Source organism: Alnus glutinosa, chromosome 9 (genome assembly GCF_958979055.1).
Source record: "Alnus glutinosa chromosome 9, dhAlnGlut1.1, whole genome shotgun sequence".
NCBI classification, from domain to species: domain Eukaryota; kingdom Viridiplantae; phylum Streptophyta; class Magnoliopsida; order Fagales; family Betulaceae; genus Alnus; species Alnus glutinosa.
This window is the reverse complement of record NC_084894.1, coordinates 3,577,871-3,715,121: the sequence shown is the minus strand read 5'-3', so window position 1 is coordinate 3,715,121 and position 137,251 is coordinate 3,577,871. Positions and strand designations below refer to the sequence as shown.

Here is a 137,251-nt window from a genome sequence, read left to right as displayed (position 1 = left end):
GGCGCCAGCAGCAAATTCTGACAATCTTCGGTGGCATATTTCAACGAACTCTGGCTACAAATTCTAGCAAACCCCGATGGTGGATTTTGGCAAATTCCGATGGCAGCTGCCGACCTTCTACAGTTGCGTAGAACAAATTGCTAGAGAGAGGGTGCATGCGAGAAGAAGAAGCTCAAGCTTGGAAAATTATTTAATATTTTTTTTATTAAAAAAAAAAAAGAAAAAAAAAAAAGACAAACTATTTTACATAAAGTAAAGAAGGTTTCCCCTTCAAAAAAAAAAAAAAAGAGTAAAGAAGGTTTTCTTGTTGAACCAAAAATGTTTTCAGTTTAAACATGATTTTTTATTGCACCAAGCACCAAAAAATAAGAAAAACGATTTTTAAAAGAAAAATATTTTATGTCAAAATAAACGGACCTTAATCTGATGGGCCTTTGGAATTTTATTTCCTTTCGAGGATGGTTGGACTCCTCTTCACTAGGGCATGCGGATATAGGTATTTGCAATGCCTGCAACCACATCCGCAAAATGCGGATATCATTTTTAGATATCCGTATTCGCATCATGTTTTTACTAACCGCATATGCACGGTTATTAGATGTGGTTATTATCTGCTATCCACATATTAGGTAATGGGTCTTTGGGCCTTCTTTGGGTCTCTATTAGGGACTATTTAAATGATTTTGAAAATAATTTATGCTGATTTTTAGTATTTTGTGCTTGTTTTGATTTTTTTAAAGCCGCAATCTTTTTGAAAATATATTAATTTTACATTAATTTTGTCTTTTTGCCCAAGTGTTATACGAGAAAACAACACAACCAACTAAACCAATGTAAACATAACATATACCTAATTCAAAATGATGTCATTTTGGTAAATTTATTAAATATATAAATATGAGAAATATATAAAATATAAATTATATATAAAGGGTATGCGAATGCGATTAATAACTACGTCCGCATGCCCTAAAATCGATATCCGCATAGTATTTTTGCTAACCGCATCCGCATGTGGGGATATCGGATAATGGGTAGCGAATAGTACTTACGGAAAGTAGATGTACGTAACCAGTTAATATCCACACGCATGTACACCCTTACTCTTCACAAAGCTATAATTGGAAAAAAGTATGTCATTACAAACTATCTTTTGAGAGTCAGCCAATGCATTTGTGCTCAAGAAAGTGATCGAGTATAAATTTACTTCACCTTTTCTTCCCCACCCATTACCATTTTTCTCAAGAAAAAAAAATATATATGTAGAGTATAAATATTTCAATCAATTCACAGAAAAATTCCTTGTACGGTATAAATTAAAGTTTGATATAGTCAGGAGCAGGGGCGGAACCATGTACATGGTGGGGGTAATGAATTGCCCCCCCAAAGTTTTAAAATTCAGCTTAAAGAATATAAATTTATAAATTTGTCCCCCAAAATAATTTTTTTTGTCCCCCTTAAAATTTTTTCTTTATATACCCCACTTTTATTTTGGAAGACCAAAAATATCCCTCGTACTTGAGCTCACAAGTTACAATCAGAAGCCTGCACTGCTAGGCTGGACGTCTGCAAGTAGCAAGGACCAGCATGTCTGCTGCATTTGCAAGCTCACAAGTCACAATCAACAACTACAAGTTTGCAAGCTCACAACCTTCCTCACCTCAACAAGCGTGAAACCCTTTCCTCTTCAACCTTCCTCAGCAAGCGTTTCATTTTTTCTTAGAGGATCGCTCCTCAGCTTCAAGCTCACAAATTCGTGATCGAGAATGGAATAGCTCTGCTTACAAAGCAGAAACAATAGAGATCGAAGCACCCTTTTGATCCTGGAGAAGCCCCATGCTAGCCGCGACCTCTTAAGTCCTTCCTATTCCACCATTTTTTTAGTTGAATTTTCTTTTTATTTTTGAAAAAATTATGTGAAACTTTATTGAAGGATGAATGATTAACTCTTAGATCAAAATAGAGAATTAAAACAAACGAACAGAATTGGCATAATATAAGGATACATGATTATGTCTGCAGAGATATTTGACTGTCCTCTTCAGCCTAGAAAAAGGGGAGCATGATTTATAAATTTAAAAAAGGGGGGAAAAGAAAAGAAAAATTATTGATCATGTTAGGGTTCATTTATGTTCTGACTTTTAAATGGGTTTATCATTTAGGCTTTGGAGCAACATTGTTATGACTTGACTCTCATCATTGTTGTTGTTGGAAGTTTTGGGGGATCTTGTTAAGAGAAAGAGTTTACGCTCAAAGGTACCACTTTTTTTTTTTGGACCCTATAAATTGCGCTTCATTTATTTTACTAGTACTTTATACTATTGTGTGTTAGTGATATCATGAAAATTTGAAATTATTACTTCAAATCGAATGGGTACCTTGATGTAAAAAAAATTATACAAGTTTTTTTTTATTGTTAGTGGTAAGGGGTAATTACCTTTTCCCCCCATGAACTACCAAAAAATGCGCGATGCCCCCATAAACTACCAACTCGACCAAAATAGAGCATTCAACTACCAAAGATAACCATTTTCCCTCCTTCCGTCAGTCACACGCCGTTTTACCCTCATTTTCTTCCTCTTTTCCCCCTATGAACTACCACCATCTTCCTCTTTTCCCCCCATGAACTACCATCATCTTCCAACATGCCCCCATATAAAACGGCACATGACCCATTGACCGTTTGTTTTAACCCCTTTGACTGACGGAAGGGGGGAAAATGGTTGTCTTTGGTAGTTGAATGCTCTATTTTGGTCGAGCTGGTAGTTCATGGGGGCATTGTACATTTTTTGGTAGTTCATGGGGGGAAAAGGTAATTACCCCTAGTGGTAATAAAAAATAGGGGTAATTACCTTTTCCCCCCATGAACTACCAGCCGTTGTCAACTTGCCCCCATGAACTGACACCTCGACCAAAATAGAGCATTCAACTACCATCTTTACAGGTTTTCCCCCATCCGTCAGTCAGACCCGTTAACTCCAATGGTCAAAGGGCCATGTGCGCCTCACGTGCCCACTAAGCCGATTTCCTTCTCATTTTGCCCTCAGCCTCTCAATTGTTTAATAAATCTGAACAAAAAAAAAATGTTAAAAGAGGAACTCGAAGCTTCTTCACGTCATTTTCGTATCTCCCACTTCAACTCGAGACAGCAGGAGTTCTTGAGGTGTCGACGTAAAGAGCAACAATGTCATGTTAGCTACGTCTGGGGAGCCCTTGTGCCGATGTGGAGTACCTGCACCTTTGAAGACTTCCTTAACTGAGGACAACTTCAGCCGTTTGTTCTACAGTTGTATTAACTTTGAGGTAAGCATTTTTTTCATAGATCTATAACTTTTTAAAAATTTGGTTTCGGAAGTGATGAGTTCTTCTATTATATTTCGTAGATAATGGGTAATTTTTTTTTAGGGTTTGAAAGTTTAGATCTTAGATCCAGATATTTGTTTTTGGAATTTTTCTTTTGTTGTTGTTGAGCTGTTTCTTGTTTTTGTCCGAGCTGCTTTTGGGTTTTTTTTCGTTTGGTTGGTTTTTTTGGCCCGATCTGTTTCTTCATCACATATTTTTTGTTTTTGGGTCAAGTCAAAAACATGCTATGTAATTCTATGTTATTGTGTACAATGAAGGTTTAAAGATAATAGTTATGAGAAATGAGTTCCTTCTTGTTTTGGTAGTTACGATTTTGCTTTTGTAGAGCTTTACTGGCCCATTTGTCTGAATGTGTATAATGATGCAGGTGCTTGTGTGAATATTTATGTCTGAATGTAATAATTTGTCATATCTCTTAACCACGACAAGCATAAGAGATATGAAGTATGATCTTTGTGGTATAAAGATACTCAACATAGTGACATTATAGTCTAATGTTTATGCTATGTTGTTTATCAGTGAGTAGCCAACATTAATAGTGTAATGTAGCCTATAGCCTGTTAACTACCTAAACTTAACAAAATATAACTTAGTCCAACATTAATAGTGCTAATTATGTTAGTAAAGTGGTACCAACTCTTAATTATAATTGGCCTTTTATTTAATGTTTTTTAACGTCGATAAACTAACTTGATTTTATGGTCTTTAATTTGAATAGGCTGGTCGGTCGTGTGGATTCTTCCGATGGAAAGATACTGACATGTGTGACAATGCCCAACGATTGTCCCTTCGTTTGCAACACAGATTCACGACTCAGAACAAATAGATTATGGAATTGAATGCGAAGTTAGACATTGAAGCAATTCGATATGAGATGCAAGTGAAACAGAAGACAAGTATTCAACTTTTGGCAATTTCCTGGGTTTTTTTGGGGTCTTTGTAGCTGTGTTTTGGGGCAACTATTATGTTGCATGTAATGGACATTTGCATTACAAACGGCTACCATGAAAAAAATGGTTTATGTAACTTTGTTATTCGATATGTAAGTTTGAAACTTTGTGGTGTATTGTGTATTGGTAAACTTTGTAATCAGTCGTGTATTGTTAAACTATGACTAGTAGTGTATTGGTAGACTTGTAATGACTAATGTGAATTATCAGGAAATGTTTGTAATGACTAATGTTCAAATTTGAATTCGGTTGGTAGCTCAATGCCTTACTTTGTAATGTGTGTTGTATTGACTAATGTTAATGTTATTTGTAATGTTCAAATTTGAATTCGGTTGGTACCATGCGGTAGTTCAATGCCCTACTTTGGTTAGGGTTGTCAGTTCATGGTGGCTTTTTGACAATTATAGCTAGTTCATGAGGGGAAAATGTCAAAAAATCGTACGATTAAATGGCATGAAATTTGGTATTGGTGATTGTAAATTGATCAGTATTACACACAAAAGTTTGACAACTACAAACTGATTCAGTATTGCATGTTTATTTGGCCTGAATTCTCCAACAAACCTAAAGTACTATATTTCCAACCACAAGACCAACATAGTTCATCAATATATATTTACATGATACCTACACCAACTCCAAATTGATTAATTACATTCCTTGTACAACCAAAATTATTTGGACTCTCATTTCCAACAAACTTAAACAACAATATTGCCAACAATTGGCCATCTAATAGGTCATCGACCTCATCACCCTACAAACCCAAACACATGCACAACAATCCTGTCACCAACATCAACATCATGAAACCAACACCAACAAACTTAAACAACAATATTTCTAACAACAAAACACAACATAGGTCATCAACCTAGATTTCCTACAAACCCAAACACATGCACAACAATCCTGTCACCAACACACTTAAACAACAATATTTCCAACAACAAAACACAACATAGGTCATCAACCTAGATTTCCTACAAACCCAAACACATGCACAACAATCTTGTCACCAACACACTTAAACAACAATATTTCCAACAATAAAACACAACATAGGTCACCAAACAACCAAAGTACAACAATAATGTCAAACTGTCAAACTTAAACAACCATAATGTCAAACTGTCATACATAACCATAATGTAAAACTGTCACTTCATACATAACCAACACACCAAAATGTTCCCTGCTCTTTTCCAACCAAACTAAACACATACACAACAATTTTTTCAATATCCCATCAAGGCTGCCATATTTGTCTTTTCCCTTTGTCTTTGTTCTTGGCTTCCATGCGCTGGATACCCTTCTCAATAGTTGGTACTAGCACTCTTGCAGATCTCCTTGAAGGTTCCCGAATGACAACTCCCAATGCCCTAGCAGCTTCCCGAATGACCACTTCTGGTGCAGCTGCTGGTTGACAGGCATCCTCTGTGAGATCAACAGTTGGTATTTTTTTATTGGGATCCGGGTTCTTAAACGTAGCTAACAACCTATTAGATCTTCTAGTAGGTGCACCATGATATCCAAGACCCAATGTCTTTTGTCTAGGAGGTGCAATTACCTATGCAACACATGAGGAGTTAATAAGTCGATGTGGTATTTAATTATAAATATAGTTTTATGTGTTCATGTGTGTGTTTACATACATTTGTGAGGTTTCCTTTTCCTGATGGCCGAGTGTGCATTGAGTCAGCTTTTGTCTTCATCCTTTTGTTAGAAGGAGACTGCATATGCAACATAACCATTATAAATAACAAAAAATATAATAAAGTAATAGCTGTGAATTATCAGAAAGTGGCTGAGAAGGAATCTGCAACACAAAACAACCAAAGTTAAGCAACTAAGCACCTGTGTTGGTAATGACATTTTATTATAAACATATGTTAAGGATATATACTTACATCAGCAAAGCTCAACTCCGTTGCAGTGCTTGTGGGTACACTTATTCGCGATTTGCTTGGAGTGGACACCCTTTTCCTCCTAGGGCAAGTCCTAGCATTGTGGCCAACCGCCCTGCACTTTGAGCATCTCATGGTCACACCACCCTTTCTTATGCAATGTGGATTTCTTGGCTCATCAGGACCCCTTCTCCTCACCTTCTTGGGCCTGCCTGGGGCAACTCTAACAACAGGTGGGTCCACCTCATCTTGGCCGGTTCTAACCCATTGGTCCTCACTTGGCACCGGGTATATCATTGGGTCATAAGCCATTTTGTAATTCTGAACACTATAATATTGATGCAGGTACTGTTCAGGCTTGGAGGAATGATATAAGATGGCTGAGATGGCATGTGGGCATGGAATGCCAGTCATGTCCCACTGCCTGCACCCACAACTACGGTGCATCAAGTCAACCACATATGAGCCATGATGAGTGCCAAATATTGTGTATTTGGACCCCTTGATTTGCACTAGTTAGACCTTTAGCCTTGTTATTTTCTAATGTTTTGGTTAGTTTTTGTGTTTTCTGTTTCTGTAAGGACAATAAGAGAGGAATGGCAAATTTCATAAGAAGATAACTGGAAATTCGGAGACCCTGACAAGTCGATCGATCGAACTTAAAATTCGATCGATCGAATATTTGCCCGAAGTCGATCGATCGAAATAAAAGTCGATCGATCGAATTTTCCCAGAAACTGCTTTTGCAGAGCGCGCCAGAACGCCCAATCAGAAGCCAAAAAGCAGTCCTCCCTCTGATTTCCGCTGCAGAACACGCTGGTTTCGTGTTTGGGGTTGTCTCTAGCTGCAGAAGAACCCTAGAGGAGGGTAGAGGAGTCATTTCTTGCCATGGCTTTCTTCTATAAAAAGCCGTAGCCATCCCCTTGTTGGGAGAGTGGTAGAGAGAGTAGGAGAGGAAAGAATAGAGCAGAAACTCTGTAGATAGGTTTAATTTCGTGCTTCCTGTAGTGTAATTCAGTAGTTTATTTTCAGATACTTTCTCTTTGTAGAGCTTTTTTTTCATTTCCATGGTTGTTCATCATTTTCTTGTGGTGTTCTTAGTCATGGAAGGCTAGTAACCTCAACTAGGGTTGAGGATGAAACCTTTCCATTGATGACACTCACAATCTTGCTGTACCACTTGCACATTTAATGATATATCATGTTAGTTGTTCAAGTTCCATTCATTTAAAGCGTTATCTTTTGCAATGAATGTGGTTAGTAGTGGATAGAGGACATTTTATGTGTTTCAACCGACCAATACATTGTTTTATCGGTTTGAATGATGATATCCATTGTGATTGAATGATACATTGGATGTTTTGATTTCAATCGGTACTCTTTGTGATTTGTCAATGTGTTGGATTCATTTAATGGTTCTTGGGTTTATGGTTGAGAAACTTGAATAACACCCTAAGCTTAATGTTCTTTGGGTGTTCAAGTGGAAACCAAGAGTGTGAGTTGTAGGATTTGGTTTGGTGGATTCCTTAACCTTAGTTCCTTTTAATTTGCATAGTTCATTCCATCCCTTTTATTTAGTCTTTTGTTCTTGAATCAATTCTCAAACCTTTGGAACTAGGTTGAAATGAGGTTGATTAAGCAAGACACCAATATTTGACCATTTCCCTATGGATTCGACTTCGCACTTGCACACACTATATTGCAAACGATTCGTGCGCTTGCGAGTACTATTTAAAACACACATCAAGCCATAACTGCACTCCACTTCATAGAGCCCCTCCCCAGCATAATGTGAAATGCACTCTGCAGCATCCTTTCCACACTGATCCAACTTTGCCAATATCTTTGGGCACCACTCCCCTACATACTCCCTTATTCCCTGCCTCTTCTTCTGGTATCGCTTCATCAACTTCTTCCTAATCATCTCCAGCATGGTAATGATTGGCTTGTCTCGAGATTTGATGATGTAAGAGTTGAAGCACTCACATAAGTTGTTCATGATCAAGTCGCACTTCGGGGTGATGTCAAAAAAAGCCCTAGCCCATGTATGGGGTCAATCTTCTCCACATAAGCATGAGCAGCTGGACTCAATTTTTTCATAGCCTCCATTTCCCTTTGGAAACCATGAACAGTATATGTAGCAGCTACTTTCCACAACTTGTCTTTTAACACCAGTCCTTTGTGCCATTCCCCCCTAAAGTTGGCATACAAGTGTCTCATACATATGCGATGCGGTGCACTTGGTAGGACCGCCTCAAAGCTCGGTATCAACCCCTAGGCAAAAAAACAACAAAAGAAGACTAAATAAAAATAGAAAACAGAGTTCACACCATAAAAGTCAATGCACTAATGAAAGTGTATGAAAAGACAATAACTTAATATTCAAACTAAGCAAACAGACATACCTTTTGTCTGTCAGATATGAATGTCCATCCAGTAGAGCCGTTTGGGCCAAGGTCACCCACTAAAGTCTCTAGAAACCAGGACCAACTATCCTTGGTTTCAGCTTCAACCACAACAATTGCAATGGGATAAATATTGTCATTCGGATCTCTTCCCAGAGCAGCCAACAATTGACCCCCATAACGTCCCTTAAGAAAGCAACCATCAACACCTATCACAGGCCTACAAGCCTTCTTAAAACCCTCCTTGCATGCTACCAAAGACATAAACAACCTTTGAAAAGTAGGTGGGACATCTAAGGTAGGCCTCTCAACTTTCATCACCATTGTACTCCCTCGATTAAATTGCCTCACTGTTGCACAATAATCCCATAGCCGCTTGTACTAATCCTTGTGCTTACCTTCTATCTGTTGTTTAGCCTTCACCTTAGCCCTGTACAGTTGTCTGGTAGTGACATCCACATTCCATCTCCTTTTTACATCAGCAGATAGAGCTGCAAGTGGATAGTTTGGCTGTGTCTTAAATTTGTGGACCATTCTATCTGCAATCCAACTAGACGTTACAATCGAAGACTTGTAACATCGTGTACACTGGTGCTTAGGGTTCAGTGACTTAAGCATAAAAGTCATCTCACCTGTTACCCGTGCGCCATAAACCCTCCAAGGACAACCCTTGTCCCTACTCCTACACACTCCAATCACACGGTCACTATCATTTTTTGTGAACACAACATCCTTCCCCCTAAACAAATTGTATTCCCTCACAGCTTTCCTGAACTGTGCAGCCGATTCAAATGTCATACCAACATCCAATTGTGGGTCTTCCATGTCCACATCCTCAAACTGATAAGTCTTACTAACACAATTAGCCCTATTAGCCACTTCATATTCCTCATCACTTTTAGGGGGAGTAATCAAGATATCACTTCTAGCCAAAGAAGAGGATACCTCATCCTCTTCTACATCATCCAACAACTGGCCATCCAAAGTAGCCGGAACACTTGAGCCACCAACATGAGTGGTCTCTGGTTGAGCTGCCTTTTCATTGCCACCCTCCTCATCACCATCCTCATTATGGCAACTCGCCACATCACTATCTCCACCATCCTCCTCATCAGAATCAGAAAGAAAATCACCATCAACTTTTGGTTCATCAGCCCCATCCCATACATCGTCATCATCACTCATCAATGACCTCCAGTATGGGTCATTTATAACCTCCATTCTCCTTTCCTCATCACCTTCACCCACATCTGAGCCTACTTCCTCATCATCAATTGCAAAAGAAACAGTGTACAGTAGTACAAGTTTATGACCTAAATGGACCTTAGCCATTCTGATGACATCCGCATCAGAAGTTAATAAGACCAACCCATCATCTAGATCTCTATTGGGTTCTTGATAGTAAATCAGGTCACCTGGTTAGTATACAAACTTCCTCGCCACCGTTTCAATCTCAAAAAAAAAGAGACGATCCAGGTCATAGGACTCTTCGTATAACCCTATATCCCCTCCAACATATATGCACTTGTGTCGTCTATCAAACCGGCCCCCATGATGAACCCTAAAAATTACGTCGTTGCTTGCCATTTTATATGTAACACTAAGTCAAAAAGAACAAACATTTTTATTTGGTTAGACATAAAGGATGGACAGTAAGGATATACTATACTATACTATACTTTACTATACTACACTTTACAATACTATAGTTTTCTTTTCTTTGGTAAGTGACACTTAACTATACTATACTGTTAATCCAAAAAATAAGCAACTAAGCAACTAATGTGAAGTATATACAATAGAAGTGACAAGCAAAAATAAATCAAGCAAAGTGAAAAGACAAGAAAGCATTAAAAGGTTTTTATTTTTTTAAAACAGTACTCAATATTCCAAACAAAAAGTTCCCTACGTATTGACTTGAATTGAGATTTAAATAAACACTATTAACTCTACTTCACATTATAATACGATTCTCAAATTACAGGTGTATGAGGAATTAGTGGTTTCAAAATTTAAGTTAGATCTGATAATAGGGGCAGTATGGATTTGCATTTGAATAATTTTTTTGATAGATTCCAAGAGCAATTCAAGAACACTTCATGGAAACGAAAAAAAAACACCCAACAAACAAATGGGAACAAAGGGGACCATTTAATTGTTACAAGTAGTACCATTTATGCATCTTTTTTCTTTTTTAAAAAAAAGTTGGTTTAATTCGATGCACTCAACCATACCATCATCATATGGCAAAAATAAAACATTTGTTTGAAACAACTAGAATTATAATCTTGATTCTCCTAAAAAATTAAAACAAACTTGGAACAACTTCATCAGTAAATAAAACTTCCAATGAATTACTTGAACAAACCAAAATATTGAATTTGGAAATAGTAAAGTCAATCGTTCAGTGTACATATATTCCAAATGTTCAGAGTAAGATGTGAGGATTTGAATTACACAACATATTTATTAAATTCAGTCTGTTGGTGTGATCCATCATATATACCTTTTCTCTTCCTCGTTTTTTATTTTTATTTTAATGATAACATTTATAATTCGCTCGTTCCTTATCAAATCTAACATTCGTTAGAGTACTTCAAATAAAGCTTCAAGATTGTAAGCTCCAGTAACAAACACCGACAAAGGGGCGACCACCGCGGGACCACTTCAGGGGAAAAAAATTCAAAAACCCAACACACGAAGGGAAAAAGTAATGGGACCATTTCAGATGGGGACCACTTCAGGAAAGAACGAAAAAAAAAAAAAAAAAAAAAAAAAAAAAAAAAAAAAAAAAAAAAGAAGAAGAAGAAGAAGAAGAAGAAGAAGGCAACAAAAACAAACCAAAACAAACACCGACAAATGGCTGACCACCGCGGGACCACTTCAGACAAAAAGGAAACCAATAAACAAGTAAAAGATCAAATCCCGAGTAGCAGAACTATGGGTACCACCAACAAATAACAGGAAAAAAAGAAATCAACAACTTTGATGCTATAACAATATTGAAAACAAAAGAATAAATAAAAATACTTACAATGCTGAAAATCTCGAGTGATTCTCGCTTGTAGCAGATATTGGGTTTGAGACAGATTGATGTTTGAAGATCGCGTTTTCTAGGGTTTTGAGCGCGGACAATGAAGTGTGTGGCTGTTCATCCAAACGAGAGTGAAGTGTGCGGCGCAACAATGCTCCAATTAGGTTAGTTTGGACATTCAAACATGGGGGATGGGGCATTAAAGGTATTCCACATGTAAAACTAAGGGTATATGCGTAAATCAATTAGTGGAATTTTTAAAATTCAGCCGGTTTTTTAATAAGGGTATATTCGTCTTTAAGCAACCGAGGCTGAGGGCAAAATGGGAAGGAAATCGGCTTAGTGGGCACGTGAGGCGCACATGGCCCTTTGACCGTTGGAGTTAACGGGTCTGACTGACGGATGGGGGGGAAAACCTGTAAAGATGATAGTTGGATGCTCTATTTTGGTCGAGGTGTCAGTTCATGGGGGCAAGTTGATAACGGTTGGTAGTTCATGGGGGGAAAAGGTAATTACCCCTAAAAAATAAAAAATATCACTTGTTAGTACTAATAAGAGCTATAATGAAATTCTAACAAAAATCTTATACGTCTAGAAATATCACTTGTTAAGCTCGTCCCTCCTTACCAAAAATCCTGGTTCCACCCCTGGTCAGGAGATTAATTTTTCCTAACAAAGAAATGCCAAGGAGTGACACGTCACACAATGTCAGAATAATTTCAGCTTACTTCAGCCCAACCTCCGCATTTAACTATTTAAGACAAGAGACTAACGTTTGGGAAAGAAACGCGTTTGAAACTGTCTTTGTGGCTTTTAAGGTAGAGGGAGATGATATTGACGCAAGAGTTTGGTTAAAAAATTCTCATTAATTTATTGCCACTAAGATCGTCGGTGCTTAACGTCTTTCTTATTAATTCTATTAAAAAATGTCACTTTTTTAAAGGCTTCATTTTCTATTCCACACCATTTATTATGGTATTACTCTTTTTGGCAATTTAAAAGATTAAAGGAAAAAAAAATGAAAGAATAAAATAAGTAGGGTAAAAGATAGATAAAGGCAAAGCCTAATTTTTAAACCTATATATATATATAACTTAAACAAAAAATTAAGAGAAATTTTAAAAATCAAGAGAGAACATGGCCCACCTCGACCTATATGTAGTTTGGTCACTGACTTTGGCCTTTTCGATAGCTGGATTCAACGTGTTGCATTCCTTGGCCAGTTGGCCCTGACTATATTTAGCGACCTCAATAATATCTAATATTCTACATGTTACGTATAGCAATTGTTGTAACAAACAAGCCACACACCCCTATTTTCGCATTTTAAAGTGCATAATTCGTGATGCAACACTTAAAATTACTATTAGATTCAAAATTTAATAATAATTCATTCAAAATTCAATAGTAATTTTGAATGCCACGTCAAAAAGTATACAACATTTCTAATTTTTGTCCGAATAATTGATGTTATCTCAATTCTTCTTTTTTTTTTCTTTTTTTTTTGTTGCTTAATTTGCCTTTTCCCTATCTTTAATCGCTTTTCTTTTATTTTTTTCAAGGAAATGTATAGTTAGTAGGCGCAAATGTAATTTTCATTTGTTTCAAGATGCAAATGTAATTACTTTCTAGGTGCACCGCTTTTAGTAGGTGCAAATTAATGTAATTACATTCTTATAAACCTATATTTTCCACAAAATATAGGATTTCAGCCACTTTCATCAAATTTCGGCTACTGTTGCCGGATTCAGCGTCAATGACCAGATTTCGACCAATTTTGCCGGAATCTGTTCCCATACGGCTGAATTTCGGAGAAACATGCCAGATTTCGGCCGTACTGGCTAGTTTCGCCAGGGAATAGCCGAAGGCAAAAATCCCCAAAAATACACATTTCAATCTCTTTTGCGCAAGGGAATAGCTGAAGGTAAACATCTCAAAAGCTAAGATCTACCGGGACATTTTCAACTGACCTGGAAAGGCAAAGCTTGTTGAGTCCCAGGACTTCATTCACGTTGGAGCCTTCACTGCCTTCAGTAATCGGCCTGGGTTGATCAAAGTCGAAGAAAGCAATATTGGCTCCAATGTCGAACTTTCAAAGGGAAGCACCATTTCGAAAAAAAAAAAAAAAAAAAAAAATGGGAGAAATGAGTCGTGAAATGTTTGAGAAACCTCCCGGAATCGAAAGTATATATAGGGGAAGAACCATTAATGTGGCACCAGAACATAAAGTAATTATTGTGCCAACTAGTCACGCTTGCTCGAGAACCAAAGCGGCACCCATCAATGCGCTGGATATCATGCTTGTTCAAATGTAGGGTGAAATCCATCATTGATGTGATGCCTCAAATCCAGTAGCCCAAGATTCGATGCGCCAATCCTCATGATTATTCCTTTCAAGTTCGGAAATTCGACCCCAATAAATTCAGATACTCAATTCTCTCATATTCAAAATTTAAAGAAGAGAATTAGGAAGTAACTATTGAGAAAATTATCATCCCCAAGGCCCAAACAGGCCCATTACAGAGTTTTGGGCTTAGCTATTTTATCTGACCCAAGCAAACCCACAACAGTCAGTGTATCCGACCCAGATAAGCCTGATTTTGCAGTGCTCAAGGTTTTGAATGAAGCTGACAATTAGCAAATGGGCTTGAAAGTCCAACTAGAGCCCATCTACTATGAGCAACCCGAGAGGATGCCGAGGAAAAGGCCCATCAGCCGATCCTCATCACCTTTCTAGAAGAAGGCCCATCAACCAAGCCTAATCCAAACAAGGCCCAGCCCACTTTTGAGTCATAAGCAAGAAGCTTCCAGGTAGCTGTTCCCAATCTGGAAATGGGTGCAAACGTTCTGCAAGATCAGAAGGCACACATTTCAGGACGTGCGACAACCCACGTTTTCGAGACCACGATTAGAGAGTTGATTTCCCTCATTTTTCGGGATTAATCACCTCAACCCTTCAGTATAAATACAAATCAACCTCCAGGTATTAGCTAGCTGAAATTATTGTTATTGAGACAATGCACTTATTATACCAGAGAACTGATTTAAATTGGAGTGGGACCAACTGGCACCCCAAGTAAACACTCTTACCGACTTTCTTGTTTTGCAGAAGGAGACAATTGTTATTTTCTGAAGCTTGTGTCACCCATCTGATTTAACGAGGTTGACTGATGGAATGAGGGTTTTGGTAAGTAAATAGTCGTTCGATGCGGTCGGGTGGTGAGAGTGTCAGTTCATGGGGGCATATTGATTGAGGCAGGTAGTTCATGGAGAAAGGTCATCAATTATGGTAAAAGTAATTACAAATTGAAAGTCTCATTATTCACATTAAGGAAAAAAAAATCCATAAATTCTTAAAATTTATCACTTTTTTACTCTTTTTAAAAGCCGTATTTTTATATTCATGAAATTAGTTCAATGTGAATTTTTTCTCCAATGTTTATTTGAATTGAATGTTTAGAAAAATATGAAAAGTTTTCAAAGTACATAAATTCTCATTGTTTGCGTTGTGTATAATAGATAGAATTACACCATCAGTGAGTCTTTAATGTCTAACAATTTTTTCCGCATTATGTTCTATTACAAATCAATTTTTATATAACTTATTTCCACTTTTCTTTTTATTTTTCTTTAAATCTTATTATTGCATATCTTTGAATCAAGTGATAAGCCATTTTATATCTAACAAAAAAAATATATAATACAAATATTAAAATAAATTTAATTTAATTAATATTTAAGTATAAGAAAATGACATCACTTAAACTTGTTGCCTTAGGCCTCAAAATTTATCGAGCTGGCCCTGCGTTGAGTCCTTTTTTTCATTTTTCTTTCTTATTCATTCTATCTCCCACAAAATGATAAAAAAATAAAATAAAATAAAATTGATGCGCCATGTAGGATGAGATGTTGGGTAAGTATATGAAAGATGTAGAATAATCATTTCTATATTGTCATTATTATTTGACAATCTTATTATAACCTCTATAATCAATGCAGTTGGTATGTTTAAGAAAGGACAGTTAATACGGTTTATCTTTCTTCATTAATGTCATTATTACTTGGTAATCCAATAAATATTGTAATTAATACAGTTTGCATATTAAAGCTATACAATAATCATTTCTCCAATATATATGGTTTACCTACTTGCCATCTAATGTTATTTCCTATATACATGCATGTGTGTTTGTGTGTGTGTGTTTTATATATATATATATATATATATATATATATATATTTGTGTCTATGCGCTTTAAACCTGCAAACTTATATGTGGCAAACCTATTTATCGACCATGGTGGCAAGGGTGGACTTAATAGTTTTCTTCCTGTGCTTTCTCCATCTTAGCAACAATTTGGTTGAAGCAGATTGGGGATTATCTTTAAAGGAAGAATTGAAATTCCAGAAGCGACTTATAAATCTTAAGAAGTCTGCAATTAAAAGTATTCAGGTAAGATTTTTGGAAGCTATATATTCTTTTAATTCTTCGTTTCTAAGTAGATTTTTTAATATTTTGCAAAAGATATTGAACTTTTGATAGTTATGACTAAGCTAATCATAATAAAAATCAAACTCCCTATCCAAACACCTCTATATAGGAGATTGAGAGTCATGCATGGGCTCAAGCCATGCATAATCTTAATAATATAATTTAATGCCATAAACATAATTCAAATATCATATTTCATGTTATTAGACTTCAAGTATGTTTGAGAGCTCTTTTAATTTATTGGCTAAAGTAAGGTAAAATAGGCATTTCAAATAACATCCAAGAAAATTTTGGCAATAAAAATTCCAATTTTTTTTACAAACTAAATTGTTATGAGATCCAACAAACATACACATAATTTTGATTTGATTTGACATCTGCAGACAAGAGATGGAGATATATACGACTGTATTGATTTCTACAAACAACCTGGCTTTGATCATCCTTTTTGGAAGAACACTACATTTGAGGTTGAACAGTTATTGCAAACCTTTTCTTTTTCGATGCTAACTGGTACAATTGATATCGCTCTAACCTTTCAAGAGTGTCATTACAGATGAAACATAAGTTGTTCGTAGAAGGAATGAGATCCAAAAGGAATTCACCATTAAATATTGGGCTAAAAGCTGCAGGTTGTCCTTATGGAACAGTTCCTATAATAAGAATCAATAAAGATGACTTGGCGAGAGCAAAAATTCTTTTAATAATATATTCTTCAAATATAGATGAAGAACCTGGACATCATGTAAGTATAATTTTTTTTTGTACTCGAAAAAAAAGGTACTATTTCTTTGTTAGTGAATCTACCCTAGTATTAGTGATGCAAGTGACTTAACAATATGATTATCTCATGCAGTATGCAATACTTCGAACAAAAACTGACCCCAATAGGAAGCTTGTTGGAATTGAATCATATTTTAGCTTATATAATGCAAAAGGAGTCATTGGATCTCAGTATAGTGAATTCCGAATGGCACTTTCAAATGGTTTTGACACCATAAAAACAGGTTTCACGGTAATTCTTTAATTTAGGATATCATATCCTTTTGTTAAAGAATTTTGTTATATTCTAGCAGACTAACAAACTGAGCAAATTTATTTTTAGGTAAATCCTTTACTGTTCAAAGACAACCAGACAACGGCTATTTGCTCACATCACGGTGGGTTTTTGTAGATTGTGTTGAGTAATTTCATTTTTGTAATTATTTGTAACAAATTAAATGATTTATATTTAATTTTTTCTATTGATTGAAAAATCTTTTATTTCATGAACTCATTCTACCAGATTGATGGAAGAACACAGTGTTTCAATCAACATTGTCCTGGATATGTGCAAATAAATTCTCAAATACCTCTAGGTTGGGTGACAAAAGAGATTTCTGTTGTAGGTGGAAAACAATTTTCCATGAAATTGCGAATCAATAAGGTATGAAATAATTACTCAACAAATCCGTGGGGAGAAAAAAAAAGCCATGAATATATGTTCTTATACTTGTTTACACTAAATTTTGTTTCATTTTTAACTTACTATCACGTGGTAGGAAATACATGGCGGGCCAAATTCAACAAAATTTGTTTGGACATTATACTTTGATGAGGAGAATTCTGTAATTGGCTTTTGGCCCCCGGCACTATTTGGGAAATTGAGTGAGTTTGGGAATCAAGTCGATTGGGGAGGAGAAGTGTATAGTCCACTAGATCAGCCTAGCCCCCCTATGGGTAGTGGCCTGATGTATTCAAGATATAATGCTTATAGTCGGGGAATTGCTGCTGCGTATGAGACTGCAAAGTTTCATTTTGTCAATCCAATCGATACAGAGGTGTATGCGTCTAATCCACGTGCATACAATATTCATGATTTTGGCTATCATGATGAATATTGGAAACGTCTTATTTCTTATGATGGTCCTGGCGGAATCAAAGGAGCTTGATTGAGACAACAATAGTATGTATAACTTCTTATCATTTTAATAATATGATAATGAGTTTTCTCTAATTATTGATATTTTATGAGACCATAATTTGTTTGTTCTTAACCATTATTTAAAATTTAAAATAAGTTGGACCACTGGCTATTTTGTTTCTTTCATCTTATTGGTTAGATAAGTTGCTGCTAACGTTATTTTTATAGTTTAGATAAGACTCATCTACTTTTTGTATATGCTCAAAGTTAATTAATAAAACAGTGAAAAAACAACTTACTTTATTACAAACTAAAATACCATGCAAAATAATTAGAATTTAGGACACTGGTTTTTCCCAACAATAGCTACCCTAGTTGTGCCAACAAACTAGTCCAAGACACCTATAGATATGCTGGGGTGATTGTCCCAAAAGTGCGACGACATTCAGGACAATCAGCCCTTCTCCCTATAGCCACCATGTCCACGAGACACTGTGTATGGAAGATGTGTGCGCATGGCAACATGCGTAGGCTGTCCCCTTCTACCAACTCCATTTGACATATTCCACAATGAGTGGTTTCAAAGGCACCCACTGCCCCAGAGGAAAACTCTAGACTTGGTAACCTTTCTATCATCCGCCTTGGCTCCCCATGCATGTAAGAATGCCATAAATAACGTAATCCCAAGCCTATTAGGGATATCACGCCCCCAAGGACACAAAAAATAATACCAATCTTCCGGTAGTACTTATTATCATCATCAGTGGATTGATCCCGTTGATGATCATCATGGTTTTGTATTCCCGAAACTCCCATAAAAAGGACAGAAAAAGTTAGGAAGTATATGATCCGACAAGCCTGCAATAAATAATTTAAGATTATGTTAGAATTAATTACAAGATTAAGTACAAATGTATTCTAAAACATTTTTACTTATCAACAACAATATATATATATATAATACACACACACAGTATCGGTTAAATTTGCAAGGCTAAACTTATGATGTGCCAAAGGAACCCAACGAAGCCAATTTGACCCGAGTAATTTTATTTATCACTCTCATTTTTACCATCTTTTTAAAGTCTATGTAGCGTGATTTTTCTAACTAAAAACCCAATTTTAATTTATAGACCAAATGCTATGAAGGATCACGTTTCGTAAACTTTGGAGGCCAGGATAGAGGTGATGACAGTGATGTATATCATTACTTGAGTACAAACTCACGCTCCAGGAAAGACTGGAAACGAGCTGCAAGGGCTAGGCATATATGTCTGATGTCTTAGTACTGCAGAAAACAAAACTGAAGAAAGCATGCACATGCGTGAAACAAATTAAAGGAACACCAAACAAGCTATACTACTCTAATAACAACCATTAATCACGTACAAATCAACACCATTAATCTACCAGAATCTATTCTATATATTTACAATAATACAACAGAGAGAGAGAGATCGAGGCAAGGTCACATGTTTCAAGCCAAAGGAAATTATATTTATGTTTATGGCATCCACGTAAATTAATGATGCAAGTTAAAATTAAACGACTAATTATATAATTCAATGCTCTGTTTCCAAGTTATCTCAAGTTAAAACCACAAATTATGCTTGGACTAATTAAGAAATATGCATGCATCAAGTCGTGATTGATCGACCAATATAATTTACACATTTGAGCTGCATATATATTAAAATTCAAGTTATTTCAGAACTTAGATTGTTCTAATTAATATCAATAAATTAAATCTTAAATTATTTTTTTTTTCTTTTACCAGTTTCCAATCTTATAATTTTCACGTGAAATTATTTTAAAATAAATTCTCATCACAGATCGAGTTTACATGTTTACAAATAATCTATTCTAACCAAACGGTAAATTCTAAATTAATGGTTTAAATTTGTACCTCTTCATCAATTATGAATTCTTCATTTTCTATTAATTATACATTTCACATATGATATGGAAATAATAAAAGTTTAAAGTATTTTATTTAAAAAATATCTATATATAACAAGTTTAATTTTTTTTTAAAAAAAAAACTCTAAATTCAATATTTTAATTACACTAGAAAAATTGCATGCATGCAGGCCGTTGCATAAATATATACTCGAATGGATGGATCATTGGGCATTGAAATGAGCCTATATCATCACTAGCAAATCCATATTCAGATCATAATTAAGTGGATAAATTGGAATTGCTTAGAATTAAAAAGAAAATTAATTAAATGTGAGTTAATTACAGCTTGTACCCCATGTCCGCCCAGTTGCAGCCACCACATGATCAACATGTTGCAAAAGTAGAGTAGTGTGGTGCCGAAATAGTTGATCCGAAAGTAGTGACATTGGCCATTGACTGCAGGAATTAACGTGTTGGAGGCCAAGATCATCGTCGTCTTTGGGTTTTTTGCAGCGTCTGATTCTTGAAGCCATCGATCATGACGTGAACGCAGAAGTACTTGTTCATGGCTGATCGAGTTGCTAATTAATGCCTCACTCACTCATGCACACAGCCAACTAGCCAAGACAAGTAAGAGGGAATGACTCCTTTTCTGTGCCTTAATTCATTTCATATGCTTAAATAGCCAAATTAACAAGTTAACATGTGGAGATCGATCTGGGACACTAATTCGATCATGTCCATAGTAATTAATTTCCAATGGACCTATTAAAATCATTTACGAAAATTAGTCGTGTATATATATATATATATATATATATATATATATATACTCATGACTCACTCATCCATATATTTGCCACTGGGAAATAGCCAATCCAATCTCACACTCAAAAAATTAACCTGGATTTAGCACATATAAAAAGACCAACCATTTACTAATCAATGATAAAAATAAAAAATAAAAACAATAAGCATTAAATGAACCATTTCAAGGTGGATAATTTTTTTTCTTTTTGACAGATTAATTGGGAATAAGGGGAAGGAGATAAATCCACGCAATTAGATTGAGAGAGGAAGAGGTTTTCAGTCAACACATCTCACATTAATTTGAAGGTGGATAATTGGTTGAATGAGATGGCATCTTTTTTTTTCTTTTTCTTTTTCTTTTTTTTTTTTCTTTTTTTTTTTTTTTTTTTTTTTTTTTTTTTTCTCTCTTTTTAACTTCTTGTGGGCATTTGCTTAATTTGCACGACAAGAAGCAAAAAGTTTACAAGCTACGTACGTTGTTATATATATGGTTATTTCCTAGCTAGTTACATAATTTTGGAGGTTATTTCCTTGGCAAAATAGAGTTAAATGATATAATTACGAAGCAAAAGATTAAAAAAAAAAAAAAAAGATAAATAATTAAATTGACGAGGGACATTAATTGGATAGTAATTATGTTTCTTTTGAATTTCTTTTGGTTTAAGAAACTGAAACTAGTTGCTGATTACTCGATCGGTCTTGTTGGATTTAAGAATTGGGGTTCTCCAAACACTTACATAATCCCCTGAATAGTTGGTAACATGGATGCTTTAATTTGTCGTAGCATTATGTTGATATTAATGTTGCAGATAAGGTATACATAACAAGCACTTGGTATATAGGCCACTAAAATGATTTGTTTTTTAATTCTTTTTTTAATAATTTTTTAAGGAAGGAGCACTAAAGTGCTTGGAGTTCTTCTTGTTGCTTTTTCTATAAGCTCCATTTGTTTCAACATAATTTTTTTTTTGTTCGAAAATATTAAGCAAAATAATCCCGTGGTGTATTCTTGCGAACTCCGATAGCAATATCCGGCAAACCCTAATGGTGGATTCTGGCGAACTCCAGTGACAACGTATTACGACGCCAGTAATGGATTCCGACAATCTCTGATGGCGTATTTCTGCAAACTCCGGCTGCAGATTCTGGCAAACCTTGATGGTGGATTTTGGCAAATTCCGATGGTAGCTGCCGACCTTCTACAACGGTGTAGAACGAATTGCGAGAGAGAGAGAGAGAGAGAGAGAGAGAGGGAGGTATGGCAGCATAAATCTGGACACCAAATACCTTTCATCCAAAGGTGGATGTTGCCCACCTTTCCCCGTGATCTAATCATGCTTGAAAACCAACTCCCATTCTTTGTTCTTTCATAATTATTTCAAATGACAAGTTATAGTACTCCTGTAGACCCACCACCATTTTTGCAAAAGCTTGCCCTTCACTTCTTTAATCCTCTATTGAAAAGAGACTCAGACACAACACTCACGAAGATCATAGCAACTAAAGGAATTTTTTGCGGGTGTTGTGTTTGAGTCTCTTTGTAACAAAAGATTAAAGAAGTGAAGGGCAAGCTTTTGCGAAGATGGTGGGCCTCGTAGCATGGCGTGGGCTAACATTGCCGAAGTTGCTCGAGTTGACAATACTAAAAAACATGGTCGGACCCACTTCTAGTGTAACGGAAAAAATGGAACATCAATAGTATTTTCTGTTAAAAGGAAAGTGGGAAAGGCAAAAGAAAGAGAGAGAAAGTGGTATTTTGCACACACACACACAGAGAAACATCGGTTGGGCTTTGCTTTTGTTTCACTTTTGTGGATGTTCTGGATTCTAAGGCCAGTTGAGACATTGATTATTTCTCTATAAGTGTTTATGTAATAATAGCATGTGTTACTGGCGGAAATTTGCTCTCTTTGTTGAGTTGGCCATTGTAAATATGTGAATAGTCATTTTTTGTGGTTTTCAGATGTTTCCTAGCATGTTTATGAGGACATCCTTCTCTACTGTTTAGCTACACTATATTTCTTACCAACTATTTCTTTCTTAACCCTTGACTGCGAGGGCAAAATAGGGAGAAAACTGAATAAAAATGCATGTGCTTCGCATGTGATGCCTGAACCATCTGATTTAACGAGGTTGACTGATGGAATGAGAGGGTTTTGGTAAGTAAATGGTAACTCGATGCGGCCCGGTGGTAAGAGTGTCAGTTCATGGGGGCAGATTGACTTAGGTTGGTAGTTCATGGGAAAAAAAATGTAATTATTCTAAAAAATTATAATCATCATTTTCATTATTGTCACGAGAAATAATTCTCCTACATCTTTCATACACCTCTCCCACACTTCATCCTACGTGGAATCATGGGTGGCTCGAGCTTTAGGCGACTTAGGCGGTCGCCTAAGTCCCCCAAGTGAATAAGGCCCCCGGCTAATAATTATACAATAAATATTTTTTTTTAAAAAAAAAAAAAAAAATCAAGGCTCAAAAATTCGTTTTAAGGCCTATACATCATACAGATACTAATATAATAAAAAGTTAATAAAATACTCTTTAATTAAGACCCCCACTTAATAATTGTACAATACAGATTATTGCCAAAACAAATTTTAAGACTCTAATATGGTAAAAATCTAATAAATAATTTCTAATTAAGGTCATCTATTGTGGTAAAAGTAATTATAAATTGAAAGTCTCATTATTCATGTTCAGGAAAGAAAAAAATCCATAAATTCTTGAAAAGTATCACTTATTTACTATTTTTAAAAGCCCTATTTTTATATTCATTAAATTAGTCTCACGTGCATAATTTTTTCTCCAACGTTTATTTGAATTGAATGTTTAGAAAAATATGATAAGTCTTCAAAGTGTATAAATTTTCAATGTTTGCGTCGTGCATAATAGATAGAATTACATCATCGGTGAGTCTTCAATGTCCAACAATTTTTTTCGCATTATGTTCTATTACAAATCAATTTTTATATAACTTATTTTCACTTTTCTCTTTATTTTTCTTTAAATCTTATTATTGCATGACTTTGAATTAAGTGATAAGCCATTCTATATCTAATAAAAAAAATAACATAAATATTAAAATAAATTTAATTTAATTAATATTTAAGTATAAGAAAATGACATTACTTAAACTTGTCGCCTTAGGCCTTAAAATTTATCGAGCCGGCCCTGTGTGGAGTCCTTTTTTTTCTTTTTTATTTTTTATTCATTCTATCTCCCACAAAATGAAAAAATAAAATAAAAAAAATGATGCGCCATGTAGGATGAGATGTTGGATAAGTGTATGAAAAATGTAGGATAATCATTTCTCTATTGTCATTATTATTTGACAATCTTATTATAACCTCTATAATCAATGCAGGTGGTATGTTTAAGGCTGGACAATTCATACGCTTTATCTTTCTTCATTAATGTCATTATTACTTGGTAATCCAATAAATATTGTAATTAATACAGTTTGCATATTAAGGCTATACAATATATAGAGAAATGATGCATTTACAACTTTCGTACAACTCTAACCATTTTTTTAAAAAAATAAACCATTAGATGTGTAGGATCTACTTGTAAGAAAACAAATCCAATGGTTAGTTTGAAAAAAGGTTTTTTAAGTTGTACAATAATCATTTCTCCAATACATATGGTTTACCTACTTGCCATCTAATGTCATTTCCTATATACATGCATGTGTGTGTGTGTTTTCTAGGATATATATATGTATTTGTGTCTATGCGCTTTAAACCTGCAAACTTATATGTGGCAAACCTATTTATCGACCATGGTGGCAAAGGTGAACTTAATAGTTTTCTTCCTGTGCTTTCTCCATCTTAGCAACAATTTGGTTGAAGCGGACTGGGGATTATCTTTAAAGGAAGAATTGAAATTCCAGAAGCGACTTATAAATCTTAAGAAGTCTGCAATTAAAAGTATTCAAGTAAGATTTTTGGAAGCTATATATTCTTTTAATTCTTCGTTTCTAAGTAGATTTGTTAATATTTTGCATAAGATATTGAACTTATGATAGTTATGACTAAGCTAATCATAATAAAAATCAAACTCCCTATCCAAACACCTCTACATAGGAGATTGAGAGTCATGCATGGGCTCGAGTCATGCATGGGCTCAAGCCATGCATAATCTTAATAATATAATTTGATGCCATAAACATAATTGATATATCCTATTTTATTTCATGTTATTAGACTTTGAGTATGTTTGATACCTCTTTTAATTTATTGGCTAAAGTAAGGTAAAAGGTAAAATAGGCATTTCAAATACATCCAAGAAAATTTCGGCAATTAAAATTCCAATTTTTTTTACAAACTAAATTGTTATGAGATCCAACAAACATACACATAATTTTGATTTGATTTGACATCTGCAGACAAGAGATGGAGATATATACGACTGTATTGATTTCTACAAACAACCTGGGTTTGATCATCCTTTTTGGAAGAATACTACATTTGAGGTTGAACAATTATTGCAAACCTTTTCTTTTTCGATGCTAACTGGTACAATTGATATCGCTCTAACCTTTCAAGAGTGTCATTACAGATGAAACATAAGTTGTTTGTAGAAGGAATGAGATCCAAAAGGAATTTACCATTAAATATTGGGCTAAAAGGTGCAGGATGTCCTTATGGAACAGTTCCTATAATAAGAATCAATAAAGATGACTTGGCAAGAGCAAAAATGCTTTCAACAATATATTCTTCAAATATAGATGAAGAACCTGGACATCATGTAAGTACAACTTTTTTTTTGTTGTGCTCGGAAAAAATGTACTATTTCTTTGTTAGTGAATCTACCCTAGTATTAGTGATGCAACTGACTTAACAATATGATTATCTCATGCAGTATGCAATACTTCGAACAAAAACTGACCCCAATAGGAAGCTTGTTGGAATTGAATCATATTTTAGCTTATATAATGCAAAAGGAGTCATTGAATCTCAGTATAGTGAATTCCGGATGGCACTTTCAAATGGTTTTGACACCATAAAAACAGGTTTCACGGTAATTCTCTAATTTAAGATATCATATCCTTTTGTTAAAGAATTTTCTTATATCCTAGCAGACTAACATACTGAGCAAATTTATTTTTAGGTAAATCCTTTACTGTTCAAAGACAACCAGACACGGCTATTTGCTCACATCACGGTGGGTTTTTGTAGATTGTGTTAGTAATTTCATTTTTGTAATTATTTGTAACAAATTAAATGATTTATATTTAATTCTTTTTCTATTGATTGAAAAATCTTTTATTTCATGAACTCATTCTACCAGATTGATGGAAGAACACAGTGTTTCAATCAACATTGTCCTGGATATGTGCAAATAAATTCTCAAATACCTCTAGGTTGGGCGACAAAAGAGATTTCTGTTGTAGGTGGAAAACAATTTTCCATTAAATTGCGAATCAATAAGGTATGAAATTATTACTCAACAAATCCATGGGGAAAAAAGAAGAAGAAAAAAAGCCATGAATATATGTTCTTATACTTGTTTACCCTAAATTTTGTTTCATTATTAACTTACTATCACGTGGTAGGAAATACATGGCGGGCCAAATTCAACAAAATTTGTATGGACATTATACTTTGATGAGGAGAATTCTGTAATTGGTTTTTGGCCCCCGGCACTATTTGGGAAATTGAGTGAGTTTGGGAATCAAGCCGATTGGGGAGGAGAAGTTTATAGTCCACTAGATCAGCCTAGTCCCCCTATGGGTAGTGGCCTGATGAATGCAGGATATATTGCTTATAGTCGGGGAATTGCTGCTGCATATGAGAATGCAAAGTTTCATTTTGTCAATCCAATCGATACAGAGGTGTACGCGTCTAATCCACATGCATACAATATTCATGATTTTGGCTATTATGATGAATATTGGAGACGTATTATTTTTTATGATGGTCCTGGCGGAATCAAAGGAGCTTGATGGAGACTACAATAGTATGTATAACTTCTGATCATTTTAATAATATAATAATGAGTTTTCTCTAATTATTGATATTTTATGCGACCATAATTTGTTTGTTCTTAACCAATATTTAAAATTTAAAATAAGTTGGACCATTGGCTATTTTGTTTCTTTCATCTTATTGGTTAGATAAGTTGCCGCTAACGTTATTTTTATAGTTTAGATAAGACTCATCTACTTTTTGTATATGCTCAAAGTTCATTAATAAAACGGTGAAAAAACAACTTACTTTATTACAAACTAAAATACCATGCAAATAAATTAGAATTTAGGACACTGGTTTTTCCCAACAATAGCTACCCTAGTTGTGCCAACAAACTAGTCCAAGACACCTATAGATATGCTGGGGTGATTGTCCCAAAAGTGCGACGACATTCAGGACAATCAGCCCTTCTCCCTATAGCCACCATGTCCACGAGACACTATGTATGGAAGATGTGTGCGCATGGCAGCATGCGTAGGCTGTCCCCTTCTACCAACTCCATTTGACATATTCCACAATGAGTGGTTTCAAAGGCACCCACTGCCCCAGAGGAAAACTCTAGACTTGGTAACCTTTCTATCATCCGCCTTGGCTCCCCACGCATGTAAGAAAGCCATAAATAACGTAATCCCAAGCCTATTAGGGATATCACGCCCCCAAGGACACAAAAAATAATACCAATCTTCCAGTAGTACTTATTATCATTATCAGGGGATTGATTATCATTATCAGGGGATTGAGCCCATCGATGATCATCATGGTTTTGCATTCCCGAAACTCCCGTAAAAAGGACAGAAAAAGTTATGAAGTATATGATCCGACAAGCCTGCAATAAATAATTTAAGATTGTGTTAGAATTAATTACAAGATTTAAGTACAAATGTATTCTAAAACATTTTTACCTATCAACAACAATATATATATATATATACACACAGTATCGGTTAAATTTGCAAGGCTAAACTTATGATGTGCCAAAGGAACCCAACGAAGCCAATTTGACCCGAGTAATTTTAATTTATGGACGAAATGCTATGAAGGATCACGTTTTGTATACTTTGGAGGCCAGGATAGTGGTGATGAGATCGAGTGATGTGTATATATATATATATATATCTCATTACTTGAGTACAAACTCACGCTCCAGGAAAGACTGGAAACTAGCTGCAAGGGCTAGGCATATATGTCTGATATGATGTCTTACTGCAGAAAACAAAACTGAAGAAACCATGCACATGCGTGAAACAAATTAAAGGAACACCAAACAAGCTAGCTATACTACTCTAATAACAACCATCAATCACGTACAAATCAACACCATTAATCTACCAGAATCTATTCTATATATTTACAATAATACAACAGAGAGAGAGAGATCGAGGCAAGGTCACATGTTTCAAGCCAAAGGAAATTATGTTTATGGCATCCAAGTAAATTAATGATGCAAGTTAAAATTAAACCACTAATTATATAATTCAATGCTCTGTTTCCAAGTTATCTCAAGTTAAAACCACAAATTATGCTTGGACTAATTAAGAAATATGCATGCATCAAGTCGTGATTGATCGACCAATATAATTTACACATTTGAGCTGCATATTAAAATTCAAGTTATTTCAGAACCTTAGATTAATGTTCTAATTAATATCAATAAATTAAATCTTGAATTTTTTTTTTTTTTCCTTTTATCAGTTTCCAATCTTATAATTTTCACGTGAAATTATTTTAAAATAAATTCTCATCACAGATCGAGTTTACATGTTTACAAATAATCTATTCTAACCAAACGGTAAATTCTAAATTAATGGTTTAAATTTGTACCTCTTCATCAATTATGAATTCTTCATTTTCTATTAATTATACATTTCACATATGATATGGAAATAATAAAATTTTAAAGTATTTTATTTAAAAAATATCTATATATAACAAGTTTAATTAAAAAAAAAAAAAAAAAACTCTAAATTCAATATTTTAATTACAGTACTAGAAAAATTGGATGCAGGCAGTTGCATAAATATATATACTCGAATGGATGAATCATTGGGCATTGAAATGAGCATATATATATATATATCATCACTACCAAATCCATATTCAGATCGATCATAATCAAGTGGATAAATAGTAATTGCTTAGAATTAAAAAGAAAATTAATTAAATGTGATCGAGTTATTTACAGCTTGTACCCCATGTCCGCCCAGTTGCAGCCACCACATGATCAACATGTTGCAAAAGTAGAGTAGTGTGGTGCCGAAATAGTTGATCCGAAAGTAGAGCCATTGGAACTCTCCATTGACTGCAGGGACGTGTTGGAGGCCAAGATCATCGTCGTCTTTGGACTTACAATGGGTTTTTTGCAGCGTCTGAATATTCTTGAAGCCATTGATCATGACCTGAACGCAGGAGTAGTACTTGTTCATGGCTGATCGAGTTGCGCTAATTAATGCCTCACTCACTCACTCATGCACACAGCCAACTAGCTAGCCAAGACAAGAAAGAGGAAATGACTCATTTTCTGTGCCTTCATCTCAAATGCTTAAATAGCCTAATTAACAAGTTAACAACTCTTACAAGTTAACATGTACGTGGAGATCGATCTGGGACACTAATTTTATTTAGTAGACTTATGTCGATCATGTCCATATTAATTCATTTACCACTGATCATCCATATATTTGCCACTAGGAAATAGCCAATCCAATCTCACACTCAAAAAATTAACCAGGACTTAGCACATATAAAAAGACCAACCACTTACTAGCTAATCAATGATAAAAAACAATAAGCATTAAATGAACCATTTCAAGGTGGATAATTTTTTTCCTTTTCGACAGATTAATTGGGAATAAGGGGAAGGAGATAAATCCACGCAATCAAATTGAGAGAGGAAGAGGTTTTCATTTTAAAACAATGACATTTTTTTAAAGGCTTCATTTTCTATTCCACATGATTATTCATTATGGTATTACTTTTTTTTGGCAATTTAAAAGATAAAAGAAAAGAAAAAGACAAAAAAAAACAGAAAATAAATAGGGTTAAAGGTTGGACGAACAGCTAGCTATGAGCAAATTCTTTGGTAATATCTTTGATATTAAATGGATCGGATGAATCCTCTCCTTTTTCTAGTCCTATACTCCTATTTCGTGTGCTTGCAATAAGGTGGTTAATGCCATTTTAGTCTAGAACAGAACCAAAAAAAATTCCTTTAAAAAATGAAAAAAGTATGAATGAGGATAAGGGCAAACCCTAATTTTTAAACCTATATATATATATAACTTAAACAAAAAAAATTAAGAGAAATTTTAAAAATCAAGAGATGTCATGGCCCACCTCGGCCAATATGTAGTTTGGTCACTGGCTTTGGCCTTTTCGATAGCTGGATTCAACGTGTTGCATTCCTTGGCCCTGACTATATTTAGTGACCTTAATGATTTCTAATTTTCTACATGTTACGTATAGCAATTGCTGCAACAAAAATGCTACACACCCCTATTTTCACATTCTCAAGTTCAAAATTCGTAATGCAGCACTTAAAATTACCATTAAATTCAAAATTTAATAATAATTCATTCAAAATTTAATTGTAATTTTGAGTGCCACGTCAAAAAGTATATAACATTTCTCATCGGTGCAAAGTCTTTCTTGACACATTTGCTATGACTCCCAAAAAATTTTGGTTGGCTGCAATTAGTTTGTAGCTAATTTTTGTCTAAATAAGTGATGGTATCTCGGTGCTTTTTTCTTTTCTTTTCTTCTTCTTTTTTTTTTTCTTTTTTTTTTTTTTTTTTTTTTTTTGCTTAATTTGCATTTTCCCTATCTTTAATCGCTTTTCTTTTTTCTTTTTTTTCTAGAAAATGTATAGTTAGTAGGTGGAAATGTAATTTTCATTTGTTTCAAGATGCAAATGTAATTACTTTCTATGTGCACCGCTTTTAGTATGTGCAAATTAATGTAATTACATTATTGTAAACCTATATTGTGAATTAATGTAACAAATGAAATATTAATTTTTTTTCAAATTCGATTCATTTAATTTTTTTTCGAAATCGAGCTTATTATTAAGCTAAATAATCTGTTCAAACTTCGTTCATTTATTTTTCAAACGAACTCAAACTTCTTCATGACCTACTCAATTAACTTTATTCATTTATTTTTAACTCGAATATTAAACAATATAATCTCGAATCGATACATTCACTACACACACATACACATATATCAAGACTCATAATTATAATAATTTAAGCTATATCCATTATACGAGTTCGACTCATTTAAGAAACGAGTTTGAAAAATTAGTTAAGTTCTATTCATTTAATAAATGAATTAATCTCAAGCCAAGCCAAATTAATCTGAGCCGAACCTAAGCATATCCGCAAGTCACTTTGTTCATTTACCTGCCTAAGAGCAACTAAAGATGACATTCTTTCTTTCTTTCTTTCTTTTTTCTTTTAAAAAAAAAAAAGTGAGATTACATTAATAAAGAAGGAAATAGGGCACACACCCTAGTATATATATATACATGACAATGCATGGTAAAACTTAACAACACCTGAAAATAGGCCATATGAATGACCTTTTCACTTTGTTTTACTGGAGTAAATTTGGAAATAGGCCAAATATTTCAAGAAAGATAACCAAATTTCTCTAATAATACCCTGAACTCACTTTGTTAATCCTCACTGCCTGGCCTATTATTTTTTAGGCCGAGTGTGGACCTAAGATCTACCAATCTGAGCTGGTATGGTACTATGTAAGCCACCCAACTACAAAGGTCATAAGATTTCAACAAGCAAACAAATGGAGTATAAAAGTACTACAATAAAATAAATCACAAGCATCTTGGTACAAAGAAAATCACTATGAAACAAAAAATTAAAGCTGTTTAAAGTGGCTCTAAATGTGCAGCAATCACATGGATTAATGTTATATACCAGTCTCCAAAATTTTCCCCCGCCCACCAAATTACAAGAAGAAAAGAAAGTTTAATGTTATATACCACATTTTTATCCTACAATTATCTTATAATGCTGATATGACAGTCTCAACCAACCCTTGAATTTTTTTTATTTTTTTTTAACAAGTACTGAACCAAAAGTTGGTTGGAACTACCAGTCTGCCAGGTCAGCATTGTAAGATAAAAATATGGTTTCTAGCATTACTGAACACTGTCAAGCTCTAACTTTTCCCTTCCACCAAATTACAAAATTAGCTACACAACCCAACCTTTAAGGTTCAAGTGCTTCACCCTCCAAAGCAAAACAACACAAAAGAAAATGGATCTTGCCACATCAGATGAAAGCACTTCATTGGTAGGCTTGGCACCTAATTTGAGTGAGACTAAGTAACTCGGAAATACAAGTTAGAAGCCAGATAATCTAGGAGCAGAAAAAGTTCTTACATGTCCAAAACAACAGAAGCGGCATCTAAATAAAAAATGCTGCAAAGCATGCAACTGTTGTTATATATTCTATGGGCTGCAGAGGTTCTTGAGGTCTTCCTCCTTGGCATACCAACTTGGTATTAGCCTCGCAATGTGGGGATAAAGGTCCTTGTACGAATTCCTGATCGTCCCTTCAGCCACCCCGGTGGCAAGAGACACATCTGCACCCACATTACTTCAGTGTTTGTAATCTTCGTTGAGTTAGTAACTAGGATGAGTACTATCAAATTTATCTTTCTAACCTTTGAGAAGTTTCTTGTCATCCGACAGCTGAGTTATCATGTAAATTACAGCTGCTGCAATCGATATGGGGCTCCTCCTGCAAAAACATAAACCCGAAAAATGGTGGTGTTTTTAAAGCTTTCTAGAAGCCATCTTATTATCATTATTATTATTAAAATTTTGAATTTTGTCTATGAATTATCTGAAATCCGACAAATCCAAAGTTTTTACTTCAGATAAAGTAAAACTTTTCACCACTCAAGAAATTGTCAAGTTCACCCCAGTTTCGCAAGGACTGGGTTTCAATAGAAAGGACAAGACTTAGAAGATTATAGCTTCATATCCCCCTGTATTTTGTTAATTAACTTTTAAAAGTTAAGCAAACTTTGGCGAAATCAAATGCAATTGAAGATGTATGTCTATAATAAAGAAAATATACCATAGACACTGCACATGGTAGAGATAGCAGACAAGACAGGGTTTTAAGATTTCCAGTTGCATGCCAATATCAGTCAACATCCAAACCCCACTTCAGACTTTCATAGCCACCTCTACTGTCTTCAATCAAGTTATAGGGGTCTTATTTATATGATAAAGGACATTTCATTTTCATCTGATAGCATCCCCCCATCCACTAGATAATGGTGCAAGTAGTGCGGCAGAGCACATGGCTCCGTATTGGTAAAACACCAATGAGCGAACTTTTTTCTTTTGCGATAAGCAAAACACCAATGATCAAAATATTTGCAACAACAGGGGTGTTTTGAGTTGAGAATTATCCTAAGCCCATCTGATCCCCAAATGTTGCAGAGCCCATTTGGCGCAAAGTCTCACTATTTTCTAAATAATAAATAAACAAATATAGACAGAAAGAAAATGAATTACCAATAGATCATAACAAAAAACTTTTTAACCTCTTCAAAATGCAAGAGCAGACAAGAATATCAGAACGACCTTATATCAAGCTCTTCAGATTTCTGTACGGCTTCTTGAGCAGCCTTAACTGCTTGATTATTCATGCCAAGATGGGAGCAAAAACGTCTCTGTAGATTTTGAAATGGGGATCATGTCGCTTTCTCTAGCAAAATCTAGAGTAAGACATACTTAAAAAATAAAGACATGCAACAAATAAAACTATTGGTACAGATATGATGAGAAGGAGGACAGTGCTAGCAACATTTGCTGAGTCAGTGCTTCTCTGTCACTCACCAATCAGTGTGCATCACGCATCATGTGCAGGGCCCAATCCATGCATATGTTGCGAGGAGCGCAAGTCCAGTAGGCCCCACAGGTTAAGGTGACACGCCTTGATTGGTGGGTATTTAGCACTCCTCTACAGAATATCACTTCACCGCAAACTCACCAGAAAGTCCCCGGCATGTATGGTTCCCATTTCCATGGATTGACCCATTTCTACTTCTAGTTGTTTCACAATATACTCTTTTGCACGGCCAATTTCCTTCTTTGTGGCTCCATTAGCAACAGAACAAATTTCTGATTGGAAGACAGTTCAGGAACTTCCATATGCACAAAGAAAGATAAAGTCACAAATCAAGAGATGATCACTATACCTTTCACAGTGCGGGCCTTGTCTTCTTGACGACAAGCAATATAGAGGCAAGCAGCCAAAATTGCATCCTGATTTCGTCCTCTGAGAGGTTTTTGATCTTCTACTTTCTTATATATTTCATTTGCTCGATCCTTAAATCAAAATTACACAATATACCAAGAATGAGCCAAAGCCACTTCAAAATCAGAGACAAAAGTAGTCATTCAGGAAACATGCTAAATATGAGGAAAACAATTTGAAATATAAGAAAATTGAGAAAGAAGTTTTGGGATAAGACTATATTAAAAGAAAGACAGGTTCCCAATATTCTTTCAGATAACAATAAACTAGTAGAAGAATAGATTTGGTATTTCAGCATGATTACAGTGCAAATTTCACATCAAGAAGTGTGACCACCAACTTTCCAAGCGTTGGGTTTCCAATAATACCCTTTGTCATGATTAAAGAAAATAGATGTAACCAAAATACAAGCAAAATCACGTAAAAAGGACACTTCAACTAGCATCATCAAGCAAGTTCATTTTTTTTTTTTTTTTAAAAAAAAAAAAAAGTATCAAGCAAGTTGAAAAAATAAAAACAGTCTTCATGACACCTCAGAAATCTTCTGTTCACAGTACCAATCATGCCGATCAACATGAGGAGAGTTTATAATATAGGAATTAAACAAGTGAACCACTTAAGACTTTCAAGTCTAATGCCTAGCACATATGACCAAGATATCCTTTTGAGGCACCCTGTTTGATATTCAGGCTCTAAGTCTCAAAATGTCAGATGAAAAATTGCCAAAGGTTTCAAGACATTGTCCCAGAAACAGATACTATGCTGATTTATTGGTATTTTTGTCAAGACACCATGTTTCCTTATTAAGAAAACAATTTTGCAATCTTTTACCTTTTAACCTACTTGCAATTTTTTTTTATAGGAATTAATAATCCACAATTAAATCTGGTAAGTTATAAGCATATATGATACTCAATTCCCCCCCCCCCCAAAAAAAAAAGTTTCTGCTAAAGAGTACCATGTCCATCCTTGATTTTTTTCCCCTTCATCAGCAAGATATTTTAGGACTGAAATCCTAGATGGAATTTGAATGCCTATATGACAAATTCAAGGTCACCAATGGTCCATCTGAATCACTCTTGGTTGGTTTTGACTGAAATCTGAACTATGTGCATGCCCATCTTTCATACTCCCATTCATCAATAACATGTTAAATCCGAGTCCGAATTTGGATGCATAAGATCACCAATGGTCCATCTGAATCACTCTTTAGTTGCAACTGAAATCTGAACTATGTGTCAGGATTGATAATGCCATAACAATGGGTATGCTTGCTCTTGAAATGGAACTCGCTGAATCATTCAACCACATGAGATGATTGCCCTTCAATAGCCCCAATCACAATTGGGCCCTTCCATAACATCCTATTAATGAAAGTATCATATAACCATGTGTTTGAAGCAGCAAAACCACAATATTAGATATATCAAGCTTCTGAAATAACCATGAATGCATAATTCTCTATCTACTTTCGGCCTTTTATCCTCTGTGTATTCAGCAGACTTTCCTAAAAGTCAACAATCCTATTAGGCTATTACGAAGTAATGGCCAGGATAAAAAAGAAAAGAGAAGAGGATGATAAGAACCATAAGCATGTATGATGAAATTCAAATAGAGCAATATGCATATTAAGCCATGCATAATCACAAAGAAACAACAATGACAAACAATGATATGGATAACGTATGAACATTTTGAAAGTAAACAATCATTTGTAACTATATCATACCTTTATGGTTGCAACAAGGCCCAACCTGAAATACCAAATTCTTGCATCAGGCTTTCTAAATTTTGTTTTTTGGGGAGAAGATTTGCATCAGTAAATATAGAACTGCAATTTCCGATAAGAGTAGAACAAGCATCTAATTTCGATATTTCATTTATAGAAGAAAAAGAACAAGAAGTTCAATTTGTTCATTCTCAGAAATTGAACATCATTCTGCAATCCACATACCAAACATCGCCATATCATTCTATTCACTAAAAGGTGACATTTCAACTCCAAAGATATGTCACACATGCATGTAGAAATAAAGAACATGTTGCCTGATATAGAAACCAGATACTTATGCTCCATTGCTCTGTACAAAACCCAATCCAGTCGTAACCAAAATTGTCCAAAGTGAAAGTCCTTTAAAAAAAATTATTTGATTAACAAAATGAGCCAATGGAATAGCAATTTTATATTTTATATTGCATTTAGCAAATTATTCTCAATTCAATGCAGAAATTTATCTTCTGTTGAAATAATTGGAATCTTAAAATTACAGAAATAGAAAGAAAATAAATCAACTGCTCGAATTTAAAAAAATAATAATAAAAAATCTACCACTGTCACTCAAAGAATTATCAAAGTCATGAACATGGAATAATTTTTACCTCCCAAGAAATATTATAAAAAGAAGAAGAAAAGTCATAACGTTTGAATGGATCTGACAAAAATGAAGAAAACAATTAAAGAAACTCCTACTCAATCAGCCCAATTAAATAATGTACCAACTTGAGTAGTATAAAACTTAATTCTCATGAACAAAAAATTTAAATTTTAAAATTTTAAAAAATAAAAAAATAAAAAATAAAAAAAGACAAGGGACCCACCAAATTTTCTATTCTCTTCCACCACTTTTCTCACCGAGCAAACAGGTTATGAGAGAGAGAGAGAGAAGCAACAGTAAAATCCAAAATCAGTTCCTTAAAAAAACCTATAAAGTCATCTTCCCTTATCCAGATGGGATATATACCCAACTCATAACGTGATCTAATCAATAACAATTTTCGTTTCTTGGGGAAAACCGAAATAACCTAAAATATAACACTCTTTCCGTTTGTAAAATTTGCTTCACCTCAATTTTCTCACCAACCAAACAGAAAATTAAAAAGGCCTCAGTTGAAAATTCTTTCTTCTCAGCTAAGCGCATTATACTTTTTCACATTCAAAAAGGCCAAAACACAAAATTCAGAAACTCTCTCTTTCTTTCCCCCTCACTTCCTCACCTACCAAACACACAGAGTCTAATCCTTATAAAGCTCCATCTTCTTCTCTCTTTTTTTTCTTTTTTTTTTTTGCCAAAAAAAATAAAAAATTGATTGCGACAATCAATAGAAACACAGAAATTGAAGGTTTTCTCTCATTTTTCCTCACTTTCTCCACATCCAAACAAAACTTAACCGTTATCAGAGACACAGGGAGGGAGACGGAGAGAGCATATTCCACTCTCATTTTCCCTCACTTTCTGTTGAACCAAACACGAAATCACCATTATCCGAGAAACACACAGACTATGATTACCTAAAAGTTGCATGGGCAATTCTAAAGCTCTATCTCCTTTTCCCTCACTTTCTCATCAACAAAACACAAAATCACCGTTATCAGAGAGAGACTACGACTATCTAAAAGTTGCACGGAGAGTTTCAAATTCAAGAAATAAAAATAAAAAATAAAACCCGGAATTCTAAAAGCTTATTAATTTTCCTTCACTTTCTCACCAAAGAAACAAAGAACCACCTTAATCGCGCACACACACACAGACACGCAGAGATGAGTAGATGACTATCTAAACGTTGAACGGAAAGTTTCAAATCCGAGAAGCAAGAAAAACAACCGAAATTCTAAAATCGTCCTCTCATTTTCCATCATTTTCACACCAGAAAACTAAAAACCAGAAAGAGAGAGAGAGAGAGAGAGAGACCTGTCAGACATGGTGGCAATGGCCTTGAAAGCCTGAATGAGCGAACGGTCCGGGTTGGAGCCGCGGTTCTGCCAGCGGCCCAACGAGGACGACAAGAAGTCCCCGGACGCCCCATTGGGCCTCGAAATCACCGTGGAGAGCCCACCGTCGGCCAGCAACGGGTTGGAGGGCCCGCCCACCCGCACCGGGTCGTTGTCACCCGACTCGTTAGCGAAGATCCGCCACTCCGACTTCTCGTCTATGGAGTGCGCCTCCAACACCAGGCCGCACTCGGAGCACACCGTGTCCCCCGCCGAGTGGTCGAACACCACCTCCGTCGCCCGCTTGCACTCCGGACAGTAGGAGTCCCCCATGTGTTGCTTTGCTTCCTTTTTTCAGTACTTTCTCTTGGCCGTGCGGCTTCCCAGAGAGGATCGTTATCTTCTCTTCTTCTTCAGCCCAATGATGTCATGCAAGAGAATCAGCCTTTTGGGTCCCAGAAATGTTGTCGGTTTCTTAATTCTCTTCTTCTCTAAATATATATATAACTGTCGATCAGCTTTGTTTCTCAGTTTCATTACTTGGGTCTTAAGTTTCGTTATCTTTTTTATTTTTTATTATTATTATTATTATTACTTTGTTGACGTTTATGCTTCCATTCATACCCAGATGACAACAATAAAACATTGTGTTTATCCAATTATCTTCATTTCTTTTAAGATTAAAAATAAACCAAATTAGCAATAATAATATTATTCATACAAGCTTTTTGACATTTTAAATTTTAATGTCAAAAGTTAAAATATCAATTATTTATTTTATTAACTTAACTTTTTAGAATAAATAGAGTTGTAATTAACTATTTAATTTATTGGGTCTTATTTATTTACTTATTAATGAAGACTTTTTGAAAGTAAGCGTTTAAAATATTAATTAAATTAATTAAAAAAATCTTTAAAGTATTACAATTATTAATATAGAATCCTTTTTGGCCGGTCATCTTGAGGTGCGCAGGTTAGGCCACTTCTTTAAAGCCTAGCCGGGTTGAGTCCAGGTTAGGCGCGCGAGGTTAGGTCACGTCTTTGGGCATTGATACACATATAACCCCCACCTAACTATTGTACAACCCCAAGGTACATTGAAGTGAGGTCCACACAATAGGTCACACCCTAATGTGCCTTGGGGTTGTGCAATAATTGGGTAGGAGTTGTAATTTTAACATTTTCCCACATCTTTAAGGACTAGATGAGTTGAGCCAAGGCGAGGTGCACGGGTTTGGCCATGTCTTTAAATCCTAGCTGGGTTGAGCCCATGCTAGGTGCACGGGTTAGGCCACTTCTTAAGGCCTAGCTGGATTGAGCCTCGATTAATTGTGAGTTTAGAATTACAATTTCGTAAAGAAAAAGTGCGATTTTAAACTAAATCACAGAAAATAAACCGTTTAGGAATTACATTTTTAAAAAATTGCGATTTGAAAATATAAAAAATTGTTTTTTCAAATCGCATGCAATGATATGCTTTTTTTAAAACGTAAAATTTTAAAAGGCTAACTTGAAATTTTAAAGGTCAAACTGAGACTTTACCAAACGCTTAATTGCGTTTTTGAAAATCACTTTTTCAAATTGCATATTTTTAAATCACACTTTTTGAAATCGTAAACATAATCGGACCTTAAGCATGCTGGGTAAGCCGCGTCTTTAACATAACACCCCGCTTATTTAAATGTGAAATCGAGTGTAATGTTGATAAATTAGATGGGAGATATATGGCAATTAAAAGAGAATGACTAGGATAATGATTATAAAAGCAATTATGATGGGAAAAGTTAATACAGGTTTCCTAAAGGATATAAAAGTGTTGAAAAGACTCTTTCAAGTGGAAAAACTTTGTATTTTTTAATCTTAAAACGATACTCACAAAGCTTGGAGTTATTCAAGAGGTTAAGTCAAAAGGTGGCCTAACAAAAATGTGAACAATTCAACTCTTACCGGAAGAGTAACATACAATTTTATTTGCATGTGAAATACAATAAGCTATTGATCCCCCAAAAAATATAACTTCATAGAAAATAAAGTGAAAATTGAGAAACCGCTTTATAACTTAGTGATTTACCTATTTCAAAAACAAATCTTTGCAGACTACTTTTGTGGGGGATTAGGCCATTTGCTGTAATAGACTAATAGTAACTTCAACTATTGTCAAAGGTAACTATTTTTCAACTTATATATCAAATTACTTTAAAAAAAAAAAAAAAAAAAAAAAAAAAAAAAAAAACGTAACTATTTTACTTATACTCCATTTGTTTCGACGTAAAATGTTTTTCGTAATAAAATATTTTTCACGAAATTATTTTCCAAAAAAAAAATGATTTTCCTCAAAATATTTTTCGACATTTGGCTCGAATGAAAAAATGACCAACGGCGTAAAACGGAATCTAGCCTAGTTTGGCTGGAGTTCGACAGAAATTTTCAAATTCCAGCAGGTATTTCCATATTATGGCCAATACAGCCGGAATCTGGCTGTACTGGCCGAATTCCAGATGTATGTTAAGGTTGGGTGACTTGAAAATCAAGTCGGTGGACCCACCTATTTGCTCTTTCCTTCTCAAGTGTTTGAAAATCCTGTACAAGTTACTTTTTTGGATTTAGTCATTTGTGTGTTAACCAATTACTTGTAGGAGAGGGAAAGATTACACCTCCTATTGATTACTTTTCCAAGTTGGGGATTTCTTTCCTTCCTTGGTTGATTCCTTTCCAAGGAAGAAAAGGAAAAGGTGTGGTCCTCAACCACTATGGTAGCGGAGATCCATTGTCTGTTCAGAATGGTATTCCGAAAGAGGTGGAGTTTCTACAGAAAGGTAAAGCTTGGGAGTCGGTAGGATTGCTCAAGAGAAAAAGGTCTAAATGTTGCAGATGGGTCTACAGGAAGAAAGAGTCATCAGAGAAAGCTAGGTGGCCAAGTGGGCTGGTAGAAAAGCATGGTGGTCTGTCTAAACCATGTCACATGCTCAAGTTCAAGAGACGCTTGGACTTGAGTGGCACTTGTGGATTATGATTGCCCTTTGAGGGCAATGGGCGGAGGCATACTGAGAGGTGATTGCTAGACTTGATGGGTTTCAAGTCAAGGTGGAGATTGTTAAGGTTGGGTGACTTGAAAATCAAGTCGGTGGACCCACCTATTTGCTCTTTCCTTCTCAAGTGTTTGAAAATCCTGTACAAGTTACTTTTTTGGATTTGGTCATTTATGTGTTGACCAATTACTTGTAGGAGAGGGAAAGATTACACCTCCTATTGATTACTTTTTCAAGTTGGGGATTTCTTTCCTTCCTTGGTTGATTCCTTTCCAAGGAAGAAAAGGAAAAGGTATGGTCCTCAACCACTATAAAAGGAGAAGTGTGCAATCAAGGATTGTGTGGGAGGGGCATAGAGAGAGAAAAAGGAAAGGTGAGAGTTCCATAAAAAGAGAGGTTTTTCTTTTGTTATTATTCTCCTTTTGGGTTAAAGTGAGAATTGGGTGTATTGGGGCTTTGGGTTTGAGTAGTTTTCTCGCCCTGTTATTTCCTTGTTCTCACCTTTTGATAGTTAATTTTCTCCGGGATTGCCTCCGCCAGTGGACGTACCTCGGTTTGAGGGAACCACTTAAATCTGGTGTCGTGTGTGATTGCTTATCTTTGTTATTCCGCATTCTTCTTATTTTTTCGCATCTCACCGGTCTAGGGAAATAGGACAAGATTTCCCAACAATGTACTGGTCAAATTTCAGCCAAACTGGCCAGAATTTGGCTATGTCACCAGATTCCGGCTTAGGTACCAAAATTCGGGGATCTTCGGTAGTAAAGTCGAGCTATCAACAAACTCCAATGTTCAGCAGTGGTGGATTCCCATAAACATGCATACAAGAGTGAAGAGTTTAAATTTAGAAAACGCTTTACGGTTTTCAAAACCATAAATTATTTTTCAAAAATTAAAGAGGCTTTTACGGCTAAATTGAAAATGATTTCCGCTAACCATTATTTTCGCCCCTACCAAACACCGAAAAATACCAAAAACATTTTACGCCGAAATAAACAGAGCATTAATATATTTAAAAATATATAATGCCTTTGTATCAATAATGTTAATGGGTTTCTCTTTGACCTATTTGTAGGTGTGTAATGTAACAACATAATTACGTGTCAATTATTTTTAAGATAAATATCGATTTACAACTAACGAAAACTTTTTAAATACTTTAAAAACTATTTAATTGTAAAAGTTTCTCTTGAAATATATGTACATTTGTACCCATGCACAAAAACTCCACAAAATGTAGTAAAAGACTTTAAAAATCTTAGGGTTATGCGATCACTGAACATTTGATACTACCATCGAACAATCGATACAACCCTAGCAAACGAATATTCGATGGTATATCATTTTGATGAAATAACTCAACATTTTCTTATCTAATTGTAAATTATCCATTATTTTTATACACATATGTGTTTTGGTGTAGATATTGAATATACAATAACACGTTATATTCTAGTATATTAATACAAGAATATCATTTTTTTTAGAAAAACATAATCTCAACTTTATCCTTTTCTTACGCATTCAAAATATATGTAATTTTCTCGTATTTTTTTTTTTTTTTTACCTATGTCAGTTTAATAGACTTATTAGAAAATTTTCTTTCTAGAAATAAAACTTTAACCTTTTCTTACGGAATTGATACAATTTTTGATATGCATTAGAGAGAACCACCAATTCCCATCTGCATGCATGTGTTTCTTGGTTCTGGTGGACGTACATAAGACCTGAGGTAAAGATTTTCTAGAATTTAAGATATTATATATATATATATATATATATATATATATATATATATATATATATATATATATATATATTTATTTATTTATTTATGAGTAATGATTTACTATCACCTAAATATACAAAATTTTCACCACCTTGTCTATGTGGCAAGGTGGTCCCTCACCTTAATTTATTTTTAAAAAATAAAATAACTCAAAAAGTAGTGGGGAACCACCTTGCCACATAGGCAAAGTAGTGAGAAGTTGTATATTTGAATGACATTGAATCATTATTCTATATATATAGTTTAAAGTCAACAAAGTAACCACTCACATTGAACATTCGGTGCAATAGACCTGCAAAAAGGATTAAGGTTAGAGTGGCACGCTAGAGGTGGCGATGAAACCACATCTGATGGTTAAGTTAACGAAGGTGCTGATTGGGCTTAGGGATTCTTGGGCCGACAAGCTCTCGGTTGGGCCCATTGAGCCCTCTAATACTTGGGTATTCCAATAATATTCAGGGTTAAATACATTATAGCTCCTTGTGGTTTCAAATCTTTATTTTTTGTCTCATGTGCTTTTATTTTTATCACAGTGGTATCTGTGCTATGAAAAAAGATGGAGAAGGCACCTCCGTTTAAAACTGACGGATTTTCACGTCAACGACACTTGACACCATTAAAATTGTGACACGTGGTTGCACTATCTTTTTTTTAAGGCTTTAAAAAAAAAATGTAGGGGTGGCTCAGTCACCTCTTCGAGCTCCGACCACCCCCATTTTGGCCAAGGAGATGACTTAGGCTAGTTTTGGGGGTGGCTTTTTCACTTTGGCCCTTGGGGATGGCTGAGTCACCCCTCGGGCAAAATAGGGGTGGTGGGCACCCCTACATTTTTATTTTATTTTATTTTTTAAAAAAAGCTTTAAAATTAAAAATTAAAAACCACGATTTTTTTTTTTTTTTTTTAAAGCCTCAATTTTTTTTAAAAAAAATGGTAGCCACGTGTCACAATTTTAATGACGTCGTATGTCACTAACGGGAAATCCGTCAGTTTTGGAAGGAGGTACCATTCTCGTCTTTTCCTATAGCACAGGTATCACCTATGATAAAAATGAAAGCACAGTGAGACAAAAAATAAAGATTTGAAACCACAGGGGGTAAAAGGGTATTTGACCCTAATATTTATTATGAGAAACTTTACTTACCTCATTGATGTTTTGACACTTTTGTAATCATACATTTAAACTTTAAAAAATTGCAATGTCAGGTTTTCATGTTTCAAAATTTTTCAATGTCATCCCTACCTTTTTAAAGTTTAAGGTTAATCCGACGTAGCTACTTTTTAAAGTTGAAACGTATGATTATAAAAGTGCTAAAACATGATTGATAATCTAAAACTGCAATTTTTTAAGCTTAGAGAAATTATTGTAAAAATGACAAAATATCGGGGTAAATGAAGTTTTTTCTACTTATTATTTCAATGACAGAAATTTCTTTCAAACTGGTTTGTAGGAAATTTCGTATAACCTACATATAAGATTGACACGTATCTCTTGACATGTCAACAATACATGTTATTTAAATAGTATATGCTTCTTATATACTTTTTTAATAATATTAATAAAAAAATATTTACTTCTCACATATCAGGTGTCATTTTTATATATGGTCGTAAATTTTTTTCACAAACCAATTATGAGAAATTTTTGTCCTTGTTTCAATATTTAATATTTATTATGATGAATTGTGCGGGGATTAAATGTAATTGTAAAGTTATATCAGAAAAGTGATTAGATAATTAATAGTCAATTAATTCTTGCAGACTATATGTACCATACACGCCAACTGGCTGCAGGCTGCTAGAGTGCTAGCCATAACTTTACCACAGTAGAGGTTGGCCGTTGGGGTCTATAAAGAAAAAAAAAAACAAAATTAGTCTGAATAATTTACCTAATTTGTAATTATCTCTTTAACATAAAAGAACAATTTATTTTTTACGGTCAAATTTTGTTTATTGGATTAACAGATTTCATTAGTGTGACACTTACTTAAATAAGATACGTGTTATAATTTTATTAATTCTGACGTGTCGCATTATCGGATTAGCCTGTTAATGATTCGGTGGACGAAATTTGATTATAGGACTTAAGATATGCTTTAAATTAAGAGGAGCCCCTGGCCAGCCACGTCTCTTTCTTGTACATATATAGTTATAAGCATCCATCGACATTAATTAAAGAAACCCAACCTAATTGAAAAGATAGAAACAGCCCTAATTAATTGTGTTTAGAAACAAACAACAGAAAAAAGAAAAAAGGGTCCTCTTTTCAGAAGTAGATATTTAGTTTGAAAAAAATTCAATTATAACTTTTGATATTTCATCACTTTTAAAATAAAGTATTCAAACTTTAAAATATTTCAATTTAAGGTATCTATTTTTTATTTTTTTTAATTTCAACTCTCGGTTAAAAATTTCGATTAAATTCTATCAAAACTTTCAAAATATGGACGTGTTTTGTTTTTAAAAAAAATTATAAAAAAATATCAAGATTTAGATATGGGTATTTTTATAAATTTTGTTAAATTCTGATCAATACCTAAATCCTTGCAAATTTTTTTTTTCTCTCCAAAATAAAAAATAGGGTATTTTAAAAATTTTGATAGGATTTAAAGGAAAATTTTAACGGAATGTTGAAATTTAAAAAAATTGAAAGATAAATACCTTAAATTGACACGTTTTAAAGTTTGGTTACCTTATTTCAAAAGTGATGAAAGATTAGGGATTATAAATGAAGTTCTTTATATTTAGTTATAATATGCACCTCCGAGTTGAACGGAACAAATTCTTTTAACACAATTTATTAAATTGGTATATGCCTTTAAAATACTTGACTCTCTCCTATTCATTTTTAATAGGATTATATAAAATACAAGTGAAAATTGCATATCGGTCTTTAAAATTATTATTTGTTTTTAACGAGTTTTTATTCAAAGATTGATGAACGCTATCATATTATTACAGTAAATAAAAGAATAATTAATAATACTATTTAATAGATTTTTATATTAACTCTCAAATTATATGACAGTCTAACAAGAGTGTACGAGTGAAAGAGATGGAGTCACAACAGTGGCATGGGAGGCATATCCTGCGCACCCTGACCCCGCGCATTAAATTCCTCACTTGCCACCCATCTGAACTGTCGTTTAACTACACCATTAACTCTCTAACACATGCATGCAAACACAAACACTCTCTCTCTCTTCATAAATTTTGTATGCACATCCATTCATGAGCAGCTGCTTGGTAGTTGTCTGGTGACCGTTGTTCTAACGCATGTGTAAATAGGCAAAATGGGGGTGATCTTCTTCCTCTATATTTTCATTCTTACGGGTGGTACTTCTTCACCTTCAGCTCAAGGCGTTTAGGTGGTGGGTGGGGAATATGGAGATAGAGGCGGCGGCGGCTGGTAGTAGTTACAGCGGTGGAGATGGTGAGCGGAACGTGTTTGGGAGGGGAGCTGAGAGGGGGACTTACTTGGTGTGGGAGGATCTAACGGTGGTGCTGCCAAACTTCAAGAATAAACCAACCAGGAGGTTGCTTTATGGGCTTCGTGGGTTTGCTGAGCCTGGTAGGATCATGGCTATAATGGGTCCTTCTGGTTCTGGGAAGTCCACACTCCTTGATTCTTTAGCAGGTTTAATTTTGTGACTCTCTCCCCACTCTCTCTCTCTTTTGTTTTTAAATCCACTTTGCAGGAAACTTTCAAATTTCCCTCGATCTGTTCTGGGTTCATAAGAAGCCAAAAAATGAGTTTCCTTTATTTACTTTTTGTGGTTTTTGGATGTCCTCTTTATAGGGTTTCATTTCCTTTGGTTGGGATAGCATGTCTTCGCATCCAGAAACTCTCAACATTCCTATTTTATGAAGTCTGTTTTTTTTTTTTTGGCATTTTGGGAGTATATATAGCACATAATTGGTTCTAATTAAAATATTGAATTTTGTAGACTACTCTTTCCCTTCTTAAACTTGAATTATATATTCATAATCTTCAACTTTTTAGCCAACTTTGTGCAACAGTATTTGTCCAAAATTTCAGAATTCGTCTCTGTTTTCCACTGTCATCGACGGCCATTCACTCGTGACGTTTTTTTTTTTTTTTTTGACTAAGGTAAAGAGACTCGAATTGGAGTTGGTGGAAAAAATGATTAATCAAGAAGGTTTCCTATAAGGGAATAGTGTAAGAGATATGATCTTTTCCCATCCTAAGATATAACTCTTTAACATCTTGTTTATGTGGTAAGGTAGTCCCTAGTTTTAAGGTTTTTTTTTTTAAAAAAAAAAAGAAAAAAGAAAAGAAAAAGTTACTACGTGGACAATGATGGTCAAAAGTTGTGTCATAGAATGACAATGTATCATATTTCATAGTGTAATAGTTCGGCCAAGTTAGAACACAAATTTGATTAATTCTTTATCCTTAACTGGAATAGGAGTTTCTTTGTCCAATTTATGGCTAAGATCTGTCGCTGTAACTTTTGAGTACGAAGAATGAAAGGCCAAATGCTTGACCAATTGGACCACCATAATTATCATAGAGCTAATTTGTTATAGACAAGACAGCTGAGGAAAAATTATTTCATGGCTGACTAATTTTGTAGCCCTTGGCCTAATTAGGGACCATGTCTAGTAGGTTGTTGATGTTAGAATATTAATGAAATGATTAATATTCTAACATAGTATCGAACCAATCAAGGTCATGAGTTTGAACCTAATTGTCTTCATCATTCACATCCCATTACAATTAAATATTCCACATGTTGGGTCTCATTTATTTAGGGGAGTTTGAGCCTACACGTGAAGAGAAGTATTAGAATATCAATTAAATGATTAAAATCAATCATTTCCTATCAAATAATTTAACAGTTCATCCGACTCATTCGTATGAGTTGATCCACCAGTAGTATGAAAAAGATATATTTGGAAACACAGGCCTTGAAGTGAAGTCTCAGCTGCTTCAGTTTTTAATCCTCTAAACTGCATGAGATTATGACTAAATTAGCATGAAATAAGGATTATGTTTGATGCTGTTGAAGTCCCCCTAAATACTTTCTACAGGAAAAATTAAAGAAAAGTTGATATATAAGTGAAGTTTTAGTATGTTTCCTTGTCTGGAAATGTTGAGAAAGTGGGAAAGAGATTCGAAAAGCAATAAAAAGAGAAAAGAAGGAAACTTTGAATTTTTCTTGTTTACCTTGATTTTTGTTTTTCTTTCCAATATTTAAATACTAACGTAGAATAAAAATTTTCAGGGGCCACTAAAGTGAACATGTTCTGAATTTTCTGAATATCTTTCCCATGTTTTCCCCCTTGATAATTGTCTTCCTTTTTCCTTTCTATAAACGAAACATAGTAAACCAGATGGCAACATGTCTTTATACCTAAAGAGAAGCTTCTCTTCTACTCTAGGCTACTGATAGTGTAATGTTTAGTTCTTGTTGCTTGGCAAAAGAAGTAAAAAATGAAAAAAAAGAAGAAGTTATTTTCTCATATACATTTTTACGCTTAAAGAATCCTTGATATTGACACAGGTAGACTCTCAAGAGATGTTGTCATGACTGGAAACATTCTTCTAAATGGGAAGAAGAGGAGAGTAGACGACTATGGTGCTGTTGTAAGTATAATACGTAGGCTCTTAATTTTGCATATCATCGATTTTGATTAGAAAAAACTGGAGGATGTTCAGTCATTTTCTTTGTTCATCTGAAGACTTCACAAATCCATGCCAGAAAAGAAATGAAGAAATTTTTTAAATCTTCTACATGGCTTGAAATAATTGCTAAAGATATTTTTTTTAATAGTACATAGGTTGCATTTGGATCCATATTGCAATAGAATGTTCCTTATAGCTGCTTCAATTTAGTCTGTTAACTGCCATTGAATTTATTCATCAATGTTGGTGGCATCTGTCCAAATGCTTCCTTAAATGGTCAATCTGGATACACTGTTAAAGGGCCGCACATCATCAAGTAGGACTGGTTATTTCAAAAAGAGTAACTGAGCGATACGACTAGCACATTGCAATAGTTCACTTTAAAAATATGTGATGTTTTATCATCTGGTTAATGGCCGTCTGCAACAACCTAAAGGTGATTGCACTAGCAAAATCTTTAAAGTATATGACTGCCTCGAGGTAGGCTTATGATGACAAATTCTCTTGAAGTTGGTTCCAATTTCCCATAATTGTTATAAAACCAAAGATTAATGTAGTATTTAGATCACTTTCCAACCCTCAACTAAAATCAAACGAAATACTAATGTGCATAATTTCTTTGAACATTGAAAATTATTTGTAACATCAGGTTGAAATTTGTTGATAATGCTAATTTTTCGTTACCTCAAGATCAAAATATTAAATACTGTATGAAATGAAATAAATGCTGCAAAATGTGTATAATGGCCATCTGGCTGCTGACCCTTTTGTCTCCTTAACTCTTCAATTAGGGTGATTCTGTTTTGATTTAATTTACTGTTGTATGTGCAAATTTCAGGCTTATGTGACTCAAGAGGATGTGTTGTTAGGAACTCTTACTGTCAGAGAAACCATAGCTTACTCGGCACATTTGAGGCTTCCGACTAGAATGACCAAAGAAGAAGTCAGTAGCATCGTGGAGGGAACAATCATGGAAATGGGTCTCCAAGATTGTGCGGATAGGTTGATTGGAACCTGGCACTTAAGAGGTGTAAGTGGTGGGGAGAAGAAAAGAGTAAGCATTGCACTCGAAATCCTCACACGACCTCGTTTATTGTTTCTTGATGAACCCACTAGTGGCCTGGATAGTGCCTCAGCTTTCTTTGTGGTTCAAACTCTTAGAAATATTGCACGTGATGGAAGGACTGTTATCTCTTCAATTCACCAACCAAGTAGCGAAGTCTTTGCACTCTTTGATGACCTCTACTTACTATCTAGTGGTGAAACTGTGTATTTTGGAGAAGCAAAGTTGGCGGTACAGGTATAATAGTACATATCTACCTCTTTTTCACTAGCATGGCTTTGCAATTCAAGAGTTTAATCTTAACATTAAATGTTTGTCATGTTAGAGAATAAGATCATACCACTCTCAAAAGGTTTATTTTGATTCCGAATGTGTACCGAGTACTTTCTGATTGTAATCTAATTCCTTTTTTTTTTTCCCCTTCAATGTTTACAGTTCTTTGCTGAAGCGGGTTTTCCATGTCCAAGTAAAAGGAATCCTTCTGATCACTTCCTACGTTGTGTCAATTCAGATTTTGACATTGTAACTGCCACATTGAAAGGATCTCAAAGACTTCATGTATGCATTACTTACTGTAAAACTCTTTGTGTGGTATTTGCTAACTTCTTTATCTATTTCTGTGGCTGTGTTTATGTGAAAATGTAGTTGTAAATGTCTTTAAATGTCTCATCTTAGTTTCTGTATACATAGACGTTGAACATCTCCAGAAGCCTACTTAACTTTAAACTTCTTTCTTCTTCTTCTTCCTTTTTTTTTTTTTTTTGGATGCATATGTAAAATTTCATCACTGGGGCCTTCTATTGAATATCTGAATCTTGGCTTGATGGATTGAATGAATGATGCCACAGACTGATTGCATGTCTATCGAAAAATGAACTGCTATCACCATCAACTTTAAAGTTCAAAGTACTCAACATATTTAATTTTTCAGTGTTGTCATGGAAGTCACTAGTTTCTCTTATTAATAGAACATTACAGGTGTAACACTAATAGAAGCATTAGAATTAACAGCCATTTCCAGAACTTCCAATGCCCAAGATTAATGTGAGAACCAAAGGGGAACATTCTGGGACATTGAAATCCTTATAGCCATGGCAAACCTAGCTGACCTTCGGACTTCCAAGTTCTCTCCTTACTTCAGATAATTGAGCCCTGATATGAACCTCTTTAAAGTTGAACAGTAGCAAACATGCATCTTCATATACATAATAGTTTGTAGTTTGATTACATAAATATTCTTGGTATTAAAGTAAGATGTTTAACACCTCTGTTTCTTTCAAAATTTAGCAATCTATCAATTATACATTAGCATTGCCTTCAATTATGAGGTTCCATACACAATAATCCTCAACACCTTGCAGACCTTTCTCAAAAACTCCTGAGCCATCAAAGTTCCTTCATATTCTAATAGCAGCTTTTACTATTACATCAATTTTCAAAATATACTATTTCTTTTAGTTTAGAAAGCTAACTCTAGTTTTAGTATTGTTACTCAACCAAACAACATGCCAAACGAGAACATATTTACATTCTACATACAACCAAAATCTAATTGAAGGAAAGAATTTCTAGGAATATACTCGTGTCCGAAAAACCCCTTTAGACCCTCCAGCTCTCAAACTCATCTCCTTTTCCCCTTTTTCGTTTTTATTCCAGACTTCAATTTGTACTAATAATTATTACTCTATAGTTTCTAATTACAATTATAAGAAGTATTTATTATTCTCTTCCTTTTTATAATAGGACGTCCAAACTTCATCAGATCCTTTCATGAATTTGGCCACAGCAGAGATCAAAGCAATGCTTATTGAGAAATACAGGCGCTCACAATATGCAAAAAGGGCAGGAACTAGGATTCGAGAATTATCAATCATTGTAAGTATTCCAACTTGGCTACAGTGAGGTGTGCATGTTGCATATTGAGATCCATACTAAACAAAACTTCACCAGAACATGTTAAAAGGCAACTCTTGCTAATATGTTGGCTATACAACTTGCTCTTACTAACAGAACACAGTTAATGGTTATCGGGTGATGTCAGATATGTTTAATTGTTAACAACTTGCTTATAACAAATATGAATGGGTTAATTTTTGCAGGAAGGACTTGAACTTGAAACAAAAGTTTCAAGTCAAGCAAGTTGGTGGAAGCAACTGTTGACATTAACGCAGAGATCAGCTGTCAACATGTCTAGAGATGTGGGATATTACTGGTGTAGGATAATGATATATATTGTTGTATCTATATGTGTTGGTACTATCTATTTTGATGTTGGCACTGGCTACACATCAATCTTGGCCCGTGGAGCCTGTGGTGGATTTGTGTCGGGGTTTATGACATTTATGTCAATTGGAGGCTTTCCATCATTCGTTGAAGAGATGAAGGTAAACAATCTCATTCATGATATTTTATCGAGGAAATGTCTATTGAGAGCTTTCCTTCCTCTCACTTTAGCATCATGATTTTTTATTTTTTATTTTATTTTTCCTGAAACAGGTTTTTTATCGAGAGAGGCTTAATGGGTATTATGGAGTAATAGTGTTTATTCTATCCAACTTCCTTTCTTCGCTCCCGTTCTTGGTTGCTATTGCATTTTCTACAGGGACTATTACTTACTACATGGTGAAATTTAGACCGGAGTTTTCTCATTATATCTACTACAGTCTTAATATATATCTCTGCATTACGGTTATAGAGAGCCTCATGATGGTTGTAGCTGCTTTGGTTCCAAATTTCCTGATGGGAATTATTGCAGGAGCGGGAATCATTGTAAGAACACGTTCTTAAGCCTTTGACCAGATGCTATTTCTTCTTCTTCTTCTTCTTCTTCTTCTTCTTCTTCGCATTTCCGTCATTGGGTTTGAGCATGCCAAGTTGGCATCATCATCATCATCAACATCATTATTTGTTGTTTATGCAGGGAATCTTCATGCTGACCTCTGGTTTCTTCCGCTTGCTGGCCGATCTTCCCAAGCCATTTTGGCGCTATCCAATTTCCTATCTCAGTTATGGCTCATGGGGGCTACAGGTAACTCTACATGAAATAAATTTTGGATATTTTGCTCTTGGTTAATGTTCTCATAATGTAGCAATACAGGGTATCTAAAGGGGTTGAGAGTGGTATTGGGTTCAATTACGACTCATGACCAAAAAATAGATAATTGAGAATATTTTGAGGGAAATAATTCAAATAGAACATGGAAAATGAAGAGAAATCAACTCAACCTGAAAAAGCTATGTTTGTAAAAGTTTTTGTTTTCTGTTCTCAAAATGAAAATATTAACAAGCAACTCAAAACTATTTTATGTCTTATCAGAATACTCTTTTAAACAACAAACAAAGAGACACTTCCCAAAGTGCATCAACAAACATACCCTAGATTTCAAAAAGAAAGTTCTCTCCCTCCTAGCTATAAGCTATTGGGATTTTACAACCAGATGTGTTCGAGGACCATACTGTTAGATAAGAAAGATTGTTTCTCTTATGAAAGGTTTAGTTGGTTTTGTTAGATGATTTCCGTCAAAAGAAAAATTTAGACCTCCAAAAAATTTTCTGAGGCATACAACTGACTCAGTCTGAGTACTTTTAAGTACTCAAAAAAAAGAAAAAGAAATTCCAGGTACTTTATCCAGAACAACGTTGATTGTATGCCATTATCAATTAAAACCATTCATTTATGAGGATTGCAGATATCTATTCTCCATCCCAGACTGGGCTTTTTGCAAAATTCATCACAATGCAAATTGGTCTTCGCAAAATCTTACTAGATGGATCGACTCCACTGTCCTTAGTGGAAGCATTCCAATTGATTCCCTGCCTCCTGTTGCTGTGATCTCTATTAGTGACAACCCCCCTAGTTAGGATGCTATTTCCTTTGTTTCTTTTTCTGTGTGTAGGTTTTTTTGCTGTGTATTATTTGCTCAGAAAAAAAAAACAGGTGCATTAACTATAATAGGATATTATTAGCTTATCTTATAATTAGTCCTACTTCCACATGGCTGATGAATGATTTCAATTTTAACAATTGGATATCTAGGGTGCCTACAAGAATGACTTGATTGGGCTTGAATTCGATCCTCTAATTCCCGGTAACCCGAAAATGAAGGGCAAGGATGTTATCGAACAAATTTATCGCATGCCCATTGGTCACTCCAAGTGGTGGGACTTAGCTGCTCTAGTGCTTCTTGTTCTATTTTACCGGATACTTTTCTTCCTCGTTCTGAAGTTCATGGAGAGAGCTTCCCCATTGTTTCACACACTTTATAACAAGAGAGCCCTACACCATCTGGATAAAAGGCCTTCCTTCAGGAAAGTACCGCCGGCTTTCCCTTCCAAGAGGCACCAATCTCTCCATTCACTGTCTTCTCAAGAGGGTCTTAATTCTCCTCTCCAGTAATAGAAGCACCAACTAAAATTTTAGCTACAAGCTACAGATTTTATGGTGCAATCTTAACTATTATGTCATTATTTTGTGGTTACTGCTGTAGGATAAACAAATGAAGCCAACAGTAAAAAGTTTGTGGGATTTATATATAGATATTGTTTGGTATTCTTTCTTATTCAGATAAGAAATTGTTAACATACATGGGACACTAGCCAGCTTGTGTTGCCTTTTCTGATTCTTCCAACTTGTATTTACTATTTACTATTTACTATTTACTATTTACTATTTACCGTGTGTCTCTCATATTATTATTTCGAAGACACACTCAATGAAGACAGATATGGGTTTACAATGTTGTCCTTAATTTGTCTATCCACAGAAATTGGGATGTGCATGTGGCTGATGAAAGGTTGATGTAGCACTGTTATAGAACTTGCCATGCAGGACTAATTACTACTTTTTTAATTTGTTCAAGGATAAAACTGAAACTATTTAAATTGCAGGAATGAAAAAAAAAAAAAAAAAAAAAAACCTGACCAAATTTCATTTCCCAAAAGTGTATTTCGGTTTATTTTATCCCATCAAGTAGTAGCAGCACAAACGGGTAACTAATAAGGATAAAGCTTTCCTTCAAATTGGATTGGAGGAAATTTCCTTTACGCTGCTTGTGAGAATCACATGTTCAAATGATGCTTTAACGATAGATTTTATTTTACTAGACTGGATTAGTGGAATATTTTGTCCGAGGATGAAACAAGGTTGTAGGCTTTTATGTGGTTTAATGACAAGGATGAAACAATGAGAAATTTTGAATCTATTTAGGCTTAAGAACAATGGTAAACTTCTCTAAAAACAATGAAATATTGCCTATCAGGTCCTATTGAAATCGTGGCTAATGAGGCTTATATAGAGGTTGAGAAAACTGAAGTTTTTAGGCTAAGTTGGTTAGGTTAAAATAGTCTGTCGCAGTCACGTTTGAAAGCCTTTTGTACGGGCTTGCAAATGGATCATCCTGTCCAAATCTTGTTCGAATGCCTTTCAACATGATTGCAACCGGGCCATTCTATACAAATCCCATTAGAATGCCTTCCAAACGAATTGCAAACAGGGCATTCTATCACCTAATTTTTCAAACTTATATTGACGAGTCGTTTTGATCTAGTAAACATTGGAATTGGAAAATTTGAATGAAATGCAAATTCGGAGCCCTTTGAATCAGGTTTCCAACTCCACAAAGATTGTCGTCATTTGATACCTAAATCAAAAGATACGAATCAGGCCGGTTTTACTCCAATTAGGTATGTGCTGGATTGCATTCATAAACTCGAATTCTTTCATGTTTTAATTTGGACCGACTTTTACACCGACTTAAACCTCAACTCAACGCTAAACATTCCAACCCAAAAACTTGTTTTGAAACATGAATTTGCCGACCCAAAAATAAAACCTAACACCTTATAATCTATTATGTTGACCACCAATGTCACTCCTTTAGACAAAGGATTTGATTAAATGGTGTTGGTTTTGCTTAAGGGCAATGGGGTCGATCGCCTTCATCAAATAGGGAAGAAAAGAAAATGATCGAGTTTGTTAATTACCTCAAGGCTTAAGGCTCCATGGCATTTGAGCAAGTACTTCACACAACTCACAAGCTAGCTGTACACGCGCGCAATTAAGTGCCTTTACCGTGACAAGGCAAACCATTCAAAAACAATGCATTAATGCCCATGTATATACGTCCTCACAACTACCAAACCAAGAAAAGCATGGACGGCTATTGGGGACATGCAGTGGAATTGGCATGATGGCTAGCCTAGCTAGGGTGGCAAAAATATAGACAAGAAAGAGAGAGATTTGATCTGAAAAAAGTTTTTATTGTTTCCTCAGAGATCAAAGGCACCAAATATATATATATATATATAGAGTATGAACATGTCATGAAAGCATTGATGGCAGTTTGGTGAGCTGAGTTACTGCCCCCATTAACTATTTTACCAGTGACCAAAGATGTCTTCCAGTCATTTGACCAACCATATGCTAGAAGTAAAAGACTACCCTGTTCTTAATATTCTCTGTTTGTCTCCTTTTGTTATTTGCTTTTGCTGATTAAACGTACTGACCCATATCAGCCAGCTTGTTCTTTATATTCCATGCATGCAGCTCTGTTCCAGCTAGGCTTCTTCTTTAATTACTTCAAAGTAAAAAGAACCTTTGTTGGGTATATATGTGCAGTATGGAAATGAGGGAGGTTGGTGGTGGTGGTGATGAGAGGGGAATGTACTTGGTGTGGGAAGATGTTAGTGTTGTGGTTCCAAACTTTGGAAATGGGCACACCAGGAGATTGATTGATGGCCTCAGTGGGTATGCTGAGCCTGGCAGGATCATGGCTATTATGGGTCCTTCTGGCTCCGGGAAATCCACCCTTCTTGATGCTTTAGCCGGTTCTCTCTCTCTCTCTCTCTCTCTCTCTCCAAAAGAAAGTGATATTCTGTGCATGCATGATTGAAGTTCATGAACAAATTAAAGCATGTTCATCTTGATCGATTTCCAAGTTACTGATCGAACATGACACGTGACATGATAAGCAGATCTTTCTGAAAATTCAAAACATGCATGCAGTTCTGTAAAGCATATATCTTGATCTAATAACATATTATTGTAGTCTTAAAATATGACGATCTTTATATATATATATCCAATTAGGCCCTAATATATATATATATATGTTGTTACTACTTTTTTATTTTTCGGAAAAGATCAAGTTCAAGTTGATTGTTCTGGGAAAAGATCAATTGCTTTGTCTTTTTGGTTAATTTATTCCTTTGGACATCAAAATAATAGCCTGAGACATGAAGTACTTGCCCCCTGTACGTGTCCTGTGTGCATGCAATGTGAAATTGCCACATCAGTAATTGGGTACACGTGTCATTCTCAACTTATATCCTGTGTGCACAGGCACAAGACACCACCTTAATGGCTAATATCTCACAATTTGCATGAGTTTTAGGCTGTCAATCTTGCATTCAATCCTACTTTGTCAAATAAATTTTGTAAATTTAATTAGTATTTCTGCAAAAAAAAAAAATAAAAAAATGTATACATAAGTGGAAAAGGAAAAAGATAAAGAAAAACCATTTCATAGCCCTTGGATACTTTTACGCTCCATTTGTTTAGGCGTAAAATATTTTATGAAAAATATTTTACGTATATTTTTGGTTTGATTAAAAAAAGCCTCTTTAATTTTTAAAAAACGATTTATTATTTTAAAAATTGTAAATCGTTTTCAGAATTTAAACTTTTTATTTTTGCACGCACGTTTGTGGGAATCCGCTACTGCCAAGAATTGAAGTTTGTTGGTAGCCTGAATATGCCGTTGAAAGTCCCTGAATTTTGAGATCATGTCGCTGGAATCTAGCAACAGTGGCTAGATATTGGCAAATCTGGCTGGAAACCATTCGGCCGGTGACGAAATCTAGCCAGTGCTGCTGGATTCCGGCCACCATTGCCAAAATCTTATAACCTGTGTTTTTTGCTGTCAATGTTTTTTTCCTACGAGCCAAACGCCGGAAAAAATTTTACATCGAAACAATCAGAGTATTACTCTGTTTGTTTCTCTTTTTTTGGTTTCTCATTTCAATTTGCGCCAAAAACAGAGGCAGCACACTGAATGCTTAATAAAACTAGTATGAGAACTTTGGTACATTGTTTCAAGTGCATTCGAAATTTCCACCACTTGATTGGTGCTGGCAGTTTTGTTTAAGAGACTAATCAGTAGATAATTACTAGATATCCATCAAGAAAGTCTTAATTAATTAACTTAATTCAAAATTAAAAGAGGGTTTTGCTTTTAGCTAGGGTTTTATTTTGGACAAGAAGAAAAGAAATTTACCCTAATACTAATGCCTGGGGAGCTGTCAATTGATTCCTAGATGGCTGAGTTGTGTTATTGTAAATTAATGATCCTTGAGCTTTTTCAGGTAGGCTCTCAGGAAACATTGTCATGTCTGGAAATGTTCTTCTTAATGGGAAGAAGAGGAGACTAGACTATGGTGTTCTTGTAAGTTATTTATTTACATATATGATACACTGAAAAATTGTTCCAATTTCTTCATGTACAACCATATAAGGCCTACTTCTTTGACCAACTTCTGTTCAAATTATTTTTCTACTTCTTTTTTTTTTTTTTGAAAATTTTAGGCTTATATGACCCAAGAAGATAAATTGTTGGGAACATTAACAGTAAGAGAAACCTTAACTTACTCAGCCCATCTGAGGCTTCCAACTACCATGACCAAACAAGAGATCAATGGCATTGTAGAGGGAACTATTATAGAAATGGGTCTCCAAGATTGCGCAGATCGGCTGATTGGAAACTGGCATTTGAGAGGTATAAGTGGAGGGGAGAAGAAGAGACTAAGCATTGCACTTGAAATCCTCACAAGGCCCTACCTCTTGTTTCTTGATGAACCTACAAGTGGCCTTGACAGTGCCTCAGCATTCTTTGTTGTTCAAACTCTTAGAAATATTGCTCATGATGGCAGAACAGTTATCTCTTCTATCCATCAGCCAAGTAGTGAGGTGTTTGCACTCTTTGATGATCTTTGTCTACTTTCTGGTGGTCAAATAGTATATTTTGGAGCAGCAAAGTTGGCCATTGAGGTACAACCTATCACAATTAGCAATTACTCATATTTTCCTGTGAACATGCCTTATGGTTTTTCTCTATTTATCAATACTTTTGTTATGTTAAAACTTAATCCTAAAAACTAAACTGAAAGTTAAAACTTCATATATTAATGTTGCAGTTCTTTGCTAAATCGGGATTTCCATGTCCAAGTCGAAGAAATCCCTCCGATCACTTTCTCCGTTGTATAAATTCAGACTTCGACGTAGTGACGATGTCTTTGCTGGAATCTCGCAGAATATGTGTACGAATGCAGTACCACTTCTACTGTCATAGTATTTTTCACTCTCAAGTGATGCTCGTTTGCTGCTTTAATTATATGCTCTTTCTCTTAAAAGTAACATCACAAGATCTCAAATGCTGCTTGGTATCACATTTTTGTTAATCATGTCTGCATGAGAAAAGCTTGCTAATATGCTTTAAGAGCATAGTTTTACCACTTATTTCAACATCATCAACCAGACAACATTTGAGACCTAGTTCTGACCAAAACCTTTTACCATCATATGTCCTTCAAACTTGATGCATCTTGTAACTTGAAATTTTGGCATGCATCCTGTCTTTAATTAAACTTATGGTCACTAAAATTTCCTCTTCCTTTAATTACAGGAAATCCAAGAATCATCAGATCCTTTGATTAACTTGGCAGCAGTGGAGATCAAAGCAAAGCTTGTTGAGAAATACAGGTGCTCAGAGTATGCAACAAGGGCAAGAACAAGGATTCAAGAAATCTCAACTATTGTAAGCATTTTATATTCCACTGTTGTTTGTTTAAATGATCAGTAGTCCTTTTCTTCTACTTTCTTTTGCTATTAACATTCGTTACCATTTTCCATCTTAAAGGTGAGTTAATGAAGAGAAAAATGTTTGTACTTGATGCAAGGGTTGATGGGGGTATGGTTGGCAGCTGGGTATAGTGTATCCATAAAATACATTTTCTCAAAAGCATATTTTAGCAAAGGTTATTAATTTTTAAGGGACATTGACAATTTATGAGATGTGTTGATCACCAAAATTCTAAGCCAAATTAAAGTTAAAGAAGTGTGCACAACTTTTGCTACTTCTGAACAGATAATCAACAAGTACTTATGCTGCAGGAAGGACTTTCAATTGAGAGAAAAGGAGGGAGCCAAGCCAATTGGTGGAAGCAACTCTCAACTTTGACACACAGGTCTTTTGTGAACATGTCTAGAGATGTAGGGTATTACTGGTTAAGGATCATAATCTATATAGCCTTATCTATCTGTGTCGGTACCATCTTCTTTGATGTTGGAACAAGTTATACCTCAATCTTGGCACGTGGAGCTTGTGGTGGATTCGTCGCCGGCTACATGACATTCATGTCCATTGTAGGCTTCCCATCCTTCATAGAAGAAATGAAGGTGCATTAATATATATTTCAAGGATAAGAGAAAACTCATTTTAACCATAGTTTGGTTAGACTAACATGATAGACCAGCTTGTGTCTGATGATTAGTTTTTCTTAGACAGGTTTTCCACAGAGAAAGGCTCAATGGGCATTATGGGATTGCTGTGTACATTCTGTCCAATTTCCTCTCTTCTTTCCCATTCTTGGCTCTGATGTCGATTGCTACCGGAACTATAACTTACTACATGGTGAAATTCCGGCCTGAATTTTCAAATTTTGTGTATTTCTGCCTCGATCTTATCAGCTCCATCGCAGTGGTAGAGAGCTCCATGATGATTATAGCTTCTCTTGTACCTAACTTCTTGATGGGGATCATAGTTGGAGCCGGATATTTAGTAAGAAAACAAAACTTCATCATCCATACTAAATCATTGTCTTTATCATCATTCATAAAATTTTGTATGTAGGGAGTTATGATGATGACGGCCGGGTTCTTCCGGTTGCTGCCTGATCTTCCCAAGCTTTTCTGGCGATATCCAATTTCTTACATCAATTACGGCGCTTGGGCAATACAGGTAAATCCAGAACTCAATAACACGAGGATGATCACATGAAAGCATTAACAATGTCAATGAAAAATGCAGGGAGCATACAAGAATGATATGATTGGCCTTGAGTTTGATTCTTTTGTACCTGGAGGCCCAAAGATAAAAGGGGAGGTTATCCTCACCAGCATGCTGGGTGTTGAACTGGATCATTCCAAGTGGTGGGACTTGGGTGCTGTTGTGGCCATTCTCATATCTTTTAGACTTTTCTTCTTTGCCATCCTCAAGTTGAAGGAGAGAGCATCACCCTGTTTCAGAACACTCTACACCAAGCGAACTCTACAGCATCTCAGCAAGAGGCCTTCTTTCAGGAAAACACCACCTTTCCCTTCCAAGAGGCATCATCAACATCACCATTCGCTGTCTTCCCAAGAGGGTCTCGACTCCCCGATAACTTAGAAGCAGCAACTGATCACCCTCTTCAACAAGATGGTGAACAGGATGAGTACTGCACATTGCAGCGGTCTAATATCACTCAACAGAGATGAAACTTCATGGATTAATATATATTTCTGTTTAAGATTAATCTTATTTTGCACAATATATTTATAGATGAATGTTAACTCATGCATCCATACGGAAGAAAACCTGTGACCATAACCAAAAAAAAAAAAAAAAAAACTAGTACTCAATAAAGAAATTAACGAAAAAAAGAAGGATTAAATACCTTATTGGTATATGAATTTTCAGCTTTTTTATATTTAGTACCTGGATTTTCATTTGTTTCATAGATAATACTTAAGTTTAAGGATAAAAACTACTTTAATACTTCTGTTACTTTTTCCGTCCAAATATTAATAATATGCCACATGTCGTGACACTAGATAAAAAAATTAAAAATCTCTAAAAATTACTTAAAAATAATAAAATCTTTTAAAAAAAATTGAAAAAAAGAAAGAAAAAAGAGGGGTGGCTCCTTGGCCACCACGTGGTTTTATCTAAGGCCACGTGTCAACCTTAGTGCACTTTGGTTTAATCTAGTACCAAAGTGGTTTTTATCCTTAAACTTAGGTACCACCTATACAATAAATAAAAATTTAGAAACTAAATTTTTTTTAAAAAAAGAGCTGAAAATTCAGGTAAGCTGGTATTTAACCCAAATAAGAAAGAAAAATGGGCGAATGAAAAACTAACGGAAACCAGAATCCGTTAATTACTAAATGACCTATTTAACTCCACCGCCCTACCCATTCTTTTTAAATCTAATTAAAATCGAAGCCCGGCCTCTCTCCATTTCCCTCCAAGAAAATGGACCACTTCTCTGCTTCGCCAACCCCTGGGCCCTCTCCCTCAACCGATCCCCCACCGTCAGATGGGTCTCTATCCATATCCAACGCCCAAGAATTCGATCGTGCCCTCGCGTCTCTTCTTCCTGGTGTAGGCCCCCCTGAATCATGGGAACTCATGGAGGCCATCCTTTCCCGCCACCCGGAGATTATGCATGGCAGCCGAAGCCTCCTTCAATACAAAACTGCGTTGCTAATCCGCGACTCTACCACCCGCAGATTCGAACGCCTCAACGACGCCGTCGAGTCCTCACGCCAAGCGCTAGCGCTGTCCCCGAACTCCATCTCCTTCTCTCTCTTCCACGCCATCTTGCTCTTCGAACTGGCCCGAAACGGCGCCGGTTCGTACGACGCCGTGGTCCAAGAAGGCGAGCGGGCGTTGCTGATCGAGAACCCGACGGACCCAGGGTACGAAGTCCCGGTCCCGGCTTCGCGGCTCGAGAAGATGAGGAAGGTTCTCGCGGAGCTGATAGATAAATCCAAGAGGCAGATCATCATTCTTGGAGGTGGGAACAGGAGGGACAAGTGGAAACGGCTCTTAGAGGATAATTCCCTGGCGGAGGTAAAGGCCGAGTTCGAGGCTACGCTACGGAGAAAGATGAAGATCCCAGGGCGGAGGGCGCCACTGGATTTCGCGTCTCCCTCGCTGGACGATCGGGTCGGAGAGAAAAGGAAGATCAAGAAGCACAAGAAAGTCGAGTCGAACAACGTCGCAACGATCAGTCGAGTCAGGGCCTTCTGGAACGACAAGATGAGTGTGGAAAACAAGAGGGAGTTGTTGAGAATCGGAATCGAAGACCTCAAAGCGTATTTGGATAAGAATAAGTTGCGAATGGCAAAGGAGGTTTTGACGGAAGCAATAGATTACGCTAAGGCGGAGAAGTTATGGAGTTTTTGGGCGTGCTATTACTGCGGACAGAGGGTTTTTGATTCAGATACCGACAAGCATCTTTGGGATCATTTAGGTGCTCTATCGGAGAGTTTTCGATCGCTTTTTCCGGATGAAGCCCCCGAATGGGCCGTTAACATGGTCGAAAACGGCGTTTGGAAGCCCGTGGAATTGAATTGCGCCGCCGAGATCATGGAACGCCAGTCCGCTGCTGCAGATTGGCCATATATTGACGACAGTGAGCGGGAAGAAATCATCGAGAGAATTCGTATGAAACTGCAATTGTTTAAAAGCAACAGATGTCTTGCTTGTAGCCATCTCCATTGGCTGCAGTACTTGATAATCGAATTGCTGCAAAATCATATTCCTAAACCGAAGATTGCGGATCTTTGGTCTCACCACACGCTCCACTTGATACGCTTTTTGGAAGTTCCGGGGCTCAATCGTGTTCTTGGGTTCTTGGAAGATCTGGCAAATGGTTGCGCTTTGCGTTGTCTTGGTGAGGTCAAGTCGGAGGAAGACGTTAGAGGCAATCAGTGGTTTTGGGACAACGCTCGAGAAAGGGTTGTTTTCAGCAGCGACTTCTCAGCTCTCCTTTTCGATGACCGGTTGTTGCGAGGAGAGACTGTTGTGGCCGAAATTGGAAATGCAGTGGTAACTTCGACTGTTGCCGAAGATTGTGATGCTGATTGTGACAGTGATGCTTTGGTTGATTGGCTATGGACGGAACGTCCGACAATTGGGGAGCAAATAAAGGCATGGACAAGTCTGAGAGAAGGCAGCAAAAGTCGAGGAATGATTTTCTACGAGATCGTTGAAGATGAATCTCGCCGTTTGCACAGAATGTGTGAAAGAAAAGGCGAGTATTTGAGATATAATAAACCAATGTACAATGTTGAGAGCGTATGTGTCGATGAAGATAGGAAAAGGGAACAAATTTCAGGGTACCATCCACAAGGTTATGTATCCCTCTTGTTCAAACGGTGGAAAGAGCTCGAGACTGAGGATGATGATGATGCTGAGTTGGATATCATATGGAGTATTATCAAGGAACCAGAAGCAGAGAGTGAAATTCAAATGGCAATCAAGAGGCAGAAAACTCGCCTGGATCGAGAGGTAAATTAATTGTTTTTTTTTTTAAATCACGTTTTCAAACCGAACATTTGAAATGCTTGTTTTTGGTCTCACTACGTCAAGTGTTGCAGCTTCTCCTACTTGATGCTATAATCCTGTCGACTGTCGCCGCCATCCGGCAGACGGGGCTGCAAGCTGGGATGGTATGTTTGTTTGACTACCGGTTCGTTATGGTGCCCCAGTTGAAGTCATTCATGAAGGTTTGTATTGGCCTCTCTGGGCTGGGTTCTTGAATGTTCTTACCTTTTTGTTGGCTACTGCTTTGATGCTTATGGGATAAATGTTCTTTGGTTTCTAGGCACACCTGGAGGACCTGGTCAACAAAGATGCTGCAGAGAAGTCTAATGCTGCAACAGAAGCTCTGTTAGCAGAGCTTGCTCTTGATGCCGAGAAGAACACTGACAAAGGAGGAAGACAATTAGGACCGAGAAAATCAAAGGATAAAAAGAAGAAAAAGGATCACAGACAGCATCCCACCAGTAGTGTGCCTGCAGTTGTCTCCTCTGAAGCTGATGAAGATGTTGGTTCAGAGACAGCATCCTCCCTCTTGCCTCTGAGCCGCATACAATTTGGTAAAGTTAACTGGACTGATTATTGTCAAGCTCATAATCCCAAAAGGTTAATTTGAATAACAAGACTCTGAAGCACACATAGTTGTTGTTTCATACTTCTCATTTGCAAACATACATTGTTTGACTAGGAAAAAAAAAACATACATACTACTCAAATATGACAGTTCTGATCTGGATTCTGAACCCATTTTACTTGGATATTGTTCCATCTTGTCACTGCTGTGCATAAGAAAGGTGCCCCCATGGAAGATTAGAACCATAATTCCCTAATTGTGAAAATGCCGCTGCATGTAACTGTTGGGTTGCAATGAAATTGAATGAATAAATTTATCACATCGAATTAAATAAAATGTTATGAGTTTGAACTTTGACTTTACAATTTATCTCAATTCAATTAACAGAAATGGTATTTAATAGACCATTATACAACTTGCATATAACTATGATGATATAACAGTAAAAATCAGTAATTAGTTTACAGTCACGTCATTCTAATAGTATGACGGTCCAGTTTATTAAATAGTATTACTCATTACTTAAATAGTCCAATTGTTGTATGGTCCCCACAAATGAGAAAGAATGTTAAAAATATTAATTAAATAATTAAATTTGCATTTTGTATAGATTTAAATTTGGGCAAACTTTACTTACCACCTCTAATCTTTCATCACTTTTACGATCATACCTATAAACATTAAAAATTGTCAATTTAATTTATCCTTCTTTCAATTATTTTTATTTTTTAATTTCAAACCTATCTGATCTGCTACTTCTGCATTTCTCGGCTAATCACTCCATGTCAAAATGTAAGAATAAATAGTTGGACCACCCACAACCTTATGACTCCTGTTTTTCCTTATTTCTTAGGCCTTGTTTGATTCGTGGAATAAGTCATTGGAATGGAATGACAATTCCATTGGAATAACTATTCTTTTATTTAGTAGGAACCTATTCCTTCATGGGAATAACTATTCCCTTACGAAGAGGAATAATTATTCTTCTCATTTTTTAGAAGAATAGCTATTCCTGAGGGAATAGACAATCTTTTCAAAAAAAATAAAAATAAAAAAAGGACCATATTTTTCTTTAATTTTTCCAAACTAAATTTTTAAAAAAAAAAAAACCAAAAAACAAAGAATTTATATCAGATCTATGGGTGGTCGGCCACCCACAGATCTAAGGTCCAATATTTTCTTCTTCTTCTCTTTTTTTTTTATTTTTTTTTATTTTTCAGATTTGAGTTTTTTTTTATAAAAAAAAAATAAGAAATTATATGAGATTTTTTTAGTAATTTTGAGTGGTATACGTGTTGTCACCAAACTAAGGAATTGAAATAATTATTTTATTCCACTCTTTCTCATTCCCACTAATAACTATTCATTTTTTTTAATGGAATACCTATTCTGCGAACCAAACGAGATCTTAATGTTATTTAACAAGAAAAGAACATGTCAGTAGATATTTTAAACAATATATTTAAGTTCAATAATGACACATGGACATCATATTGACAAACCCTTTTTCTACTTTTTTTTTTTTTTTTCCTACTAGTTCACAATTTTATTCGTTTCTTAGAATATTTGAGTGGCATAAAAAACCAGCTTTATAAAAATTGATAATGAACATTTTAGCTTACTCTTTTACTGATCAAATGAATGTTGTCCAGCAATAAAATATGATGAAACAAGCCATATATATATATATATACATATACCCGTGACCATACCATCCATACCATCCATCTTTCAATTAAAAATGCAATTGAAACAAACTGCCAACACTTGAAAAAAAAAAAAAAAAATTGTAAATGAATATTGATGCTAAGTTAATTTATTTATCTTTTAAGCAATAAAAAAAATAAAAAATTCTCTACTATTCCCCAGCAATAAAAGAAATCAAGAAGATCGAAAAAAAAAAAAACAAAAGGAAATAAAATATAATTAATCAATAATAAATAAATAAAGGAAAACCCGCGAAAGAAATCCAATCACTCGGTGGAATTGGTAACCGCTGAAACTAGAATCCGGTTCATTATTAAATTACCTAATTAACCCCACCACCCAGCCATTCTTTTAAAAATCGAAGTCTTTCCATTTCCCTCCAATAATAATAACATGGACCCCAACAAATCCTCCTCTGCTTCACCATCCGCTGTACCCTCTCCCTCCACCAATCCCCCACCGTCTGATGCTTCTCCTCTCACATTCATCGACCAAGAATTAGATGGTAACCTCGAATCTCTTCCTGGTGGAGGCCCCTCTGAATCATGGAAACTCATGGAGGCCATCTTGCTCTTCGAACTGGCCGGAAACGACGCCGGTTCGTACGACACTGTGGTCCAAGAAGGCGAGCGCGCGTTGCTAATCGAGAACCGGACGGACCCAGGGGACGAAGACTCGGTCCCGGCCTGGCGGATCGAGGGGTTGAGGAAGGAAGTCCTGGAGATGATAGAGAAATCCAAGAGGCAGATCATCGTTCTTGGAGGTGGGAACAGGAGGGACAAGTGGAAACGGCTCTTAGAGGATAATTCCCTGGCGGAGGTAAAGGCCGAGTTCGAGGCTACGCTACAGAGAAAGAAGAGGATCCCAGGGCGGAAGCCGCTGGATTTCAAATCGCCCTCGCCGGACGATCGGTTCAAGATCAAGAAGCACAAGAAAGTCGAGTCGAACGATGTCGCTACGATCAGTCGAGTCAGGGCCTTCTGGAACGACGGCATGAGTGTGGAAAGCAAGAGGGAGTTGTTGAGAATCGGAATCGAAGACCTCAAAGCGTATTTGGATAAGAATAAGTTGCGAATGGCGATGGAGGTTTTGACGCAAGCAATAGATTACGCTAAGGCGAAGAAGACGTGGAAGTTTTGGGTATGCTGTCGCTGCGGAGAGAGGGTTTCTGAATCAGATTCCGACGACCATCTTTGGGATCATTTAGCTACTCTATCGTCGGGTTTTCTGTCACATTCGCCGGATGAACCTCCCGAATGGGCCGTTAACATGATCGAAAACGGCGTTTGGAAGCCCGTGGAATCGATTTGCGCGGCCGAGATCATGGAGCGCCGGTCCGCTGCTGCAGATTGGCCTTATGTTGACGACATTGAGAGGGCAGAAATCATTGAGAGAATTCGTAAGAAACTGCAATTGTTTACGAGTAACAAATGTCTTGCTTGGAGCCATCTCAATTGGCTGCAGTACTTGATAATCGAATTGCTGCAAAATCATATTCCTAAACCGGTGATTACGGATCTTTGGCTTCACCACACGCTCCATTTGATACGCTTTTTGGAAGTTCCGGGGCTCAATCATGTTCTTGAGTTCTTGGAAGATCTGGCCAGTGTTTGCGCATTGGGTTGTCTCGGTGTGCTCTTGTCGGAGGATGACGTTAGAGGCAATCAGTGGTTTTGGGACAACGCTCGAGAAAGGGTTGTTTTCAGCAGCGACTTCTCAGCTCTCCTTTTCGATGACCGGTTGTTGCGAGGAGAGACTGTTGAGCCGGACATTGGAGTTGCGGTGGTAACTTCAAGTACTACTGATGAAGATTGCGATGCTGATAGTGATGCTTTGGTTTATTGGCTATGGACAGAAGGTCCTACAATTGTGGAGCAAATAAAAGCATGGACAAGTCTGACAGAAGCTTGCAAATGTCAAGGAATGGAATTCTACAACATCATTGAAGCTGAATCTCTCCGTTTGCAAAGAATAGGTGAAAGAAAATGCGAGTATTTAAGATATCAGAAACCATTGGCGAATGTTGATAGCATATGTGTTGAAGAAAATTGGAAAAGGGAACAAATTTCAGGGTACCATCCACAAGGTTATGTGTCCCTCTTCTTCAAACGGTGGAAAGAGCTCGAGGCTGAGGGTGATGCTGAGACGGGTAGTAGTAGTAGCTGTGAGTTGGATATCATATGGAGTATTATGAAGGAATCACAATCACAGAGTGAAATTCAAATGGTAATTCTGAAGCAGAAAGATCGCCTGGCTCGAGAGGTGGGCATCCCAATTTTAGATGGGAAGTCATTGTCAAGTCATTTTTGTCTTTCCTTGATCCTTTCGTGAAATATTTATGAACATGTGAATTGTTCCAAATTATTCGTGAGATTTCATGTGTTTCTTTATGGTCTCAAAATGTCAAGTTTTGCAGCTTTGCCAACTTGATGCTATAATCATGTCGACTCTTGCTGCCATGCGGCAGACAGGGCTGCAAGCCGGGATGGTATCTACGTTAGACTACCGGTTCGCTCTGGTGCCCCAGTTGAAATCATTCATGAAGGTTTGTATTGGCTTTCACTGGGCTGGGTTCTTGAATGTTCTTACCTTTTTGTTGGCTACTGCTTTGATGTTTATGGGATAAGTCTTTCGTTTCTAGGCACACCTGGAGGACCTGGTCAACGAAGATGCTGCAGAGAAGTCTAATGCTGTAGCAGAAGCTTTGTTAGCAGAGCTTGCTCTTGATGCCAAGAAGAACGCTAACCAAGGAGGAAGACAGGGACTGGGCAAATCAAAGGATAAAAAGAAGAAAAAGGATCACAGGAAGGCCAAGGATTCTGAGGTTTGTATTACTGGTTTAGCTCTGTTTCTTTTCATTGTAGCAAACGTTGTCTTGTATATAATACACAATTCCTGTATTGTAGTCAGCTGGTGGTAGTGAGGAGCAGCATCCCACCAGTGTGCCTGTTGTCTCCTCTGAACCTAATGAAGATGTTGGTTCATCTGAGCTGCAACATCTGAGTCAATCCGGGCCAGCCCCCTTGCCTCTCAGTGGCATACAATTTGGTCATTTTAACTGGACAAATTTTTGTCAAGCTCAGAGTTTCAAAAGGTGAACTTGAATAACAAGACTCTGAAGCACCTGAAGCTGACTACCATACATGTATAAGATTTTACTTCTTATTTGCAAACATACATAGTTTGACTAGGAAAACAGCATACATACTTCTCAAATTGATCTGGACCCAAGGGGTCAATACTGTATAGTTTCTGAAGAATCTGATAGTGTCACTTTCCTTTATTACTACTGCACATCCAATGAAAGAATTAATGTCCATTTTACTGCCCCATATTCACCGTGTTTCTTTTCAACTTGTCTGATCTACTACTTGTGCATTGCTCGGCTAATCACACCATGTCAAAATTGGCATGTGATAGATCATTATTGAATTTTAATCCAATGACAATTTTAAAAGTCACATCAGTTTAGACCGATCAATATCTGTTGCATTATCTTTGAAAATTCTTTTGAGTATGTTGTTGCTGAGTTGGGTTGTTTATATATCTAGATACTCTCTCAACTGGTTCATAGATATTGAGTCTTGTTAAATGGTTTTTAATTAGCACGTTAAAACAAACCTTACAATGTTTTAGAAAATGATAGTTGTGAAACTTGGTCAATGGAAGAAAAGGAGAAAGGTCTCGAATGTTATGTTGTTATTGATTGAGAGGAAGATGAGAGTAATTTTTAATTTTTTTTTATATCGATAATAATTTATTGATATAAAAAGAAAAGGTTCTCAAATACTCTACAATCATTTAAAATCTAAAAGTGAGAGAAGTTTTAACAGACACAAAGACAACGGCTTTTGTTAAGGATAAAATCAACCCTAGAGACACGTGGATTCAGAAACATCTCGGAGGCATAACAACGTCTCGGTCATAACACTCCAGGTTACGGTATGAAGAACATCCCGAGATCTCCTAATCTGAATGGAGTGAGCATATCTCGGGTATTTAAGTCTCGGAGTAACCTCGCCTCGGAGATGACAACAAGTCGGTACAATAACACCTCGGCCTTTTATAACTCCGTTATGGTGCGACGATATCCCGAGAAGTTATTACGTCTCGGACATCATCATCTCGGGGTCTGATTGAAAGTCTGCCGCGGATGTCTCAGAGTACAATAAGGATAGAATTCCATAATTGATGGGATAAGGTAATTATTTAACGATTGAGGTGGGATTCAGCACTAAACAAATGCTAGTGGGGAAACTCTGCTGGACAGCAACATCAAGACAGCATGGGCAGCACCTTCCTCCACGCCTGGCAGCACTTCTTCCAAGCTTGGACAGCGCACGCACTCAATAGAATAATCTCACTCAATCATAAAATAACCATCCATTCACTCCTTCCAAAAACCATGCACTTTTCGACCAACACAATCCCACTCATCACCATCTCCACTCAGCATTATATAATCTCCAGTCCCTCCTTCCACTCGAGGGGATAACCAAAACAAATATTAAAGAACTAGAAGGTGGCAAACATGGAGAGATGGGTGTTCCAGCAGATTAAACTAAGCGAGGAATCAAAACTCCTAAGGGAACGGGGCATGAAGAAATCGAAGAAGGCAGCAAGTATGGTAAGGCCAAGAGCCTGGCCTATAAATAAAGATCATTACACCAAGTACAAAACAGATAAAAAAAAGATAGGAAGAACGATACAGAAATACAGAGGCACAAAGAGAGAGATAAAGAGAGAAAGAAAGGAGTTTATCCTTTTTGGTGTACGGTACAGAGGCAAAGAAAGAGAGGTTTTCTCTTTCTGATTTGTCGTACAACAAGACATAAGTAAGGGAAATCAGGGTGTATCGGGGCTCTGGGCTACGAGTGATTTCCCCCTTGTAACTACTTAATAGTAAATTTTCTCTACGTCTCCTACAGTGGATGTACCTCGGATTGAGGGAACCACTTAAATCTTTGTGTCATCTTCTCCCCTATCTTCTCAATTTTTTCATTTCTAACAGGTCCTGGAAAGTAAGACTTATTTCTTAACAGAGCGAATCAACAGCCTACACGTCACCATACCGAAAACTGTACCAACAGCTTTCACACTAGCGCATCTGTTCGTTGGTTGCTCAATTCTTTTTTTTTTTTTATGGCGCGCCCAAAGAGAGCAGTCGAAAGGTGCACGCTTTTGAACGCGAGAAATTTGGAACAAAAACTACGGCCCAAGTCCCATAATTTTTATTTTAGCTTTATGATCTCTTTTAGACTTTTACCGAGAGAGGCATTATATAAATAAATGTACGCATTTATGAATATAACCATATCATATATATATATATATATATATATATATATATATATATATATATATATATATATATATATATATATATATATATATATATAAGAAGAAAAAAAAAATGAATATAATTATATCCGGTTCATTAGTAAATTACCTATTTAACCCCTCCCTCCGACCCATTCTTTTATACCTAAATTTAAAATCTTCAGTATTTCCAAATTCCCTCCAAGAAAATGGACCCCTCCTCTGCACCCTCGCCATCCACCGCCGCTGGTTCCCCACCGTTGACGCCCCAAGAATGCTTTAGCGCCCTCAGGTTTCTTTGCGGTGAGGACCACAAGAAAGCCGTGGAGGCCATACTTTCCAGTCACCCGGAGATTATGCACAGCGCCCAAAGCCTCGTTCACTACCAAACGGCGTCGCTCTTCCGCGACTCCACCGCCCGCAGACTCGAACAGCTCCACAAAGCCCTCGAGTCCTCCCGCCAAGCCCTAGCGCTGTCCCCGAACTCCAACTCCTTCTCACTCTTCCACGCCATCTTGCTCTCCGAACGCGCCCGAAACGACGCCGGTCCGGCTGCAGTCCCGATTCCGGCATCGCAGGTCGAGAAGATGAGGAAGGAACTCGCGGAGCTCATAGAGAAATCCAAGATCAAGATCCTCGTTCTTGGGGGCGTGAACAGGAGGGAAAATTGGAACCGGCTTCTGGAGGATAATGCTCTGGCGGAGGTAAAGAAGGAGTTCGAGGCCTTGCAAGGGAAAAAAAAGGTGGTAAAGAAAGTCGTTTCGAAGGATCGGGTCAGGGCTTACTGGAACGACACCATGAGCGTGGAAAGCAAGAGGGAATTGCTGAGGATCGGAATCGAAGAGCTCAAGGCGCATTTGGATAAGAATGAGTTGGGAATGGCGAAGGAGGTTTTCACCAAGGCAGTAGATTACGCTAAGGAGTCGAAGAAATGGAAGTTTTGGACGTGCTGTTGCTGCGGAGGGAGGTTTTGTGATGTAGTCTCCACGGCGGCGCATCTTAGGAAACATTTAGGTTCTTCATCCGAGAGATATCCAGGGTTGGTGCCACAAACAGACCACGAATGGGCCGTTAACATGGTCGAAACTGGCGTTTGGAAGCCCTTGGAGGTTCTTTCCGATTACGATTGGCGTTACGTTGACGATGACATGCGCACGATACTCATAGGAAGAATTCGTGAAATGTTGCGATTGCTTATCAGATATCAGTGTCTTGGTTCGAGCCTTTTCTATACGTTGGACGATTTTATCATCGAATCGTTGCAAAAGCATGTTCCGAAACCGGTGTTTACGGATCATGGGCTTGACAAGACGCTCCAATCGGTGTGCTTTTTGGACGTTCCGGAGCTCAAACTTGTTCTTGATTCCTTAGAAGATCTGGCTAGTTCTTCCGCATTGCTTACTCTCTGTGAGACCTTTCCGGACGGTGAAGATTCAGATGATCAGGGCTTCTGGGCCAAGTCCAACCTTCGAGAGAGGATTGTTTTCAGCGGCAACTTCTCGGATCTCCTGTTCGATGAGCGGTTGTTGCAAGGAGATATCGTTGAGCCAGACAATGGAAATGCAGTCGTGACTTCTGGTACTAGTGCTGCTGAAGACTGTGATGCTAATGGTGATAGCTTTGTCGATTGGTTATGGATGGGGAGTCCTACAATTAGGGAGCAATTGAAGGAATGGGAAATTGTGAGAGTAGCTCGCACAAGTGAAGGAATGGAGTTATTCGAGATTCTTAGAAGAGAAGATCGATGTTATCAGGCACTGTGTGAGCGAAAACCCTACTATGTGCTCTACTGGTATCGATTGGAGGATGTTAATTGCATATGTGGTAAAGAAAACAGGAAAAGAGAACAAATTTCAGGGTACCATCCACAGAGTTATGCGTCCCTCTTGTTGAAGAGGTGGGAAAAGTTTGACAGTGAGGGTGATAGCTTTGGGTTGGATATCATATGGAGTATTCTGAAGGAAGCGCAAGCAGACACAGAGATAAAAATGGCAATCCAGAAGCAAAGAGATCAAACGGCTCGAGAGATTTTCCTACTTGATGGCATAATATTGGTGATTAGTGCCGGCATGCGGCAGACAAAGCTGAAACTTGAGGCGGTATCTGTTTATGACTACCGGTTCATTATAGTGCCCATGTTGAAGTCATTCATGAAGGTTAGTATTGGCTTCTCTGGACTGTTTTCTTGAATGGTCTTACCTTCCTGTTGGTTTCTGTTTTGATGTTTTTGGGGGAAAATCACTTTCTTTCCAGGCGCATCTGGAGGATCTGGTAAACAAAGATGCTGCAAGGAAGCTTGAAGAAAATTTGGAGTTGCAGAGGCGAATGGAGAATGTGGCTAAAGAAAAGCGCCTTGCTGAGCAAAATAAGAACACCGGTGGCACCACTGCGGAGAATGTGGTGGAGGGTGTGACCAGAACAACGGTACTCTGAACCTGAAGCCAACTAGCATAGATGCATGAGGGTAGGCAAAAATTAAAGCATAGATACTTCTCTGGAGCCATTTCACTTGGGAGTTGTTTCAGCTTGTCATCCCTATGCATAAGAAAGGTGACCCCAGGGATGCAATTACTGTATAGTTAACGACGGTGATAATGATAATGAACATGCTTTGAAAAGAGGGGTTTTGTGACTGGAATAAGAAGACCACTAATTATACAAACTGAAAGAGGCAATCTTATAATTTAATCTCCAGGGAGAGCCCCAACAAACTCAAATGTAAGTTATGCACATATGCTGCTTTATCCAAGCCATACAATAAGCTACGAACATATACTACATTTTCCAAGCCATATAATAAGGGTATAGGTGAGCTGGCTGATTCCATGACGATACCAGAAAATTTTTGTGGTTACAAATGGACTGGCTACAAACTACTGCTGAATCTCGAATTATTTCTTAAGAAACCGCTCCTCCATTGGGTCTTGTGGCGGTATACTGACGGTAGAATGCTCCTGACTGACTCGGAATTATTTCTGAAGAATTTCCCAGCAGCCCCTCAAAACTCAGAATTAAAGAAAAATTACCTGTTATTAACATGAACACAATAGTCTCACAACTGTGACAAAAGGTATAATTAATGGTCTTTTGGGCTCTCTGTATTAATTATTTTCTAACTTCCCCAATACAGCACTTAAATTGGTTCCAAAAAGCTGAAATTTTTCTGAGAATAGCATTACTCTTATAAATAAAGAAGCTTGCTCAGCTTAAAATGTCCGTCTGTTGTTTTCTACTAGCCAGGGAGACTCAGTTTGTGCATCAATTAACAGGAATTTCTTTTGGTTTCTAGAGGGTTCAAATAAACAAAAATACTTATCATTTATAAGGTCTTTAGAATTCCAGACTCAGTAATCAATTGATTACAATACTATTAATAAATATTAAGATGGTAAATGAAGTTGTCCAGTGTTTTGTTTTCCTACCTCTCAACATTGTAGGTGGAGGCTCATTTCTGGGAATGACCACTGTACAATCAAAAATTGTTGGAACAAATGAACGCATATAACTTGCTGCTGAAACAAAACCTTGGGACCAATTTAAATCAATATCAAAAGTAGATACTTGAGATTACAAGGAAAGAATATACAGTAAAGTCTGGGTGCTAATAGGAGTGGCATTAGCAGAAACCCATCTCTTAGTAAAAGATTTGGTATTTCTAGCATTTTTCCGAAAAAAAATATTAACACAAACTCCAGCTTGAAAGGCAACCCCCCTTAAAAACTGTCACACACAAAACAACATAGGGAAATGTTTCTTGCACACTTTGTGTGTATACAACTGTTAACAGATTTTTTTTTTTTTTTTTTTAAAAAAAAAAAACAACATATGCTTATATGACCAAAAATGATCTAGTATAAAATTCTAAGCAAAATTTTCAGCTGAATTCGCCTTAGTGCGAGGAATCAAAACATTCTTAGGAATGGGCAACCCTCTTGAAGAGGCATAATTCTGAGCTGCTAATAGCTTTTCCTGCGTAAATTGCGTTCCCTCCACAAAAAGAGACATCTGGAAAGGCAAGGGATCCTCCAACTGTTGAAAACCTGAATGCAGCATAGAACCATATATGATATGAATGTCACGAAACACATGCATTCATGTGTCTTCAAATGCATTGAAGGATACCTGCAATGTGCTTCCATCCCTTAATGGAGTGGGGATGGGCAGAGGGGATGGATGTGCAGTAGATCAAGCTTCCAAGACGCAAACAAAAGAGGAGGAAAAGAAAAAGGAGAAAAACGTTGAGGATGAAGGAGAAAGGGAGGAGGGAGGAGGCAGAGCTCTTCCCTCCTCTACCTGTATTCAGTGGGGAGAGGAAAGCCTCTCACCAGGAGCTTGAAAGTCTCCACAAGGGGAGAAGAAAGACTCAACAGGGGAATGAGAGGACTGGTCAATCATGAGGAGCGGGGGAGGAGGGAGGAGGCATAGCTCTTCACTCTTCTCCTGTCCACACTCACTGGGGAGGGAAAAGTCTCCATAGGGGGGGAGGAAAGAGAAGTACACACTTCCCTACATGCAAGATCGATGATTCTTAAGCAAGCAATTATATAGAAAATAGGCATGATACACTAGCAGATTAGACTGTAATCTGCTGCACTTGGAAGCAATCCCTATTGTACAATTATTTGTCCTCAATCCTTTAAAAATGAAACTAAATGCACTATTGATAAAAAAAAAAAAAAAAAAAAAAAAAAAAAAAAAAAAAAAAACATTTCACATATAAACTTTCTAAGTCACAAATTCATCTACAAAAAGATTATATATAAAGCATAGTGCTCTCCACTAAATAAGCGAGGCATCAATCTACCTCACAAGAGTCCCATTACCAACATGAGCAGCTAGAAGATAAAGCAAGACTTTCATCTGAAAGCAATATGACCAACCTGAGCTTCCTAATCTTGAATTGATCATTTATGCTTCCATGCATTTCACCTATTTCAACGAAGTGCTTACAAAATTAGATGAGAACCTCCTGTCATGGTAAGGATAGATTCAATTAGCTAATAGGTTGACCAACAAAGAAGCTACCTCCATACAATAGCTAGAGAGAGAGAGAGAGAGAGAGAGAGAGAGAGAGAGAGAGTTTCTGCGTGGCAAAATATTGCTTTGAAAGACCAGTTTTATTGTTGACAAGCAAAGGCTGCATGATGAAGCCATGGGGAGCACAAGAGGTTGAGTTCTGCAACTTCTTCTGATTTGCATTTTACAAGGAGGTTGAGTTCTGCAACTTCTACTGATTTACATTTACAAGGAGGATGTGCCAGCATTAAGCAATATAAAGCTGTTGCAACATACTTCTTTAGACGAAAGCCAGACTGAAACTAGAGAAATATATATGCATGTGGTTATGTATATGAGACTAGACACACAAATTTGTACATGAGAGAGAGAGAGAGAGAGAGAGAGAGAGAGAGAGCCAAGAGAACCACATGGATCTTCCACTCTGGGTCTGTAAAACCAGAAGAGAAACATTAGCGTGTCTCATTTTCATCTCCCATCAACCAAAAGACTCACTATCAGTGCATTGGTTGTTTCGGAAGAAAAATGCCCATCATGTTACTGCTAATGCACAGAAAATAATCAAAATGATTATGTTTCATAAACAGACAAAGGAAACATTTATACGCAATATGCCATAATTTCTGAACAAGTTGGCTTTCAGCCAGTCAGAACTCTGGACAATAAATGCGTCCAATCAGTCCAAAAGGAACTATAACAGATAACAGTAATTATAACAAACTTCTATGAGAGAGACCTCACAATAATGAAAACAAGAATATCACATCAAAACGTAGAAGAGAACTATCAAGATATCATTGGGCTCAAGTAACATTGCTATATTCAACATGCAGATTTTCTCTCTTTCATAGAAAAAGTCAAGTTTACAATGTCACCAAATAATTTGTCAGTCATAATTTAACTACATTTAAAATTACACCAGAATGTTAAACTCAGATCCATCTCCCAGCTCCGCAAGTGTTCAAAGTTGAAATGTACCATTTGCTGGCTAATGCTTCTTCTCATTTGACACTCCATTTTCAACTCGGTTATCAAACCCGTGATAAGGAACTTCAACCATGGGCCTAGGTAAGGGACGCCCACTGAAGTCCTCGGGAAAGAATTCAAAATCAGGGCCAAAGTTGAACTTGACAACACAATTTGGCTGATTTGGAAGAGTATACATTGAAGCAGCCGGGTAGTAGCGACCGCCATATAGATCCTTGAAAGCAACCCCTTGGCAAACCCCATTTTTGAAGAAAGATATCTCACTTCCTGCACAGAAGAGACAATATTGGCTCACCTCCCAAAGAAAAAAAACAATACAATTTGGATATTAAAATTCTAAGTTCAACACAAAAAGAAAAAAACAACCATGCTTACAGTGAACAAAAGTTCAAAAAGTGCTGATCAAACCCTGGAAATTTGACATGACATTTAATCAAATAATTGACGAAGAATGCAACACTTTTAGCGCATGAAAAAGACTAATCTAGAGATGCTTCCCAAGCTTAAAAGTGTAGCACACTTAAATAAAGTAAGGTTTTTTTTATTGTCATCTGGTTGAACAGATCAGGGTAAAACAAAACCCCGTTACTTGGATCAGGTTCGAGCATCATTGCCATCAGACTGTGCCAGCAGTAAAGCAAAGCTCTAGTTTCCTCTTCTGCTGAAAGATACACACACCACATATTTCTAACACTCTAAACAGAAGGGAATTAAATTTCAGTTTTCAAAAGCCGAAGCACGCTAGGACTCCTGCAGTTCATAATCTTCTCTCATACTGGACTCTCTTGTTCCTGTCCACTAAGGGGTAGGGTCATGTTGAAAACCATAATTTATTTTCTCACGCAATCCTTTCTGTACTAATTCTTAATGCCAACCTGCAAACCATCTAGACAATCTAGGAGCAGTTAACATGTCGATTATTCATTTCCTACTTATCCTCAATTGGATATTTTTTCCATGTTTCCACCATGAGCAGTAAGAATATGTTCCATAAACTAAGTGCAAACTATCTAAGAATCAAGTAGAGATACTTCTTTCTTCTTTAAAGTTAATCATGCAACCATATATTGTAATCAATTGAGCAAAAATTACATTTCCCTCCAGAAATTCTCCTTAGGTCTCTGTGGTCATAATCCTCTCTCAATCTTGAAACCTGTAAACTTATAAAATATACTTCATGACCCTCAACATTTTTTGCATTTTTATTGGTGATAACTTATCTAATCATTGTAAATATTTAATAATCGTACAGATTTTTTACCAGAGTGCACCTCACTTTAGTTGGTTAGAAAGATAAAAGTTAGTAGACCAAAATCAAAATCTAGAACCTCATTGGTCATAACCCAAAAAAACCTAAACCAACCAAATTTGATTTAGGTTGGTTGAGTTTATCTGATAAAACATCAGTTTGGTTCTGAATTAGGTTCTTTAAAACTGATGATTGGTTCAGTTTCAAAACTGCCAAGGACCAAACCAGTTGCAACTCTAATGCCCTCTCTTTTCTTCTTAGTTCAGTATATATGTACACCGTCTCAATATTAGTGCAGGTTGCTTTAGAGGAAGTCAATTTGCTTACTCGGAATACAATTTTGTTCTCTAATGGGTCTTGCAAGGAACACTATAACATTATCTCAAATATTGTGCTTGAAATTTATGCAGCTGCTATCTAATTGGGACCTCATCAAACCTGCATGCCATGTCAATCTAATTTGAGCTAAGATTGGAGAATTAACGAAGAAAAAGGAATTAAATTTTGGTCGAGGCCAACTGTTTGTCCTGTGGCCAAAGTGGGGTAAAACTAGAATTCATTAGTATGCATTTCAAAGAAGAAGAAAAAAACCAATAATGCAACACTAATGATGCTAGCTTAATTCAAAAATTAGGGGCCACAAGGACAAGAGGAAGATGAAAAGCAACGTGAGTCTAGTGGGTAAGAAAGCATACAATGGACAATAATCCAGAGTCTATATGCCTAGAAAGAACTGATTGGCTAACTTAGATATGTATTGATGTAGGCAACTCCAAGTGATTGGAATACGAGGCTTCATTTAGTTGAGTACACTCACATATGGTGTTATATTTTACTAATAAATTTAGACACCTTCTACCTAATTAATCTATCAATGAGATCATACCCAATCACCCTCTTTTTCCACTACAAGCACTATTTACATAAATTCTAAATCAGAATCTTGAAACCAATAGAAGCCTATAGACTAAACAAAGTAGAAGAGCCCAAACATGTTAGAGATGATTACTAAACTCAATTGGACTGCACCACTCAATGAAATTCCAACAACAAACAAACCTGTTCCTAGTAGTTACCAACTCTTAACAAATGTGAACTTTGACAGTCAAGCTCCAAAAATAAACACATAAGCAGGCTCTCCCCCAACTTTAGCATGATCATAATCATGCCAAGTTCAATGCAACACCTAGCTATTTGCACGACCCAACGATTAATAAGAAAGAAATTATCACCTAAATCTCCTAGTCACAACCTATCAACACTACTCAACAACAGTCATAACTAAGAATCAGCCAACGCACATAGCATCACATTGCAATAGAAATGACACACATTGTCACCAACGATAGCCAAAAAAACACAAATTTACATTGCGGGCAAAGAACACTCACCAGGCACCACTTTGGGGACTTCCTCCTTGGTATCCGGCGCGCAAGCATACCTCTGCCCCTTATACAGAACCAAATGAGGCGGCTTAGGAGCGTATGACCCGCCCTCCGGCAAGTTAATGTAGAACCCAATAACATCACCTTCGTTGTACCCCTCCTCACCATACTTTTCCCTCAATGCCTTGTGCACTTTGCTCCCATCAATGTCCCTGTACCCAAAGCTATTCCCGTCGTACCCAACCGGCGCCTGGAGGTCCCCCTTCTCCGTCGACCAGCCGAGGCGGGTGTGCCCGGACTCACCCAACCTCACAACCTTTATCTCGAAGTACCACGCGTCCTCCACGACCCCTCTGGTGGCTCTTACCATTCTGTACCCTTTGGTGCTCCCGGCGCTCAAGCGGTCGTCGCTGAGCTCAACCTTCTCGGCCTTGTAGATCTTGGAGAGGCAGATTTTCATGTCCAGCGTGTCGTCGGACTTGTCCGGGAACTTCTGGACCGGGGTTATGAGGACGGTGTCCTCGGCAGGCGCGTTGTGATGGTTGTTGGACTTGTTCTTCTTCTTGCCCTTGCGGGTCGACTTGGTGACCCACACGTTATTGTTTTTCTTCTTCGATTTCTTTGCCGCCGTTGTGGTTGGAGGGATGGGCGCGGTGGCTATTGCGGCGGCATTGGGTTGTTGTTCTAGTGGTTGATCGGGGTTTGGAGGCTGGGTTGTGGTGAGTGAGGAGAGGGGTTTCTGCTTCTTGGGTGGAGGGTCGTCTTCGTCGTCGTCCTCGTCGTCCTCGTCTTCGTCGTCGTTGTTGTTGGTGGTGGTGTTGGTAGTTGTAGTGTCGTTGTCGTTGTCGTTTTCGGTAGCGTTGTTGTCGTTGTCGTTGTGCGCGGATCTGGGGGACTTGTTGGGGTCGTCTGAGTCGGAGGTCACGGGGTCTGGTTTCGCGCCGTTTTGGGGTTCGCTGGCAGTGGTGGCGGGTGATCCAGTGGCGGTGGCTGGTGGTGGTTTGGTGGTGGTGCGATGGGCGGATTCGTCGTCTTCTTCGTCGTCGTCTCTGTATGTTGCTTGGAGGGAGTCCATGGCGATGGGGTTTAAGCTTTGGAAGAAGAGGTTTTGTTGGGATTCTTTAGGACTGTGATTGCGTGTGAATGTGGGGTTTAAGAGAAGAGAGACAGAGATTGAAAGGAAGAAACAGTGGAGGGGAAGAGAGTGAGTGAGTTCGAATGCTTGGTTTACTTGTGAGGCTGGGTCTGGGATTGTCTACTTTGTGTCTTCTTTGTGTTTGTTTGGGGCTTTGGGGAGTTTTGTAGTGATGGGCTTGTTTTTATTGGACTAGGATTGGGCTAAACTAGATTGCATTAAATCTCTTTTGTTTTTGTGCCCCAACTTCCTTGGGCCGAAATATAATAGATTAGGGGTGAAAAGGCGGTTAGCGGAAATCGCTCTAGGCGGTTTTCAAATAACCGGCAACCGCTTTTCTTTTTTTCTTTTCTTTTATTAATTATTGTTGGACCTGTTTTGAACCTTTTTTTTGGCCTAGTTTCTATATTTTGGAGAGGCCCAGTTTTGGCAAATGCTACTTGTAGTAACGTCTTTTATACAAGTAGAAACATGGCACCTGCCGAGAAGTTCTACAATATCTTCAAGAGCCAAGTCTACAAAATTTCCAACATTTTCTTGCAACATTGATTTCACCCTTGAGCAGGGACCATTTTGAGATCAAATTCAAAACACAAGTCAACACACCAAATTCAAATAATCCATAGTCCACAAGTTAACACACCCACACTCACAACATGGTTTGATTCACAACATTAAAAAATCGGAAAATGTTAAATTTACAACACCAACACAACAACTACACAACAACCCCTCACATGAGGGTGGACCTCACACACTGGGGCCCACCCTCATGTGAGGGGTTGTTGTGATGGTGTTGTGTATGAATCAAATCCCTAAAAAATCAAACCATATTCAAATAGTCCATAGTCCACACACCCACACTCACAACATGGTTTGATTCACTACATCAAAAAATCAAACCATATTCAAATAGTCAATAGTCCATAGTCCACAAGTCCACACACCCACACCCATCAATTATCAAACCATACTCAAAAATCAAACCATATCCATAGTCCACACACCCACACTCAACATAAAAAGAAATCTTGTGGAAATAACAACACGGCTCCCATTTGGTCTTCTAGCAAAATCCTGTGATATAAATATAATGACAAGTCAAAAAATGATAACCTTCCTCTAGGGACTAGGAATAAGATGTTTTAGTCGTCCTTGAATTTGAATGTTGATTCTAAAGCCCATCTACAATAGAAAAAATTTGAGTTAAATAAATAAATAATGAAAAGTAAGTAAAATTAATTTATAAATAACTAATTCATAAAAATTTATCAGGTTCATCATACATTTCCATAAAGTCCTAAAACACTTCCTCATAGATAATTGGGCGGTTCTTTAACCAGTCTTGTGTGCAAATCAAGGCATCAACGATAAGTGGAAACAATTAACTCCTAAAGGTATCCAATACACGTTCTCCGTTGCTAAAGGCGGACTCAGAGGCAACAATGGAAATAGGGATAGCCAATACATCACTAGCTATCTCTGCAAGTGTAGGATATAAGATGTCAAATTCTTTGATATTTGCTTCACACCCATCCAACAAATATCGATCCACCTCCGACCTATATTCCAAGTCATTCTCTGGGACAAGGTGTTGGGAAAACATATTCTTATATTGTGTCTCTTTATTTTCCTTATTACCATCACTACAAAAAAGATTGATATCTACTCTTCTTATATTTTCAACAATGTTAGATGACTCCCCTCCTTGCCCCCCTCTACCCCCATGAAACTTATTGTATTGCCCAATTAAACGATTTAGGAGGTCTCTCACTTTTGCCTCTATTTGATCCGCCCACACAAGCCCATTGCATTTTCTCAACCAAAACACCAACACCTTTATCTTGTTGTGTGAGTCAAGAACAAAACCAACATACAACATTAAGTTGATTATATCCATAGTCCCCCAATACTTTTCATATTAAAACTCACAGAACTCAGAACTTGATCTTCATTGAGACAACCATTATTCAAGATATTTTGAATAATACAAAGTTACAAAAAATATGAATTGGATGTGACATGTATAAGTTGAACCAGAGAACTTCAATGTAGCTTCATAAAAAGTTTGCAAAAACGTCGCAAATTCCTTGGCACTTTCCCAATCAACAGGTTAAGAAACAACAAAACGATTATACGTACCCATCCTCCCCCAATAAGTCAAAAGCTATTTGGTACTTCTCAACGGTGCCCAACATCAAATATGTAGAGTTCCATCTAGTTGGAATATTTAGACATATCATGTTCTTACATTTAATTTTTTTCCCGCTCTATACAATCTTTAAACTTTGACATCCTCTCCAGTGAAGATCTCACATATATCACTTCGTTTCTTATATTAGTAACACAGTCACCTAAGTCTGTCAAGCCTTCATGAACAACAAGGTATAAAATATGAGCAGCACAACGCATGTGAAGAAATTCTCCTCCCAATATAGTATGACTCTTGTTCTTCATCATCTTTCTCATATACTCAACCCCCACATCATTGGCTGAGGCATTATCAACTGTAATGGTGAACACACTATCAATCTCCTACTGGGTCAATGCACTCTCTATCTAACTCGAGAAAATCCAAATCTGAAACCCAAGGCAGGTATGGCGAGAGGACCAGGGATAAATCTTTAGAGACGATAGATAGAACCTAATAAGAAGTGAGATGATCTAGAGAAAACTCTAGAAGGAAATGGGAGCTTCTTTCTCGGAGAGGACAACATGTAGAAAGTGTTAGAATATATTGTGAGATTTGATGAGATTTCATTTTAGTATTGATTGTGATTGACTACAATCAGATCAAATCAAATTTGAACACATTAAATTCTGAAATGATTGATCTTTTAACGATTTTGTATTTTATTTCACCTCCCTATAAATAAGAACCATATGTATTGTAAATTTATCAAGTGAATAAGAGCAACAACGTATGGTCTGTTTGGTTAGAATGTTTTTCAATATTCTAATCGGATTTTATTCAAAAACCCAGAAAACTCACATCCAACCCAAATAAAACCCGGATTTAAATATTCAAATGTCATGATTATTTCAATCACTACCAACATTAATTTTCATAACACCAGTCATTATACACAACTTTTCATACAATCCAATCATTTCCTACCATTAATTTTATTTATTTTTTTCTAATCTAAAAAATATTTAAAGGATAATTGCATCACTGGTCCTTAGGGTATGCCATAATTACGAATCACTCCCTATGATTTAAAAAGTTCATGGAAGGTTATTGAGGTAAATTATAATTACAAATCAATCCTTAAAGTCAAATTCTATTAAAAAATTTGACAAATTCTGTTAAATACCACGTCAGCGCCACATCAAACCAATAAGATGGCGATACGTGTCCATCTGAATAAAAATCCCTCAAAAAAAAAAAAACAAAAACAAAAAAAAAAAAAGCCACCCCTGGCCACCCCCATTGGCTGGGGTGGCCAGGCCACCCCATTCCTTTTTTATTTTTATTTTTGGATTTTTATTTTTTATTTTTAAAAAATAAGTTTATTTATTTATTTTTTAATAAATTTAAAACCAATCATCATACACAACTTTTCATACAATCCAATCACTTCCTACTATTAAAAAACATTTTTTTTTAAATCTCAAAAATTCAAACACCCAAACACAAATTCAAAAAGAATCTGAATTCTATTCAATATCCAAACACATTTTTATTGCCTCGAAATTCACCAACAGATTCAGAATATTATTCTTATTAAAAATTTCAACAACCAAACGGACCAGTAACCTTTAAAACTTTATCACGATCATAAACAGAACCACATAATATTTATTGTCTTTATTTTCTTATTCCATTATTATAATTTTTTTTTTAAAAAAAATTCATAGCATTATGTTTTCGTTCATTAGAAGGAGGAGGAAGGAAGAATCAGAAGATTCAGAAGGCTGTGCCTCTTCAACAAAGTACAAACAGCGTCGGCGGACTTGAAAGGGGAAGAGGAGAGAAATAAATCAATTTTGTCAACCACCCACCAAACCTTTCTTTGTTGTGGTCAAACAAAGATGACAAAATAAGTGGGATATTTTATTATTTTCAAGGTCTTTTCCAGACAAAAATCCATTACTTGTCAAAAAGCAAAGCTTGACAAATCTGACTTCCAACCGGTAATTAATGGTGTGTTTGACTGTTTGGTAAATATTTGGGTTTTTTTTTTTTTTTTAAATAGTAATAAAAGATGATTGATATGATATAAAATAAAGATAATTGAATTTTTTTTTTTGTATGAAAAAAGTTGTTAAAAAATAATTAATGTAATATAAAAAATAAAGAAAATTATTAAAAGTAATTGATGAGATATTAAAAATTGGAATGTTTTAGAGTTGACTTCTTCATTAAAAAATTGAGTGGTTTGCCAAACATAGCCATCGAAAGTCCTTAAAAATCTCGTCCCATTTATATTGATACATTTAAAAATATTGTCCTATTCGTTTATATTGGAGGTGGAGGTCATTATAAGGAGTAATATTAAAAGGAAGACTTATATTTATTTTAGTATTTTAAAAATTGATATGATTTTTAAAATTACCACTTGATGTGTGATAGAATACTATTACTTTTATCGAATGGGGGCAAACTCACGTTAGTTGGCTTGGTGTATGTTGCCCATTTTTTTGCCCACCCTAAAATAAAAAAAAAAAAAAAAAAAAAAAATTCCCCTTAGGTAGTAAGGCTCTAGTATAAAAGTTTTGAATGGTCCATTTCATAAAAACATAAAATTTAAAGAAAAATTTCAAATTTTATAGTTTTAAAATTTTATGGGGCATTGCAGGATGGTTCCGCCCCTGGTTACAATGGCGTTTAGTCATTTTGAGATATTGGGTAGATGTTGTTAGAACAATTTTCTGGTGGTATGGATAACACGTTCTTCGATGTTCCTCGCGTTTCTACGATCACTGCAAAACAAACAAGGTCAAGATAACTCGCAGGAGGGGGGCCGACGGGTCTCACTCCTATGTCTAAGTCAGACTCTAAGGAAATAAAATACCTAATGCGCAATAATTCAGTCTCCCTTTCGTACCTGGTGTAAAGGTTTATTTATAAGCTATGAGGTTGAGGCAAACCTTAATTACGGTTTCGTCTCCAGCTTGTCCCAGTTGCATTGCTAGAGCTTGATTTGGACTTGGAATATTTATTAAACCCGAATTGGGATTCTTTCCCTATTCGTCTCGGAGCAAGATTTTGACTAGATTTTTCAGGATCATATACGATACCGGGTCATTGGGGATTGTGACCTTGCGGCCTCCTTCTGTAACCCATCCTTACCACTCTCAGCAGCCAGGTTAACATACCAGTTTCTAGGGCACGTTTTATCCAAGGCTCGTCAATAAAAGTCAAACTCTGGGACTGGGATATGTTCATTCTTGAGGCTAGAGCTGGGTACGCCACTAATTGTGTCCCTGGAAATAGCCATTCTCGAGGGTCGCTTACCTCGTATTCTCTTGGGGGACTTCTTTCTAAGAGACGTACCGCATAAGTCTGGGGTCCTTAAGCATTTTTTGGACCGATGTTGGTTCGGAGGCTCATGACCTTTGAGAATGGTTGGAAAGTTAGATTATTCCCTAGCAGATATCACAATAAAGAGATTCTTCATTAAGCTTGTATGGGTTGTCTCTTAACCAGGACATAAGAGATTCTGCACAATGATGAACACTTTTTTGTGTTCCTCCCTTTGTGACTAAAGATTCACCAAGAAGCGCGCATCTTGGTGTTTTGGAGTCAGCTTAGAAGGACCAAACAAAACTATGCCAAAAGAATTCATTCAAAGAACAAAACCTCTCTTTAAATCTTTCTTGGGTATCATTGCAATGTGGATCTTAGAGAGTACCCATGTGTTGTGTTCCTCCCACAAGTTGAATCGTAAAACCTCTAAACTAGAATAAAGAGAAACATCACTTTAATAAGAGAGAAACATGGCTAAAGAATTCATTCAAAGAGGGTTCTTTTAGGCTAGCCAGAGGGGTCATTTTTCCGGAATAGGATTATAAAATGAAGAGGAGCGGGTTCCTTGCTTTTAGAGGGACAAAATTGTCATTTCACTTTTTTGGGCAATTTTGTCTGTCTAAGAGTAAGGAACCGACTCATTTCCATGTCAAATGAAATAGAGAGACTCCTTCTCCAATTTGCCCCCTCTTGCCTCTAACTCCGTTGTTGTGGGGTGATCTCCCTCCTCTGCCACCTTCAAAGGGGAGCGGGCGGAGAGAGGGGTGAAGAGAGAGACACCTAGGTAATTCATTATTATTATTATTATTATTTAAAATATATGCCAAGTTTAGGTGGTGAAACAAGAGTCCGTTTGGTAATGTTTTAGCCAATATACCAAAAGAAGAAAAACACTAGCAAACAACGCAAAACTGTTATGTGAACGCGTAATGGATCTAGTAACTCGACCTTTGATAAGAATAGAAGCAGAATCCAGCTTCTTGTTCTTACCTATTTTGCTAATTTGGAAGAACTAACTATAGGAAATTAGAGGATCATAGGACTCTTTGTCAAACACAATATTTTGGTTAATTTTGCTTACTTTTTTATTCATGAGTTAATCTCTTTAAATAAATTAACATAACCATTGTACAGTTGAATCTATAGCTTGGAACAACTCCTATCAAGACTCAACCAAGTAGGAATAAACATTAACCGAAACTAATCTACTTATCTACTAAAAAGCAGTAATACAGGAATGTAAATAACTTGTAAATGGAAAAATACTTTTGCTAAGAGCTGAACTCTCCAATGACTTGATAACACAGAGTAAGACTCCTAATTACATACACTTGACTACTAGAACCCAAACCCTCGACAAAACATACACCTACAATATCCTACTTCTTTATCATGTGATGACCATATCATAACAAAAACACTCAAATGACTTTCACTTTTATGTCAAATAAAAACATTTAAAAAAAAAAAAACAAAACAAAAAAAGAAAAAGCAAACAACACGCTCTGAAATGTTTTACCAAACAATTTTTTTCATGGGTGATACCATTCTCTTTAAAATTTTTAGAAGAATATGGACATAATGATAATTTTAATAACGACTCAAACACAATGATATAAAATTTAAAACTTGATAAGCAATTTAATAATAAAATAACTCACAGGAAGCAATCAAATAACTTTCCCTAAAACCTATCTAAATCTTGGGAGGTTTTTTTTTTTTTTTTTTTCCAGAATATAAATTTGTAGGAAAATTTAAAAAAATTTATACAAGCCGATTCGAGCGGAAGACATTGTCAGGTGGAAAGTTTGGCTAGGGCGGCACATTTGTTAAAAGATAACACAAGTGTCTTAAGATGAGCTCAACGAGAACAGAAGTCTCGTGTGGAACAAAAGGGTAAAAGCTCGTTTGATTCTGATTTCTAGTACGAATATGAACTGTGAAAGCGTGGCCTATCAATCCTTTAGACCTTCGAAATTTGAAGCTAGAGGTGTCAAAAAAGTTATCACAGGGATAACTGGCTTGTGGCAGCCAAGCGTTCATAGCAACGTTGCTTTTTGATCATTCAATGCCGGCTCTTCCTATCATTGTGTATCAGAATTCACCAAGTATTGGATTGTTCACCCATCGATAGGGAACGTGAGCTGGGTTTAGACCGTCGTGAAACAGATTAGTTTTATCCTATTGATGACAGTGTTGTAATAGTAATTCAACCTAGTACAAGATAAACTGTTGATTCGCACAATTGGTCATCGCCCTTGGTTGAAAAGCGAGTGGCGCGAATCTACCGTGCGCTAGATTATGACTGAACATCTCTAAGTCAGAATCCGAGCTAATGGTATCTAACCGTTCACAATGTGCACTTTTCACGCTCATTTAAGATGTATTGTATTTTAAGTAGCTCACATAAGCCCGGCACAAAAGGTTTGAAGATTGGGATTGAAGAGTAGCATTACTCACAGCACTCTAGTGTTAAATATGCTGCGTCAAAAAGAAGCATTTGGATCCTCTCTTCATTTCCGGTCAGTGTTTTTAGAGGGGTAATATTGTCCATGAAAATGTGAGAAATACAATATTAACCCTAAAATAATAGTAATTGGATCCCTTGCAGTCATTTGAACTAGATCCTTGTCCCAAAAAGAATGCAAATCCAAGTTTGAGCTATTACAAGTAATAAAATTTTTGATAAGTACGAGGTCGATGCATAAAGAATTTCTATTAACATGCAGACAAAAATAAAAAGAGTTGATTTTTATTTTTCACTAAAATGTGGTAAATAAAAATTGATGCACAAGGAATGATAGACAGCCATGGCTCCCCACCAAGGCAAGTAGTGGCAAGCCATGACACCCACCAAGGAAGGCCATGGCATGCCACTAACCTCAGTTTGTAGTGCCGATGGGCATGCCACAACACCCACCAAGCCAGCCAGGGCATGCCATTAACCTCGGTTTATAGTGCCCATGGGCATGCCACGACACCCACAAACGCAGCCCATGGCATTCCACCAAGCTCACCAAGGCAGCAGCCCCTTGGTACCCTCCAAGGCAAGCCATGACACACACCAAGGCAGGCCATGGCATGCCACGACACCCACCAAATTTACGTGATCTTTTCTTCGATTTTTTATTTTTCTTTTCTTTTCTTTTCTGGCATTCAAAGTCTTAATTAAAAGAAAAAAAAAAAACTGTACAAGCAAAAGATTATTCAAATTACAGTCTCACGATCACAGCACCTGCTGGGATTGAGGCAATTTTTTTCTGTTATGAGCCATGGTCATCGAAAGTAATTATATTCAAATAATTAGCTTTGAACTCCATTTATTAATTAATTATATCAAGTTTTGTCTATAAACATGGTGTGAACGATTGGTTTTTGTGTATTTAATGGTTGACTAATTAATAATACTCCAAACCTCCCCCACCTGCTCTTGATTTTTATAAGCTACATAACTTCTGTGATCCTTGATCTTATATTTTTATAGGTTAGTTGATTAGATGGTTTAGACACGCTTTTACTTTTTATTGGACATGACGTGGCTGATGGTCGTGTGTAATTCATTATCATTAAAAATTTAATAAAATGGTATGGAGACAATCATTTAATAATGGTATAAACCTTAGAAAGTAATTTTATAAAGAAAAATGTTACAAATCATTTTGTCGTACATTTTTTAACAACATTTTTCCAAATCAACCGTTAGATGGTTCGGGTACGTGTCACGGAAGGGATGACTTACGGAATAAATGTGGCAGTCATAAATTTGAATAATTCCAAGTATCAAGATATATAAAACATACAAATGAATTTACTAAGAATTCAAGGACTTTTTTATTTTTATTATTTTGGGTGGGTCAAAGTATCAATAGACTTGAAGCTTCCTTGGCATTTTCTCATCTCTCTTAATGAATAATATGGTGCTGTCACTGTTTGTTCTTCTTCCTTTAATTAAAGTGGTTCTCTTTTTCCCATCTCCCTTTGCCTTGTTCTTGTTTGGGCTTTTCTTCTAATAGAATAAGCTGAGTTGTCATGAATGGGATTGAGAGGGAGACAACTCAAAGACATTTATATATGCATATAGCATTTGTTATTTCTTGAAGGCATAAGGGTCCCTTTTTATTTCCTTGCTGTGTTAATGTGTTAGGGGTGTATAAAAGAAAAACACTCAACAAATAAAGTGATTATATATATATATACTTTTTAACCCGGGTATTTGGGGCTTCTTTGCGACTAGATCTTGAGACATTGTGTAAAGTGTCTTCTCAACATTAATAGTATAAAACTAGAGCTTTTGCTCACGGGCATGATCCCAAAAAATTGTTTGCACTGAAAGGAGATTGAACCTTAGACATGTTGCTTAATGAACCACCGGGGCAAAATGACATACCACTCAACAATTTGTTAAAGGACATATATTCTTCAAAATTCTAGTTTCCAGGCTTGTATAATTATTATTTGTATATGGTGTCTTAGAATTCCTATGGCGATTTCAAAGAGCAGTTAATAAAAATGTAATTTTGAAAAATGCTTAACTCTGTAAAGCATATGATACATGCTGCACGAAAATTCAGTTTGGCCTTTAAAAATATTGCATTTTAAAAACACATCAAATGCTTGCTGTTCGAAAACTTGAATTTTTCCACTTATTCAAATCACTATTTGCTTCAAACTTACTCCCAAACAAAACATTTTTTGAAATTTTGTTTATGAGTGTGCGTTTAATCTGCGAAATCACCGGATGCACACATGAGATATAACGTTTTTTTTTTTTTTTTTTTTTTTTTTTTTTTTTTTTTAACATCACTAGACATAAAACATAACTTATGTCTCCAAAGGGTAACTCAATCGACTGGGAACTATGCTTCATGAAGCGGATGCTACTAGTTCGAATTCCCCTCCCCCTCTCGTGTGGACATGTCAAAAATAAAGATATAACTTATTAAAGCCTTATGCTAACATTATAACCATTATTATATTAAAGTCAAATTTGCTATGATCATCTATTTATTGGTTTCACATTTTTAGTCTTTCCATGAGCAAAAAGTTTAGAACTTAAGAGCTTTCTTGTTTCGGTTAGCGAGATAATATTTTAGTTAGCTGAGATATTAAAAGGAAACAAAAAGAAGCTATATCCGGCTTTTTATATGTACGGGTCTCACCAAATGTGAGTATGTGTATAAATAATACATCTCTATCTATCTCATCAATTGGAAGAAAAATTTGGTAAGCAAAGTTAACTCACCAATAAAAAAAAAAAAAAAAAAAAGATTAAATATTATTTAGCCCTTTCAACTAACAACAATTTTTTTATAAGATACCACGAACTGACAAGTGTCATAATTTAGCAATTCAAACTGTTAATTTATTATAATTAAAACACTCTGTTAGAGGCTGCCGTCTACTTGTATGGAAAATTGGTTACGTGACCACTTGGGCCAAATTCTTCCCATTGTGCCATTTTGGGGATAAAAAAATAAATAAAATGAAAACACAATGCGCTTGGTGTGGCGGTGAGCCACCCTCCTCCCTCGCTTTTTTCATTTTTTTTAAATAATTTTTAATTTTTATATATTATATTTTTAATATGTTAATAATAATTTTTTTTATTATTATTTAGAGTAACACTTGTCATCATCCTATTAGCGTTGATGTGGCACACCAACGAAATTCGTCAAGTGTTTTGACAGAATTTGACTGCAGTGACTAAATTGTTATTTTGGCTTACCCTGAGGACCTTTGAATTATTATTTTTATACTGTAAGAAGTGATTTGTAATTAAGGCCAGCCATAATGTTTGATTTTGCATTTATCCTAATAATTAATTTGTTAAGTTTTCAGTTTATATATATTTTAAAGAGTGACACGTGTCATCATTATATTGGTGATGACACGTGGTACACTAATGGAATCTATCAAGTGTTTTGACGGAATTTGACTGCAGGAACTAAATTGTTATTTTAGCTTTTTAGTAATCAAAATAAGGGTATTTTTGAAAGATTTTAGTCAAATTTGAGTTCCTTCCAACACAACTGTCAAGACTAATGGATGTGGCTAAGTTGCAACAAATTGACAATTTAAATGGTCAAATTATGATACTTGACAATTTGTTGTGCTTTATAAAAAAATAGTTGTTAGTTGATGGGGGCTAAATAATATTTTTTTTAAAAAAAAATCTCTAAATCTCAATAAATAAATAAATAAATACTTGAGAAAAATATTTAAATAAAAAAATAAAAATAAATAACTAAAATAGAGAGTGTGATATTGATGAAGTAAATAGTTAAAAATAATAATAAAAAAATTAACTTTTTTTAAAAGAAAAGAAAGAAGAAGAAGTTAAAATAGAAGTGAAATTCACTGAGCAACGGGTGAGTGAATAGTAATGGTGAGTCACCGTGAGGGGAATGAAACGTGTGGGTCAGTGGGTGGCTGTTTGAAGCGGCCACTCGGGCTAGCATAGGTGGTGAAGCCCGAGCCAAAAGGGCCGAAGTGCCCCAGATATGATGATCGCTCACTTGTGTCAGGTTTGGTTTGGGTGGTTGGTTGACTTGTGCAACCATGTGACATGCGCGCTGTGATTGTTTACTCCACAAAAACATACCTTGACCTTGAATTTGCCACGCGCTGTTGTGGGCGCCCACCTCCAAAATCATCTCTTTCTAACGAATTTTTCATTTTTCCCGTTAAAAAGGCCTATTTGCTGAGGATCACAGAGTTGTTGTGAGGGCTTAAGAAGGGAAGCAATCCAACAATTTCCAGTTTCTCTCTCTTTTTCCCTGTGTCAAACAACTCAGCCATGTCTCCCAGCAAGTTCAAGTCCACTGTAATCAAACTCTCTTTCTCTCATGTTGCTTGTTTGTGTGTGTATTTCTAGGGTGTTTAGTGTTTGTTGGATTTGTTATGTTCTTTGCAAATTAGGGTTTTGAAGTACTTGTTGAACTGTTAGCTCAGGATTTAGTATTGGGTGCTTCTCTTTTTTTCATTTAATTCTGTGGGTTGTTGGGTTGGCAATGTTCTCCTGGCCTCTTTGTGAAAAGAAAAGTAGTGGGTGAGCAGAGTTTGTAGAAAACAGTGATTTTTGAGATTGGGTTGCCCAGTCTTTGAATTTTAGATTGATTGAGTTTCTGGGAGTGCAGACTTCACTGTGTGCAAATTTCAGGTTGTAATTAATTAATATTAGTTGAGAGTGAAATTGTACTTTAGGGTAGACAATTGAGAGGAACAAATCCATAAATTTAGAAAACGGTTAATTTGAGGCTTGATATAATTTGTGATGATGATTTAGATTAAAAAAAATGGTGGGTTGACATTCATCAGAAGTATGCATCCTGCTAAGTGGAAGATGGATGTTCATAGCTCTTATAGGACAATAATTTATTCACAGACCTCATCTTGGGCTAATTGTTGTCCTTTCTTGCTAAATTGGAAACTGTCTCCTCACCACTTAGCTAATCCCACTCAATGGTGATTCTACATACTCACATACCTAGAACACGGGAATAAATGGTGATTCTACATACTCACATACCTAGAACACGGGAATAAATGGTGATTTAACTTTTGGAATAAATGGAAAGACAATTATGCCCTTAACCAGAGGGGTAACTAATAGTCAGGAGGCTTGCTTACAAGGTTTTGTGTGGTATACTTTATTATTGGAATGCCCTCTAACCTTTATTACAAGAATACTTTCATCTGCCAAGTGTTGAAGATCTTTTTGATCCCCGCTCGGCTTAAGTATAAAGTATTGTTAGCGGAATCCCACTCTGTGTTTGACTTTATGTTACCATGTTGGCTATATCTCTAAGGCTTACTACGTAGGATATTTCCAGTAGAATGAATTTGTCTTGGAAGAAGTCAAAGGACAAGCTTTTGTTATCATATGAAATTCTTTCAGTCTTTTTCAGATGCTTTTTTAAGGCTCTAACTACCATTGGCAAAGTACAATGCATATCTTTTTTTTTGATAAGTAGTAATGCAACTTTATTAAAAAAAAGCATAAGGCGCCCCTACGTACACAGACAATATACAATAGAGCTCTTACAAACCCAGAATCCAAAAACAGTAAAATGATTTGTCAAACCCTCCCGGCCAGAAAGCACCCACAACACCCAAAACCTACGTGAAACCCAAATCCCAAAAGTACAATGCATATCTTAGAATGGTACATCCTCGATTTTGATTGGGAGCAGTATCTTATGTCACATTGCTGAGATACCTTGTCTCATTTGACACACATTTTTCTTGCTTATTATCTGATGTGCTTGCTGTTGGCAGGGAGAGGAAAGTATATCATGTTCACAGCCAGAGAATGGTTTTACCAATTCATTTTCTCTCTTCTCGGAGAAGGCAGTTGATGAAATTCTTCAACCTCCAGTTCAGGGAACTGATGACCACCTTATAGAGTTCTCAGAAGCTATGAGAAGTATGTTCATTTTTAATCCAAAGTTACCTACATCTGCAGTACAGCTATGTGCTTATATTTTTCCATATCATCTCCAGCTGTTGCAAAGGCCTTAAGACGTGCTGCTGAAGGAAAGGCTTCTGCTCAAGCTGAGGCAGCCGAATGGAAGCGTAGATATGAACTGGAGAAAGCTCGGAATCTTCCGTTAGAGGATAAAGGTTTTCTTATTTTTTTTATCATGTTATTTACCACTTCCTTTTATGATAGCTAGCAAACATCCAGAGTCTATCTTCTTACTCCTTTGTCTTATAATCCACCATGTAACCTCTCAGGGCCTCTACATAAGCTCCATTATGGTCCTGTGGGCCATGTTGACACCAAATTTGTGTTATGCAAACTGTTTACACTACGAAATACAAACAATAACTCAATGGAAAAAATATTCAATTAACTATTCACCAAACAAACTCTAGATATAAGAAACATTCAATCACCTTTAGATATCCTTGTTGACAAAGCCTTGAGAGGCAACCTAATCTCTTCATTAGAAATATATCCTAATTAGTCCTGGTGTTTCTTTTGGACTGAAACGTAAATAGGTGCTGAAAAATCTAAGATAAAGAAGTCTTTACAGTCGCCTCCTCTCAATGGCATAGAAGAAAGTTTCTGCAAGAAAAGTAAATTGAGAGGATGTGACACAGCTCATGCCAACCATATTGAACAATTATCACTATTGAGAAAACGATACATTGCCATTGGGGAAGCAAGTGCCTATGATAAAATGAAACCCAGCAAAGGACAAATAGATCATGACGGTATAGATTTTGCTAGACTAAGCTGTTCCTTTCAGGGCTATGCACTTCATGTTGTCTCCTTTAGAGCTCTTATGGGCCGCCAATCCAAAACCATAATTTATGGGGCACATAGGATTCAAAATAAATAGGGAGGGAATTTGATGCATCGGAATTATCATTGGCTATCTAGGAATGGGTGATTGGTGCAGAAGGAATGATCCTAATGTTGTTGAGAGGTTGATCTTATGCAGCTTAGGACATCATCAACCATTATAGTGACTTGCAGAATGAATACGAGTAGAAATATCAGTTAGTTCTTGATGTCTAAAATTCTCTTAAATTTGAACCGTTAAAGATTTCAGCCAAACCATTGCTGAACCATAGTTGCTTGTGATTGGAGCTCTGTGAGGAATTCTAAGACCAAATAGGCGAAGGCCAAGCAAGATGGGATGGCAACCATCAAAATTAATTTCAGAAACAAATTCTAGAACCATATCCAATAAATAAGGCAAGCCAAAAACTGGAATATATTTGGTCAATGATTTCAAGGGCAATAGTGCTCTCATTACTTTCTTCTTTTTATAAATCTTTCTTCATTCCTTCACCTTTGCTTGTACCCCTTCCTTCTTTCTTTCTTTCTTTTTTTTTTTTTTTTTTTTTTTTTTTTTTTTTTTTTCCTATAATAAAACTTATAGGATTGATATCCTAATAGTTGAATGATACGGCCACTACTCTTTTTCATCTCTGTGACAGTGATTTCTTGTCCACTCATGCTGTATTTTTTCTCATTCTTTTCAGCTTTTTGTATGATTTCATTATCCAAACTAATACAATCGTTCCTTGCACTTCCAAGCCTTTATAGGGAACATAAGAAAGTAGAGCCATTTCAGATTTAGGTCTGCAAAGTATAATATGCCCTTTGACAAACTAAAATCATCCTAAAAATGAGCTCCCTATATAGCTTTTCTTAAATCTCGTCCCTTTCTCTAACTTTGATTCTCATCTTTAATGTACTGCACATCATTTAAGTTTTTTTTTTTTTGGTAACCTAACAAGTATTGGCTTTACCTTAAATATTTTTGAAATTATTTTATGTTGCAAATATATATATATATTTCTTGTTTTGCCATCTTTGCCCCATCTAATAGCAGGCTAGAAATCTTGGAATGAAATGGAAATTAAGTTATATTTAATGCAGGATATCTATCAAATATCCATAGGAAGAGTTTTTGTGGAGAGGTTTCGTGACATTATTATCCTTCTGTATGATTTTCTGGAAAAGCTCCTTTGTTGTTCTCTTTCATTGGAGGAGATCTCCTACTTTCTCTTTTGTAATATCATTTTATGCTACAAAGATTCACCCTTATCTAAATATAAAGTAAAAAGAAATTTGAAATGCATTTTGTGTGGAAGAGAAATTTTTGGGCCATGGCTTTTGTGGCTTCTTGATTCTTCTATTGTACTAAACCAATTACTGAAAACTTGGACCAGTTGATTGGTATTAGTGAGCGTGTAATCTAAACATAGTTGGTATTCTGTATTTATACTGCTATGAATTTTTTAATTATCAAAAATTTCTTTTTATAAAGAATCTACCATTCCTTTTATGATTGTATCCTCCAAGATCATTCTTTCGTCTGTCAGTGTTCCCACATTTTAGATTGCTAAGCAATGCCAACTGCGTTGGACATATTCACATATACTTTTTTGCTAACTTTGATGTCAAGTAGACACACTCGTGCAAATGTCACTAAGGGACTTTTTATTATTACTTGTTTTTACATTTTTGTTTTAGTTTTTGAAATAGGTAGATAAAGTCAAAATTAAGAGGCTTCATGTCCATAGATTTGGGTATAGGTTTCTTTTAATTTTTCCCCAATGTGGCAATAATAGGCTTTGGACCAGCTATGGAAACTGGAAAGGCTAAAGACCCTTAGGTTATCCAAATTTTCATATATAATCTCTTTTTTCTTTGAGAGGGAGGGGGGAAGCCTTCTATTATTATCCACTGTAAGATTGAAAATCTCTATCTTGCTTCTGTTGGAAATCATCAATCCAAAAACTTGAAGTTGTTACTAAATTTGAAAAGAGCATTAATGCTACTTTTGTGTCGTTGATTCCAAAGAAGGCCGGAGCGGTGGATATCAAGGATTTTCGTCCTATCAGCTTAATAGGTGGTATGTATAAAATCATCTCTAAGATTCTGGCTAATAGGTTGAAGGTGGTTTTGGGGAAGGTTGTTTCTCAGTCTCAGAATGCTTTTGTAGAGGGAAGGCAAATTCTGGATTCAGTGTTGGTGGCTAACAAATGTGTGGATAGTAGGATTCGTTCTGGAACTCCGGGCATAATTTACAAATTGGATCTGGAGAAGGCCTATGATCATGTCAATTGGGAATTTCTGCTTTACGTTCTAACAAGATGTGGTTTTGGGGAGAAATGGGTTGGCTGGATTGCTCATGCTATTTCTACTGTTTCTTTTTCCATCAATATTAATGGGTCGCCTTCAGGGTTTTTTCGTAGTTCTCGGGGTCTTCGACAAGGGGATCCTTTGTCTCCGCTCTTGTTCGTGATGGTGATGGAGGTTTTCAGTCGGATGACATATGCAGCAGTGGATAGTGGGCGGCTATCGGGTTTCTCAGTGGGATCGAGTTCCCAGGTTGCCATGAAGGTTTCCCATTTATTATTTGCGGATGATACGTTGATTTTCTGTGATCCGGTTGTTGATCAGGTCCGAGATCTGAGGTGTTTGTTGCTTTGTTTTGAAGCAGTTTCCGGCTTGAGAATCAATTTATCCAAATCTGAGATGGTTCCGGTGGGAGAGGTAGAGGATGTCGAGGAGTTGGCTAGTATCCTTGGGTGTGGTGTGGCTTCGCTTCCGATTAAGTATTTGGGCCTTCCGTTGGGTGCTAAATATAAAGATTCTAATATATGGAACAATGTTATTGAGAAGATGGAAGCTAGACTAGCAGGGTGGAAGAAGGTGTGTTTATCTAGAGGGGGGAGGCTTACTTTGATTAATAGCACTCTCTCTAGCCTTCCTACGTATTTTCTTTCTCTTTTCCCTATTCCTGTGGGTATGGCTAATCGGATGGAGAAACTTCAGAGAGATTTCCTATGGGGTGGTGTTGGTGATGAATTCAAAATTCATTTGGTTAATTGGCGTACGATTTGCTCTTCAAAAGCTTCGGGAGGGTTGGGAGTGAGAAGTTTGGTTAGATTCAACAAAGCATTGATGGGTAAATGGTTATGGAGATTCGCTATGGAGAGAGATGCTTTTTGGAGAAAGGTGGTGGAGGTCAAATATGGTAGTTCGAGGGGTGGTTGGTGTTCTAAGGAGGTTGGGGGTTCTTATGGGTTTGGTGTGTGGAAAAGCATTAGGAGGGGATGGGATGACTTCGCTGCGCATGTGAAATATGAGATCGGGGATGGCTCGAAAGTCTTGTTTTGGCATGATGTTTGGTGTGGGGATATTCCTTTGAAGATCCTCTTTCCTGAGTTGTTTCTTATTGCTACAAGAAAGGATGCTTGGGTGGAGGATATTATGCAGAGACAAAATGGCACCATCTCATGGAATATTTTGTTTGCTCGTCCGGTTCATGATTGGGAGGTCGATGCGGTTTGTAGGTTCTTTGGGATTTTGTACAACTTCAAAGTTAGTAGCGAGGGAGAGGATAAGTTGTGTTGGGTGCCAGCCCGTAAGAAATCCTTTGAGGTAAAGTCCTATTATCATTTGTTGTCGAGTCATTCTCAGTTCTCCTTCCCATGGAAAAGTATTTGGAAAGTTAATGTTCCCCCGAGAGTGGCTTTCTTTGTTTGGACGGCAACTCTAGGGAAATCTTTAACTCTGGATAATCTTCGTAAGAGAAATTTTATCGTAATGGATTGGTGCTATATGTGTAAATCCGCTGGAGAATCCATCGATCATTTATTTCTGCATTGTATGATGGCTTCTGAATTATGGAGGGTTCTCTTGCAACTGTTTGGGGTGGATTGGGTAATGCCGAAGTCGGTGAAAGATATGTTGGGGAGTTGGAGGGGCCAGAAGGGTAATCGGACCTCGTTACAGATTTGGCGCATGGCTCCGCTGTGTTTGATGTGGTGCATCTGGAGGGAACGGAATGCTCGCTGCTTTGAAGATTGTGAGACGGGTTTGTCTAATCTGAAGAGAAAGATGTTGCAATTGTTGTATATGTGGAGGGATAGAATTAAGACTATGCATGATTGTTCCTATTTTGATTTCTTAGACAGTTGTTCTCTTTCCCCCGTTCCTTAGGGGTTCCTTGTATACATCCTGTGTACTTTGGGTTGCGCCCCTTTGCGCCTTTTCAATAAATTTTACTTATCAAAAAAATACTCTCCCTTGCATTTAGGCTTCAACACTACATCAATTTGTCGGCACATGGAATGCTTTTTTAACCAGGCAGGAGATCTTAGAATTTGAACATAGGCTCTCCTGCTTTGGTACTTTTTTTTGAAATCATCAATACTAAAAGATTAAGCTAGTTTCTCAAGATTAAGCTATTGGGAAACTGTGAATTTATTTATTTAACATTTTCTCTTTTGGACATTCAATACTATCAACACCATTTGAGGGGGAAGATATTACTTTTCTGATTTGGAGATATTTAGACTACCCTCTTGGGTAGTTTAAACAATGAATGATGAGCGCTGTAAGGGGCGTAGGAAAATTCTGTCAGCGGCGAGGTTACTGAGAAGTTATATTTGGTTTTAAATGGAGACTAGTTAGATTGATGTACTTAAGATGGGATAGTGCAGTCATGATCCATCTATTAGGGGGAGGATTCAAGCTCTTGGTATCCGCAGTCAAGGAGAGATTCATGGAACTTGGCTTCTCTTGACCTCTCAAAATTTACTCCTCAATTCCAATATCTATGAGTGGGTCAAAGATAGGGGCGATGGTTGCCTTAGGAAAGAGTTTGTCATAGAAATGCTCGTGCAAACCCACACTGATATGTTGGTAATTCCTGCACATTTTGGTTACCATGTATCTTGTGATAACAAAGGTTCTCTCTCTCTCCCCCCACCCAAAAAATAAGATCTCTTGTGTGTGTTTGTGTGTCTAGGGTCTCTTCTACGTCAGTTTTTTTTATGCACTGACTTTGCCATCATATTTTCTGGTAGTTTGATAACTTCCTCTTTATTCAAGGATTTTTCTGGTTTGTGTTACAGAGCAGTCACCTGGAGAGCACGATAGTGATTTTGGTGATGCAGTGGGGAACTTTGTCAACCAACCAGTTTCGCGTAATGAAGCTAATGAGCAATTTGAGATGTGTTGTGGGGAGAACGGAATTTGCTCCCATGAGGTTCTTCGGGATGGGGAATCTGATTCTGGTTCCAAGATGGTCAGAAAGGTAGTTCTTTAGTATTCCCCCAATTGACAAGTGCTGGCTTTTTATAAGGAACAGTATGATTTTAATTGCATGAATTTATTCTGTTCTCTGTTCATGCATCAGAACATTTCTACTGTAAACTTGTTAGTCAAGGTCATATTTACCATTTCTTAATGTTCCTTAAGCTGTACAGGCTCCATAGAAGGTGTATAACCTCATCTAATATGCACTTAAAGGGAATTTTTCTTGGTTGTTATGATCATTTTGGTTTTTGTTGTTGGTGGTGTTCTTATTTTCTGATATTAATTTTTACTTCTTCAGACTTATCAAAAAAAAAAAAAAAAATTTTTACTTCTTCAGTTTTTTCCTATTCCATGACCATTTACATGCAAAAATCACTTAATAGTGATCAGGAAATTGCAACATAACTAGTGCCACAAAATTTTAGGTCAAACTATAATAGAAATATGTTTCTGCAACAGGCTTCATTTAGACTTTCATGGTGCTGCAAAGGTGAGCAAAGTGATCAGCACAAACATGACATTGTCTCTTTTGAAAGAGGGAATATAACAACTGCAGGACGCAGCAGTAGGCAGGTATACTTCTATCCTGCAAGAGGCTGTTATTTTGCCACTTATTTAATGTGTCAAATCAGCGATTTTTGTTACCGATACCTGCTTCCTCACCTTTATATTCTTTCCCGACACCATGACAACTTTGCAGAGCTCTCTTTGACTAACTGTTAAAATCAGTACATGGTTGTATTCATAGGGATACAATGGGGTGGGAGAGGGCAAGGTGGGCCATGTGGGAATGAGTGGGGCTTTCTGTCCTTGCCATTTGGGGAAAAGTAAATCCCCATCTCGCCCCTTTATATTATAGTTTTTGAATTTCTTTGTAAATTTACTTTTATAATGAACAATTACAAATGTAAATGTAGTAAAAATTTTACGCTCAAAGTAACATTAGAGGAATGTACAAAGTTATATGATTGTTTTTCTATATCTTAAAAATATGCAAGGGTATTTAGAAATGAAAATATGAGATATGGGGGTGGGGGTGGGGGTGGGGCAAGGCAGGGGGATACTCACCACCCCTGCTATGGGAATGAAAATCCATTCCTGTCCCTATTTTACTTGGGGGAATCCCCACCTGATGCAGGGCAGGGCAGGGTGGATCCCAGCTTAATTGGCCTAAGTTGCATCCCTAGTCTCTTATCTATTGTCTAATTGAAAACTAATTTTCCTTTCAGATCTCTTTAAGGTGGGAATCACCCCCACGGACTGTGCTTGTTTTGACCAAACCAAATTCAATTTCTGTTCGAATTCTATGTGCAGAAATGGTCAGGTGTGAATACAAACTATATTCTAACATTCTGCCGTCCTAAGAGCTATTTTCCTGCTAGTTCTTTTAATACTGTGTCAGAGTTGAGCTCTGTGAAATTCCTTAAGATATTGTATTAGCCAGGGACTGACTTTTAAATAAAGCAGATACCATTATCCCAACCTGCTACAAGATCTCTTCTGTAACTGCTTTTATATGCCTTTTTCTATTTAATGTTAAATTACAAATACAAATGCACCCATTACTGCCAGTGGGTGTAATAAGAATAAATTTTAGGAGAAGCGGGGTAATATTCACTAAAAAAAAAAAAGAAGAAGAAGAAAAAAAGAGGAAAGAATTGGTAAGATTCTACAGTCTGAGCCCTGAAAGGGATTTTACTGTGAAAAGTTAGATAGCAGTGAGAATGCCGGCCTCTCTCTCTCTCTCTCTCTCTCTCTCTCTCTCTCTCTCTCCCCCAGATTTTATGCCATGTTAAAAACCATAAATCCGAAAAGTTGAAGCTGCTAGGAAGTTGACTGACAAATGTACATCAAGCACACACTAACAATACTCGAGACAAATTATTTACATGCTGGGAATTGGGTTATGTTATTTGTCTTTCTATTGCTATTCGTATCATTCTAGTCTCTCTCTCTCTCTCTCTCTCTCTCTCTCTCTCTCATGTTTGCTGAAATTGGCTGACCTTCTTGTGTGATACTGGTTTCTAATTTTACATTTGCCTTTTTAAGCAAAATCTTCGGTCAAATAATATTATTTGTTTTTTTTTTTTTTTTTGCCAGATGGTTGAGGGAGCAGAAAAAATTAGACATATATGTTGAGCCACGCGTGCGAGTTGACCTTCTAACAGAATCATCTTACTTCAATTTTGTACAAACTTGGAAAGATGGTGAGCAGTGAAGTTTTTGTAAATGGAAGACATTACACAACTATTATTGACTCAATATGCACCGAATATTGCTTCATTTGTTCTTTCACATGGTGATCAAATTTCTCTTTGGACTAGATGTTATAAACTCTGGAATTTTGGTTTCTTCCTTCATCCTATCTTGCATATGAGACTTAAATGCTTCTCACAATGTTATTCTTATTATTGTCTTGGTTGTTAACATCGGTTGGTATTGTATTCCAACTTTTAGGGTGTTAGAGTTTATTAGAGTTTGTTTGTTTTATTCTTTTCAATCTAAGGACATATTATATATGCTTCAGCTTGAGGGGGAGTGTTAGGGTATAATATGTGGTGTCCCAATTCTAGAAACATGGTGAGGTGTCCCTAGTGAGCTGTCATAGTATAAGCTGTGTGTGAGTTGTCTATTTTCCAGAACATTGTAGAAAGCTCCTACATATGTGGAATGAAGGAAATGAAACCCCAAGGAGTAGATCAATCGGTTGGATACCATGCCTTATGAAGCGGAGGTCACTAGTTTGAATCTCTCACTCCCCCTACCCTTGGGACGTATTACTTACATACATAAAAAAATGAATGAAATGAATGCAGAAGAATGTGATTTGCCCCCATTTCTCTTACAATTGCCTATTCCCATCATAACTAACAGAGGACTAAATATATATTACATTTACATGTTTGCAACAGCAGTTATATCATAAAGGGTTGACCTGATACTAGTTTTAGTCGCCAAATTAAATGGCTGAATTATAATATTTGTTGTGCCTTATACTCCTGCAATGGTTAAGTGGAAACATTTTGCATGGATTTAAGGTAAATCTCCTTTTCATAATCATGTGACACTTGAATATTAAGCGTTACTTGTATGCTAAAGAATAAATTTGCATGTATGATGATCGTTCTTTCCAGTGTTACTTATGTTTGATGTATGGCCATGATCTTACATTTTATGACTTTCTTATTATTGCAGACAAGGAAATTTCGCTCCTGCATACAAAAGTTGACCTTGTTGCAACTCTTGGTGGGGATGGAACGGTCCTTTGGGTATGTGCATTTACTTTCTTTTTAACTTTGTTAGATGAATCAGAATGTGTCATAGCATTAACCTTTTGATTCGGCAATTACCTTGAAGTCAACATTATCTTCATCAGCATTAGAACAAGCTACTCGGATGCAAGTCTGTTTGAGCTATACCCTTCAGTGTGATACTTGTTAGTGAAAGTTGTTTGTGCTAGAAATAGTTAATACGTTCCTCTTAGGATCAAGGTAAAAGGAGAGAAGTATAATATCCAATATGGGAGGGATTAATCTTCCATTATGATCTGAGGTAGAAATTGGCAGTCATTACGCTCAAATGTTTACACTACCAACTATGAACTTTAAGTTTTAATTTTGGCCAACGCTGTTTTTACTTATAAAAAAATTGTCAACACTGTTGCATTGGGTAATTCTCTCTCTCTGCTTGTGGTTAATAATTTGAACAGAACAAACAGTGGTCTGGATTACTTACCCAAAGAAAAATTAGAAGGAAAAAAATCAGCGGATGGCTAGAATTTATAAATTCTACCTTCCGTTATTTATTGGAACTAAGGACGATATTTTCTTTCCAATGTTATAACCATGCATTTATATTCTATTGTAATGCTTGGCATTAATTGAGGTGCTTATTTGTCAACAAGTCGGACTATAATATTGCGTTCTTGTTTTTCCTGCTGCTTTTTTTTTTTTTTTTTCGTTTTCCCAGATTTTATTATCATTGGAAATAAGCTTTTTTAAATATGATGATTATTGCATTGAGGCTGTGTTTATCTCTCAAGGTAAAATGCTAAAATCTATGTGTAATTCAGTGAGAATTTTATTCTTGGAAATGAAGTCTAGAACCTTTGGAATTTTGCATCAAATGAATTTAATATTGGTCACTTTGATATTTACTTCGGTCTCTCTTGCCTTTGACACGTATCTATCTGCTTGTTTTTCAGGCAGCATCCATGTTCAAAGGACCGGTTCCTCCAATTGTCCCATTTTCTTTAGGGTCTCTTGGCTTTATGACTCCTTTCCGTATCCTACATCTTGTTTAAAGGTGTTCCCCCCCCCCCCCCCCCAACACACACACACTCACCATATCTGTTACCTTTTCGGTATACTCCAAGGTTGGTCCTTAATATTCTTCAGACACTGAACATTACAGAGAATGCCTTGATTCAGTTTTGAAGGGTCCCATTAGTATCACGTTACGACACCGTTTGCGGTGCCATGTTGTTAGGGATGCAGCTAAACATGAGTATGAAACTGAAGAACCAATACTTGTTTTGAATGAGGTTACAATTGATCGTGGAATATCGTCCTACCTCACAAATTTGGAATGCTATTGTGACAACTCCTTTGTCACTTGTGTGCAAGGGGATGGATTAATTTTATCAACAACATCTGGCAGTACTGCATATTCCTTGGCAGCTGGAGGATCGATGGTTCATCCACAGGTATGTTTTGGAGCCATTGCTTACTATGAAGTATCAACGCTGCCAGATATAACTTTTGGTGCCTAATGTTTAATGAAAAGTTATTTCATTTGTTAATTGGAGGAATTCAAACTTGTTAAAGTATTGATTAAATGATCAAATTTACTCATTTCTATCAGCTTAAGCTTTTGAGATGAGTGGTAATTTAATATGATATAAGAGCAAAGATCATGAGTTCGAACCTTATCTCCGTCATTCACCTGCCATTTTAATTAAACATTCCACATGTTAAGTCTCACTTATCAAACAGAAGTTTCAGCCCACACGTTAAAAGGGAGTGTTAGAATATTAATTAAATGATTAAATTTACTCTTTATTAACTTAAGATTTTGGGATAAGTGGTGATTTAACAAGACTATGCATGTAAACGGTGAGTTGATTATCCTGAAAGCTATTGAAGTGTTCTCAAAGTTGAAGGCTAAATTGAAATTCCTTGTTTATATCTTGCATATGGTACACCTTTGGTGACTATGGACAAAAAAGAGTACTATATATGTGTAACAAGACTTGTAGATAACCCTCTTCTCTCCACATATGGCAGATAACCCCCTTCTCTTCACATGCAGAATTTTTTTACATTGAACTGCAAAAGCGATCTGTTGACATTGACATTCTGGTGTGTTACATTTTCTTGTGCCTTGTTGCTATAAAACCTGAACCAAACGCGAAATATGGTATCTCTGGACCGTCTTTCTAACTAACTGTGAAAGCCAATAACAAATATGAACTTGGAAGTGAGTGATTTTACTCATAGAAGTGCAAAATAAAAGATGGGATGACATGATTCCTAATCACTAGACTGAATAAAATCTTCTGCCGAACTTGAGTGTTAGGCTTGGTTACAGGACAAGATTTAGTGTATGTATGTAAGCTTGAGTCATAAAGTTGTAATTTTATTGAAGTTTTTTAGAACTTCAAAATGTTGAGTGAGGAGTCCAAGGGGAGTGAAACTTATTGGATTTGGCAAGAGTCATGCCTGAAATCCAAACAAGTTCTGACGTTTTGGCCCGCTAGAATAAATGCTTTACTTTGAAAGCTGCGATAGAATGAAGTACATGTCTGTGAAACTAGGCATGGGAGTGTGTGTAAGATTAGAAATGAAGAAGATCAATATAAGGTAGAAATTATGCCACATAAGGGCAGTTGGAGGGATTTAGGTAAGAAGTTCTCATCCTGCAATAAAACCAAATACATGTGTTCTGGTAAATGGTGATGCTATCATAATCAATTCTAAACAAATCAGTTAATGTCCAAGGCATTGCTTGGGCAAGAGAAAAGTAACAGTAGAATCTGGGGTAAGTTTATGACCATAGAGAAGTTGCAGTTTTGGATGACATGAAAGGGTGAAAGGGGAACCATGTTGTAAACTCAAATTTGGCCAAGGAATTTTTCTGTTGGGTGGATTCTTCATTTAAAAGTCACCCATTTGGAGTTGCTTATCAAATTTTATATATTCTTTGGAGAAATTCTGAAAGAAGATCCTTGATTTCGACTCTAGCAGGCATCAGAAGTCATACGATGATATATCATAAATTTAAGTTTCAATATCCTATTCTTGATTCATCTCTATAACTGCAGGTCCCCGGCATCCTGTTTACGCCAATTTGTCCGCATTCCTTGTCCTTTCGGCCTCTGATATTACCGGAGCATGTGACATTGCGAGTGCAAGTACCTTTCAATAGCCGAAGCCATGCATATGCATCATTCGATGGTAAGGACAGGAAACTGTTAGCAGCAGGAGATGCTCTTGTGTGCAGCATGGCGCCTTGGCCGGTGCCTACAGCGTGTCAGGTTGATTCCACCAGTGACTTCTTACGCAGCATCCACGAGGGCCTCCACTGGAATCTAAGGAAGACTCAGTCTTTTGATGGTCCTCGAGATTCCTAACTTCCTTTTTCCCATTAGTTGTTACAACTTACATATATAAAAGAAAGCTATTCTAGTTGGTATCTTCTTATTTTCTGAGACCCCCCCCCCCCCCCTACCAACTGCTTAGTGTCATCGTAGGAGGGACCTAGGGGAAGCTGATTATTTTTCTCTGTTCTTATTGTTTTTTCCCCAATATGAATAGGGCACTTGATGTATACCATGGTATTAGAGCTGCTGAATGTATGTCGATGATGATGATGATGATGATGATGATGATGATGAAAAATAGGCCGTAGAAACAACTGTTTGTAATAAGATCAATTCTTCAATTGTCAAAAGAAATTTGTAAAGCTAGACTTGTATACTAAACGAATAAATACAAGAAATCAAATTATTAAACGTTTGTACCAGCTCTCTTTAAGATGTGCTACTTCTTTTCTTTTTAAACCTCTTTGATCTCTTTCTTGCTCTAAGGGCAGATGTCCGATGTTCTATTAATCCTATTAAAAATGCATAAGAGAATTGGGTATTCTAAGCACAGATGCCAGTTTAATAGACTGGACAGAAAAGCTTTGACCAAAATTGAATACGAGTTAACCTACTACTGGTCTACTACTATTGGTCCTATTTCATTCATCTTTGCACGTACCCTGGATCCAGAAATTCAGGATTATATTATACCTTAAGAATTGGAAGGTCAAAAGCAGCCATCTTTTCTGCTTTTCTGTGAGGATTGGGAGTGAGGGAAAGAGGGGAAAAGTCCATGCCCCAGATAAGCAATGATCATTGTTCATCAGATGCGCAATTCAGGAAGAGTTTTTGTGGCCGTACGCAAGCTTTATAGTCAAACTGCATTGGTAATGTAAGCATCCATTGTTCAGCACCATTTTTTTTTAGGTCTATACAGTTTTACATTTTGCTTTGCAATGGTATAAAGGTATGCTCTGACCCGTGCGTTGCACGAGGCCCTTCTCTCTCTCTCTCTATTTATTTTTACTAACTCATAACCCGTGCTATGCGCAGAATTTTTCATTATAACTTAATTTTAAAATTTAAAAAACATCTCTATTGAACATAGAACATTGCCTGAATATATAAATCACATAAAATTTTACAATCGAAAGAACTGTAATTTTAGTTTTAATTCATATAAATTAAAAAATTTAAAATATTCTCATATGAGGTGTTTTTTTTTTTTTTTTTTTTTGAAGGGAATATGAGAAGTTTAAAATGAAAAGAAGTGTAAAGCAAAAAAAAAAAAAAATAGAAAGAGAAAAACTTGGATTCTGGTCAAAGCATTAATAGTGGGATTAATAGTAGGAATTTCTGATATTGTTAGTGTGATACTTATTATGTTTCAATAAAAATAAAATCTATATAATTCTGAACGTAATATTTTTTTTATTTTTTTATTTTTTTAAAAAAAATAGCAAAATAAACATTTTTTTTAATGAATACAAAATAAAACAAAAGTTTTTAATTTTAGATTTTTTTAAAAAATTCTCACCACTTAATGCTATAATGCGAAAAAGTCTTTATTTTGGTCTCATGAAGATTCACACCCATGATCTTTTTATTTAAGCACAATAAATTTATTAAAATTATTACAAAACCAATTCAACCTTTAAAATTCACCGGTTTTTTACTTGAAAGACCGGTTTAGTGTTTAAAAATGATAGGTTCATGCCATGTGTCACAATTTTAGACCAACTCTAAGTTAGAACTCGGCTTTTGTGTGCAAGAAACATTTCTCTAAATTAAAACATATTAAAATCTTTGATCCCATAGGTGTAGTTTATAATGAAAATAAGTGTGAAGAAAAATAGCAAGAAGAAAACCATAATTTTGATTATCAAAGCATAAAATAGAAAATTAGCAGGAATTTTTTATATTGTCGGTCTGATACATATTATATTTCAATCCTATATAATTCTGAACATTCAAAAAAGCAAATGAACGAAAAAATAAAAAATAAAATAAAAAATAAAATAAAAAATAAAATAAAAAATAAAAATAAAAAAATGATGGGTTCACGCCACGTGTCACAATTCTAGGGAAACTCTAAGTTAAAACTTGGCTTATATATATATATGATATATGATATAATATGATAGTTAAAGGAAGAGAGAGAGGTAGAAATTAGTGAGAATTTAATGACAATAAAATTTGACGTTTCTATTATTTTTCTATTTAATATAAGAGAGTTAATTAGGCATATTAAATACACAGTTTATTTCACTTGAAATACATGGACCGGTTCAGTGTTACTTAAATGACCAATTTTCTACTTAAATGACCGGTTCAATGTTTAAAAAATATGAATTCACGCTATGTGTCATAATTCTAATTTCCTCCTCGCCCGCCCTTATAGGATGGGGGAGGTTTTTTGTTCCTTCCTAGTTAGATCCAATGGAGATTTGGTGCCTTCCAGCCTTTAGGGTTGTGGAGTTTTTGTTCCCTCGGGTTAGATCCGGTGGTGGTTGATGTTCTCCAACGGAAGACTTCACGGGATTTGGGTTGGAGAGCGATGTTTTGGTGTGTCTTCGGCGGAGTTTCTGACCTGGTTTTTCTTTGTTTTGGTTTCTTTCTTTCTTTTGAGTCAGATCTGCTCATTTCGGTTGGTTTTTTCCAAGACATGCATTTCCACGGTGTTCGCCGATTTCTTCTGATCCAGCAGCCTCCAACCGCGGCCGTGCCAGTTCTTCATGCTCGACACGTGGCCTACAGGCGCCAGGGAGGTCACTCCTTGGATCGGCATGTGTGGGTCACAGTTTGTCTTCCAAGGCGCGTTTGGTGGTTTCGAGGTCTTCCGGCAGATTTCTGCTGTAGAGGAGATCACCGGTGGCGGTGTGTGTTCTACACACGCTGACGCCGACGACGGTGCTTCCGGACGCTGGTCCTGTTTTTGGCTTATGCAACGGGATTTTAAAAAAATTATTTTTAAAAACGCAGTTAAGTGTTTGGCAAAATTGTAATTTGGCCTTTAAAATTGCAGGTTAGCCTTTAAAATTATGGGTTTTCAAAAATGCACCCCATTGCTTGCGATTTGAAAAAAAAAAGTTTTTGTGTGTTTTCAAATCGCAATTTTTTAAAAACGCAATTTTCAAACAGTTCATTTTCTGCAATTTGGTTTAAAATCGCACTTTTTGTCTGCGAAATCAAAATCTCAAACGCACCCTAAGCATTGAACCTAATTGAAGGTTTATTTGATTGCGTTAAATATTTAGTGATCGAAAGATTTTGTTTTATTTTGTATTCATAAAAAAAAAAAAAAAATTTTGTTTAGTTTGCTATGTATTTTTTTAGAATGTTCAAAATTATATGGGTTTTATTTGTATCGAAATGTAATATGTATCACAACAATAATATTAGAACTTCCTAATAATTTTTTATTAATGCTTTGATAATCATAATCTACAGGTTTTCTTCTCGCTTCTTTTTTTTTTTTTTTTTTTTCTTTATACTTCTTTTCATTTTAAATTATTGATATAGAAACAAAGATTTTAATATGTTTTAATTTATATGAATTAAAAAAAAAAATGAAGGATCTTATATTTTAATTTTTTGAATGTTTAATGGTATTTTTTTTTCTATGATTCACATAAAAAAAAAAAAATGGAAGTATTTTCTCTGCTTTTAAAAGCAAAATAAGTCAAAAATTTATTTGATTAAGCATTGAATGTGATGTGAGAGAATTTATTTGATTTCATTAAATGTTGAATGAAAAAATTGGTTTCATTTTGTAGGATTTGGCTTAGGTGCTGAAAAAAAAACTACAACACCAACTTGACCATTGAAACAATTACAGCACATATGCTGTAATATTTGGAATTTAGATTTTTTTTCTTGCTATTTTTTTTTTTTTTTTTTTTTTTTTTTTTTTTTTATATATATTCTTCTTTTCATTATAAACTACACCTATGTGAACAAATATTTTAATTTTTTTTTTACTTTTTATAGATTAAAATAAAATTAAGGGTCTTAACCTTTAATCATGTATTTTTATTGAAAGATGTATGATATTTTTTTTACACGCATTTTTTAACCTATAACAAAAAGTACAACGAGGATGTATTTAAATTCTGAAATTAAATTATAATGAAGAATCATGCGCATAGCATTGGTTATGAGCTAGTATACTTAATTGAATACCCACCATTCCCTATACATTTTTGCGTTTTTTGTTTGAAGTTTAAAAAATTACATTTATGCCATTCTAAATGTATACCAGGAAATACTCTAGCATTCCTTAAAGCAAAAAGCTTAAATCACGTGACATTTGGGTTTCTTAGAAATTGTCTAAACTTTTTATCTATATCTATTGTACAACCATTCACATCCCACTCTCCAAATTAAAATTTAGCTTAAAAATTTCTATTTTTCTATTTTAGCTACCCATGCCACTTTTCCAAAACATAAATCATCACATTCTCTAAATCGTTATCTACTTTATTAGAATTTTTTATTTTTATTTTTATCTCTCTACTTTATATGACCAAATTAAATTCATGCTTAATTTATTGATAAAATCAATGATCAATGATTAAACAGGGGCAACTTGCTCCCTTATTACAATACCATAGCTAGATACAGTTTTGAATAATTTCTTTAACCTAGACTTTAATTTATCTATGACATGCTTAATTAAGTACTGCTTCTCTAGCTAATTAATCCATGAGCAATTAATTAGCTGAATTTGCGCCTCTCTTCAAGTTATCAATTCCGTCCGCAAGATGGATGTCCAAATCTACTTCAATTTTCGCCCTGATCTCTGACTTAATTGCTTGCAATGACAATATGCATAGCATGCATCGCCTTGGAAGCTGATCAGCATATCATAAAAACCTCCATATCCCTATAACATGCATGCATGCGTGATTTTGGGTCGTCGATCTCATGATAACCTCCATATCCCTATGCCATGTATATATATGTATATAACAAATATACATGGCATGAAATATGCGAGGAGTACTTGTCCATAAGATCCATTCAAAGCTGAACATGCACTTTGATATATAGCTCACTTCTCACGATTCAACCCAGAAGAAGAGGTTAATTAAGGATTAAAAAACACAGCAACTAGCAGTTCTATCACATGCATCGGCAAACTTAAACAAGAATCATCGTCTCAATAACTTCAATATATAGCTAGCTAGCTAGCTTTTTCTTTCATTTTAATCGGTTCAGTATCTTAATTCCCGGGCGCCACCCTCTTCACCATGTCATCTTCTCCAAATTCTTCCAACTTGAGCACCACCATTCAACACAATCTCAGCCCTTTATCTCTATCCACCCTATGCAAGTCTGTAGCCATTTCAGGTCTGGTTTTGTTTCTGTTCTACACCTTGTTCAACCCTCCCAATTACCAGCCGTCCGATCTCCTATCAACTATAAAGCAGAAATGGCCAATCTCAACAACCCCTCCCACCAACAACATCTCTTCTCCGACCAATATCACCCACATTGTGTTTGGAATAGTCGGCTCCATGAACACCTGGGAGTACAAAAAATCATACAGTGCATGATCATGGTGGCGGCCAAACATAACCCGGGGATATCTTTTCCTAGACAGAGCTCCCACGCCCGAATTCCTACCATGGCCTGGCCTTCAAATTTCCCTCCTTTTCGTGTCAACGAGGATGTCAGTAAACTCAGAGCATTCCCGAGAATGGTGAGGCCTTTTCAGGTCCGAATTGTGCGTACAATACTGGAAACATTCAGACAGGGAGACAGAAACGTGAGGTGGTATGTTATGCATGGCAGATGACGATACTGTCCTGTTTGTCGACAATTTAGTTGAGGTTCTGGCAAAGTACGACCATTCAAAGTACTACTATATTGGGTCGAATTCTGAGTGTGTCAAGTCCAACGCTGATTTCTCGTTTGATATGGCTTTTGGTGGAGCCGGGTATGCTCTGAGTTACCCTCTGGTGGAAGCTCTGGCAGCCAAGTTAGACGGCTGTATTGATAGATATCCCTACTTGTATGTCAGTGATTTTATGCTGCACTCAAGTTTGGCTGATTTAGGGGTTCCTTTAACTCGCCTGAAAGGCTTTCACCAGGTAATTGCATGCAGTTTATATAACTCTCTATTGATCAGTTAGTTCCATCTAGTGTTTAAGCAAGAAAATTTGAAAGCAAGGAAAATGCTGGAGATCAATCCTCCCATTTTACTCACGTACCCGTGCGTTACTCTCTGACGTGACAGTGCGACATGAGATTGTCACACCAACATGCATTCAAAAAAGGCGTTGATGTAACACTGTTGTGCCAGCCAAAAACAAATATTTGTCTAGTCATTCCAACCGAACCTCTAGGGGTGGTTTAACCACCACCACCCCCGACGAGCGATCAGGTGGTTGCGACCACTAGATTTCTAGGATTTGGTGGCCAAATCAAGTGGAAACATTCTAATTTCATCCATGCATGCATGCCTCCCCTTGATAAATAATATCAACACCTATCAAATTTTCTTTTCCTCTTTCTTGTTTTTATTTTTATTTTTAGGGTATAATTATGAACAGTTTATTTTGTGAATGTATATATATTTCAGATTGATCTACCACTACAAAAAAAAAAAAAAAAAAAAAAAAAAAAGGTCATTAGCGGCGACTTTTTGTCGCCGCTAAAAGTCTTTTTGTCGCTGCTATTGATCAATAGGTCGGAATTCGGCCGAATGGCCGGGGAAGGGCTAGATCCCGGCCGACCAGCCGGGATCCAAGTGTTCTGGCCGGGTGTGGCCAGATTCAGGCCGGCTGCCCATTCTGGCCGGGGAGGGGCCAAATCCTAATTGTCTGGGATCCGGTCGTTCTGGTATGGAGGGGCAAGATCCCGGCCATTCTGGCTGGGGAAGGGCCAGATCCTGCCGGCCGGCCGGGGAACGACCAGATCCCGGCCAGCCGACTGGGATCCGGCTGTTTTGAAAGGAGAACGGGTCGCCGTGACATGGCTAGAGGATTGGTCGTCGGCGGAATCCGACGGTGGGTGGCTGAACAGGTGGTGGGTTTAAAACCGATTGAATTCTTTGAAAATGAAAAATATTTGGTGCTTTTCATGCATAGTATATTTTAGTCTTTTAATGATGTGTCCACTCTTTAGTGGATGCTGTAAAACATCACTTTTACGGCCCATCCTTATAGAAGGGCTCTCTATCAAATTAGCTTATTGTATAATAAAGTATTATTATACTATAATTCTTTTTGAGCCAAATTTTTTTTACTTTAATTATTGGTGGACGCTTACTAGCTAATCGATACTAATTAAGCTAAGCTGCATGAATAATATATATATATATACACTTAAACAGCTTATCAACAGGCATTGTTGCCTACTGATATTTCTCTTTCCTATCTCTTTTTTTAAAAACAGAAAAAAAAAAAAAAAAAAAAAAGAAATGATGAATTAATTAATTAGGAAAAAAGTAATAATAATCAAAGATTGCTAGGGTGTAAACGGAAGAAAACCCCAGCAACTATGAATCTATGATATTCGTCTATATGTTTTTCAACTATCTTCAAGAGTTTTAATTCAAATAATCTTAGAGATTACTAATGTTAAATATTCAACGTTAATCTCAAAATGATGAATTTAATAATTTAATTAATATTCTATTGCTTTGTATGAGCTCAAACTCTCTCTCTCAATAAATGAGGCTCTAGAATATTTTATTGAAATGAAATATCAATTACGGACATAAAATTCGAACTTAAGACATTCGATCTAATACTCTGTTAAATCAAAAAATTAATAGCTCCATTGAAGCTTGTTATAATTACAAACAGGCTCTTCTAGGTAAATTCTAAAAGAAGCAACCACCACCTTCAATGGACCATGCATAGAGTTAATCCTTCCATATATTCTGGATAATAAAAAAGCAGGGGTATTATCATCATTTTTGTCAATTCCTTGATCTGATTTTGCAAAAAAATCTTAATGGAGGGGGCTAAGTGAAAGGGGCTAGTAGTTTAAGGGGTCAATTGCAATTTTTTTTTAGTTTAGGGAGGACATTGCAATTGAGGTGAAATCTTTAGATTTTTGTTGTGTCATGACTTCCAATTCTCTTGTATTGTCCATTAAGATAATTTGTTGATGACTTACAAAAAAAAAAAAAAAAAAAAAAAAAAAAAAGATAATTTGTTGATGTAAAAATAATTTGTTGTCAATGAATTAGATTGGATTAATATTTTCCCATGCAATATATAATGCAACTCCTCGTAAGTTCCAAAAGCCACTCCAATTCAGCAAATTACAAAGTCATAAATAAGGATAATTTGTTCCTTGTGACCTTTGAAGCAATAATAAATGCACATTCTTGAGCATTTTTTTTTTAATATATATATATATATATGTACAGGCGAAACTCGTTAAAGTGCTGGGAGAGGTACTACTGCTAATTTTACTACAAATTTTCTTATAAATAAACGTGACAATCCATAATTAGTGAATGATTAAGCGAGTCAACTATACGCTCTTGATCATTTCACCAATTGTGAACTATCGCGTCAATTTATAAGAAAATTATAATAAAAACAACAAAAAATTACAGTTTAACCCTCCAAATTGTTAGTCCTTTTGCAAGTAGCCCCACAAATTTCCAACGCTTAAACCTTGGCTCTCTAAACTACCAAAACATTTCAAAAAGACCAATTTTCTCAAAATATACCTATAATATTCCTTCCCCGAGTCATTTTTAAATTAAAAATTAATTAAAAATAATTAAAAAATTAAAATTTTTTTTTAAAAACATAAAATTATATATATATATATATATATATATATATGGGTGTTTGGGGGTTAGAGGTGGCTCTTAGGCCACTCCAAACACCCATACTTTTTTTTTTTTTTTTAAAAAAAATGATAAAATAAATTTTAGTTTTTTAATTTAATTTTTATTATTTTTTAATGTAAAAATGACACGTGACTGAAATACTATAAGCATATTTTGACAAAATGAGCATTTTTATCGGAGTCCAAACGTTAGTAGTTCGTGAAGTTACTAACAAATCGGCTAACAGTTTGGAAAGCTAAATTGTAATTTTTTCAAAAAAAAAAATAATAATAATAATAATAATCTTCCGAGCATTTTCCAACTCCTCGAAGAACTACAGAATTGTACCTTGCCCGAAAGCCTTTTTCCAAGCAGGCAAATTCTTTGGATTGATTAAAAACCTATATTTTAATTCTCCATGAACTGCAAAAGCCTTTTTGTTACAGTTCGATAAGAATACTTACATTGGTATGAGAGAGAATTGTGAAAAACAAAAGAAATTTAAGAAAAAAGTTGGAATAGAAGGGAAAAAGAGTATAAAACACAAACTTTTAGCTCAGCTTGAACAGCTTTGCGATGTGTGTATAAATATCCAATAATCCAAATAGACCTAAGCATAGTGGGAACCAAATTTCTGGTGAACTGAATTGGTGTCAATTTACCCAACTTTATGAATCGTCTTACAATGGACCAAACCAATCCAAAAATCACAATCACATCAGAAAATGCAGCCGCTCTTTTGCTCCCAAGCATTATTGTAATCCTAGCCATCGAGCATAATCCACCCACCTGCCATGGCAAAGTTGAAAAAGGTCAGTCATTGAGGGAGGAGAAACAATTCTTGGCAAAGGCTATGTCAGAGAAGAGTAATAAATTCTCACAATAATGAGCCAACGAATGTGTTGCCGGTCCGAACAGCAAAGCAAATGGCACTCAGCATAAGCTTGTGCTTGTGTAGCAAGGGTTCCAAAAGCCGCTGTTCAATAACGCCAGCTAGAACTTGGTATCTGTAAAACAGCATTACATTCTTGATAAATATTTTAGGTCTGACAATCCATATACTCCGTCAATCTATTTCACAGTAACAGGCTAGAATATTGATAGATTAGATCCACATTAAGGAAGCATTTACGTGTCTCACAAAAATCAGTCATTCCATTGAATCTTAAACAGCATTTTGAAATGATTCCATTTTATCTCTCTTAGAGCTTTTAGGATTACCTATATGACATCATTACAATTCTGCAATATAATTTCCTTTCCCCTATAAGTTTATTATAAAAAGAAAATAGTACCACTCTAGTATAAGGCAGTAGTACACACGAGGAGAATTCTCGAATCATATCTAATCATGCCTTCACCTTTGTCTTTGTAACGATTCTAAATATGGACTTGGGTCATTATATGTTATGCAACAAAAAATAGAAGTTTTCATACTAGAGAAAATAATCCTCAACACCCACATCATAAAAATGGTTTTCATGGTAAAATGAGATGTTCACCCGTATTCAAATGTCGAGAAAGAGAGGTTCGTATTCTTTTTTCTTTTTTTAATACTGTATGTTCTGGACTCTATAATCTTGTAGGACAGTTTTTTTCAGGATAGACTTGACAAGTTTCCTTAAGAGTGTTTGAGAATTGGAGATACTTTTAGGAGGTTCTAATTGGGATGAAAATCACAACTCCATATATCATAATTGAGCAACCAATGCAAGTCCACATTATTATCAAAACCGTCAACATAGACAGTAAATATTATCTTGAATTGTAAACACTCTAAAGCACATGCATCTGGAGATGATTATAAAATTAGAAATAGAGGCTGCATGAAGTACTGGATCACCGAGAGCCGAGAAACTGGTATTAATTAAAACCTACATACCGAAGATTGCTAGAAACCGCCATATAGACACCATAGGCAGCACTGGTGGATAGTATAGGCAATGTTTCCTTTTCCACTTCAACTCCAGCAGCCTTATCAACAGCCTTTCTCGCATTGATCAAGGCATTTGTAACAGCTGTGCCAACCTAAATTAAATGAAATTCATTAAACTCCAGAAATTGCATTAATGTTGCTCTGACTTGCATAATATCTCTATGGGCAAAACCAATTCCTTTAAACATCCATTGACAACATAAACAACAAAACTACAGAAAACATGACTAAGTACACAATGTAAAATAGGAAGATAACTAGTCCACTTATGCCTTAACAAATGAATTAAATCACCCTAACCTGAGGTTGGGTTGAATATATTGAAATAAAGATAGGAGGGGCTATGCCAAAAGTTTTACAGGTAACAGTTTAGTCCTCATATTTGGACATGGGGTGGGTGCACCTTAAACCAACCCGACTTGTCAAAATTCAAAGCTTTAACTCTATATGCTGCTAACCGCAATCTCCCCAACTTATTGATCCCAAGAGCAGAACAAGATATAAAAAGAAGTATATTGAATGCAACAGCTCTTACACACCCGCAGCATACTTAAGCTTTTCTCCTTTTATTAATGGATATATATACATAAACAAGCATATCATATCAATTAAATTAAAATTCAAGCTTAATAGAATTTACAAGATACACAAGCAGACAAGGATTTATTTGAGAGCAACAGGTTCTTTAGTAGCTATTTAAATTATATAAAACAATCGGTTCCCATTGAACAATAATATGGTATCCAAGTTACATATTTTCATAGTCTTATGCAGTATAGGTTGCACAAATGACATCCATTTGGAATTTTCGCCCAACAAAAACATTGTAAATTCAAAAAAGTATAATGTGTCTAAACTTCTCAACTGAATGTCAGATGCAAAAAATTCTTCAAAAACCTATTTCATTAACATATAAATTAGTAACCATGCGTTTCTTTCACTGTTGAGAAAAGAAAAAAATTATCAAATTGCTATAAAAATGTGTTCTTTATTATCCATTTTTATACTTGGTACTTTTCATCGTTTTTTCCAGGTATAGATGGAGGCTGAATGAGGGGGAACAGAAAGGAATGAATCAAGAGAATATCTTAGAATCCCCACTTCAATTCACCAGGATTCTCTCCAGGATCAAATGAGATTTGAATGGGAAGTTCACTGCTAGAAAGAAAAGGACCAAAACTTACTTCTTCTTTTTTGGCTTAACCAATTTTTTTTTCTTATTTTTATGGTCCCTACATTTGATCTAAATAACCTAATTTTTATCTCATTAATTTCCTCTTGTGGGAAGTGTATGAGTAAGCAGCACAATCAACTTCTATAAAAGCTTCATTTAACCATTTCTTAACAAATAAATAAATAAAATCTAGTGATGTAGCACTTTGCAGAGCATCTCTCAGCTGACAGAAGATCATAAATTGCAAGAGGATATAATAGCAGCATATGGATGTTGTGTGTAGGGAAACAGAGCACCTTTCTTGATCAACAGTTAAACAATTAGAAAGCGACACTTAAGAGAATATGAAGAAAAGCAAAAAATCTTGATTAAGTGCACAAAGCTATCTAAATTGAAGAACCTCCCAAGAGAAATACAACAACGTACTAACCAGTGATGAAGCGGTGCCAACTGCAAAAAGTTTTGTCCCATTCCGCTACACAATTCAAACCAGAAAATATAAAACATGCAATTTCATTGTTGTTAACTTGAAACTAAAAAATGTGGCGATTCATTTTAAGCAGCATATTCAAGTTACTAAAAATTTACTTACCACTATTGCACCAAATCTCTGTAAAAATGAATATGATGTTCCAGCAAGGGCAACCTGAATTTAAGGACCAAAAATAAGTAATCAAGTGTATCCTTTAATTCACATAATCTTGGCAAACTGTTCAAGTAATTGCATTTTTCTATAGGGAAAAAAACTCTAACCTGGAATGCATTATCAGGGCAATTATGGAAGAACTTAGCAATTGATCCTGCGCCAGTTGCAAGTGCTGGTCGGAGAGAAACAGTAGGGGCAGGAAGATAAACAAGCATAAAATCTGCAATTATGGCCATTACCTAAGAAAGGTAATGACAGAGAAAGGATACTGTTAAAAGATATTACATAGGATGCAAGAGGTCTCTTAATAGTTATACGGCAGGGCATAAGGGAGGAGGGGTTTGACCAAAAGAGCACCCAACTCCCTTGGCAAATCTATGGCATCAATAATTTTAACAATTTCCTCTAAATAACACTTCAATTCACTTTTTGAGAGTGCTTGGTTCTTGAATAGGAAACAATCCATAAGATAATGAAGCCCCTAAAGAAATCGTTGACTTCCATAAGACAATCTGTGAAGAGGAGGCACCTCATTAGGGCTTCATCTGTTATAAACCAATCGGTACGACCAGATAATGAACTCAACCTTTCAAATGGATCTAAGCACATTTCTAATTTAATATACAAGATCACCAATGAGCATGATAGATGAAGATAATATCATTCCAACCATATGAGTGGACCTATTTTTGTGATTCAATTAATTCAAGATTTTTCTCTGTTATTACTATATAAGAATGTTCTTAAAATATTGAAAGGTCTTAATTCTTACTAGAATCCACCATTCAAACAAAAAGTGCAGGGAACCCATCAAATCTTGTCAAGTGAGTGCCCATCATATATTATCTCTTTTAACATATACTTGGAAAAAAAGCATTCGCTTTGAAGGTTGCGAAATAAATAGTCCGAAGTTAGAAATAACGTTGCCCAATAATTCATATGACTGGTAAGCAATTTTAAAGAAAGTGGATCGCTTAAAAGATTTAAATCTGCATTGTAGAGTCATATGCTTAGGACCAAATACTGGAGGGCACCTGTCTCATTTGGACTCTTTGCCTCTCCATAGAGTACCCATGTTGAAAAAACAAGCATGGATGTCAGTGTGCCTACAGGAGACCTCAACAAAATGGAAAATCTTCGGAAAACATCCAAATCTTACACCTGGACTCACCCACGTACAAGTCCAACATTACATGGAAAAGAACTAGAAAAGTATTCTCATTTGCATTTAACATGAACAATAAAATGTAAATTAAATTACACGATTCAATATACTTGATACCATGAACACATGTCAAATTGAGTTTCCCCCTCTCTGCAAGGTATTGATCAAAGATTTTGAAAACAGAAAAGAAAAAAAAAAAAAAAAAAAAAAAGAAAAAAAGAAAAAGAAAGGCCACTTGCAGGCATCTCTCGGCCATCAATTTCACTTTATACTCATTCCTAAACTAAAAAGATCGACGTTACATTTCAGATTTTCTTAGTCTCGGTTATCTAAAACCATCATATTCTTTCTTAATATTAACCTCTACTCTAATGACTTTGTCAAGTAAGACAACATTGTCTACAAATAAAATATGCCAGGGAACCTCTTCCCGATCATGTCCAATAGCAAATAATGATGCAAGTCCAAGCCTACTGTCATATTAAATTACAAGAACAAACAAACCAGCAACTTTGACAGCACATGCAAGGGAATTACAGCAGTTAGTTAGTGGGGCAAATGAAAAGTACAATATGCAAATTGAAGAGATATATATTTGATAAAAACATCCATACCACATCTGCAAAAACAATTTCCAGCTCATCGAAAAATTTCTCTCTCCTGCGTTCATACTCTGCAGCAGTCTAGAAAATAAACCAAATGAAAAAGGTATTAACAATGCTATTAAAACAAATAAAGGGTTAACCACATTAAACACGGACCGGGGGAAGGAGAAAGAAGGAAAGAGCAGTTCAAACTTAATATAAAAATGTGTTCCTACAGCATATCATGACTAGGTATCCATCAAAAGAACATTTTTCTGGTTTACTATGATAACAAGATGATATCAGCGCATCACATACTTTTTTCAATGTCGTCTATCTATAATCTCAATGTTTCTAATACCTAAAATTACATTCTATGTCCATAGACCCTGTCACATATTCTTTCAGTGTTAGAAAATGCATACATAAATAATAAATCCTTCCCCATTTCCATTTGAAAAAAAAAAAAAAAAAAAAAAAAAAAAAAAAAAAAAAAACAGCTTGCACACACATCACCCCAATAGGTCAAATCAATTCCCTAAAACCCCATTTTCATCGGTAAATCCTTTTCCATCATCACCCCATCTCCAAATTGATTATTTCCACTTCACCCAAAACCTACGTGCTAAATTTAATCACTTTAACCATTATTGACTCTACTGTATGGGCCGAGTCTCAGGCTGAGGCCCAACACAAACAAGCAAGCAAACAAACAATAAGCATAACTTCACTGTCAACACAGTCAACCTTGGTGAAGATCCCGACACCGCACTCCATAAAAATTTTGGCGAGGAAGAGGTCGTCGGCCAAGAGGCGCTCCTTGAACCCCCCGAACTGCATGAGCCACCGGAGGATCCCGGACTTCTCCATCTCCAGGAACTTCTCCACCACCGCACCTGGCACCCTCCCTGCCTCGATCGCCGATTTCAAGTCCTTCGGCAGACTCTCCAGCACCCTCCCAGCCTCCGCAAGCACTATCATCGCCTCCTCCCTGTTCTTGCCCCCCGCATTCTCCCCTTCCCCCCCGCCATCCCCGCCGTTGTTCCCGCCGTTGTAGTTGTTGTTGTTGTTTTGGTCGCCGCCGCCGCCTCCAGCGAGTACTGCGTCGCTTCGGGCTGAGAGTGCATGGATGACCGGGAGCTTTGGGTGGTGGCGGAGTGAGGGAGTGGGGGGTGATAGGGTGAGCCGGAGGTGGAGCAGGGGTACTGCTGATGAGGATGACGCGGAGGACGAGAATGGAAGGTTTGGATTGGAAAAAGCAGAGAGAGAAGAGAGAGAAGGGTTGAAGCAGAAGGCGATCGCCATTGTTGTTGATCTTCGGTCTCTCTCTCTCTCTCTCTTTCTCTTTCTCTGCCTGCCTCTTGAGGGCGCGGTGCGGGCGTTTCTTCTTAGGAAGAGAGAGGGGTCTGTTTGTTTGCTTGCTTGTTTGGTTTCTACTTCTTAGAAATTTAGGAGGGGTTTTGCGTTGGACTACGATCCCCCACCTCTCTTCTCCAGCGCCTTAACCTCACGCTCCAAATGCGCCCCAATATTATATATTATATATTAATACCCAATCACGGCTTTATTTCACTCCCCACCAAACTTTATTTTATTTCGTCTAAATATGTTTTTTAAAAATATAAATAAAATCTTCTCTTTTTTTTAGTGGGAATATCTTTTTACTTTTGGTGATACTCAAAAGCTAGAGGCTAGAAAGATGGTTGTCACTTTGGAGACCATTAAAGATATGCTGATATGAGAATCCACACTTAAAAAAAAAAAATTAAAAAATAAAAAGATATGAGAATCACATTAAAAGGTCTAAAATGTTTTCCCAACTCGCATAACATCCACTTATTATAATAAAGAAAAGAAAATATAAGAAAGCAAAAATGAATATTCATTTGAAAAATGGAAAGCAATTCAACTACATTTTTTTTTAATGTGATTTCGGTTTTTTTTTGTTAGAAAAAATGTTATAAAGGTAAAAAATATTTTTTTTGGTAGGGTTTACATTTGAAAAATTCATAGCATTTTTCATGATTCAATTTTATTCTATAGGTCATATTCTCACATATTATTATTATTATTATTTTTTTTTTTTTTGACATGTCCACACAAGAGGGGGAGGGGAGATTCGAACTAGTGACATCCGCTTCATGAGGCGTGGTCCCCAACCGATTGAGTTACCCCTTGGAGACATATTCTCACATATTATTGTGTATGTTTTATATACACACATATTCAAATATTAATTTTTTCATATTAAGGAAGAATTGTCAAATATAATTCTAACCTTCCATGCTTGATAAAGTTAATGCTATAAATTACATTTTTGTCACATAATTACATTCACAATACTAACGTGGCAGTCTTAATTAATCCTTTATATAAAGTATAAAGTAATGTTTCTTACACAACAAATGTAAACACCTTGTACAATAACGCTGACGTGTAAATGGTTTTTTTTTTTTTTTTTTAGTAATGTTTCTTGCACAATTCTTACACAACTTTTGTACGACTCTATTTACTTTTTTTTTTTTTTTTTTATGATCAACCATTGGATTTATTTTTCTACACGTATACCCTAAATATTCAATTGTTGATCTTAAAAAAAGTTGTTAGAGTTGTATAAGAGTTGTGAAAGAAACATTAGTTTTTTTTTTTTATACGACTTTCATACAAGTGGGGTGACGTGACAGCGAAAATCAACCATTGATTTTTTTATTTTATTTTTTTTACAACTATGTCATCTTAGTTGTATAGCAGTACCATAACAGCCTATTAAATAAAATTACTTTTATAATATATATTAAGAAAGAGATCACTACTAACCAGATTTATGTTGTGAATATTTATATATAATAGAAAGATATCTATTCCACCAGAAAGATCAACAAAATTAAGATTTATTAGCTTAGAAGATCTTTATCATGTGTTATTTCTTGATGTTTTGAAAGAATAAACTTAATAATTAATTCATAGCATAAAATAGGAGGTAATGAGGTACCTATCCCTTTTAGTAATACTAAAGTCTCTAGAAAAAAATAATGGTTAAACGCATGCCTCTCATATTTGTTTTACTCGTAACCAATACTCCTCTAATTTTTTTATTTTTTTTCAGCATTTTATTCTATTAATATTTAATTATATTGACGTAACAGTCTCAATTAATTTATTTTTAAAAAATTAAAATATCTAATTAACATTATCATGTTAATATAATAAAATAATAGTGAAATAAAATAGTAGTGTCTAAAGTTAGTTTTTTTTTTTTTTTTCCATAATGGATATAAATTATTGAAGGAATCTTCAAAACAAATAAAATATATAAGGCCCTTTTATCAAAAAGGATCAAGTTGTCCGTTGGCGCGTATTACGCACGTCTAGAAGAACGCGTGAGGAAAATACCTGGGATCTTGTTGGTGGGTTGGTGGGAGTAGCTTGTCTCTTAGTTATGCCAGCGACCCTCCGTTCAGGTTTTGATGTCATTTTCGGCGACCAGAATCCATAAATTATTTTTCTGCACCACATTATATTATGTAAATTTAGTTACACACTCTAATTCTAAATCTTCTTCACATATGCCCCTCTACTCGATTCAAAATTCAATAAATATAAAAATAGGGACAAAAGTTTTTTTAGCATATATTTTTAGAACACGTAATTTTTATATATAATTTTAAAAAAATATACGTGCGAATCACATATTTTATTAATTATTTTTTAAATTACTTTAAAAATATATACCAATTTAATAGATTATATTTAAGAAATTTTTACCAACCCAATTTAAAAGAAAACTATATCTTATAGATAATAAAGAGACACCACCATAAGACAAATAAGGCAAATCTAAATGAAAGCTACGGGAATCTGGCTTTTTGAAGCTTTCAGAAAACTGTCTACCACAATTATTTAAATAAATAACCTAAATATACATAAAAAATGAGATGATCATTGATTATTTAGTTTCTACTTTTAGAAGAAAAAAAATACAAACCTTTAAGAAATAAATACTATGAACAAATGCATTTTTAATCTATTTAGTTTAGGTTTTGACAAACAATTCTTTAAGTTTGAAAAAAGTGATTAATTACTTCCTATGGCATGTAACAAAAAAAAAATGATATATCATTAGAAAAGTTGAGTTACATCGGCACCAATTATGATGCAACACATGTCACTTGCAATAATAATTAAAAAAAAAATACTAGGGGTGGTCGGGTCACACATTTTGATTAAATGGGAGTGGCTGAACCATCTTCAAGACCATAAGGTGGTTTGACCAACCTGATATATGCCGAATCCAACTAAAGAGTACCCAAAACCACCCCTACGTGGCCTTTCCATTTGGTCAAAAGCCACTTCCTTCATTTTTTTATATATTTTATTTTGTATTTATTAATATATATATATATATATATATATATATATATATATATATATATATATATATATATATATATATATATTTTAAGTAACATTTATCACACTATGATTGATGTCAATGTGACACATCAAATAGATTCCACCAACTTTTTTAACGAAAATGACCAATTTGCTATCTTCTTTTTTTTTCCTTACCTTAAATAATGATTAATTACTTTTCAAAATTCAAAAAACTATTTGTCAGGAAAAAAAAAGAAGTATTTATATATCCCTAATCCCTATGTACTCAAAGGAAAAAAAGGAAAAGAATGTGTCGTGAATTATAATTTGCCAAAGTAGTGATGCGCAATTTAATGCTCCTATGGAATCTGGTGGGAGTTAGATTCAAGCATTTGATGCGATTCCCGAAGACTTGGGAAGTCCGCAGTCAGACCCCACTCGCCGTTTTGTTTCTGTTTACCGTTCTGTTTCTGTTTACCGTTTAGGGTTCTCCGATTAGCTTTCACCTTCCAAAGTTTTGGGTTTTGCCGCAAGCGAGACGGTTGCCGCCCGCCCAGGGGACTACAAGCTCGATAATCTCATAGGATCCTGCTCACATGGAGACACCCACAAATTTTTATTTTATTTTATATTTGTTAGAATATATTTGTATATTAACTTTGCTGTTTTTCTTATTATTAAGCATTTATCATTCCAAGTAGGCCCAATTTGGCCCATAGTCGGTCCAGTTTCCAACCCATTGTTGGTCCCTACCGGCCCACTTCATCGGCCTTGACCGTCAAGTATTAGTATCGTACTTTTTGTCTACAGTATGAAACCGCAATTTCAAATGCACCCGTATGCATAAGTGTATAGTGATGAAAAACTTATCACGTGAAGAGGTTACTTCGGCCTTCATTACGAAGTCCTTAATATTGTTAGGGCTTGAAGATGGCTACATATTTAGTACTCAGCAAAATAATTCTCTTGAGCCACATTAAGTAAAAGTATTCAAGTATGTTATGGTGAAATTATTTGAAAGAAATTCAACAATGCAGTAAGTAGAGGTTTCAGATTATTAACAACTGGGCACAATTGATATCTGCTAATTATTATTAGACTGGGTCCTCCAATCCAAGTTGAAGAAAATTTATATCCTATTATAATTATATCCTATTATAATTTATAACTAAACACAAATACTGTGTAAGAAAATAAAAATATAAAGAACAAATGACATGTCAAATTATCAACCTAGTTTTATTTAGTTACCGTGCCCATGTTAGGTGGACGTAAGTATTTAGGGCTGGACCACCTCAAATTTCTACGTTATTTTTTGTTTTCTTTGTTTCTACTTATCTTATGAAATTTATTTTATTTTATTATTTTAACAATATTATTGAAAATAATGTAGAAACATCGGGACTTGAAAATAGTGTCACCTTTTTCTTTTCTTTTTTCAAAATATAAAACTTTCAATTTGTAGATTTTCAGTGATTTTTTTTTAGAAACTTCAAACTACTTACTACACTATGCTCGTTTGGTTACATGAAATACAATTGAGTTAGAATGGAATGATGATATCTATTTTTTTCAATTTGGCGACAACATATATTCTCTTATCAGAATTGAATTAAAAAATTTAAAATACCAAAGATCTATAACTAATAATAATAGTTTTTTTTTTTTTTTTTTTTTAAAAAAAAAAAAGAAAGTGCAAAACATTCTTTGGTGGCTGGCCACCCTAGTAGAGCACTAGAGGTGGACAAGAGTCCACCTCTAATGGCTCTCTAGGGCTGGTCACAGCCACCCCCAACAACGCTTCGAGGGTAACTGCGACCACTCTCGAGCCATGGGAGTGGTTTTGGCTCCCTTGGGGTGGTCGGCTACTTATAAAATGTTTTGAGTTTTTTTTTCCCCTTTTTTTCTTTATATATAATTTTTAGGTTTTAAAAAAAAAAATATATGGGAAACCTAATATGTACCTCAAGGAATAGTTACTCTCATTTTTTTTTAGAGGAATAACTATTCTCCTAGATGGGATGAGGCATAGTATGCAACCAAACAAATGAATGGCTAATTTTATGGAATAACTATTTCACTCTGAGGTCTATTTTGCATACCAAACATGCCCTTACCCCACTTAACTTACCGTATAATTTGCAATGTTCTTCTCAAACTTTAAATTTTTACAATTTGTACCCTACCAATCTAGGGGTGGGAGTCAAATAAAACAAGGCTGGTAGGGACTCTTTCGCCTACCACCCAGCCCTTTGTTGGTTAGTAGGTATTTTCACCAACTTTTTCCAACAAGGGGGTAATACCATCACCGTCCATCACCACCAAGTCGGTGATTGTCGGTAGTCAGAATGGGCTAATGAGTGATGACTGACAAGGGTTGAGTTGGTGGCGGAGCAAAGAGGAGGATGACGGTGTGAAGGCAAGAGAGATTGTGAGAATAAATTATGAGAAGGCAATAGAGATTGCTATAGTATAGGAGAATCACGAGCCATGATGTTTGACGGCAAGAGAGAGAGAGAGAGAGAGAGAGTGTAATAAAAAGTGAGTGAGAATGAGAGAATCTGATTTAGGTTAGGGTTTTTCACAAGCGATTAATATATAGAGGATAAAACGGCATTGTTTTCTTTGTCACAAAATGACATTGTTTTGACTATAATAAGTTTGGGTCAGTTAATCGACTTTCCAAAAGTATTATACCGCTTATTGAATTGACCGACATCGGTAATGATTTTCATCTACCGCCTACCAGCCAGTGGTCGTCATGGCAGTGCGGTTACGACCGGTTGGCGGTCAATAGCCGGTAGACGGTTGATTTGTACAGTCTTATACCAATCTATCAGGCAAGTTGCAATGTCTTCATTCTGTTAGAGTTTTCTATTAAATCTTAATGGATATTTCACGACTTCACGTGATCCAAATAATAAAAAAAAAAAAAAAAAAAAAAAAAAAAAAAAAGGAAGAAGAAGGAAAGAAACCCTCCCACAGCAGGCCCACGCCGTGGGTCGCCTCCTAACGAAACAATTAAGAGTATAATTATATTTCTATTAATTTTATAGGGTAAAATTAACAAATCATCTTGATGGATAAGAACATTGTAAATTGAGTGATAAATTGGTAAGGAATATTGCAAAAATTAAAATATTAAAAAAAAAAAAAAATACAAATGGGGTGATGCATCGAGGGAGGTAAGTGTTGTCCATTTTTTGTTACAATAACGTTTCAAATGCATTTCCTGATATTTCTAATATTTTCAGCAAAGTCCTTTATTAGTGAAACGAAGTAAACTATTTCAGCTTCACCACTCACCAGCTTCTTAATTATTTTGCATCCAATTTATATTTAAATTTTTCTAATATATTTATATATATATATGTTAGTATTTGGGTGTTTATCAGGGATTAGACCAAATAAAAAAGGAATAAAGTTTTTTATTTTTTTAGTTTTTTATCTCCATGAGTGGATGGTAATTATCAAAATTTTAAAATGTTATTCTAAGTTCACTATTAGATCCGGATCCTACATGAAATATATAGAGAGTATAAATTTTAAATTATTTTAAGGAAAAATCTTACTTAATCTTTCTAAACTTTTATCACATTTGTAATTACCTCTTAAAAGTTTAAAAGTATTCAATTTAGTATAATAAACTTTTAATTTTTTGCAATGTCACCCCTCCTATTAGGGTTTGGGGTTAAATCAGACGGCAAATGGATGAAATGGCTTAATTACTCCTATAAAATCTATAAAATTACAAAATTACCTTAATTTAAAAATAAAAAATAAAAAAAGGCGACCACTTTGGGAATTAAGAATTCGATATTTGTTTAGCCCGCACACAAGGTGTTTACCGCGCCTTATTCGTAATAAATATGTGCATTTTTATAACTTAGAAGGAAAAAAAAAAAAAAAAATTGTTTTTCCAACTCTAAAGAAATTTGGGTTCCCACATCTTTAGAAAGGAATTTATAGTCTCAGCAAAAGATAATTAAGAGGAAATTCAGATTTTCAAGGACATTTGAATTTCTTTTAGTAAAATACAACCAAATAGAGTAATCTTTTAAGATTCTCAAAAAATTTAGAAGATTACGTCCATCCAAACGCCCGTACGACTAATAAGAATGAAGAGAAATGTTTGGTTTTTATTCTTTTCTAATATCTTATCCATCTTTATATAAAAAAATTGGTAAATCTATCATCGAATATGCATAGATTTAATAATGAATTTTTTTTTATTAAAAAAAAAAGAGAGTAAACAATCGATGGACAGTAAAAAAATGAGTAAATTTAATGAACATGTAAAATCTCTGAAGAATGAAATACCAAGTTAAGTCACATTGTTTTTGCTAAAAAAGAAAATTATTATTTTTAATATTTTAATTTCTTTCTTTCCTGGGTGAGGGAAAAAAGTGGTGGAGGGCCAAGATTAGGTTGGGCCTTATAAAAGCAGTAAGATTAATGGTAGACATGTAAGAGATCCACTTGGTTCACATCATCATAAAGGTTTGTGAAAGGCTACATGTTTTATTGGGGGGGCAGCCGATAATCTGTCGGCTCAAGATCAACACTTTAGGACAAACAAGTTATCCTATCCTATCTTTCAAACCCAAACCCATAATTTTATTTTTTTATTTTCCTTTTTTTTTTTTTTTTTTTTTTTTTTTTTTTTTTTTTTGAATTGTATAATTGCTGGTTTAATGGCAATGTTTTAATGTTTGAAAATGCCAATTTTTTTTTGGTTTTTGATTTTGTGTGTATACTTTTGATAGTTGTATTCGAAAAATGATTAAAATATTGTGGTTTTTATTGTAATTCAAATGTTGAATTTTTTGAAATCAGAATTCAATTTTAATTCATTGCGCGAATTTCGAAGGTTGACTTTGTGAGATAAAATTTAAAAAGTTAAATAAAAAATGATTTGTTTTTTAAAAAAGTAGAGAAGAATCAGAATTCAACTCTGTTCCCAACCGAACAATTTCAAGTGGCAGTCTACATGAATGTCATATGGGTAAAAGAAAATAAATTAAGCAATAAAATTTGATAGGTAAATTTAATTGATTAGTGGCTAGCGTAGAAGCCAGCCCTAGACTTCACCCCTCAGAAAGCAGGTCTGAGAGGAGGAGGGAGCAAATAATCAATTTTGGTTTATCTACTCTCCCTCCCATTCTGATTTTTTCTTTTGTTTGTAAGTGTTCTTCAACTAGATAAACAATTTTGGCATCTTCACTATGCATCCGTCCATTTATCTCCGTGCCGTGTCATTCATCTCCTTCTTTGCCACTGTTGCTATTTGCTGGTTGTGTTTTTACTTTGAATAAAAGTTTTTTCTTCTCTTTAGATCTGTCCTCATGGGCGATTTATGGGACGAAAGTTAGTCAGGTGTGAGGGGTTATCTTTCACGGGCCGGTTTAAATAAATTTTTCTAGGATATTTGGCTACCCTTCTTTTAGATCTAATTTGTTCGGAACAAATCTGTTTTTTAACTATTTTTGTACATGGTTAACGAAAGATGAAAGTCGTAGATATAATTTCATTTCAAGAATTTTACAAAACTTTATGACTATTTAACATCATAACATTTGGCTATAATTTTACAAAACTTTATACTTTGTGATGTAAGAGCTTTATACTCGTAATCTTTGATAAATGAAATACTCAAATCTTTCGTTCAAAAAACGAGATTAGTGAAAAAGAATTTTTGTGATCGATAAAGTTAGGAAGTCATGATAGTAGGGATCGATTTTGAGATATATTTGAAATGATTATAAATTTTGTTAGAAATTAATCTTGAACCAAGGATCTCATCTTTTTACGAAGAATATATGGTTTTTGCTTCAGACAAGAATATGTGGTTAACTTCAAAGAATGCGACCAAACGACTGGTCGGTTTGAAAATTTGTCTGGTAATTAAACCTCTTCAAAAGCGATTATGATCTTCCCTAATCCCTGTTGATCATGTGTCAGACCCTTGTGGATCGCTGCATTGAATGATTTGACTGGACCAACCATTTCTGTGCATGTGTGTCTTCCATGGTGGGGTCGATCTCTCCATTGATTGGCCCTGCACAAGATATCTTTAACAAAAGGCTAATCTAGCTTCGATCAGTTTTTGTTTGTGTTTGTGTGGATTTTTTTTTTTTTTTTTCGGTTTGTTTCTTTGTTTATTTGTTAAACCCTCGTTTGCTTTCTTATTAGAATTTTGCTAATTTCGTTTTCGATATTAGCTTGATTTTATATTCTTTTCAGAGTTGAAATACTTTGAAAATTTTCCGCTTTAGTTAAGCGAGTTGTTTGCCATTTTGTGTTTGAAAGCATTCTCAGCAGATATCTTATTCTCTACTCTAAAACTGGGGTAGATATGCTTTTGTAGTATGTTTTGAAAACTTTTGTGAAGGAGGAGAGCTGATTGGCAGGGAGACGGGTTGCGCGCCCTCCCTTTTCATTAAAACATGCTTTTTTTTTTTTTTATCAAAAAGCACATTGTAATGTAACATCAAAAGGTACTTTTTGATAAAAAAAAAAAGAAAAGAAAAAAGCATTTGTTTATTATAAATGCTGGTTGGAGGACGGTTTTTCGTCCCCCAACAATCATTTCCCGTGAAGGAGAAGACTCCTTTGCACCTTGTTTTTTCAATCTTAAAAGGAAAACAATAAAAATAAACAAACATATACCAGATCTTTCATATATTCTTCCATTTTCTCCTTAAGCATGCGAATTAAGGTCTTCTTAGCAAAGAAAAGAAAACGACCTTTTGGTTCTTAATATATATATATATATTTGTGTGTGGAAATTAAGTAGGTGCACATGTGCTTGAGTGCTTCTCATATGGAAAACGTGTTATAGACTAATTTCTTGATCTTTTCTACCTTTTGCACTACAAACTTTGTCAACCATGCATTAACGCAAAATGTTAAAAACATCAAGGAAGTCTGTCTATGATGCCAAAAAAAATATGCTTAGGACCTAAAGCCTAAACTCCAAATCAACTTAAATGCTCAAAATTCAAAAGAGTCACACGCGAGCGGACGCTTCATATAAATCAAGGTTCTGTTTACTCAGTCTATCTCATAATATTTTATTGACTTAATCATCAGAAGCTCCCCTATTAGCTTCCGGGCCAACGCCACTCCGGTAGTTCGATCTCTTCCTATTTTGCAAGTACCTACAATCTAGTTCTCTTCTTTCTTTTTTGTGGATGTCTTACTAGCTATTACTCAAAGTGATTTTCACACCCTTCAAGTCCACATGATGGCGCATTATTTAATCTAAAAAAATATATTATTATTATTCTAGGAAAGTTACACATTTGACCAAATCTGTCACACATAATTCAGACCATGGGCTTAATTATCTTCTTAATTAATCTCTGTCCAAAGAATATTGTATAAAGAAAGCCATCAAATCCACTAACATTCCGCATTGAAGACTTCACAATGAGATATTTGAATTCCTAATGAGTTAATGAAATCATGTTTTGTGCATCTATGGTGCCTGCGTGGTTCACATAAATATACTTTTGTTATGAACAATTATGCAGGATAGAGCCGTGACCGAAAACAAAGTTTGTCGGGATTTAATCCTTGGTCCTCTAGTGGTTTAAGCACCAAATCAGAAGGCGTGGGTAGAGCCGTGACCGAAAACAAAGTTTGTCGGGGTTTAACCCTTGGTCCTCTAGTGGTTTAAGCACCAAATAAGGAGTGTGTGGAAACGTGACCGTCTTGAAATCTTTCAACCCTATCCGATTTTCCAATAAATTAAAGAGATGCAAACAAAGACATAACTCTCAAAATACCTAATTCGTGATGAAGAGGCCAGTTGAGGACAACAAAAGCTTCATGGTGGGAATATCTTATCTCTTGAAAAGACAGAAGGACCCCATTATCATTTGTCAACCACCCCATTGTCATTTGTCAACCACCAACGTACGGGAAAAGTAAGCCTTAGCGGCCATTACAGATGCTTCTCAAAGTTTGGGTGGATGCAACCCGGCCAGACACGTTTCCATCCTTCATTTTCAAGAATTTTGCTTTCTTTTCCAATCCTCTTGAAGAAGGTTTTAATCACATTTATAAGATTCATTTTCTACTAATTTAATTTTTCTTTGCTTGCTTGATATGATTAATGTAGAGCATTCTTTTAATTAGGTTGGATATCATTTTTCTTGCTTTTGATGATACTGATCACTATCACAAGATCACAAATCTGCACTACAAAAAAAGGCTCTTTACAGTCGTTTTGATTAGTATTGTTTTTAAAAAATGACATTAATCAACGTCGTTTCACTGTTGAAACAACGTTACTCTGAGCTCAAACATTTTGAATTAGCGTCGTTTGAACAGTAAGCTACATTAATCTAGAGTCCAAATGTAACAACGACCCACCCCCTAACGACACAATATTGTCTGCTTTTGGATCCTTCGAACCAGACTTCCTAGGAGGTCAAGGTCACCCATCCCGGTACTACTTTCACAAAATCACGCTTAATTGCGGAGTTCTGATAGGTTCATGGTCATTACGACTTTAAAAAACGACACTAATCAACGTCGTTTCACTGTTGAAATAATGTTACTCTGAGCTCAAACGTTTTGAATTAACGTCGTTTGAACAGTAAGCGACATTAATCTGGAGTCCAAATGTAACAGCGATCCACCCCTTAATGACATAATATTGTCCGCTTTTGGCTTCCCCGAACTAAGCTTCCCAGGAGGTCACCCATCTCAGTACTACTCTCACAAAAACAGGTTTAACTGCGGAATTCTGATAGGTGCATGGTCATCACGACTTTAAAAAGCGTTGTGTCAAGAATGATGCGTTTATACAAATAAGCACATCCTCATTCCCATACGCAGGCGATGTGGAATGTCACAATCACCCATTCCTGGGACCCAGCGTCCTTGCTGACGACCCTCATGGAATCACCTCATTCTTGGCGTCCTAACAAGTGTTTGTTGGCGACCATCATAAGCTTGTGCAGCTCAACGCCGTTTTTCAACCGACACTATTCAAACAACGCAAAATGAATAGTGACATTTTTTACCCGTAAACGACACTATTCAAACGACACTAACCTTGATTTTTTTTTGTAGTGGGTTGTCATATTTCTTTTTTTTCTTTTTTTTTTTATTAATTCATTCTTTTTATGAAGTTGACTACTCTTCATGAATTTGAGTGATCGAGGTTCTTGTAAAAGTCTAATCAACTAGGGATATGAATCATTTGATTCAACATATGTGGGCAAGTTGTTGAACAAAACCATGAATGATGTGGGAGCTAGAGAAACGATCCTCTAATTCCATGAAAGAGAAGCTGGCCGGGACCAGTACTACTTTGGAAACAAAATTATATATAATAAAGTTGCTCATGAAGCATCATGAACAATTCCATGAAACTTCTGAATGACTTTAAAGTTGTTGACTGATCAGAATTAGAGATGATCCAGCTAGCTGGTAGCTACAACTTTTGGTGAACCCACTGCTTAATAATTACAATTTACTTATGGAGAAAATAAGATGAATTATTGGATTAGGGTTGAAGGGCACGGGGTTGGCTTATTGGGGAGTTCAGATAGAAAGCCATTGCAATATAGAAGTTTGGTAGAAGATATTTTTTTTTTTTTTAAATGTGGTGCATGTATTTAAAGAGAACATAATGCTCGAAAATTTGAAAATTGTGAGAACGTTGATAAAATTAAAAGATGTTTAATTTGTTCAAATTTGTTTCTATTTGGCTAATTGCTTAATTCAAGAACAGTTAATTAATGTTCTCTCTCTTTTTTTTATTATTCTTAATTAGTTGTTTCTCTTTTATTATATATATATATATATATAAACTAGCTATGGATCATACTTCACATACACCACTATGGCAGTATGTGAAGTACTGATTGCACTCAGGACTGTTTTTAAGTTCAATGTCAACTATATTCAAATTATAATGCGTTTGAGATTGCAATTTTATAGATAATAAGTACGATTTTAAATTAAATTACAGAACATAAATCGTTTGCATGAGAATTACTTTTTTAAAAATTGCAAGCAGGTAAGAGGGTGTTTTTTTTAAAACGCAGAATTTTAAATGCTAATTTACGATTTTAAAGGCTAAACTGAAATTTTACCAAATGCTTAACTGCGTTTTTAAAAATCAAAATTTTAAATCGCAAACACAAATTGACCCCACATCATTAATTATTGATTATCACTCATAACCTACTGTTTTTATGTGAAGTACTAATTGCACTCATAACCTACTATTTTTTGAGATATACTTGAACCTTATCTTATCTATTCATCTCTCCCTTAATTACTTATTCACTATTAAAAGGAAAAAAAAAAAAAAAGGGTTTTATTAATGATCGAAGATTTAAATTACCATTAGAAAGTAGTCACATTAAAATTCTCTACCTCAGTAGATTTCTTCATATCTTAGCCATTAATTGTAGTTTGGAATTTAATGGTTTAGATTTTGTCATATCAGCAATTATATATCACCTCAAAATATGGATAAATTAATGAGAAATGATCCCTACACTCATTTCTCACAACAGCTCCACAACAAGCTGATGTGGCTGGTAATATTTTATTATTTTTTTACAAAAAGAAATGAAAACAAAACAAAAAAATAATAAAATATTACAAGCCACATCAGCTTGTTGTAAGGTTGTTGTAAGAAATGAGTGTAGGGATCATTTCTCTAAATTAATATAATAACTATCCACATGATAACTGTTGATAACTACTAATATGACAAAATTTCAACCATTGGACTCCAAACTAACCCGCAACAGTTGAGATTTGAATAAATCTATTTGATAAATTTCCTCGAAATTCAAGAGAATCCTAATTTCAATTGGCTTAGATGTGATAAAAAAAAAAACTATAATATGAGTGTTGTAATTTTTGTAATGGTCAATATTTAATTTTACTCTTATTATC

The 137,251-nt window shown here is 35.8% G+C and overlaps 11 protein-coding genes across 12 annotated transcripts; 8 read left to right on the top strand and 3 right to left on the bottom strand.

Annotated features, from left to right (window-relative positions):
• The first annotated feature begins 15,956 nt into the window (after nt 1–15,956).
• LOC133877718 (protein neprosin-like) lies at nt 15,957–18,082 on the top strand. Its single transcript, XM_062316100.1, has 6 exons — nt 15,957–16,112; nt 16,535–16,621; nt 16,708–16,896; nt 17,008–17,166; nt 17,437–17,577; nt 17,693–18,082. Exons 1-6 carry the CDS (start codon nt 15,957–15,959, stop codon nt 18,080–18,082), a joined length of 1,122 nt encoding a protein of 373 aa, XP_062172084.1.
• A 6,471-nt stretch (nt 18,083–24,553) lies between these two features.
• Nucleotides 24,554–26,719, top strand: LOC133877717 (protein neprosin-like). Its single transcript, XM_062316099.1, has 7 exons — nt 24,554–24,709; nt 25,160–25,246; nt 25,333–25,521; nt 25,636–25,794; nt 25,885–25,938; nt 26,065–26,205; nt 26,330–26,719. Exons 1-7 carry the CDS (start codon nt 24,554–24,556, stop codon nt 26,717–26,719), a joined length of 1,176 nt encoding a protein of 391 aa, XP_062172083.1.
• A 4,870-nt stretch (nt 26,720–31,589) lies between these two features.
• On the bottom strand, nt 31,590–38,243 carry LOC133877784 (transcription initiation factor IIB). 2 transcript variants are annotated; one of them, XM_062316196.1, is made up of 7 exons: nt 37,732–38,243; nt 35,772–35,826; nt 33,984–34,113; nt 33,776–33,906; nt 33,367–33,455; nt 32,433–32,509; nt 31,590–32,351 (listed from the first exon to the last, which is right to left on the bottom strand). In XM_062316196.1, exons 1-7 carry the CDS (start codon nt 38,082–38,084, stop codon nt 32,218–32,220), a joined length of 969 nt encoding a protein of 322 aa, XP_062172180.1. In that variant the 5' UTR covers nt 38,085–38,243; the 3' UTR covers nt 31,590–32,217. The 2 variants fall into 2 exon arrangements, with proteins under 2 accessions (XP_062172180.1, XP_062172181.1); XM_062316197.1 differs by having other exon boundaries at nt 35,772–35,796; nt 37,732–38,242.
• A 7,437-nt stretch (nt 38,244–45,680) lies between these two features.
• LOC133878402 (ABC transporter G family member 15-like) lies at nt 45,681–53,956 on the top strand. The gene is made up of 9 exons (XM_062316952.1): nt 45,681–46,204; nt 48,096–48,178; nt 49,056–49,517; nt 49,716–49,838; nt 51,024–51,155; nt 51,380–51,664; nt 51,777–52,049; nt 52,201–52,308; nt 53,317–53,956. Exons 1-9 carry the CDS (start codon nt 45,952–45,954, stop codon nt 53,674–53,676), a joined length of 2,079 nt encoding a protein of 692 aa, XP_062172936.1. The 5' UTR covers nt 45,681–45,951; the 3' UTR covers nt 53,677–53,956.
• Nucleotides 53,957–55,903: 1,947 nt separating this feature from the next.
• LOC133877716 (ABC transporter G family member 15-like) lies at nt 55,904–60,721 on the top strand. The gene is made up of 9 exons (XM_062316098.1): nt 55,904–56,105; nt 57,642–57,721; nt 57,862–58,323; nt 58,470–58,592; nt 58,958–59,089; nt 59,446–59,730; nt 59,840–60,112; nt 60,185–60,292; nt 60,362–60,721. Exons 1-9 carry the CDS (start codon nt 55,904–55,906, stop codon nt 60,719–60,721), a joined length of 2,025 nt encoding a protein of 674 aa, XP_062172082.1.
• An 849-nt stretch (nt 60,722–61,570) lies between these two features.
• Nucleotides 61,571–63,420, top strand: LOC133877715 (uncharacterized). The gene is made up of 2 exons (XM_062316097.1): nt 61,571–63,360; nt 63,417–63,420. The coding sequence occupies exons 1-2, from the start codon at nt 61,571–61,573 to the stop codon at nt 63,418–63,420; spliced, it is 1,794 nt and encodes a 597-aa protein (XP_062172081.1).
• Nucleotides 63,421–66,317: 2,897 nt separating this feature from the next.
• Nucleotides 66,318–69,256, top strand: LOC133877714 (uncharacterized). Its single transcript, XM_062316096.1, has 3 exons — nt 66,318–68,186; nt 68,341–68,748; nt 68,831–69,256. Exons 1-2 carry the CDS (start codon nt 66,318–66,320, stop codon nt 68,548–68,550), a joined length of 2,079 nt encoding a protein of 692 aa, XP_062172080.1. The 3' UTR covers nt 68,551–68,748; nt 68,831–69,256.
• A 2,183-nt stretch (nt 69,257–71,439) lies between these two features.
• On the top strand, nt 71,440–74,039 carry LOC133878363 (uncharacterized). Its single transcript, XM_062316905.1, has 2 exons — nt 71,440–73,399; nt 73,497–74,039. Exons 1-2 carry the CDS (start codon nt 71,453–71,455, stop codon nt 73,674–73,676), a joined length of 2,127 nt encoding a protein of 708 aa, XP_062172889.1. The 5' UTR covers nt 71,440–71,452; the 3' UTR covers nt 73,677–74,039.
• A 3,037-nt stretch (nt 74,040–77,076) lies between these two features.
• Nucleotides 77,077–81,147, bottom strand: LOC133878277 (protein TRAUCO). Its single transcript, XM_062316812.1, has 2 exons — nt 79,887–81,147; nt 77,077–77,513 (listed from the first exon to the last, which is right to left on the bottom strand). The coding sequence occupies exons 1-2, from the start codon at nt 80,953–80,955 to the stop codon at nt 77,248–77,250; spliced, it is 1,335 nt and encodes a 444-aa protein (XP_062172796.1). The 5' UTR covers nt 80,956–81,147; the 3' UTR covers nt 77,077–77,247.
• An 11,815-nt stretch (nt 81,148–92,962) lies between these two features.
• Nucleotides 92,963–108,083, top strand: LOC133877404 (NAD(H) kinase 1). The gene is made up of 11 exons (XM_062315688.1): nt 92,963–93,311; nt 94,766–94,913; nt 94,991–95,110; nt 100,877–101,058; nt 101,520–101,633; nt 102,290–102,384; nt 103,161–103,267; nt 104,256–104,329; nt 105,265–105,343; nt 105,458–105,765; nt 107,383–108,083. The coding sequence occupies exons 1-11, from the start codon at nt 93,285–93,287 to the stop codon at nt 107,689–107,691; spliced, it is 1,563 nt and encodes a 520-aa protein (XP_062171672.1). The 5' UTR covers nt 92,963–93,284; the 3' UTR covers nt 107,692–108,083.
• An 8,860-nt stretch (nt 108,084–116,943) lies between these two features.
• LOC133877787 (protein RETICULATA-RELATED 4, chloroplastic-like) lies at nt 116,944–123,447 on the bottom strand. The gene is made up of 8 exons (XM_062316200.1): nt 122,696–123,447; nt 121,979–122,047; nt 120,307–120,438; nt 120,146–120,199; nt 119,984–120,028; nt 118,326–118,471; nt 117,325–117,450; nt 116,944–117,232 (listed from the first exon to the last, which is right to left on the bottom strand). Exons 1-8 carry the CDS (start codon nt 123,251–123,253, stop codon nt 117,196–117,198), a joined length of 1,167 nt encoding a protein of 388 aa, XP_062172184.1. The 5' UTR covers nt 123,254–123,447; the 3' UTR covers nt 116,944–117,195.
• Nucleotides 123,448–137,251: the final 13,804 nt, after the last annotated feature.

What these genes read in the sequence shown, in the direction of transcription:
- LOC133877787 (XM_062316200.1), bottom strand. Translation starts at nt 123,253, where the DNA reads ATGGCGATCGCCTTCTGCTTCAACCCTTCTCTCTCTTCTCTCTCTGCT. An exon ending in AAATTGTTTTTGCAGATGTG is followed by an intron (nt 120,439 to 121,978) that starts GTATGGATGTTT and finishes TACCTTTCTTAG; the next exon opens with GTAATGGCCATAATTGCAGA. An exon ending in TTGGCACCGCTTCATCACTG is followed by an intron (nt 118,472 to 119,983) that starts GTTAGTACGTTG and finishes CATTTAATTTAG; the next exon opens with GTTGGCACAGCTGTTACAAA.
- LOC133877717 (XM_062316099.1), top strand. Translation starts at nt 24,554, where the DNA reads ATGGTGGCAAAGGTGAACTTAATAGTTTTCTTCCTGTGCTTTCTCCAT. An exon ending in ATGAAGAACCTGGACATCAT is followed by an intron (nt 25,522 to 25,635) that starts GTAAGTACAACT and finishes TATCTCATGCAG; the next exon opens with TATGCAATACTTCGAACAAA. An exon ending in GGCTATTTGCTCACATCACG is followed by an intron (nt 25,939 to 26,064) that starts GTGGGTTTTTGT and finishes TCATTCTACCAG; the next exon opens with ATTGATGGAAGAACACAGTG.
- LOC133878277 (XM_062316812.1), bottom strand. Translation starts at nt 80,955, where the DNA reads ATGGACTCCCTCCAAGCAACATACAGAGACGACGACGAAGAAGACGAC. An exon ending in AGTCCCCAAAGTGGTGCCTG is followed by an intron (nt 77,514 to 79,886) that starts GTGAGTGTTCTT and finishes TCTTCTGTGCAG; the next exon opens with GAAGTGAGATATCTTTCTTC.
- LOC133877715 (XM_062316097.1), top strand. Translation starts at nt 61,571, where the DNA reads ATGGACCACTTCTCTGCTTCGCCAACCCCTGGGCCCTCTCCCTCAACC.
- LOC133878363 (XM_062316905.1), top strand. Translation starts at nt 71,453, where the DNA reads ATGGACCCCTCCTCTGCACCCTCGCCATCCACCGCCGCTGGTTCCCCA. An exon ending in TGTTGAAGTCATTCATGAAG is followed by an intron (nt 73,400 to 73,496) that starts GTTAGTATTGGC and finishes CTTTCTTTCCAG; the next exon opens with GCGCATCTGGAGGATCTGGT.
- LOC133878402 (XM_062316952.1), top strand. Translation starts at nt 45,952, where the DNA reads ATGGAGATAGAGGCGGCGGCGGCTGGTAGTAGTTACAGCGGTGGAGAT. An exon ending in TTGCAGGAGCGGGAATCATT is followed by an intron (nt 52,050 to 52,200) that starts GTAAGAACACGT and finishes TTGTTTATGCAG; the next exon opens with GGAATCTTCATGCTGACCTC. An exon ending in ATGGCTCATGGGGGCTACAG is followed by an intron (nt 52,309 to 53,316) that starts GTAACTCTACAT and finishes TTGGATATCTAG; the next exon opens with GGTGCCTACAAGAATGACTT.
- LOC133877718 (XM_062316100.1), top strand. Translation starts at nt 15,957, where the DNA reads ATGGTGGCAAGGGTGGACTTAATAGTTTTCTTCCTGTGCTTTCTCCAT. An exon ending in ATGAAGAACCTGGACATCAT is followed by an intron (nt 16,897 to 17,007) that starts GTAAGTATAATT and finishes TATCTCATGCAG; the next exon opens with TATGCAATACTTCGAACAAA. An exon ending in TGAAATTGCGAATCAATAAG is followed by an intron (nt 17,578 to 17,692) that starts GTATGAAATAAT and finishes ATCACGTGGTAG; the next exon opens with GAAATACATGGCGGGCCAAA.
- LOC133877714 (XM_062316096.1), top strand. Translation starts at nt 66,318, where the DNA reads ATGGACCCCAACAAATCCTCCTCTGCTTCACCATCCGCTGTACCCTCT. An exon ending in AAGATCGCCTGGCTCGAGAG is followed by an intron (nt 68,187 to 68,340) that starts GTGGGCATCCCA and finishes CAAGTTTTGCAG; the next exon opens with CTTTGCCAACTTGATGCTAT.
- LOC133877784 (XM_062316196.1), bottom strand. Translation starts at nt 38,084, where the DNA reads ATGGGGGACTCCTACTGTCCGGAGTGCAAGCGGGCGACGGAGGTGGTG. An exon ending in CAAGGCCCGCACTGTGAAAG is followed by an intron (nt 33,907 to 33,983) that starts GTATAGTGATCA and finishes TCTTCCAATCAG; the next exon opens with AAATTTGTTCTGTTGCTAAT. An exon ending in TACATGCCGGGGACTTTCTG is followed by an intron (nt 33,456 to 33,775) that starts GTGAGTTTGCGG and finishes CAAAATCTACAG; the next exon opens with AGACGTTTTTGCTCCCATCT.
- LOC133877716 (XM_062316098.1), top strand. Translation starts at nt 55,904, where the DNA reads ATGAGGGAGGTTGGTGGTGGTGGTGATGAGAGGGGAATGTACTTGGTG. An exon ending in TGGAATCTCGCAGAATATGT is followed by an intron (nt 58,593 to 58,957) that starts GTACGAATGCAG and finishes CTTTAATTACAG; the next exon opens with GAAATCCAAGAATCATCAGA. An exon ending in TAGTTGGAGCCGGATATTTA is followed by an intron (nt 60,113 to 60,184) that starts GTAAGAAAACAA and finishes TTTTGTATGTAG; the next exon opens with GGAGTTATGATGATGACGGC.
- LOC133877404 (XM_062315688.1), top strand. Translation starts at nt 93,285, where the DNA reads ATGTCTCCCAGCAAGTTCAAGTCCACT. An exon ending in TCTTCCGTTAGAGGATAAAG is followed by an intron (nt 95,111 to 100,876) that starts GTTTTCTTATTT and finishes TTTGTGTTACAG; the next exon opens with AGCAGTCACCTGGAGAGCAC. An exon ending in TGTACAAACTTGGAAAGATG is followed by an intron (nt 103,268 to 104,255) that starts GTGAGCAGTGAA and finishes TTATTATTGCAG; the next exon opens with ACAAGGAAATTTCGCTCCTG.